Source organism: Pangasianodon hypophthalmus, chromosome 4 (genome assembly GCF_027358585.1).
Source record: "Pangasianodon hypophthalmus isolate fPanHyp1 chromosome 4, fPanHyp1.pri, whole genome shotgun sequence".
In the NCBI taxonomy this organism is placed as follows: Eukaryota; Metazoa; Chordata; class Actinopteri; order Siluriformes; family Pangasiidae; genus Pangasianodon; species Pangasianodon hypophthalmus.
In genome coordinates, this window is record NC_069713.1 from 30,768,929 (window position 1) to 30,899,252 (window position 130,324).

General features: G+C 37.8%; 8 protein-coding genes across 13 annotated transcripts in view; 2 read left to right on the forward strand and 6 right to left on the reverse strand.

The window, feature by feature from the left end:
* rc3h1b (ring finger and CCCH-type domains 1b) overlaps window positions 1-4,091 on the forward strand; it is a 21,245-nt gene extending 17,154 nt beyond the window's left edge. The window contains 1 exon segment of the mRNA XM_053233259.1: window positions 1-4,091. This exon segment is cut by the window's left edge and continues 301 nt beyond it. The gene's annotated coding sequence lies outside the window, so the exon portion shown is untranslated.
* Window positions 4,092-4,126: 35 nt separating this feature from the next.
* zgc:110366 (uncharacterized protein LOC550476 homolog) lies at window positions 4,127-10,318 on the reverse strand. 3 transcript variants are annotated; one of them, XR_003403975.3, is made up of 8 exons: window positions 10,163-10,318; window positions 8,795-9,043; window positions 8,611-8,712; window positions 8,365-8,456; window positions 8,098-8,280; window positions 6,038-6,097; window positions 5,200-5,324; window positions 4,127-4,841 (listed from the first exon to the last, which is right to left on the reverse strand). XR_003403975.3 is itself a non-coding variant. In XM_026935845.3 (8 exons), the coding sequence occupies exons 1-7, from the start codon at window positions 10,221-10,223 to the stop codon at window positions 5,210-5,212; spliced, it is 843 nt and encodes a 280-aa protein (XP_026791646.3). In that variant the 5' UTR covers window positions 10,224-10,318; the 3' UTR covers window positions 4,127-4,841; window positions 5,200-5,209. The 3 variants fall into 3 exon arrangements, 2 of the variants coding, with proteins under 2 accessions (XP_026791646.3, XP_026791645.3); XM_026935845.3 differs by having other exon boundaries at window positions 5,200-5,305; XM_026935844.3 differs by lacking the exon at window positions 5,200-5,324.
* A 1,139-nt stretch (window positions 10,319-11,457) lies between these two features.
* On the reverse strand, window positions 11,458-29,848 carry cdc14aa (cell division cycle 14Aa). 2 transcript variants are annotated; one of them, XM_053233791.1, is made up of 15 exons: window positions 29,604-29,848; window positions 26,884-26,974; window positions 26,209-26,284; window positions 20,289-20,381; window positions 20,112-20,191; window positions 19,945-20,011; window positions 18,388-18,450; window positions 18,069-18,156; window positions 17,664-17,894; window positions 16,686-16,824; window positions 16,167-16,320; window positions 15,988-16,082; window positions 14,821-14,946; window positions 14,318-14,642; window positions 11,458-13,484 (listed from the first exon to the last, which is right to left on the reverse strand). In XM_053233791.1, the coding sequence occupies exons 1-15, from the start codon at window positions 29,695-29,697 to the stop codon at window positions 13,455-13,457; spliced, it is 1,752 nt and encodes a 583-aa protein (XP_053089766.1). In that variant the 5' UTR covers window positions 29,698-29,848; the 3' UTR covers window positions 11,458-13,454. The 2 variants fall into 2 exon arrangements, with proteins under 2 accessions (XP_053089766.1, XP_026791816.2); XM_026936015.3 differs by lacking the exon at window positions 29,604-29,848 and adding an exon at window positions 27,152-28,942.
* A 1,746-nt stretch (window positions 29,849-31,594) lies between these two features.
* LOC113539887 (lipoamide acyltransferase component of branched-chain alpha-keto acid dehydrogenase complex, mitochondrial) lies at window positions 31,595-40,670 on the forward strand. Its single transcript, XM_026935987.3, has 12 exons — window positions 31,595-31,634; window positions 31,846-31,916; window positions 33,088-33,211; window positions 33,404-33,479; window positions 33,899-34,080; window positions 34,199-34,323; window positions 34,560-34,785; window positions 34,977-35,143; window positions 37,175-37,252; window positions 37,342-37,533; window positions 39,676-39,747; window positions 40,313-40,670. Exons 2-12 carry the CDS (start codon window positions 31,866-31,868, stop codon window positions 40,478-40,480), a joined length of 1,461 nt encoding a protein of 486 aa, XP_026791788.3. The 5' UTR covers window positions 31,595-31,634; window positions 31,846-31,865; the 3' UTR covers window positions 40,481-40,670.
* Window positions 40,671-44,688: 4,018 nt separating this feature from the next.
* xpr1b (xenotropic and polytropic retrovirus receptor 1b) lies at window positions 44,689-73,061 on the reverse strand. Its single transcript, XM_034304044.2, has 15 exons — window positions 72,644-73,061; window positions 62,781-62,832; window positions 53,808-53,909; window positions 52,816-53,039; window positions 52,373-52,522; window positions 52,168-52,251; window positions 51,824-51,905; window positions 51,073-51,278; window positions 50,699-50,878; window positions 49,428-49,596; window positions 48,733-48,921; window positions 48,340-48,506; window positions 47,910-48,049; window positions 47,138-47,359; window positions 44,689-46,752 (listed from the first exon to the last, which is right to left on the reverse strand). The coding sequence occupies exons 1-15, from the start codon at window positions 72,710-72,712 to the stop codon at window positions 46,698-46,700; spliced, it is 2,091 nt and encodes a 696-aa protein (XP_034159935.1). The 5' UTR covers window positions 72,713-73,061; the 3' UTR covers window positions 44,689-46,697.
* A 2,845-nt stretch (window positions 73,062-75,906) lies between these two features.
* ddr2b (discoidin domain receptor tyrosine kinase 2b) lies at window positions 75,907-91,164 on the reverse strand. Of its 3 annotated transcripts, none has more exons than XM_026937270.3 (17): window positions 91,021-91,164; window positions 88,530-88,624; window positions 86,064-86,166; window positions 85,057-85,285; window positions 84,502-84,649; window positions 83,669-83,771; window positions 83,372-83,555; window positions 82,909-83,149; window positions 82,642-82,707; window positions 81,669-81,805; window positions 81,216-81,414; window positions 80,863-81,080; window positions 79,167-79,288; window positions 78,799-78,996; window positions 78,220-78,454; window positions 77,047-77,196; window positions 75,908-76,364 (listed from the first exon to the last, which is right to left on the reverse strand). In XM_026937270.3, the coding sequence occupies exons 1-17, from the start codon at window positions 91,041-91,043 to the stop codon at window positions 76,191-76,193; spliced, it is 2,625 nt and encodes an 874-aa protein (XP_026793071.3). In that variant the 5' UTR covers window positions 91,044-91,164; the 3' UTR covers window positions 75,908-76,190. The 3 variants fall into 3 exon arrangements, with proteins under 3 accessions (XP_026793072.3, XP_026793071.3, XP_026793070.3); XM_026937269.3 differs by having other exon boundaries at window positions 75,909-76,364; window positions 80,863-81,083; XM_026937271.3 differs by lacking the exon at window positions 82,642-82,707 and having other exon boundaries at window positions 75,907-76,364; window positions 80,863-81,083.
* Window positions 91,165-91,230: 66 nt separating this feature from the next.
* On the reverse strand, window positions 91,231-104,035 carry nos1apb (nitric oxide synthase 1 (neuronal) adaptor protein b). Its single transcript, XM_026937273.3, has 11 exons — window positions 103,895-104,035; window positions 103,625-103,764; window positions 103,408-103,479; window positions 101,197-101,289; window positions 101,053-101,111; window positions 99,292-99,400; window positions 98,835-98,913; window positions 97,338-97,435; window positions 96,280-96,423; window positions 94,660-94,828; window positions 91,231-94,532 (listed from the first exon to the last, which is right to left on the reverse strand). The coding sequence occupies exons 2-11, from the start codon at window positions 103,700-103,702 to the stop codon at window positions 94,222-94,224; spliced, it is 1,212 nt and encodes a 403-aa protein (XP_026793074.3). The 5' UTR covers window positions 103,703-103,764; window positions 103,895-104,035; the 3' UTR covers window positions 91,231-94,221.
* An 8,453-nt stretch (window positions 104,036-112,488) lies between these two features.
* On the reverse strand, window positions 112,489-114,262 carry rgs5b (regulator of G protein signaling 5b). The gene is made up of 4 exons (XM_026936933.3): window positions 114,126-114,262; window positions 113,770-113,915; window positions 113,473-113,639; window positions 112,489-113,331 (listed from the first exon to the last, which is right to left on the reverse strand). The coding sequence occupies exons 1-4, from the start codon at window positions 114,167-114,169 to the stop codon at window positions 113,158-113,160; spliced, it is 531 nt and encodes a 176-aa protein (XP_026792734.1). The 5' UTR covers window positions 114,170-114,262; the 3' UTR covers window positions 112,489-113,157.
* Between the last annotated feature and the right edge of the window lie 16,062 nt (window positions 114,263-130,324).

Consider the following 130,324-nt stretch of genomic DNA (forward strand, 5'->3'; position numbering starts at 1 on the left):
TTTGAAAAGAAATACGCCAATATGAGGGACACACACACACACACACACACACGTGCGTGCGCGCGCGCACACACCTGCATGCTGTTACATGCATGCACAAAACACTTGTTTTATTTTAGAAAAAGAAATGAGCAGTATCTGCCGTGATTATGAATCTTTTTTCCTTTTTGTTCTGTGAATGAGCTTTTGTTTTTGTTTTAAACGACTTCTCATCGCCTGGAAACCAGGGCATCTGATTATCCTGATTATTTTTTTTTCTCCTCTGCATTTTTTTTTTTTTTTTTTTTTTTTTTTTTTTTTTAAATTAACGCGACAAATCTGCGGCATAGGAAAAGAAAAGCGAGCCGACTCTGTAGCATCTTACAACCGGTAATCTTAAAAACTCCCAGAAATCTGTGCAGCCTTGAATATGACGTGACGGACCAGACACAAAAGTAGCACGGAAAGCCTTTTATCTGTCCATTTTGTATGGAGCGTCACTGCAGCTTTCCCCACAAGGTGTAACCGACACGGTGGCGAATCGATTAGAAAAAAAATAATAATCAAGCCGGAGCTGCAGCTTCGGCGAACACGAGGGTTCGAGATAACGGAATCAATCGTACGATTTCATTTAATTTATGGTTTTGGCTATAGAACTGTTCAGAATTTGTAAGTCGGGTGTCTAGAGCATTCTGTTTTATAGAATGCGTGCAAATGTCTTTAAAAAAAAAAAAAAAACACACACAAGCACTTTCTTCCATGTTTTTCTATGAGCGTGTACTTTTTTATTCGAGGAAGAACGTCTTTTTTGATCCTCGTGTTCGCCGGAGTCGCAGCGCCGTGGGTCCGGGGCGAAACGTTCTGCTTTTTGACTCCCAGCGCCACTTGTGCGTGTGCGTGTGTGTCACGTGGATCGCGGCCTCGTTCACAAATTCCCGTCAATTCTCCCTGACTTCTGTGAAGTTGCTTACGTGGGTTTTCTGGTCACGTTCGCATATTCAGGTCAAGTTGCTGCACAGGAACGAGGAAACGACGCTCGAACGCATCAACACTCGAGAAAAGCAAAACGCCCACGGCGATCCTAAGACTTTTCCGACGGGCGTTTAGATGAAACAAGATCAACGTTTAAAATAGATTAGGCTTGTAATCGAGCTCCTCACAACCTCGCCGGTTTGTTTCGAATCGATTTACCGCAGCAACGTTTACTTGAGCTTATCACCTCGCTTCGATGTAATTGTGTGTTTTTGCACATAATAATATTCAGCTGAATATTCAAACAAAAAAGATAAGGATGCCCCTGAAAACGGATCAAGACACGGACAAGCTCTGAAGTCTTCCTATAGTGATGACATTCTTCACGTGCAACATTTCCTTCTAGTCTCTTGAGACCGACTATGATATTAAGCTCCAGTTTTGGGTGCAACCTCTTAAAGTGTAAACTTTTTGTCTTGATTACTTTGTGCTCTAGTTGTCGTGATTACTATTATATTAATGATTTAAAGTCATAGTCTTTTTTTCTTTCTTTCTTTTTTTTTTTTTTTAAATTATTATTCTTATTATGATTTTGCTCGAGAAGAGCATGCAGCTTTTTCCAAGCAATCGTCAAGATTGGACTCGAGCCGCGTAGCCGTGCAGAGACGGAGCGGACGTTTTGTAAATGAAGTTTTGAGGGTTTCGTGTGTTTCTTGTGCTAGACAAGCATCCGCTTGCAAATAGTCGTCCTAGACGTGGAAAAAATCTCGCTAATCCAAATAATCGGCTTGCTTCCAGATGGAAAGGCAGCCTTCTTTGTCGTAATGGTCACTTTTTGCATTATATAAACATTTGAGGTTTTTGAAATGATGCTAATTTCTTTTGTCCTTGATTAAGGTCCACTTATGCTGTTCGCACAGTCGAAAACTTTGCCGCAGTCCAAGAATTGCTCGTGTGTTGTACATCCACACAGGTGCCAACATTGCTAGCAAGAGAATCTAAGCAGGCAGGAAGAACAAACTGAATTTGCAGGAAGTGAAATTAACTGCTGAACGCATGTCTTTTACATCCGACGTCCTTTCCCCTTCTGTGATTTGCCTTTTCCACCGATGTTTGGTTTGAGCAGAAGTTTTCAGCTGTCTCCCATATCGCTGTAACAAAGGGTCAAAAATATTTAAAAATATATACTGCTTGAGTGAAGCAACAGAAAAGCATTTGCCGTATCGTTGGGAAGCGCAAGTCCGTATCTCATCAGTTATGCACCGAGTCCAAGAGAGCAAAACTGGGCGTGAGTAACGGTGTTACGGACAACCGCAGTGACATTAGCCAATCGTGAGCTGGTTTAAGCTCCTGTATGTGGAAGAGGGCAGATAGCGCAAACTTCCAGGCTGGTGGCCGTCATGTTACAGAACTAGCGAGTGGGTGGGAATTGGCAAAAATGATCAAATTAGGAGAAAATTGTGGATTTCACTCAAGCTGTAGACGTTGGCACCTCTGAATCCAGAATAGCTACAAACCTCTGAAATGTCGTGACAGTTTTTCTGGTCACAAACACTGAGCCTGTCAAAATTCATTTCATGTTCAAAGTCCAACCAAAATGTTCTGGAAGGACAAACCTTTAAAGCCTATAGCTGATTAAAAAAGAATCAATCTTGGATTTATAAGCTTTAGCGGTTAAAACATGCTAGTATTTAAATAAGCAGACTGAATCCTTCTGAGTGGATGTTTAGAAAGACACACAGGATTTTTAAAATTTCTGAGTTTTCTTCGTTGTTTGGTGACCAATCAAAGCAAAGCCAGCTCTATCGACAAACTCCTTCAAGCTAACGTTGGCTAACTGTGCAGGAGAGATGATGGATGTCTGTAGACAAGATGGATGAGAAATAGGAAACTAGCATCTTGTAATCTTTAGCGTAAAATAATCGTTGAAGAAATTTACTGAAAAGAAATGTATGAAAATAATCCTAGGTCACATCACGTACCTGCCTCCTGGGTTGTCGTCTTTTTGATTTGTCGCCTGATTGAACAAACATGATCGTTTTTTTTGTTTTTTTTTCGTGTGTGTGGAAGGAAGCCAGTGTTTTCTACTGCGGCGAACTCGTTCTTTTTTCCATGTGACATTCGCCAAAATGAAACCGAACGAAGCGTTTTGGATTCTCTCACACATGCTCTTGGCATAGCTTAACATGTTAGATGTTCGAGCATACAAGTGTGAGGAATTTATTTTTTTTCTTTCCCCTCCAGCATGATGTGACCATGAGGGGCGCATAGCTAGATAGCTAGGATGCTAATTTTATTTAGATTATTTGGGAACGTGCGATAAGTATTTAAGATTAATCAGTAATGGATGTTTTCCTTTTCTGTTTTTTTTTTTTTTTGTACATTTTAATAATCAGTGAGTTCATAACTCTTGGATCTTTCTTTTTTTTTTTTTTTTTTTCTTTTTGTGTGTTTTACAGATGAAATCATGTCGACCCTCCGTGTTCATCCACTAAATATAAGTGGCATAAGACTCATTTATATAAGAAAAGTTTTGTGCATGATGTTTTTCTTTCCTGGAGCAGAGGAGTCACAGTGTAAATGTGGCGTTCTTTGCGAGCAGGCCTGTTCCTAATGGATGATATTCATTTCTCTATGCGGATCGTGTCTGTTTTGAGCGGACCTGTAGCACTCGTTTAAACGATAAAGGTGAATTAACTCGTTTTTGAACCTTAACACTGTTATGGCTGTGTCTATATAATTTCTTTTTCTTTTTATTCCTAACTTTTTTGGGAAAAACAAAAAAATGTACTGGCTTTTTTATGATTACTTCTGAGTCGTCTTGTTTAAAAACAGAAAGAAAAAAAAAAAAACCTCTTAAATTAAGGTACAGGCTTGATTTCAAACAAGGAAAGGTTTTATATATAAACTTTAGATTATACTCCATTAAGGAATGTTTAGAACCATCTTACTCCAATGTGGATGTAGCCATTATTACGCCATTTTATGACTTTGTAAAACAAATTCACTGTGTGAAAATTGGTTTGCATTTTTTGTATAATACAATCTGCTCTTTGTTTTTGTTTGAGAGGTGAAACTGGAAGTGTGGAGGAGGAAAAAACCCTGTGCTATTAAAAAAAAAAAGAAAAAAAAAAAAGAACTTGTGTACGACAGTGATTATAAACGAGAGGATGAATTAAACAATATTGACACTTAAGTCTGTGCGGATTTATTTCATTATAAAATACAGGATTTGAAATGTTTCATTAAATGAGTGACATTGTGCTTGCACTTGCATAGCTATAGCTATTACTGACTTTTGTCCGAAAGTAGCTTAGATGCATTTAATTTCTTTGACATCTGGGGAAAAAATAGACTCAACACCTCACACATGGCCACCTGAGTGTAAGATCGACCGTCTGATGGCTTACGGAGAAGATGCCATGCCCAAAAGCAATAACGCTGGTGGTTCTTCAAGCGTTCCTTCGTGAGCTAAACTTTTTGAAGTAAAAAAAGTTGAAGGATTCTAGAAAATTCCTCCATGGGGTTTCCCAAAAGGATGAACCAAACTGGTTCACACTCTAGATGTAACTGTAAATCTTCTCAAATAAATCTTCTGTAAATCTTCTCATCTTTCCAATTTCCAAGCCAGCTACATGACCTGGTTCATTTGTCTTGTTAATCAGGGAAATCAGAATGATCAGAATTTGGGACATAATGTGCTCCACGGAGCCATCCTGTGTGATGTGCGCAGGAGATCTAGGGTATGTCTAAAAATTCACAAAGCCGAACCCGCTGCCCCGTTCTCGTTATCCGTTCCAGAGCGGGTAGCTGAGATGAATAAGCTTTTTGTCTGCATGTAGTCGCCCGATACTCTCCATGTCCTCTTCAGCCAGCGTGAACCCAAAGACCTGTAAACAAAAGAGCCAAAACAATGAGTGTTAAAGAAATCCTGACGAATCAAGAAGAAATCCTTCACAGGTTCTCATCTGTGCTAGTGTTTTTCCTGCTCTAACACAGGAAGGGCTGCTAATCACCTGATGAATTTACGCATTAATTGACTCGGTCCTGTGAGACATGATTGTGAGACATGTATGGATGTGTTAGACGCCACCTCGGGCAGTTAGGACGTGTGAAACAGGAAGTAGTTACATAGGGAATTCTGTTGCTTTTGGAAGTAGAAAGAACTAAGAAGTGTACACAAAAAGAGTACAATTGTGACCTGACGCTGCAGTCATGCTCAAATTGAAATACAGATTAAATACACACACCAGCGTGCTCACTCCACGTGGGTTGGGTCCCAGCTCACGCGCCTCCCATCATGCAACGCGTGCATGGCAGCCATGTCAGTGTCTTCCAGCTGGAACCCAAACACCTGTGCATGCAGAGGCAGTCTGAGAAAAAACGACAACTGAACGTTGTTCCAATGTTGTTTTTAATACACCCTTGCTGACTTCCCATCACGACTCGGAAGTGTGTGTCGCTTAAGCACAAGAACAATCGATTGTTGTCTGTCTGTCATTTATGCTCATAATGGCTTGCTAAGTAGCTACCGTTATTGTGGATGTAGTAAAAGTTAAGCAAAAGTACACAAGTTTCTAGAAAAAGCTAGCTGGCTTGTCAATAGCTAGCGAAATAAAGCTATTAAAGCTATTGGCTAGATAAATCGCAGTCACTACACAGCAAAGTGAAGTGCTACAATCTCTTCAGATCGTAATGACTTCTGAGTACGTTCTTCTCCTGAAGTCTGTAATGGCGTTGAATCAATTCCTCTGGTGTACAAAAAGGCTCATCTAACAAACATTACTTGAGCTAATGCTATTGGAACGACGACTTATGGGAAGTCAATGAGGGTGAGAAAGACAAAGACAATGACTTTGTGGTACACAACCCAATTTGTGAGTAGCTGCAGCCACTGAAGATGTGCTAGAAGCTGCACTTGGAGAACAAAATGGCTCCTCAAGGGTTCTTTGGATGGTTACGTTTTCTTTTTTAAAGCATAGAAGCTTGAGGAGGTTTCCACAGACACACAAAACTCACTAGGGTGCTACATTTAGCCTTTGAGCTAAAACATAAATCCTCCAGATCTGAAGAACTGAGAACTTACTTGGCAGTTTTCAAGAATCCTATCAGGTTTGGTAGACTTTGGGATGGTGATGATCCGATTCTGCCAAACAAAAAGAAACATAATCGATGACCAGGAACAGTGCAGTTCATCCTGTTGGATCTTTGTATAAAAAAAGTGAAAATCTACTTTTATTTTTGCAAAATTATATACAAAACGAACTCCAAAATGAGTTATGGGCGTGTCCTGTAACAAGACACCAACTTTAACACACTTGATGTCTTTTTGCCACAAAATCATTTAATTTTCTCCTAGGGTGTGCTAACTTTTGCACTATTTGAAATGGATCATCTTTTGCCGCTGCCTTTTTGTCCTTAACGAAAGAAAATTTAATTGTTCCCGTTGAACTGAAAATTAAACGTGCACTGAATGTTATTACTAATATTTATAAAACAGTTATTTGATTTTTTTTTTTTTTCTTCATAAAAGAGTGTAATGAAACCACTTCAGGGTGGCAACATCACAGCACCCAGTCACTGATTACTTTCCTATAACGGCACTCCCAGACGTGTTTAAGGAACAACACATTGTTATTTTTATCCTTTTACATTTACATTTAATCCCTTACCAGTTTCTTTATTCTTGCTCTGGAAGCTGCTTGTTGTGTTACTGATTTACTAATAAAACTTACAAAGCTCTGAAACAAGTCACCTTCTGTAAACGTTAACTAAACGTCTCTTTACAGAAATCTGTACATCATTGTACATCATACTGTACGATTTCTTTCTGAAATAGTAACATCTAAAATAAAATCTGTTAATGCTAAGCTTACATTCCGTGATCATCCACCATACACGCCTAGCACATTAATTAGAACTAGCGCATTAGTACATCGACGATTTGGCTACAACAGGAATGACTGTCAGAGCTGCGGTTACGGAAAATTAATCCGACCAATCAGAACCAGGAATTCAGTAGCGTTGCTGTATTTGTTTATTTAAAGCATCCAGTCAAATCCAGAAGGAAAAATAACTGGAATTTAAAACAAATGCTGTTAACAGGGTTGGTTAATTTCATGAAATAAGTTCTTAGAAAAGATACAAACATTAACTCCAGAAAAAAAAATAAAAGTCTTCACTTGTAGTTTACGTTAAAAAGCTCTCTTAAGTGCGAATACCATTTTTAAATTTCACGTCAAGTAATAGTTTGATAAGTTATTCCTTATTATAATTCAAAATACAATTAAAGATCAATTGTATTGACCCCAAAGGAAAGTTTTGTTCCAACTGGCTCAAGACAAGCCAAAGAACAATGAACAGATCTGGAAAATACATGTAATACACTCACTGTCCACTTTATTAGGAACACCTGTTCATTCATGCAGTTATCTAATCATCAGAATATCAGGATGAGGAGAAAGTGTGATCTCTGTGACTTTAATCATGGCGTGGTTGTTGGTACCAGATGGGCTGATTTGAGTGTTTCAGAAAATGCGATTTTCACACACAACAGTCTGTAGAGTTTACACAGCATGGTGCAGAAAAAAAAAAAAACCCAGTGAATGAGACAGGGACATTTCTGTGGGTGGAAACGCCTTGTTGATAAAAGAGGAAAATGGACAGATGGGTTTAAGCTGCGAGGAAGGATCTAGTAACTCATATAATCACTCTTAACAACCGTGGTGAGCAGAAAAGCATCTCAGCATGCACAAAACATCAAACCTTGAGGTGACTGAGCTACAACAGCAGAAGACCACATTGGGTTCCTCTCCCGTCAGCCAAGAACAGGAATCTGAGGCTATCATGGGCACCGAAAGCAGGCAGATGAAGATTAGAAAAAAAAAAATAAAAAAATCACCTGGTCTTTTTCCAGCCACTGAGATCACATTTTTTTTCCCAATTCTAATATTTGATGTGAACATTAACTGAAGCGCCGCATGATTTTTTTGCCTTGTGCTGCTGCCACATGATTGGCTGATTAGATAACTGCATGAATGTTCAGGTGTACAAGTGTTCCTAATAAAGTGGAAGGTGAGTATGTAATATACATATATATAAACATTTATACAGATATAAAAATAAGATTTGAACTTTCACTTGTACCTGAATGCTCCAGCGGATGCAGATCTGTGAAGCACTGCGTCCGTACTTCTGCGCCAGTTCCACGATGAGTGGATGATGGAGCGCTTGACCCTTAGCTAGAGGGCAGTAACCCTCAAACGCTACGCCCTCACTGCGGCAAAACTCCACCAGCTGCCACGGCTGCTGAAACGGATGAAACTCCACCTGCAAAACATGGAGCACTTTGTGGTTCTGATCATTCCATGGACACCGCAGTTAAAGAGCCAGCGTCCTGTCCTTCGTCCGTACCTGGTTAACGTGAGGCATCACGCCACCGTCCTCTTTCAGTTCCTCGAGATGTGGGATCAGGAAGTTGCTCACGCCGATGGAACGGCACAATCCTGTGATGATAGAGAAACATCTGAGGATCTCCTCGCATCAGCAAAGAAACTGAAAGCCACTACACGCTACACACGTGTCCTGATTAATGATTTTCATTCATCTGAAAATCCACAACAATATATACTAGACACGTAGTAGGACAGACGCCTCCACCTTCGTCGTACATCTCCTCCAGAGCTCTCCATGTGTCGGCTCGGACGTCCCTGTTGGAGCGGCCCGGAACGCCGCAGTCAGGCCAGTGCATTAGGTACAGATCTGTAGGAAAGATCTGTACATTACACCACCATCAGATTACAGCGTCTCAGATAAGTTAGCAGACAAAAGAAACGACTCGTACCTAAATACTCGACCCCGAGTCTGGCACACGAGGCCCGACAGGCCTCCTTGGCGCTCTGATACCCATAATCCCCTGGCCACAGCTTGGTGGTGATCCACAGATCTTCACGTGGGACTCGGCTCTCCACGATTGACTTACACAAGGCTTCTTCACAGCCGTATCTTTTAGCCGTGTCTATGTGCCTGATGCCGCACTGCTGGAGCGCGTAGACGACTGCATCGTGGGAGTAGCCACCATTGTGCGATGTTCCTAAACAGGAGCCGTTAAAGAAGTAAAAACAAAAACAAGCCAGACATTACTAATAGAGCATTTATCATTATAGCACATTGCTGTTGAAATCTCCACTCTGATTGGTCAGAAAGGTTTGATTCATTTTCTATAACAGCAGCTCTGACAGTAATGTGGGTTTACATTAATGCGCTCGTTCTAATGCGTTTCGTTTCTATAGTAACAGTTGATATGGTGAATCTTTCTGTAAGGAGTCTCCAGTGTCAGTGATTTTTAACACATTTTGGTGTTCCTGATCTCACCAATGCATTCTTTTATTTGTAAGAATGTACCAGATTGATGATTTGACCACACCTGATGTTTTTGCAATCTCTCTGATGCGGCTGTTTTGATTTTTTCAGCCTAATCGTGGCTTGCTTCAGTGACAGTGACGGTTCTCTGGATTTAATATTGAGAGTTAACAGTGATGCATGTGCATATACTACACCTGAAACCAACTCTAGACCTTTTATCTGCACTTGTAAGTGAAATAATGAGGGAATAACACACATCTGGCCATGGAACAGCTGAGCACCAATCTGTCCGATCACTTTTGGTCCCTTGAAATGAAGGGATATATTAAAAGTGCTACATTTTACCTGATTTTGATGTAAATACCCTCAAACTAAAGCTGAAATTCTGCACTATTTAAACTCCTACATTAATTTTTAGCTAAAATAAGAATAATAATGTCAGTGTTCAGATATTTATTAACCTGGTGTTATACTCTGAGCCAGACTATGTCTCTGAAGTGAACTTTGGACACCAGACCTGACAGTTTAAAGGAAAATTATGTTCATATCATATTTTAGGCTGAACTATTCCTTTTAGTTTCAGTGTTTTATGGCTCTTACATTAATTTAACATCATTAACATCATTTTTGAATAAGATCATGACCCTGATGAGGCATGTTATGGCTAAAGAACTGGACTGGAAAACACTGATTATAGTCCTGATCCTAAACAAAGTAGCTCTTTCCTTCCAAGTGACTGCTGCTTACCGTAAAATCCCGTATATACGCGCACCACACTTTCCATTCATGCACATTTAAAAATAGTACACAACTCAGATATAACATTAAGTGCACAACTTGTACTCACCTAAACCTAGGATTGGGATTTTCAGTCTATTGGAAAGCTCAACGTCTGGGAAATGCTGCATTGGAGAAACAAAAAGCGGCTTCTTTCATACCAAAACTCTTCATGCGGAGAAATATGTGCCGTGTCCAATAAGCAGCCAGAGGTGTCGTAAAGCGGCTTTTTTTGCGACAGTATATTTACATGTCGGCAGGCGTAAATCCTTACCCTGCTTAAAAAGTATAATAATAATAATAATAATAATAATAATAATAATAATAATAATAAATTATAATGAGTTATGCAACGTTTAGAAAGTTCATATTAATCTGTTTTTTATTTATGAACTTTTATTTATGAAGTTTTCGTGTTGTGCACAATCGAGTAATCTTATACAGTTTGTGCCAAATATAATCACTTGTTAATAATTCATTAAATATTCAGTATTTACTTGTCATTATGCACACAACATACCTTGTACATCTGTATATCATATTATATTTTTTTATATTTTACCTTTCTCTTACGTTTATTTATTCTTATTTAACAAACTGCTTTGTTGTTGATGTACAAATTCAAACAATTAAAACCTTCTTTCAGTATAAAGAATCCTGTATATCCTGTGTAAACTCTAAAAAACACTCACTGTGATGATTACCTATAAGATAAGGGAAGTGTCTTATATATTATACATGAATTTATTCTGCAAAGCAAAATAAATGATCACTGCACAGATGTCTGAATTAAAACTGATTCACTGATTCATTGTGAATCATTTTTGTGAATCACATTATTACTCAGGTGTCCTTGATAATATTTACAGGAATATTACAAACCTAAAACTGACAAATTGCACCTTTATATGAATGATTGCAAGGTAAAATTCAATGCAATAACAATTTCCTTTCTTTCTTTCTTTCTTTCTTTCTTACAGAATTAGCTCACATGGTGTTGAATTACTCCACACTGTACTGAAATGAATTCAGTCTAATGGAGTCATATTACTCATCTGATTGACACCTGCAAAGATTGTAATAAATAAATAAATAAATAAATAAATAAATAAATAAAGGTCTTTTTGCCTTAATGAATATGCACTTTGGGATTATTTGTACCTGAAAGTGCAAAATATGTTTATGCAAAGAACATTTAAAGATCCTGTGAACAAGCTTTTACTTACAGATACCTTATAAACAGGACACACACACACACACACACACACACACACACACTCCTGTCTAAACTTTCTGAGCTCTGAACTTGCTGCAGCTTTCAAGAACAATTATCACTCACACACACACACACACACACACACACACACATGATTTACAGTCCAGAATTTTATTGGCACCCTTGGTAACGATAGATACAATCATTTGAATAAATTTACTTATAAATGACTTAAATCCATCTTATCCAAGGGTGCCAATACTTCTGGACGTTTACCCCCAGGTGCAAATAATTCTAACTATTGCTTCCTCTGACTCCTCTGCACAAATTAGCACGCTACTTTCACTGTTACCGTAGTAACACTGATTTGATGTTCATATAAGGACAAGTTTCATCCGTTAATCATATGTACGTTTAATTCCAATCGCTTTTAGTAATCAATACAAGAGTTCAGTATCTGTACAAAAATGTGTTGTACGAATCAGAATGTCTTTACAGTGTCGTAACAAAATACGTGAGAGTCACGTGTCATGCAGGCGTGCGTCCACACACACACACACACACACACACACACACACAAACAAAAAACCTGCCATCTTACAGCTCATTGGAGTTTTATTTAGTCTAAACCTCATTTTTGGGCAGAAAGAATCAAAATTATTCCTGCAGCTAAAACCAAAGAAAAGACAGAATCTTGTTTTTCTGAAACTTAGTTGCATTTCTCACTGCAGTACCTTCATACAAGCTCCTTGTGTCTGTGTGTGTGTGTGTGTGTGTGCTTGATTATAATTATTGATGTTTTTATTATGCATTTATTATTATGGTTTGTACCACTGTCTATACTACACAGCACATCCTGAAGTGTTTTATTCCTCTTATACCACATTAGTTTGCCAACGACGACAAAAGGAAGACATATCATGCTTTTTAACCATTTATAGTTACATTTAATGTTGTGGAACAAATTCATTCCTGTTCTCACATACGTTTTAACAGTTAAAAAAATCACTCATTCTGTCAAGAGCTTCTCTTTTCCTCTCTCTTGAAGTTAATAAGTTTAAAAAAAATGTAGCTTGTCATGTTACGGAGAAACTGTAAAACTCTTGTGTATTGAAGACTTTCCCATGATGGAAAACGTCCTGAATGTTTCCTAAAATCACCAAACATACAAGTCTCTGTGAATGAGCAAACTAGCCGGCACTACTCTCACTAAAATTCATCAACATCTTTCTGACTGATCAGATTCAGCATTCCAAACAGTGATTTAGACTATTTAACTAGAAATCGAGCACTTTTCAGGTTGTTAAAACGGTTTGTGCTGAAATGTACACACTCTTGCTCAGACCAGACGTGAGTAGACGTGATCGTGATCGTAGAAATATGCCAAAGATAAAGTTGATAACGTGCGCCTGCGAGCGTCTGTGATGATTTTCTCTTTTATATAATGACACACTTCACTATGTTATTAGTAGGAGAACAGCAGCCGATGACTGAGTAGATTTCCTTCTTAGACCACCCCTGTGGTCACATGATCTAAACATGGCAGCGCTCATATAGTGGGGAACATTATCTACAATAAACTGAAAAAGAAGAAGAAGAAGATAAAGTGGCTCATTTGAAAACTAGAAAGCAATGGGACTCTTCAATTTTGAAGTAGAAAATGGTTTATGTTCATTGTTGGATATTTCTAGCTTCTATATATCTGTGTTTAAAATAAAATACATAAAAATATCAGGAATAAAAAGAAAAAAAAAACCTAAAGGCATCCAAAATCCCGCTTCCTCACCATCTGATTAATCGCACATAACTGACCGCATTTGTTTCTGCCCTGAGAAGAGGTCTGTGTAAAAAAAACTCAAGAGCCTTCAGTCAGAAAAACAAATACTCAGCTCGAGCGTGAGAAAACCTCAAACATATTAAATGTATTCTGAGACTAAAAAAAAAAGCTGAAAATGAAAAGAAGTGCATATAAAGTTAAAGAACATCAAGAGGTTTTGAAAATGAAAACCAGTGAACCATTGATTTATTTGTTTGCCTTAGCACGTTGCCATCATGCCTGCTGAACCTAACGGTCCGTGAGACATTTAGTAGACATTTTGTTGAAGAGATTTTCTTCCAGTCGACGATTCAGTGCATCACTGCGGCGTTAGTACTTAACATACTCAGACTGAAGGGACTGTGAAAAGACAGAGAATAACACAAATAATCAGAAAGGAAGCAGTCGGCGTGTTTAATCCAGATGTTTAGATGTGCAAAAAATATAAAAGTAAAATATAGTGTCACTGAGATCAACTTAGAATAAAATTCAGAGCACTTCAGCTAAGTATTATGTTAAATTAAACTGTTGTAGTGATAAAGATAAGGAGCAAGACAACATTTCTTAAAAGACGTAAAACAAAGTTAAAGTTAAATGTACAAACCAGGAAGGATTCTGGATTTGTTAAGAAGGAATACATAATATAAATAAATAAAGCCAGAAGGAAGAAATATCTTGGACTGAGGGGGAAAAAAAAAAACCCTGTATTGTCCAAAAGACATACCTAAATTAGACAGGGGAAAAATAAGAGTGTTTAAAAATGTTCAACGGGATGGAATGTCTCTGAGGCAGAAACAAGACAGAAAGGAAGAAACCTCAAAGAAGAAGAAGAAGAAGAAGAAGAAGAAGAAGCAGCAGTGCAGATTTGCAGCTGGGGTCTACGAGCAAAACAGTCATTTCCAGGTTAAAATATTTACTTTCAATTTAAAAACTAGAAGTGGACACAAATCCTGATTTAGATTGATAAAAAAAGTCAAAATAGACACAGACACAAAGCAGAAGAACAGGCTTTAGAGTGTGGAGGAAATAAAAAAGAAGAAAGTAGGAGAAATCCTGATTTGTCCAAAAGGAGTTAACTGAAAACAAAAAGTCACAATCCAGACATAAAGGAAAGGAAGTGTGCCTAGAATCAAGGAAAGGCAAAAAAGAAAAAGCAGAACAGGTTTGGAAGAAAAGTCGGAGAATCCACTCACAGGAATAGAGCGACTAAGATGGCGGCCTGTGAGCACGCCTGGAACAGGAAGTCTGGGGTTTGGCCTGAAGGTTCCTCTCATCGCAGGCCTGAGCGCAGGAGCAGGAGGATTGTTGAGGTTGTTGTTAACTTCCTGTTGGAAATTCGGGATGGGGTATCCGAAGCCGAAGCGGGGTGGAGGAGGGCCGGAGGAGAGGTGTGAAGATGGAGAGAATGGTGCAGGAGGAGGGGAGGGGTAGGACGGCGCGGACGTGTCGCCTTCCTCGTCTGCGAAGTCGTCCAGGCTGTAAAGGTTGCCGAGAGAGCGGGCCAAGCCGGGTTTAAAGCTGCAAGAGGTGAGTGATTGTTATAAACACTTAGCTTAGCCAGTGTGCATTCAAGTGTGTCCATGACCTTTAACCCCCCTTTAACCCCCCCTTCAGAATGTTTATGTAACGTGCATTTCTGGATATACTGCGAATATGATAGACACGTCCCAATTCTGATGGGTTTGCGTGAGCACACCTCTTCATGTTCGCAGCGGACGAGGGGCTTCGAGCCTGTCTCCTCGTTACAGGGCCGCCAGAGAAAAGAGGAGGAGCTTTGGAAGACTTTGAGGGAGAAATGGTGCCAGGTATCGGACGTAACCCACTGAAATAACAAAAATAACAAAGTTACTGATTATTTAGTAAAAGACATGTATATCGCTCCGACAATATCTATGCCAGTGTATGATATGGCGATATGGGCACAAGTCCAGTATGGAAGGGATGCTACAAGTTGACACGGCAGTTGGCGTGGTAGAAGAAAACTGAAAACTGGAAGATGGAGGAGTGTCTCAGACTCCTTGCTCTGTCTTCTCCAATCTGTATCGAGATTGTGGTGCGTCTCAATCAGCTTCCTAGTTCAGTAGAGTCGGCCATTTTAAGGGCTGTCTCAATCGCAAAATCCTTCAAGTGCACTGGAACGTTCGGTCTATAAAAAAAATCCCACAACACATCGCAAAAACCAGGGAGCATCGATGCTCACAGAGTTCCCTTATTGGAAATGACATCATATCTTCTGAAGCCTCTCAGCTCGAAAAAAAAATGGCGGACGAACTCTCAGCCAACTTTGTGTACTTTATCTTGTTATCGTTATTGTAGTTCTCAGGTGATTACTTACGTTAGTGATTTTAAACGTTATTTGACGTTCTATATACAGTTTGTTTGAGTCTAAGGGTTTAATAATTGTAAAAAATCCACTAGCTAGCCTACGATCCTGCTTGAAGTACCACGACAGAAACTCGTGTGATTCAGCTAACAAATTTATGACAAAGATATCGGTCCTGCCTGTTGTTGATAAATGCAAGTGGTGATGTTTTACAACACGAGTACGTAGTCATATCATCGGAAAATTGAGTCATCAGTGTCCCAATGTGTAGTGAGTCAGGGTCCTTACCAGCGCCCGAACTCGTGTACACGATCTACTGATCGAGACGCACCCATTGTCAAGCAAAAATTGTGACACGTGTGATTTTGTTAAAGGTTTTACTTCACTTACAGTTCTCTCATATTTTAGTTTGAGATTAAGCTAAATAACCATAAAAGAGATTTTTTCATAACCTTTTTGCTTACCTGTCTTTGCCAAGGGTGCCAATACTAATACTGGAGAAGGGATATTATTTAGCTTGATGTTTAGCTGGTGTCATACCTGAGAGTGGACGGAGACCTGAGAGGACGTCGACACTTTAATGCTCGCAGTCTGTCTCCCTGAGTTAAGCCCATATTATTGTCCATGAGGTCATTCTGTGATGGACAAAGTTAATTAATATATAAATAAAGAAGAAAGAAAGAAAGAAAGAAAGAAAGGTTAGAAATTACAGTCAGCACCTCGTCGATGCTCTGGGCGTTCAGGCTGGTGCTGCTGAGCGAAACGTCGTCCAGGCTGGAGATGAGGTGAGCCAGGTCTCTCTCCGGGAACTGCCGCGGCCTTGGCTGCTTGGACCGGTACAAATCTCCATCCATCCACATGCTGTGCTGTTTTCTATACAGAGAGAGAACCAACTGTATTTCTATCTGAATTTTAAATCTGTGTGTAAGAAAACCTGAACAGAAAATACACTGACTCGTGAGCAAATTTAATTCAAATGCCTTCTGGCTTCCATTAGAGCCGTTGAAAAGGTTTTCATTTACATGTACCTCAAATTATACTCATGTCCACGTGCTTTTGTTCATGTTAATGTTCATATCGTGGTTTTTTCAGTACGTCACTGCATTTAACTGCTGTTATACCTATATAGATCTGAACTCGAGAAGATTTAGGACATAACCACATTTCCATGCTGTTTTCTACCCTGTAGTTGCTTGTGATGGAATAAATAATTCATCTCTGTGGATTGATCCACTCACTCTTCCAGAAAGTTCTGCTGGGGGCCGATGACCGAGCCGGGCCTGCAGATGCGAATCCAGGCGATGGCCTCTGCAGCCGTGAAGTGGTAATGCTTCATGAGGTAGCAGCCAATCAGGGTGCCTGTCCTGCCCAGGCCAGCTACACACACACACACACACACACACACACACAAAAACAATTCTGAGAGAAATATTGGGTTCAAACATGCAAATAAAAATAATACCCAGAATAAAAGAATAAGCACAGCGCTTATAACTAGCCCATATAACTAGCAGGACACAGAATAAACAACAACAACAACAACAACAACGATAAGCGTGATAAATCTAATGGATAAGTAAATCAGAAAATCCAAAATATTCACAAACAATACTGTTAGGAAAAATGTCAGTAAGGAGCTAATTATGGAAATAAACTGAATAAACTGTGTATTTATGTCAAAACTTTTTTGGTTATATTTGGAGAAATTTACGTCACACTTCAGCAGCTGTCATTAAAATAAGTTTCTCATGGCTCTGTGAACTACGTGAGGAATAAAACACTTGGGGGTGTGTGCAGTTATAGGAAAATAATCAATGACAAGGTGGTGTGACGCGGTCCGATGTAAAGAGTTGCTGTCATCAGCCAAAAGGTGATTTATTTGTTTATAAATCACATTTAATGTTGTATAACATCTGCAAAAAAACAAGTTATTCCTTATGTTACAGAAGCTACAAACAGTCGTTCCCTCACCAGTCTCTCTTTTTTTCTCTGCAGTGAAGACTTTCCCATGGGGGAAAAACTGTTACAAAACAACTCCTTCCATAAATATTTTAAATAAAAATCCATTATGTTCGCCATCTCTGCTTATCCTCAGACTCATCCACCTTTCGTAAGCATATGAGGAAGATCGGATTCTGCTAGCTATCCATCAATCTGCAGACTTATACCCAGATCCTATTAAAGGTAGAAGTTCTTCACACATCACTCCCTCTCACCTTTACAGTGGACGGCGACGGCGCCCTCGGCAGTTTCGCAGATGTGCAGGAAGCGGCGGATGATGATGTCGCTCGGCGTGCCGCCGTCCACGAAGAACAGATCGTGATGCGCAAAGCCGGCGTCTGTAAAACGGCATCCCTCGTACATCTTCCTGTTGAGCCGGACCACGTCGCTGATATTGTGCTGGCGGAAGTAGGGGAAGTACGCTTCGGGGGCGTGGAGAGGGAATCCTGGGAATTATAATGAGTTTCATTCATGTAGCATCATTCCACAGCACGAAGATAATCACAGAAACAACATAATCATAAATAGAAACTTAAAAAAATGCCTTGATTTACCAATCAGAATCGACTATAGCATGCTGTGAAACCCAGTGAAATACACACCCTGACGTTCTCACTCACCATTCTCGATTTTGCTCTTGGGATGAGGCCCGCTGAAGGCCAGCAGCTTCCCTGGCACAATCCAGTTAAAGTCACCATTTTCTACGCGCTTAATAAAGAAAAAGAAGAACGCGCCTATTGATCAGTTGTATCACTAAACACTCCTTAGTTATTCAAAGAATTATCAACTAAACAGTCATAGCATCTGTCTGTTCATATAAACAGATTAGGGCAGTTAGTGCTCTCCTCAAAGCATGTTTAGCTCCACTTTGACATTGTGTGAGTAGTTTGAAAAGCTGTCTCGGAGGAAGTATGTCATCTCTCATCCCTCATACGTCACCTCATAGTGCTCGTACTCCTCAACGTCAAACGTCTCAAAGTCGAAGAACCCGTGCTGCAGGGCCTTGAGAGAAGACATTAATCGTTAACGAACTTCACCGTTAATAACTGTTCATTTCTTAACAAATCTGTGCATCATGAGTATTATAAAAAGAACCACGTATCCCTGGAACAGTTTCAAACGTTCATTTGAAGGCAACATTTAAAATGACAAAAATGACACTTATGGACTAAACTACTTACGGACTAACAAACCCAGTACTTACGTCCAATATTAATGTAGTTATTATGCGTAATGTTTTCATTTTAAAGCATGTCCCTTCTATTTCTCACATACTATTGGTGGAATCACGGGACATAAAATAAACATTTCACACATCGATTCAATTTTTCAACCAAAAACAAGGAGAAACCTCTTACTTTTCCTGTAACAAAATCATCCTCATAAGCACAAATATTTTCTCTTAAAAGGTACTCATGAATGCTAAAAATCTGAATCCCATTCTTGGAATGATTCATCAATTGACTCATTGATTCGTTGACTGAATCGCTGATTCTTTAATTCATTCCAGTCTCTAGGAACTTTATTGTTGCGCCACTCTTTCCTGTTTCACTGGGGTAAGAATACGAGGCTGTAGACATTAAAAAAAAATCACTTTCTTATCCAGTATAGAAGTAAAATCCCCCAAACTCACTGTAAAAAAATGAGGATCACTGATGCTTTGGGACTGTTAAACATGATTGCCTCTGCCAGGTGGTTAAGACTTGGTTAAGACAACAACATAATGACAAACACGTTTCCAAACCATCATGGCTGCCAGATATAAAGTCAATGTTTTGCAAAAAAAAAAAAAAAAAACATCTCAGTCCAGATTTGAACCTCTGGGGTGAATTGAAGAAGCCTGTCCACATGCACAGACCAAAGAATTCAAAAAATGTTGCGCTTGGAGGAGGGTTGATTAATTTTGAAACCAACGTCATGCAGAAATATTTCTGGGGAAAAATAACAAATCTTACTACTTATGTTAAAATAATAAAAAAACAACAACGTCTGCATGTATTTAGTCTCAAAATATCATGACTTTCATGTTCTATTCATTACATAGTGTACATCAATTTTCCAGCATTTTTTCCAATAACTCTGAAGCTTATGTTACAGATATGTGATACGTAAGTTACGTAAGTCACAGATACATAAGTTCTACGATTTTGTAACACTGAATGCATGCTGTTATAACAGAATAATGTGCCATATTCTATCATTGTCATCTCTCTAACCTTGAACAACACACAGTTTGTCAAATTCGTGTACATAAAGATAAAAAAAAAATACTAGGATCAACCAATGTCCTGTCTCAGAGGTTGTTTCTGTGTTTTGTAGAAGACGGTTATGTAAACGTTCTGTCCTGGATCATGTCAAGCCCACTTCCTGTGACTGTTCGACGGGCAGATAATTGGACTAAAGGATTATGATTAGAGCTCAGGCTATGGAGCTTCTTGAAGTACACAATGGGTAAATAAATGGGGCAAAATAAAATGGCTTCCGTTGCGCACTAACCTTACGGATTCCTTGTAAACAGTCTAAGATGGTGAGGTTGTAGGTGCAGTTCCCAAAGCCAGCGTCTCTGAAGGAATACCAAGACAACTGTTTGTTAGTGACAACACAGGAAGTGAGCCTGGTGTTCTCTTTGTGCTTGAATTTGCGATCTCAAACTGGAGTCTTACCTGAAGGGCAGGTAGGACACGTTAGTCCCAGATATCAGGGCTCGGTAGACTTCCTCTGGAGTTCTCTTTAAGTATATTACCTGGAGTGGAAGATAAGACGATACCGTCATCCTCGAATGTAAAATCGTACTCAGAATTAAAAGACTAAAAGGGAAGAAGATGTGGAGCGAGACCCACAGCGTAGGCGCCGATCAGGAAGGCGGCGTTGGCTCTCTTGTGCTGGTCGTAGCTGGTGTAATGAATGATGCGCTTCCTGGAAAGAGTGAAAGACTGGACAGACACACAGAATACTTATGAACTGTAATACAGATTTACTGCACCAAAATGATTATTTTCCCATAACAACACATCCTGACGTGTTTTATTCCTCTTATACCACAGCAATTAAACTTATTTATTTATTACCAAAGTCATACTGTTATCCGTTTATAGCGACAGTTGTGGAATGTCTGTAAAACAAGTTTTCTCTCTTGAAGCTAATATTACAGAAAAAAAAAATGCAAAAAAATATGCAGCTTGTCATGTTACAAAGAAACTACAAAGTTGTCTGTCCTGAAGACTTTCCCATGGCGGAAAAATTAAAGCTACAACACTGGCGTCTCCTTCCAAAAATACAAACTAAACATCTCCTCAGAGAAAACTTCGCAGTATCAACAATTATTATTATTAGGCTTAAATTGTGTGGAGAATCCGCTGTACAAGTCCCTGAGAATTATCCGTTACTATGACAACGTGTTACGATAACGAGCAGCCTGAACTACTGTCGGAGCTGCTGCTATGGAAAATGAATCGAAACCTTCTGACCAATCAGATTAGAGAATTTAACAGCGCTGTGGTATATAAGAGAAAATAAAACATGTTTCATATTTTAAGAATCAGAAGCAGTTACTCATTATGATGAATAAGGAGCTTCGATCAGGAAGAAATCTTGTTCGGAAGAGATTTTTGATAATAAACGGTTGTAAACAAACTATTTAGATTAAACGATATTAAATATATATTGATGCGTGACGTTTGTTTAAAATGAAATCGTTTCTATTTCTGCTGCTTTTAAAAGGATATGATGTCTGTATGTAAAGGCTCATTCTTTCTAGCATTTAAAATAACTTGGAAAATCATACAAAAAGCTGTTACTTAGCTAATGACTACTGGCTCGAAACCAGATTCTCATATTACCCCAGGGCAGTTTAAATATTTCATCACGAGCCTATCTGTGCGCGATTGTAAATGTAGTACTTAATGGTTTTACGTTCTCTTTGTTTGTTTCTATCTCTCATGTTCTTGTAACTTGGCACGAAACGAACGCTGGAAACGACGGCTTTTCGCATGTCGGTGTGACTGACGGGATTTTATTGTAATGAAGTGACAGTGACGAGATGTTTACTCCAACACTGTATAGCATCGTTATCAATAGACATCGTCACAGAGCAGCTTTACTGCAATTACAGAAATATTGTAACCATAAAACGTTAACCACGAAATGTGTACTCATATTTGATAACATGTAATCCTCAGTGTTGTAGATGTATGGAACCGGTATAGTGCACAGGGTGACCTTACAGAGGCACTGGTATCCGGCTAAGTGGGGAGAGCAGGAACAAGCTGTAAATTTAAGTGAGAAAGGCTGCCTTAAACACATAAAAAAAACATAAGCATATATGGGAATGTGGAGTCTTGTGAGAAAACTGGATGTGGAAGTTTTTGTTCATGTAAATGTATATAAGAATGATGCTCTGAAGAGTTGGGGAGCTTTCTCTGCAGAGAACCGCTCGGCTTTATTTTTTGAAAGAGTAAAGCCTCGAACCTCTCCGGAGTGATCTTTCATCTTCAGCACTGGATCCAACACAATCCAGATGTAGATTTGGTTCCCTAATGAACAAGCCGGAGGCGAGAGCGACAAGGAAAAACTCCCTGAGAAGACATTGAGACTCGAAAGGAAAAAAAAAATCATCCTCTTCTGAGTGACACCTGATAGTGCGATTATAAGTTATTACAGCTGTAGACTGTAAAGTCAAACAGTGTTAAGTGTGATGAAAAGATGTTCGGTATGAGCGTATTGTTAATAAACGTCCTGCGATGAGCACAGGACAGTCTTTATGATTACATTAATGTAAAGACTTGATGATTTGCAGCTCAACATTCCTACAGTTGAGTCACTTGGTACAAACACAATCACTGCTTTAACAGCCTTGTACTTGTATTGGAATCAGTCTCACTTTGTTGCTTTGGATAAAAAAAACACTATTTTAACTAGCTGAATAAATTATCTTGGGCAAATTGCAGACAATCTACAAACAGGAACACACTCTGAGAAATATAAGATACCTAACTGCACTTTTCCTCGTCTCTGGCGTGTCTCGATAAGATGCTTTTTGAGGAAAGCTTTAAAGGCACAGCAGTGGTCCTTACACTGTTTTTTAAGTTACATTATATATATATTCATCATTTCAAGATGGACCGCCCCAGAGGCAAGGAAAAGTACCTTTATTTCTGAGAGTGCATGCAGCGAGGCTGAAACACTGACCTCCGAACTGTGTCTTTCACCCGTAAACACCACAACAAACAGCCACAGACTTTTTGTCGAGGGCACAAACATATGATACAGAGACATTGTTAGGAGAAGATAACAAGTCAGGTAATCTGTACTAATCTGTACTAATGCTCTTGTGCCTAACTAGCTTATTGTACCTGCGAGCTAATTTATGTCAGCTGGTGTGTAAAGAATTTATGCTTAGTCCAATCTTGCTCTTAACTTCACCTCAGACCCCGGCCCTCTAACCTAAACTCACACTGTACATGACTCCACTGTTTATCTTCTGTCAGCTCCAGATGTAAGAAACCCACTTATGTCTTTTAGTTCCTGCCAAAACCTCCTGCTCCTCTCGGATTCAGCGCTCGTGGACAATGTAAGGTGTCTGGATTACGCAGAGAGAAAGAGACTCCATCGGGACAGGAAGTGGTTCTCGAGTGGTCAGGGACACATGCTGTTATTGTTTTAATGCCCTAATCGACTTCCCCTTGGCGTTTACCCTTGGCTGCATCTCTGTCGCTGTTTACGTGAGTCTCTCACACTCGTTGGCGAAATACTAAAAAAAAAGGTCTAAAATAAATGTATATTAACTTTAGCTCTGCTACTAACGTTAATTCTGATGTCCGAATCCAAATTTAAAGCGCTTGGACGTTCCTGGTGTTATACTTTTAGAAGAGTATTTAGAGGCCAGAGAGATTGAGATCGAGTTTTTACAGGAAAATGAACAAGCAAATTCAAATCGGTTCGTTTTGCAGATAAAGAGTAGGTGTATAATTAACAGAAGAAAAAACTCTCACTCTTTCTCAGTCTCTCTCACACACACATTCTCACACACACACACTCTCACACACACACACTCTCACACACACTCTCACACACACTCTCACACACTCACACACACACTCACACACACTCACACACACACTCACACACACACACAAATGAGTTAAATACCTTTTAGGTTTTTCTCTTATTCTTAAATTCTTATGTTATTCTGAATGAGTTTTAAAGTTTGAAAATTTCAAACCTTCTCTTAATGTGTTATTTTGTCTGTAAACACCTTCGTGAGACAACATTAAGTAAAATTATTTTTTTATGCAGAAAAATAGTAATAATATTAACACATAAGAATTCTGTTAAAAATAATAACATAAGTATAAAATGTCTATTGGGGTGGAAACTATTTGAGTAATTGTATTTAGTACAATTTTGGAATATTTGTCCTCTCACCCAAGTACATTTTCAAGAGCATGTGGACCTCAGAGTAATTATTACAAATCTCAAATGCCACAATATTTTTTTATATATATATTTTTTTCTTAGTAAGATGCTTTTCGCTGGCATTACCGATTCATACAGGATGAGCTGTCTCATTTGCTTCCCCTTTAAATTCCCCATCAAATCTAAATAAGTGTTTTATCTTTAAGTTTGGGATATTATTTCGGTAAATAAGCTAGATAGCGACGTTTTGTAAATTAGTTTGTTAAATTATCTAGATAGGTACATTTTGTAAATTAGTTTGTTAAATTAGCTAGCTAGTTACATTTTGTAAATTAGTTTGTTAAATTATCTAGATAGTTACATTTTGTAAATTAGTTTGTTAAATTATCTAGATAGTTACATTTTGTAAATTAGTTTGTTAAATTAGCTAGCTAGTTATGTTTTGTAAATTGGTTGTTCAATTAGCTAGCTAGTTACATTTTGTAAATTAGTTTGTTAAATTAGCTAGATAGTTACATTTTGTAAATTAGTTTGTTAAATTAGCTAGCTAGTTATGTTCTGTAAATTGGTTGTTCAATTAGCTAGCTAGTTACATTTTGTAAATTAGTTTGTTAAATTATCTAGATAGTTACATTTTGTAAATTAGTTTGTTAAATTAGCTAGATAGTTACATTTTGTAAATTAGTTTGTTAAATTAGCTAGATAGTTACATTTTGTAAATTAGTTTGTTAAATTAGCTAGCTAGTTATGTTCTGTAAATTGGTTGTTCAATTAGCTAGCTAGTTACATTTTGTAAATTAGTTTGTTAAATTATCTAGATAGTTACATTTTGTAAATTAGTTTGTTAAATTAGCTAGATAGTTACATTTTGTAAATTAGTTTGTTAAATTATCTAGATAGTTACATTTTGTAAATTAGCTAGCTAGTTATGTTTTGTAAATTAGCCTGTTAAATTTGCTGGCTAGGTAAGTTTTGTTTTGTTTTTTCTTGCTAATGTGTCTTACTGTCCATTTCGAAAGGGTTATTAAACATGATCTAATCAGCAAGACCATTTTTTTCAGACTTTTGTACATTTTTGCCTCCATACTTCTACTTTTAATTGAGTAAGACTTTGATACAGTATCCATACAGTTTCTCTGAACATTTTCCTCCGCTGATGTCTGTACAGAGACACACAGTAGGCAGAGCCAAATGAAGAAGAAAAACACCAGCACACCCGCTTACTCATGGCATGAACCAGTGTATAAAAAACAAATACAACGTTTTTAAGTTTAAGGGTGTGGTTACTTGTTTCACATGGGTGGTAAATAACTTGTTCCTTAAAATAAAAAAAAAGATTGAAGATCTGAAAGCATTCAGTGTGACAAATATGCAATAATAGAAAAAATCGGAAAAAGGCAAATACTTCTTGCAGTGTAAGAATTTCTGTGTGACACAGGCTGTTTGCCCGGACACTGAGCTATCTGCGTTCTGACTAAAATAGAAATGTCCAGTGAAGGAAGTCAGGCCGTGTAATCGTGACAGATGAGATTAGTGAGTTCTCACTGTGTCACATCCTGCGCATTTAAATGTATTCACTGGGAAGACAGTTTTGTCCAAAGTTCCTGACAAGTGAGGATTCAATTCAAGCAAACAGTTGAGGGATCAGGACCATGTTTAAGGGACTAACAAATTTGGCTCTTTGGCTGACATTAGGGCCTTTCGCACTGCGGGAACCTTTTCATAGTACCTGAACTAATTGTGGAACTACCCACTTTTTGGCGTTTTCGCACCTCCGGAACTGGGTGTGATTTTAGTACCGACTGCCTTTTTCGGGAACCAAATGAGCTCCTACTCCGGAGCAGGGTCTAACCAGCACAACTGGTACTATCCGTGACGTAAGTAGACGTTGATTGGCCAAACGTATACGAAAACGCCCTCACACGCCATGATTTAAAACGCCGCGTAAACATACTGTAGTGTCGACTTATTCCGCAAGTATGGAGAACAGCGATAGATGGACACGAGACGCAACAAAAACACAGCTCCGATCACAGCGTCCTCCATCCTCCGGTTGTTTACGTTGTTGTTCTTTGTTTCCGTTGTTGAACGCCGCGCACAAATGACGTCACTGTCGACCGGCTTACGTCACTTCCTAGTGCCCGCTGTCGGTGCGAATGCAACCCTTTAAACGGTACTGGGAAATAGTTCATGCAAAATCGCCCAGTACTTTAGTACTGTAAATTTAGCTCTGGAGCTAAAGCGGTACGAAAGGACTTATTGAATTTGAGCCCTCAAGCTTCCAGTCACCAGCCCAGAACTGAGAACTGACGAGCTGCGACTTTCTGCTGTAGCTTGTCGTCTTACCTTGAGCTTTTTGTTCAGTTTACAGCAGTATCGATACAGCATGGCCAGATTGAGAGGGCCGAAGTCTGCGTAGAAGCTGAAACAGAAAAACCTCCATCAGGCACAAAAAAATACTGTATATTTACACCTCAGTGCTACTATTTAACATATAACAGCACAGGTTTATGCTAACACGCTTGTTCTAATAGGTTGTTGTTTCTATAGTAACATCTTACACATGGATTTAAAGATGTATGCGACTGTTGACATGGTTGAGTTTTCAGTAAGGAGATGTTTATTAACATTTATAGAAGGAGTCTCCAGCGTCAGTATCAGAGATAAAGCTGTAACAGGAAAGTCTTCAGGATAATGGGTTTCTTTGTGGTTTCTTGGCAACATGACAATTAACTTCAAGAGAAGCATGAAAGCAAGGCTGGTGAGGAAACGAGTGTTTATAGCTGCTATAAACAAAGTGATAACAGGAACTTGTTTCGCAGGTGTTCCACAACACTGCATACATGTAACTCTAAATGGATAAAAAGTACAATATGTCATTGGCAAACTGCTGTGGTATAAGAGGAATCAAAGACTTTATTTTCTATGCGTAACTTGAAAATATTTGAAGCGTAACAAGAATACACAACAATCTAAGTGTTAACTTTTAGTACTAAATTGTCAAAAGCGCCAGTTACTCACTTTTCATAGACAAACTCATCGTCTGTGCAGAAGTAGTGCGCGTTCGCTGTACTTTTCGGTTTTCCACGGAGAGTTGCAAAGTATAATCGATCTGCAAACAAACAAACAAAAACAAACAAACAAACAAACAACCAGCATTAAGTGCTTGGACCCCTAACTCATGACGCATACAAGTAACTGACGCACGAGGCGTCACTTTTTACCACTCAAACAAACACTAAATATCACTTTTTGTTATTTTATTTTAAATATTATAAGGACGAAATACCTTTAATCAACTCCGTGGCTCCGGAAATGCCGTTTTCATGCGCCATTGCATTCAATATCTACGATATATATATATATAAACACTGAAAACGTGGATTTCCAGGTCCCTCAAAACCAGTTCCATGTCGAGTCCAGAAGTTTACATTCCACCTGAAAAAGTGTTTACACTCCAAAACGAAATTACTTCCTAACAAAGTTTTATTTTCTCCCACGCAACGTATTAAACTTCCCCTGGACTTTAATGGGACGTGGCTGAAGCTATGTTAAACCCTACATACTACAGCACTAAGTAGTACGCCAAACCCGCACGCGAGCGCACTATGCTCAAATACTATTTAGTGCGTTAGTATGCGAAAACGCCGTCGCTTAGCAACCGCGTGCCCCATGTCCGTGGGTCGCGCGAAGAAGCGTTGCCATGGAAGGATGGGCTTTTACCGTCTCTGACCAATCAGCGTTCGAGTCGCAAATAAAAAGGCGGGAGGAGGATTTTTCCAGATTACTGAGGTGGAACATAAAGGCTAAAGATTTAAGCTAAAGCTTCTTTAGCTCTTTTCACACAGAGTTAATGCACTTTACATCAAATTTATGACTGAAATATACCTTTTAAACGACATATGAGTAATTCATTCACTTTATATCAGTCCAGAAACAGTTTATTATTTATTATTTAGCCATTAAGCCATACATGTTTCCATGGTGAATGTGTAATATCACTTTCAGGACACTGCCATGTTTTTTGTTGTTGTTGTTGTTGTTCCATGTTATGTATACACACTTCAGTAACCAAAGGTGTCCAAATCAACTGAACTACACAAAAACAAGAAGAAAACAAGAAATACACAAGCTCAGGACAAGATTATTTCCTGTAAACCTTACTAATCCGGGTGTTTACCACAAAACACCAGCTTTATTTTCACCTTCGTTTGCAATGGAAAGATTTTCCATCTCATCTTTGTCAACAATATCATGTCAACAATATGTTACCACTGATAGCATCCCTTTGCTAACTTTAACTAGCCGTATTTCTAGCTCATTGAGAGCAAAGTTAACATTGTATTGAACATGATGAGTGTTTTTGTTTGTTCAGTGGTAAATATAGAACTAGAGCCACGCAAACTTGAAGTTAAACTCTGCCGGTTGTCTTGAGAGTCTTGAGATTATCTTTGTTCGCATAGAGAACTATTTCCACTGACAGTTTTCTAGTTCTGGTTTATTTTATTGCATTTGACTGAAGACTAATGCCACATTCTGGACACCACTGACATAAGAAGTGTGTGGACTGGCAGAGCAGTTCGGTGAGCTTCAACAGCCCTGACGCTTCGCATTCAACTCATTTCATGACCAGGTTTTGTGGAAACATCCAACTGTGTAGAAAATACAGTACCCTGAGTTTGTAATATACAGTACCCTGAGATTGGAGCATAGAGTACCCTGAACATCGAGCATATGGTACCCTGAGATTTGAACATACAGTACCCTGAGATTTGAACATACAGTACTCTGAGTGTGTAACATACAGTACCCTGAACTTCGAGCATACGGTACCCTGAGCTTGGAGGATACAGTACCCTGAGCTTGGAGGATACAGTACCCTGAGCTTGGAAAATACGGTACCCTGAGTGTGTAACATACGGTACCCTGAGCTTGGATCATACGGTACCCTGATTGTGTAACATACAGTACCCTGAGTGTGGAACATACAGTATCCTGAACTTCGAGCATATGGTACCCTGAGCTTGGATCATACGGTACCCTGAGCTTGGAAAATACGGTACCCTGAGCTTGGATCATATAGTACCCTGATTGTGTAACATACAGTACCCTGAGTGTGAAACATACAGTACCCTGAGCTTGGATCATACGGTACCCTGATTGTGTAACATACAGTACCCTGAGTGTGGAACATACAGTATCCTGAACTTCGAGCATATGGTACCCTGAGCTTGGATCATACGGTACCCTGAGCTTGGATCATACGGTACCCTGAGCTTGGATCATATAGTACCCTGATTGTGTAACATACAGTACCCTGAGTGTGAAACATACAGTACCCTGAGCTTGGATCATACGGTACCCAGAGCTTGGATCATACGGTACCCTGAGCTTGGATCATACGGTACCCTGAGTGTGGAACATACAGTACCGTAAGTGAGGAACACACACTGGTCTAATAAGGCACATGTCAATGACGTTTTTTAGTGCTTTGGCACTAATGTGATCAGCATGCTTTCTTACAAACACACATCAGGGGCAACATTTAACATTTCCATCTTTCTTTAGAGTTGTTCATTGTGTGCAAGCGAAAATTATTTTTACATTGATTGCTTATAATTTGTGTAACCATAAAGGTAACTGTCAGATGTATGGTATAATCTTGCAAATTTTTAAGAACTGAGTGGTGAAAAGTCTTCAAGATTATTCCCCAAGCCCACAATTAAAAACCCTAGACTTACCTGCAATGTGTGTGATCCAGGCAGCTGGGGGCACCATGGCAGGAGGCCTCCGTTTGACCCGCCAGTGTCCCCCCCAGACTGGCAAACGGGACATGCCTTCATTGAGGTCAGTAATAAGATGCAGATGAGGCCAAACTCTTAAAAATTCCTCAGGTGCTCCTCACCAAAGTACATTCTCTTTTGAGAACTAAGGAATCGTTCGGGAAGCTCATCATCACCTTGAGTTATCCAAGTGGAGCAGAGGACAAGATTTGTCCACTGACAAAAAAAACAACTATAGGAAAGCGCTCACCTGAGAACATGCCATGGAACAAGAGCAAGAGCCACTCGTGTTACAGACTCGGGTTACTCTACTCTTCTCCTTCCAAAAAAAACCCCAGCTCTTGTCCTGATGCGGCGTTCCGTTACACTTGCTTCTCATACGTGAGGACGTCACACGTTTCGAGGCTTGGTCTTGGACTTATCAGGTCCAAACCTATTCTTGGTTCCTTTATGGTATCTGCCAACAGTATGAATGATATTTCGTCATTCTGTTTGGTCCAAGACGCGGTGTTACGGATCAGGTGCTGTGAGACAGCAAAACAGTAACATTCGAGACGATGACACGGTATAAAGATCAGGGTCCAAACGGAGAATGGTGTCTAATAGCAGGGCAAGGTCTCTAATAAGGTTACAGGAGAGGTTATTAGGATGGGGTGGGGACATATGAGAAACTCCAGAGGGTGTGTTTATTTATGTTACGGGAGAAATGATATAGGGGAAAAAAAAATAAACACCCAAAAGAGTCCTGTTATAATCTCATAATATCACTGTTGTTGTTGATATTATTAATTAATTAATTATTACACATTTCTATGCAGTACTTTTGGACCTAGCCTTTAGTAATTTTGGTTTTGTACTTGACTGCACACACACACACACACACACAGAGCTGAATCATGGCTAGTCATTCAGCTTCCATTGCATTCCCCATGTGAGAAGTAAAGTTTGTTATCTATTCAGCCAGCTTGACACGACTGGTTAGTGTAAAATGTCTAATAATCTGTTTGTTTGTTTTGAAAATAATGAAACCAGCTCATGTAATCATGTGATTTGAATTGGTATTTAATCTTCTTTTTTGTGTCCCTCTAATTATTAGTCTGTTTTTTGTCCAAACACACAAACACACACACACACACACAAAGGAAATTATTTATCACCATTATTCACCACTGTTTCATACCTCTAATATATATAAAAAAGCTTGGATTTTGGTAAAAACAAAACGGTTTTAAAAATAATAAATAGAGTCAAGTAGTGACTTTCTTTCTTTCTTTCTTTTTTAATTCAACCCCCTTGAACCTTTTACATGAGAGTCATTTTCAGATTATTTTCTTTTTGTATTTATTTTATGTATTTATTTTTTTGAACAAAAAAAGTTGCTTTTGTATGTTATGTGAAATAAAAAAAATAAATTAATAAAAAATAAAAACCTTAATTAACTGTTGAAAAAAAAAAGAAAGAAAAGTTTACGACCCACATTTCTAGGATGTGGATTCTAGTTATTTTATACCTTTTATAAATTGATGTTTTAAACCTTATATATGATTTATTACTATTATTATTGTTGTTGTTGTTGCAATTTTTTTACTTTTTAAATATATATTTTTTGGGTAATAAGAGTTTTTTGTATTTAAATACTCAATCCCTATGACAAAAAAAAAAAACCCTCACGCAGTTTTATTTTTGACCACAGGGTGGCGCAAGACACATTACGATAAAATGCAAACAACAAATACGTATAAAATGTTTTTAAATGATCGAATATTATATTATAATTATTTATTTTCTCACATCTGCTCAGTAGTTTGCTTTTACTATACAAGAAAAATAACGAATTTGGCACTTCCGCCTTTTTAAGCGCAAGATAAAATAAGCAATCTGATTGGCTGATCTGAGGAGGCGTGGACGTGTCGTCAGCGTAGACCGTGGATACCACAGAACTTTTATTATTCCAAGATGGTTCACTTACATATAGTTTCCGGGTTTCACGTAAACGACTCCTTTTTTTTAAAATATATAAATAAATTGCTAGTTTTGTTTACTGCAAATAATTGAATGATTTCATGCTTCAAAAATAGATTTATTATTATTATTATTATTATTATTATTATTATTATTATTCTAAACTAATTTAAATGAACGTAGATTAATTTAAAGGGTGTCTTTAATGATGAGTGGGATTTCTTGCTTCTTCTTATAGCATCTTAGTGGAACTCTAAGATGGCGGCGGTGACGACAATGCGGCGCTGCTTCAGGACCCTGAGACATCTGGTAAAATTAGTTCAACACATGTTGTGCATAGTTTTCCAGAATCGTTATGCATATAACACTTTGCTCGAAACTTCAGTTAAAACTGTCGAAATAACTGCATGTACACAGATCGCCCCTTTCCCCGTGACAGTAGTTTGCAACATGGGTTAACAGTTCATATGAACGACTCAGATTCATTTTCTGAGAGGTTTTGGTCATTAAATAACTACTAGCTCGGATTTTGCTGTGTAGTAACAGATGTAATACATGCACATGAGTAGTGTACACTCTCTGCATGCATAACATTTTGGTATGTTGCTTCTTCTAAGAAAAATACCAGGGAGTCGAATAGGGAGTCGATTCAGAAAAGGAGTCGAATCGATACAGTAAAATATGGATTCGGATCAAATTGATTCTGCTCAAATGGTTTTGGCACATATGAGACAAAGTGAGAAAATACTAACAAAACTGTCTGACAGAAAATGAAGTGAAATGTCAAATTTGTGAGGAAAAAACTAATAAAATAGTGATAAAGCATCTTATTAAAGTTGAATGTCTGCTACAGGGTTAATCTGGAAAGCTGTAAGAGTAGTTTAAAATTATTTGGAAACCATAAAGTAAGAATGAACAAACAGTGAGCCAATAATAAACTCCCCTTCTCCAATTACAGCCACGCCCCCCTTAGTGCAGTGATTGCATTTCAGTGTGGCAGGAGTGCAACCCACTGATGAAAGTAAAATGCAGTGCAATTTATAGGAATAACCTTTCTGACACAAATCCATTGTCCTTCTTTAAAGAAATGATGTAAGAGCAATGCAGTTAAGCATGCAGTGTTGCTTTTCAGTATGTAACGTTTTCTGCATGTTATTAATTAAAAGCAATACCCTGTGTGTATTGCATTTCACTTTTTATTTTCCCCCCACTGGTGTGATTTGCATTTCGCTCTGGCGCGGAATCTAGTTGGCTAGAATCAATGTCTCTAATAGGACAGTGGCTGGGAAGACAGACGAGAACTAGTTTTTATTCAGTAGCTCGGGTCGCTGTTAAATAAAACGGCGTACACGTACTTCACGTTTAGGTGTTAATTCCATTTTAGTGTGCAAAAATGAACATTATGAGAAAAAGTTAAGAATAATAAGCACTGATATATGACACAAGGAACATTATGTATCTATCTGTCTCTCTGTCGAAGCCCCAGTTGTCGTCCCGCCGCTGCAGACCGTGTCCCAGGCTCTGGACATCTGGACCTGATCATGTCCTCCATCACCCTTCAGCTTTCAGCTCACAGCAATGGAGAGGATTCAGACAAAGCAGTGGTACTAGCTTTACCTGGATTATCTTTAAAAAATAATAATAATAATAATAAATAAGTAGTACTTTCTACTCCTGTAAATGAATTCAAATTGAGTCTAGAAGAGCTAAGCTGAGAAGGAATGCTGTTGTGGAGATAGCTGACTCACTGCACTCTGTTGCTTGCATATGCTTCATTTTATATCTCCTACTTTTAGTGGCTTCTGGACAAGTTCTTCAGTTCAAGTTGTCGGACATCGGCGAGGGTATCATGGAGGTGACGGTCAAAGAGTGGTGTGTATCTGCATGATTAAAACCATCAACCCAGATGTATATTATAATCGAAATCTGTTATACATGATGATTTCTCCTTTGTCTTTGTACATGTAGTAGATGAATGAATACTTTTTGTTGGGCTTATTGCTCCATCACTCACCACATCACTTCATTTATTTACATATGGTTAACTTTTTTCCATGACTCATCCTACCTGTGGGCACTTCTCATCCTGTCTCTGTAGATCTCTGTATCGCCAGCTTCCACTGGAAATGTCTTTTTGCTACTTCACTGAAGTGAATACAGTGTTAATAGTCTATAAGATAGAACCTGGTGGCAATTTATGCTCCTGTTAGGTTACGACTGAACTTCAGTTTCACTGCTTAAACCATTTTTTTTTGCCCACCAGCTGATTTCAATGCTGTCTTTATACTAAGGTATGTGAAGGAGGGTGATAAGGTTTCCCAGTTTGACAGCATCTGTGAGGTGCAAAGCGACAAAGCCTCCGTCACTATTACTAGCCGATATGATGGAATCATAAGGAAGCTTCACTACGACGTGGACGCAGTCGCCTTTGTCGGATCGCCTCTCGTAGACATTGAGACAGACGGGCCACAAGGTACGTAGTTTGGACAGTAATGAAATGCCAATATTTCAGATCAGTCCCAGAATGCAGTGCCTCAATGACATTACCTCAGTGTTGCTCAGTGGGTGACGCTTCCTTTTGCGTCCTCCAGATGGCGGTCATGAGGAGGACGTTGTTGAGACACCTGCAGTGTCTCATGAACACACACACCAAGAGATTAAAGGACATAAAACTCTGGCTACACCTGCAGTGCGACGTCTTGCCATGGAGAACAATGTAGGTATAAACTGACTTAGAGGTAGAGAAAGATGAAGGAGTATAAATATGTCATATAAAAATATTTGTTACTGCAGATGATTCAACGTTAGGAGCCACTTCCTGTTAACACTCCTAACACAGGTTTTTTGACAGCCGGTGTATCATCTGTACCCCAAAGACTTTGAAACAATCTAAAAGAAAAGCTATTCAGAATGTTGCTTCAGTTTTTACTTGCTTGTTAACTTGTTTGTCAGGTTAAGCTGAGTGAGGTGGTGGGGACAGGGAGGGACAGTCGTATCCTAAAGGAGGACATCCTCAACTTCTTGGCCAAGCAGACGGGTGCTATCCTTCCTTACGATGACGTGAAGGTGCCGTCGGTGCCAGCTGCTCCTGCCAAGGCCGAGAAACCAGCCCCGAGTCCTACACCCACCGTCCCCCGACCCGTCTTTACTGGGAAGGACAGGACAGAGCCACTCAATGGTGACCTCACCTGCTTTAGCAATTGACCCCTTCAGTTACCAAGATGTTGGCTAATCCCCTTATTGCCATCACCTCATCATGTCCTTTGATGTGTGTTTTTAAGTCATATGAGGAACACAGCAGTGTGTTTAAGGTGATACTGGCACTCAGAGTTAGTCTGTCTAACAGTGCCTGTGTCTTTATATCCACAGGTTTTCAGAAGGCCATGGTGAAGACAATGACGGCTGCCTTGAAGATCCCTCACTTCGGTTACTGTGATGAGGTGGACCTCACTGAGCTGGTGCGATTACGCTCAGAACTGAAAGGTCTGGCTGAATCTCAGGGAGTCAAACTTAGCTACATGCCATTCTTCATTAAGGTATGACTGAGTGCATGAGTGTCTTTTTCAGTCTAGCTACTGTTTCTGACTAAAACCTCAAATACATGGGAATGGATGGATAAATTTGTATATGGATAGATGGATGGATTGGTGCATTGGGAGATGGTTGGATAAATTGGTTGGTAAATTATGGACAGTATGATTGGATGGATAGACTAGTGAATGGATGGATGGATGGATGGATGGATAGGTAGATGGATGTATTGGTGGATGAATGGATGGATAGATTGATGGTAGATATGCATACAATCATACTGAAAATATGAGATAGATAATTAGATAATTGGACTGGTAGAAGGATGGTAGGTGAATGAGTGGTTAGGTAGATGGAGAAGTACATGGGGGCTTGATGTGTGGATTAGTAGATATTAGACGCATAAGTGGATGGATGGGGGATTGATAGATTGATGGATATATGAGTGCATAGGTGGACAGACTGGTGAATGGGTAGATGGATAGGTAGGTAGGTAGGTGGATATATTGGTGGATGAATGGATTCTAAGATGATGGGTAGATGGATGAATGAAAAGATGGATGGATCTGCTCCAGGGGTGCCATATCATGACTGATGGATGATTGGTTGATGGATGGACTGGTAGGTGTATGGATAGTTGGATAGTAGGGGTTTAACAGTTCTCGGTAACCAGATACACAGATCCTAAACTTCAGGAGAATCTCCACAAAGCCTCATCCCTTGATCCAAGGTTTAAATCTGTGTCTTGTCTGGATGCAGCTTTTACATTTACAGTGGGATCATCAGAGACATCAGAAGCCCCCAGAATCCAATCCCCAGAGCTATTAGGGCAGCTTTTTTACAACAGCTGAGAATGCAAAGACTTTTAGCAAGATTATACAAGAGGAGGTCGTGTTATACAAGGCAGAAGATAGCATGATCCACATGCATGGTCGAAGACGAATCAGAGCAAGGATCCTCATGTTGCCAAACTTGCAAAACAGTACCTATGTGTCTCAGGAACATCAGTGCCAAGTGAGAGAGTTTTCTCTACTGCAGGAGACATTGTTACTGCAAGCAGATCTCGCCTTGCAACAATGTTAACAAACTTATCTTCTCGCAGAAGAACATGAAGATAGTAGTTTAGAATAGAATAGAGTGACCCAGTGTTCTGAGCTGCACAAATTGTCATATACAGAGTTTGAAATGCACATTATGTTGATGCAGGTAGCATAATAATGCAGGTACTTTGAAGTACAGATGTTTATATGGTGAAAAAACATTTTTTTAAGTTAAGGAAACCTGTTAAAGTGTTTGTTTCCAAATAACAGAGTATTCTTTCTTTGGATTTGAACTGTTACACCCCTATTGGACAGGTAGATGGAAGGACTGGTAGCTTGGAAGATTCATGGGTGACTGGATGGATGGATTGGTGGATAGATGGATGGAATGGTGACTGGATGGATGGATGGATGGATTGGTGGATGGATGGATGGAATGGTGGATGGATGGATGGATGGATTGGTGGATAGATGGATGAATGGATGGAATGGTGGATGGATGGATGGATTGGTGGATGGATGGATGGATTGGTGGATAGATGGATGAATGGATGAATGGATGGAATGGTGGATGGATGGATGGAATGGTGGATGGATGGATGGATTGGTGGATAGATGGATGGAATGGTGGATGGATGGATGGATGGATGGATTGGTGGATGGAATGGTGGATGGATGGATGGAATGGTGAATGGATGGATGGATTGGTGGATGGAATGGTGGATGGATGGATAGGTGGATGAATCGGTAGTTGGGCACTTTGATTTGTGAATGGATGGATAGGAAAGTGGACAGATAGATGGGTCGGTAGAAAGGGTGTATTGATGGATTGGTAGATGGGTGTGTGAATAGGTGGATGGATGAATTGATGGATTGATTGATGGATAGCATAAATGTATCCTGTATCCATGTGAACATATCTGATTCAGTGAATCAGTTTGCTGAGAGATCTTGAGATTTGTTCAAGTTAACGATATTACGCTCTGCTGTTTTTAGGCTGCGTCTCTCAGCCTGCTGCAGTTCCCCATCCTCAACGCCTCAGTCGATGAAGACTGTCAGAACATCACGTACAAGGTGAGCTCAGATAACTCCAGAGTCTTCTGCCACAAAAATACAATTTCTTTGAATGAATTCCATCTCAAGTTTTCTGTCCTTGTTTGCAGGCATCCCATAACATCGGTCTTGCCATGGACACTGTGCAGGGTCTGCTGGTGCCCAAGGTGAAAGACGTGCAAGCTCTGAGTGTGTTTGAAATCGCAGCTGAGCTGAACCGACTGCAGGCGCTGGGCTCGGGTGGGCAGCTGGGCACGGCCGACCTGACGGGGGGCACGTTCACCCTCTCCAACATCGGCACGGTGAGCTTACAGGCGCTCGAACAGAGGAGTTCCAGTGGGTCTGGGGTTAGAGAAAAGCTTCCAATTTGATTAGACAAGTAAATGAGATTGCAATCTCAGAAATTGAAACATTATTAAAAATCAAGGCGGTAATTAGTATAAATCAAGTCCTAAATAGATCTGGGATGAATTTACCATGTGACCTTACAACCCAAATATCACCTTTAAAATTATTATTATTAATAATATTAATTACTTACAATAATTTTCAATAATAATTAATTATTATGAATAATAATAATCATAATAATAATCTATGGTTTTTTCCTCTTTAAAAAGTAACATAACATTTAAAAAAAAATTGAAGCATATTTTAAGGTACATGTTTTACAGTCTGCTCCAGAATTATTGGCACCCTTGGAAAAAAATGTTTTTACAGCTAATTAGCGTAAAATCACACTGAAAATATGAGCGAAATCTACCCTTTAATTGAAGTAGATTTATTTGACGAAAAAGAAAAAAAAAAGAAGAAATATAAATTTTAAAAAACTACCAAAAATATACTTTTAACATTATTACTATTTTAGAACAAACATAAAGTTTAAATCATCTTCCTTGATTAATTTTTAAAATAATTTGTGCACTGGTTTATAGCACAAAGACAGTAATTTGGCCCTTTAATCAGGTAAATCGGTTACTAGCCAAAAGATGGCGCTACATCCTGAAAACGTTGAGTTTTGTAGTCTGATGAGTCAAATGTACCTCACGGTGATCTGGTCTTATTTGTTTTAACACGCACGCATGCATAAAATCTGTATTCGATTAATCTCAGCAAACAATCTGGATCATTCTTAATGGCCAAAAAGGAAACCGGAGTGTGTTCAGCTGCCATGTTGAGCTCAGCCGGCCAGGGAGCTTTTGTGATAAGACGCACACTGGGTTTAGATGACCTTGAAAAGCTCGCAGAGAGCTGAGTCAGCGCTGCCTGATTCAGCCGTGAGGAAAGGATCAGTCATGACTGAGATTGTAATCTCACAGTGTATCAGATCATCTGTGGCCTGGTTACAGAGAAAAAAAAAAAAAAAGCTCAATTATGTGATCAAAAATATTTAATAGAGACGTAAGGATGTATTCGATACCATGCTCTTTTATTTCATACTCTTGAAAAATGCTCTGATAGCAAGTCATACTGTGAGACATAAGCCTAGTGTTTTCTGATTAAGGATTGATGATGGCAACCAAAGCAAAGCACACTGCAACCTGCGCTCTGTGAAAATATCAAGAGGAGAAACTACAGCATTTTTCTACAATCCAAGTAACCTGATAAAACTTAGAAAAAATGTCTACAAGCAACGCTAGGCGAGTGCAGATAAACACTCTTGGCCAGTATGTTGTTCTTGACAGTGAAAACAAAAACACAACTTGACTCAGAGCTGTACGTAAGTGATTTTCCAAAGTGAAACTAAACTCGATAAACTTGTATCTGTTTTCTCGATACAAGGTAACTAATATAGCTAGCTAATGAATTCAATTAAAATCAACTCAGACACAATATATAAGAACAAGTGTGGTAACCTTCCACTCATAAAAAACAGCAATACATAAAGAAAGCTAGCTATAATGTTCCATGATATAAAGAAAGCTAGCTATAATGTTCCATGATATAAAGAAAGCTAGCTATAATGTTAAATGATTGATTGATACTAGTAGTAGGTTATTCATATCAGGATTGGTATCGATGAGTACCCAAAAAAAAAAAAAAAAAAAAAAATTGTGGGGAAAAAAATTATTTTGATGAATCCGTATAAAAAAAATTATAAACGTGTTGCGACGATTTTTTAACACAAAAAGTATCAGAAACCAGAAAAGGGTGCTGACGTTTTGACTCGCACGAGACAAATGCAGGTATAAAATGTAAATCAGTTTAAAATGTTGCATCAGGTGAGCACAGAGGAACGTCAGTGTGTCCTCGTCATCCATAATATCTTTAATTATTTAGATTATATAAGGGATCAATTTACTTTCAACATACAGTACAGGCTCGGGTCCTAAACGCAGATCGTTCCCGAGCAGTGCGATTAGTGATTAGTGTTCAGTGATTAGTGATGATTTAGGACAGAGTGATCTGGTGTCTGTTGTTTAATTGTGTTTGTGATTTTTCAGATCGGAGGGACCTACACCAAGCCGGTGATCGTGCCTCCGGAGGTGGCCATCGGAGCGTTGGGAAAGATCCAGGTGAGCTTCCGTGTTTCATCACGTTTTAATAAAAAGGAACGGAGAATATAGCCACCGCTATATTAATTTATCACAGCGTTAAATCAATGAATTATAATTATTTTTTCATTCCATCTAAATGTAAGTAAGTAAATAAATAAATAATATAATATCAATTTATAATTAATAATAAAATAACATTCAGATGAAAAGCAAGTTTGCATTTACATAAAAAAATACACAGGAAGACTTTAAATAAATGAATAAATACTTCAGCAATTATTATAAATAATTAAAATTAAAATAGAAGCTGCCAGCTATAATGCTGCCTCCAAAAAAATTCAACTTAAATTAATATAAAATAAATACAATTAAAATAAAATAAAAGCCAGCATCTGTGTTTCCTAAAGAAAATATTTCCACCTTTTTTTTTTTTTTTTTTTTTTTTAAACGTGTTTTGACGTTGTTCCTCTTTCTCTTCCTCCGCCTTTTCTCTGCCTATTTTTATATTTTCTCCTTTTCCCCCCCTCTGCTCTTCCCTCATTCGTTCTCTCGGCCATTTCTTATTTCCCCCTTTCCATTTCAGATCCTGCCGAGGTTTGACGCCGGTGGCGAGCTGGTCAAAGCCCATGTGATGAGCGTGAGCTGGTCGGCTGATCATCGCATCATCGATGGTGCCACCATGTCCCGCTTCTCCAACCTGTGGCGCTCGTACCTGGAACGACCCGCCTCCATGCTGCTAGACCTCAAATGAGACACGTTCACTCTGTGGGGTCCTTAAAAAACTGGCGTTTCATCACTACACTGTGCCTTCTAACAGTTACTCACAAAAAAAAGTGACAATCTTGATCTTTAACCTTTGATTGAACTTGGAAGTATGTGTGCATATTTTAATAAAATTACAGTTGTTGTGTCATAGATAAGTTTGATTTCTGATCCTCTAGAGCCTTTTCTATGCTTTATTTATTTATTTTTTTTGCTACATTACTATGCATTTTCCCTTACTTTTACTTTTAGACTTGAAAATTAAAGCTGAGGTCCAATCCCGTTTTGAACTCACCCTTGTCGACTTCCCCTCGTCTTGTCCACTTGGTTTCACCTCCAGCGCCAGTTTAAAGGACGTTCCATCTCTCAGCTCTCTCATTGCGTTGCAGCCATTTTAACTCTACGAGTTGTGACAAAATTTCATTTTCAAAATGGTGGATAAATCGCAAAATTCTTTTGGTGCACTGGAACGTTTGCTCTCTAAAAAAAATCCCACAATGCACCGCAGGGAGTATCGATGCTCACTATGTTCCCTTACTGGAAATGACATCATATTTTCTGAAGCCTCTTAAAAAAAAAAAAAAAAAAAGGAAAAAAAATATATAATTGTAGCTAGGCTACTCAGTCAATAACCACACAGTTGTCCTGCTAACTATCACGCTAATATCACTGTTTAGCTAGCTACAATGAAATGGCTAACAAATTACTCAATAAATAATAATACACCATCACTGTATCCAGAACAATTAGCTAGGTAATTACCACTCAGTTATCTGACTAACTAGCAAGCTAATATCACTCTGTAGCTAGCTCTACTAGCTAGTTAATTAACACTCAGCTACCTCACTAATTAGCATGTAAATGTCACTATTGGCGTTTTATTTTGCTAGAGCACCTGTAACCAAATGGCTTGCTAACTAGTTAGGAGGCTACCAGGCAAATTAAGGAGCCACTCTCAACATAGCTACATTTTTTTTTACAATAAAAATAAATATATTATTAAAATATTATTGTTATTTTTATTGTAATTTTAATAATTAGTTAGCAAGTCGTTTAGCTTGCAAATTGACAAGGCAATATTACTGTAGCTAGATCACTTAGCCACATTGTTATTTTGCTAATTAGCAAGCTAATATTACTCAAGTAGCTAGGTCAATAGAATAGCCAGCTAGATCATTAGAAAGCCATTATCACTTTGTATTTCAATCTGTTTATTTTGTACAGTGTATGCAGTCACAATTTTATGCTAATTAGCTAGCTTTGGAAGTGACCTAGCTATAAGTCTCCAACGTTAAACACTTATCAAATCACTTCAAAATAGCGTTTGGTGAACAGCCTGTGTGAGGTAATGAACAGGTCCTGTGGACTCTTGTGAGGGGAAGTGGACTAGGTGTGTGTGTGTGTGTGTGTGTGTGTGTGTGTGTGTGTGTGTGTGGAGACTGTAAAGCTGCTGTTAGAGAAAGGTTAAGGCTAAAGGCTGACAGTCAGCCATGTGAAGAGCAGGAGACGGTGCTGTTGTGTGTCTCCTCTCAGAGTGCTCTTCATCCTCACAATGAGCTTCTGTCAGAAACACAGACTGTTACTTCATCTGAAAACACTTACGGAGGCGGAGTGGCACTGATGCACTGTGAAAACACGCTATTGTACTGTCTGTGGGAGAGCAGACCATGTAATACAACTGGGATTACTCATGGAAATAATAATAATAATAAAAAAAAAAAAAAAAAAAAAGAGTTATCAAAAGAAACATTGCAAACATTAAAGGTGCAATGAGTCATTTTTGAAATTATTATTTCCTTACTTGCACAAATAACCTGGATGCTGTAGAACATGATAAAAACTATGGCTTAAGCCATGGCCTTAGCAAAAGTTTATTAAGTGGCTGAGAAAACCTGTTCGGAAAACTGAGCTTTCCGGTCCGGAATGCTTGTCCTAATGTCAATCATTTCATAGACACTATCCCTGCGTCTCAATTCGCCTTCTATCCGTCCTAAATAGTATTCAAGATTAGAATTAGCGTATCCCAAAGATACATGGATGGTCGAATATTTCCGTTAGATTTTTTTCGAAGTGTAGATCCGTGGACACTTTTTCAGCTAATATTAACCACCACATATTGGCTTTTTAATTTGCTAGCTATCACTGTAGCTAGCTCTATTAGCTAGTTAATTACCACTCAGCTACCTCACTAATTAGCATCCGAATGTCACTATTGCCTTTTTAATTTGCTAGAGCACCTGTAACCAAACAGCTTGCTAACTAGTTAGGAGGCTAGCAGGCAAATTAAAGAGCCACTCTCAACATAGCTACATTTTTTTTAAAATAATAAAAATAAATATATTATTAAAATATTATTGTTATTTTTGTTGTAATTTATCATTTTAATAATTAGTTAGCAAGTCGTTTAGCTTGCAAATTGAAAAGGCAATATTACTGTAGCTAGATCACTTAACCACTTTTAATTATTTTGCTAATTAGCAAGCTAATACTACTCAAGTAGCAAGGTCAATAGAACAGCCAACTAGATAATTAGAAAGCCATTATCGCTCTGAATTTTAATCTGTTTATTTTGCTAATTAGCAAGCTAACATTACTCTAGTAGCTAGGTCAGTAGAGTAGGAGGGAGAGAGGAGGAGTTTTGTGACGGTTTGCGTCGCCGGATTCAAAGACTCATTTTAGAGAGGTGTAAATGAAATGTGGGAAAATAAATCAAGGGAATGGTAAATTAAATTATACGGTATAAATTATACAAGGAATAATAAATTAATAAAAGCTGAAATGCAACGAGGAGATTGTTTACGGTGACCGTGTGCGTAACTAGGCAACAACGTTCTCTTCCATAACATGACATTAGTATGTTAGTATGTCCCAGTACTTGCATACTCTTTTGCTACACACTCAAAAGTATGTACTTTTTCGTTATTAAAAAAAGAAAGAGTACATATTTTTTTATAGGCCACCTAAGATCCTGGGGGCGGAGCTTCGTGAACATGGGCAGGAATCATTCAAATGTAAAAACCACTTAACAGCTAGAGACCTAAATCTTTAAAAAAAAAAAAAAAAAAAAAAAAAGACTAATCTTACTTAATGCACCTTTAATCAGTATAATTAAAATTAGATTCATTCAAATAAATATTAGAATTATTTAAATAAACAAATAAAGCATACCGATTCTGAGAAAACGTGTGTAACCATGTAAACAATCTCTTACCTTTTTTTTTTCTTTTTTTTTCTAAAGCATAGAATTAGCATTCAAGATTTAGTTAAGAGGAAATTATGGACGTTCTAATGATTTATTTATTTTAAAAAAAAAGTTATACTTTCAAAGTGACTGAATATCTGTGAATATCACACTATCACTGATAAACAAACAAACAAACAAACAAAAAAAAAGAAAATGAAAAGAACTTACCATTCTTCTCATGATCATCAGGAAATTTGAAATTTTGGTGCAACATCCTGCTGAACATGTGAATTGTGGAAAATTCCTAATATTTCAAGGGATAAATGAATTCACGATAACTTCACCATATCAACAATTAAATTGATTTTCATTGTTAAATATTCTCATTGTTAATAGTATCCTGGGGATTCCTTGTTGGTCGTGAAACCGACTGAAGCGCCGCTGTAGCTCTGTCTTGTAAAAGTGGATTAAGAAACTACCACCACCATGCTTCGGTTTTTACACTGAAACATTTACACCGCAATTAAGTGGCATAAAAACCAACTATGCTCCAAAAACAAATATCCATCTCATAGTAATGGCAAAGTGTAACATGTAAGCGGGTTATTTAAATTCTTTAGTTGTGGCATCGGCATCACAAACAGTTTGAAGTGTGAAGTGATTGACAGGTGGAAGATTAACGTGACCCATTTATAGTTCTGAAAAGTATGCAATATTATCACAGTATTATAATGTAAAAGAATAAATAAATAAAAAAAAAGGTAGTTGCTATTATTATTATTATTAATAATATGTAATATTATGTAATTTATTATTCCACTGTTGTAAACAACCCTGTTGTCTCCCACATTTTTTTTTTTTTACATCCATGAAATTTTCATCTGATATAAAAACTTACACAAGCACAAAACCTGCCTACATGCAACTTACTGAAATTGTGAGATGATATTTTGAAGCTTTTGTGATGCTATTAGTTGAACATTGGTACCTAATGTCTAGACAAGCAAAGGATATTGTTTTATCATTAACATTGTTTTATTTTTCAGTTAACTAGCACCACTCGTAAATGGAATGGTGTTAAAATACACTATGCATATTGCAAATTTTCTTCTTCTTTTTAAATAAAACAAAAAGGAGGAAAATTATAAAGTGACCAATATGCACAAGACTGAACAGAAGTAACGGCAGTCAGAGTCAAAATACGAGCAGTGACTAGCAAATAAGGAAGGAACAACAACAACAACAAAAAAAAACAACCTTCAAATTAACCTTTTTTTTTTTGGTCCAAGCATTTACTTGGGACAGTAGGACACAACATGATATCTTGAAGAGGAGCCTTTCCGATTATTGCAGATGCACTGAAGTGAATCTAAGTTTATGACGGGCAAGAGCAGCCTGGCTCCTGCGCACCACAATGGTAATAACAACAATAACACCCTGGAGTGGGAACCTTACGCCTTTCCTGTTGCTCCTGGAATGTAACAGTCCATTTTAACTGGACCCAGGACAGAGCCCTGAGGCACGCCACTTTACAATCCTCAATTATTACAGGCGCTGGAGACATTTCCCGAGCTTTGGATCGCAGTGGAACAAAAGAAAGTCCATAATCTCTTCAAACAAGACAAGACCACTAAACACAGGTACTTTTCCTGGTTTTGTATTAAAAAAAAAAAAACCCTTAGGTGGCATTTACGGACTAGCTGTAACTCTGGAAGACATCCATTTAAAAAAAAAAAAGAAAGAAGAGAGAAAAAAAAAAAGGAAGTGGACAGAGCTCAGCTCATGTGGAATGCACGCACACTGGAATGTGATGGATAGCTTTACAAAATAAATATATGCTCATGTTCAGTGTAGGTTCTAGTTCAAGAAGAAGAAGAAGAAGACGAAGATGATGGGTTTCTAGTGATGCTAAAAGGAGAAGAAAAACACGTTACAGCTTATCATTTTGCTAATGCAGACCTGCTCATTTAAAGTCCAGGCCTTAATTCCCTGCTCGAATCACGACAAAGCTCTCGTGGAATGTTCCATTTGGCGTGCTCTTGAATGAGCCATATAGCTAAAAACCCTGCGGGATGGAAACTCCCGCAGGTTCTAACGAAGCAGCACTGGTTCAGATTGCATTGGCATCATGCTTTTAAAAAAAAAAAAAAAAAAAAAAAAAAAAAAATCACAAATGACAACAAAAAGTACGCGAATGTCACATGTAGGCTAGCTAGCCAAGTAGTAGTTCAGTGGGTTGTTTTTTTTTTTTGTTTTTTTTTTGTCGCACCTGCACTAGTGGTGTGTTTAATTATAATCCGATCAAAGCCACCTGAGGGTTTCGAAGCACATCTACCAATCAAGGTCCATTTTTGGGGCAGATGTCATGTCCCAACTTCACCTTTTCATCTTTAAAACACTACTTACAATGAATTGACCAAGGCAGCTTTCCTTCACATAAATAACAATGTAATGTACATTCTTAAAAAATTAAAAAAAAAAAAAAAAAAAAAAAGAAAAAAAAGGAAGTATCCACAGATGATGGCTAACACATCTAAAGGGACTGCTACATGAACACTACATACACAGAGGTGTGGTGTTTAACCACACCGAGTCTTAATATTGTCCATTTCTGGAGAGTCTTATTTTTGATTATCACGCTTTGATCCCTGTTGTACGTGAATATACTTACAAGTTTAGACAGTTTTTTTTTTTTTTTAAACTTTTTTTTTTCTTTATAACAGAGCTTTGAAAAGAATCAAGGCAATAACGATGAAATTGAGAAGAATACAGTAACTAATCGAGTGGCTGATCCTGTGCTAGTGAGGAAATTGGGTTTGTGTGTCAAGTGTCAGGTTTGGTTTCATCTCTGAGACCGTGTGTGTGTGTGTGTGTGTGTGTGTGTGTGTGTGGGTGTGTGGGTGTGTATATAGACAGGCAGCTTTGTGATGGACTGATTGGAGAGCCTTCAAAAGGCTTAAGGCCCCTGACGGGACCGTGGTCCATTTCACGGGTATGAGGGAGCTCCTGACGAGGGCGAAGGTCAGGTGTCGTCGTCCGTGTCCTCGATCAGGACTTTGGTGTCTCGCATTTTTGATCTGAGCAGGAAGGAAAGAAGAATAGTTAGCATGAAATTCGATATAAGAATAAAGTGAAGCAGAGTGTGTTATATAAATGAACAAGGGCAGGGATTAAAACAAACAAACAAAAAAACAAAAAAAACGACATCGTCATCTCTGTTTAGTGCTCCATTCCGAATATTCGTTTCTGTATTTGTATTCGGATTTAAACCTGAAGTGGATAGTTATACACAGAAGGATGATAATGAACACTGTAAATGCTGTAACACTGTAAAAGTTACCGTTAATGAATGTAGTCTCATTTATATATATATATATATATATATATATATATATATATATATATATATATATAGATAGATAGATAGATAGATATACACAGATGATGTAAAGTTGCTCGTACTGTGAGGCGAGGCGAGGTCGTCTCAGCGACATGCTGTAGCTCCTCTTCCAGCTCTTCTTGCCCTGCCGGTTCCTGACGCCGTCCTCCTGGTCCATCATCTGCTCCAGCAGCGTCTGGTCGTCGGCGTTGAGCGGAGCCACCGAGATGTCCCGCACCGCTCGGAACTCGCCGCAGTTGTTCAGATGCTCGTTCTCCAGACGGAAAAAGTTCCACACAAAGCGTCTGATGATGACAGAAAAGACGAAGGTACGTGACATACTTGAAAACCAGTGACTTTAACATTAACTTCACATAGATGGCTATGTGAGTGTGTGTGTGTGTGTGTGTGTGTATGTGTGTGTATGTGTGTGTATGTGTGAGAGAGAGAGAGAGAGAGAGAGAGAGAGAGAGAGAGAGAGAGAGAGAGAGAGACATGACCTTTGTCAAATACTACTATGGGGAAAAAAAAAAAAAAATCAGATTTTCTCCCAATTTGGTTAGCAAGCTTTTATTTATTTATTTATTTACTTTAAAGCTTTTGGCACTAATGTCAAATAACGTGGGAGGCGTTTTTAATACAGACTAAAAGAAACAAACGGGTTTATGATCATTAACTCCTTCCAGTAAAGTTTCTAATGTAGTACATTGTCTTTGCGCCCTCAACAAAAAGTCAGCAATCGTTTGAGAATGTTTCCACTACGAGATGTTTTCTCTCGATATATCTAACCGCGAGACGACCATGTGTCCGCGTTTCCGCAAACCTTCTTATGTAACGTGTAGTAGTGCTTCTCACCTGAAGACCTCCAGCGGCGCGAGAACAGTGGCCAAAATGTCGGTAATAAAGGGGTATGAAGTCAGTACCCCAAGTGAGAGAGGAATGGTCCAGGCAAAGCGCAAGATCACGTCTTCTAATATGGCACAATAATAGTAAGCCTGGTGTGAAACGAAGTAAAAGCAGTTAGAGGTGGAAATCTTACTGTACTGGAAAAAAGCTGACTATTCAAAACATGACACAGAAAATGTAGCTTAAAGTTCTTCGCTCTACTGTACTGAAGAATACGTCAAACCAGTACCTCTAGTAACCAACAGGTACTTTTTAGTAACCTAAAATTTTTGTGTTGTTACACACCAGCCATACAGAAGCCATATTTCAAGCAAAATGACTGAAAGTATACACAAATGAACTGCTGTAAATAAAAGCTACCACTGAGTGTTTTGCTTACTTTCTGTGGGTAGACGATCTCCTCGCGGAGAAGCGTGTTCTCCCCAGCGTTGCGGTCGAACAGACCCCAGTCCATCTTCAGGTCCCAGATGAGTGTGTAACAGGAGTTGATTATTGAGCAGGCGATCAGCAGGTAGAAGAAAATGTCCGTGTCTGAATGGTTGTCGGCTGAAGAAGAGCGTCGGATCAAAATATCACTCGTTAAAAAGTGCTCAAATATTAACCACGATGATTTATCACAATTACTCGGCTTACTGACTGTTACAAAGCACAGACGCCGTATGTACTGTTTACGTTTTGCAATTTCCCAAGGTTTAATATTTGGACTCTAAGTCACTGACATGAAAAAGCGTACCATTTCTCGTCTAATGTGAAGTGTAGATGAAGCACTCACCTTTGTGGGTCTTGTAGAGTGCCGCAAAAGTCACCACGAAGAAGGTGGTTGAGTATTTGCCAGCGTTAACTAAGTGAGGGAAGGCACGCTTCGTGTCTCTGTAACGCCTCAGGCACTGCACGAAGCGGAACCAGGCTGGCAGACACTGGATGACGGCTCGCACGCCGTACGAATACGTGTTGCACGTACCTAAAGGATTAAATAAATAAATAAATGAATGAATAAAGCAAAGAAATGATTCCACATCAGAGATACACATCATCATCATCATACAGTAAACAGCTCACTGTCGTTAAAGATGAATAAATTATTCAAAACTATTCCAAATAGACCCTCTTCCTCCCTGCGTATTCTCACTGGATTAAAGAGGTCATGCAATATCTTAAACTAGAGAAGATAAGATACTCTCTTCAAGGGTCTGTTTTGAAATTTTATGATATCTGGCAGCCTTTCTTGACATTTGTAGAAAAAAATGGAAGCAAACAATGTAACCCCATAATATGTTGTAAATCCCAGTATCTTTATTTATTTATTTATTACTAATTTATTTCATTTACTTTATCTTTATTTGGGTAAATATGTAAGGTGACTGGTTTAACTTAGAGGAGTTGGTCTGGTGGGTGGGTGGGTATTGAAAACGTTCAATAAACAGACCTTGATCAAAACTATTCCAAATAATCAACTTCAGGCCGTACCGCTATTAATCTCGAGGTTATCGTAGGACTTCAGCCAGTTCAGCTCCACGCTGTAGAAGCAGATCAGGTACTCCAGGTCCATGAGGACGACGGCCAGCGAGTTGAGCTGATCAGCCAGCCAGAAATCAGCAAAGCCCACTCTGTGGAACGGAGCGGTGACCACTCGGAACTGAGAGGAACAGGAGAAAGAGAATAATAATAATAATAATAATAATAATAATAATAATAATAGTACTAAAACTTTTTATATGTAACCTTTCATTTGCAATAAAATCTTAATTTACTTTGTATTTGAGCAAACTCAATAAAATAAAATGAGTACGGCATTATATAAGAACAATCAGATAAGAGTAACAAATCACGAGAATGCAATTTTAAACCATTACCATTAGGTTTTCAATTAAGGTGATACGATATAATTATTTAATATCCGAAATGTCCGGAAAAGAAAATGCCCTAGAAACAGAAATGGCACAAGCAAGAGTGCGGTCACACTGAATATCGGCACCGTAGCTAATCGCAGCCGTGCCGAAGTTCAGTCTAACCGCACGACTGTGAGTGCGATATTGCTTTTACACGACGGTTCTATAAACAAGAAATTAATTTCGAGTAAGTGACATTTCAGACACAACATACAAACGCTTTGTTTATTTAAATATTATTTAAATTTATTTAAATGTTTACTTTTGATCCGCTAGCAGACCCCGAAGAAGCCACACTCACTTTATAGCCTGTCAGCTAGCTGGCTAGCTAGATCACGTTGATTTGTACATTCCCGTTAAAGGTCTTCATCCATACTTCATCTGACAGGTATTCATATTTTAAGCCAAAAGCTATATTCATGGAAAATGTATTGTTACCCAAACTTGGTCAAATCTATCATTCACGTCTTGATTTGCATGGCCATATTTTCTTCTCCTGATTTAACAGCAGCCAAACCGACTGAAATATTATTTTGTTCATCACTAACATTAGCCATGTTATCTAGGTAGCCAAGATGAAGGTTTCCAGGTACCGCGTCATCTGTTTAATCTCAGACTTGTCTGGTCCAAACATGTGGAGGTTTACACAGTGACATCACTCACTGAGTTCTTACATAACACTCCCTGAATCTTTTTTTTTTTTTTTTTTTTGGCTTTCAATGGAACTGCTGATGAAGTTTTAAATTTATAACTTAAACTCCATTTACACTTTTCACGTTCATTAAGCAGTCGGACATTTTAAAAGTATTCACACAGGATGACACACCCGTGGAGCGTTCAGGCTCTTACCAGCAGCTTGAGGAGCCAGAAGCGGGATTTGTAGTAGCATGTCTTGAAGGGGTTGATGAGGAAAAGCAGGAAGAAGCCGTACAGTGCCAGAGGACAGGCTTGAATTGGGATCTTTAAGGAATCGGAGAAGAGGCAGGACAAAATGCTGACACACCACAGCATGCCGAGAAAGCCTGCGATCTGCAAAATAAATAAATAAATAAATAAATATAATAATAACAATAATAATAAAATACGTCACAACGAAGTTATTTTACGTTACTGGTGAAGCAAAGTGAAAAGTGGAAACAGGAACTAGTTTTGAGTACAGTAAATGTAACTATAAACAGATAAAAACTACTAACGTGTGTTTTTTTTTAACACAGTAAACTCACCTCAAACAGGTGCTGGTGCGAGAGGTTGTTGCGAGGGTTCAGCTCAAAGATGAGCACGTGATTGACGCCCGCCTGCCTCCAGCCGTACGTGTTGATGCCCAACAGGAAGAGGAACTCGATGAGCAGGAAGCCGCCCCGGTAGATCCGCACCAGCGGCCACACGTTCTTTGGGAGGGTTTCTGACAATTGCAGCACTTTTGCTATCGCTTTAGACAAGAAAAGAGTCTTCATTTCAGGGAATATACATATACCAAAAAAAATTACAGTATCTTACAACATAACAGTTTTTAAACAGACATTAAATGACAACATCAAGTAGCAGCAGAGAACGTGTTTAATTACATACTAAGGAACATGCTAGAATGGTGTTTCATGCTATTTTTTCCATTATATGTTATTATTTCCATTATATATATATTTTTTAAAAAGTCTACAAGTTCGTGCTTGGCATTTTCAGACATAACTGTTTAACACATTGTTATGGTGTCACATTAACATCAACACTGATTGGTGGCTCTTTTTAAGAAGATTTAACACAATAAAAGACCCAAAATCAAGAAACAGGCCTGAGTACATTTTAATCTAAACCCTACAGAGCTCTACTGTATATCCTTCCCATGTTCTCAGGGTCACCGTAAGGTGCGCCTAAGTTTTCCACCGTCAGAACGTCTACAGCACGTTTATGCTTCCTCTCTCATTGCGACTCCATGATTTATTTATTTTCCTACTTGAGAGGTTATATGAGCCGTACCTGTGATGCTGATGGTGACCATTAATACAATAAAGACTCCACAGTAAAGTCCGACTCTGAAAGTGGTCCACGCCGGCGCAGGCTGAAACGGAAGAGAAATAATCAAACTGTCACTAACGGATACAAACAGGCAAAAGCAAACCTGGAGTAGGTCGCTTCAGACTGTTGCCGCAATGAGTTCTGTCAAATGCTGAGACAGCGAAGTGTTTTTAGGAGCAGAAAAACTCCATTTTGGCCAAAACCTAATTTTTTGTCTTTTTGTCAGCCACAGTGATGTCTGCTGTGATACTGGATGAAACACAGCACTGCTTTTAAACCCCAGTTTTATGCCATGGATATCTCACCTGTGCTGCACCTAAAGGAGGCACTCGAAGCCTTTTCATGGCTTTCTGTCTGTCGCCGCCTTCCAGTTCAGTGGTAACCAGAGTCTGGAGGAACAAAAAGGAAGAATCTCAGATGAATCTGTTTTTCCGTTTTCTTTTTAATTATTATTTCACGGTGCACTATCATCCCGTTATGAAGCATCTTAACCCTCTTCTGTTCTCATACCTCTGTCTCAGAAATGAGCTGAGTGATCTTCTTGCAGGTGTAGAAGGGCGCCACCTCGACGTGAGCGACCCGCCAGTCGGCCCCTCGCGCCGTCTCAAAGATCTTATCATGCTTCTTCAGAATCTTCCGGAAACCGGTGAAGTTCAGGTTCTGTAGGAGAGGAAATGGAAATGATATTTCACACTTTACAAAATGGTGCAGCTGGTGTTAATTTGATGCAGGAGGATTAAAGCTGAGCTGGCAGAAACAGAAAGCGTGGAAGGAAGAAGGTGGACGCTGCTTGCTAAAAGAGACTGCATAACTAAAATATGAAATAATTTAAAAATCAAATCCACTTGAGTATAAAATGATTCAGGAGAATCCACAAGCACGTGAAACGTTACAAGCTGCTCCTGATGTCTGAGATAGTAACTGAGATAAAGGGGGTGTATGGGAGGTGTGACCTGGTAGTTCTGCAGCAGGATGAGGCTGAGGTAGAACTCGCTGAAGGCCAGCTGCAGGTCCTTGATGTTGCGGTGTTTGCAGCGCTCCTGCTGGGACAGGTGGAAGACGGCACGGCGGCGAGGCCGCAGGCCCGGGGCTCGGCTGCTTTCGCGCTGGGCGTCCAGAGACGACTGCAGCTCGTTCTGCAACGTGGCGAAGCGCCGCTGAGCCTCGGCCAGTTTCTCTGCACGAGGGCAGACATACAGACAAAAATATTAGCTTTGGAAAGGACGATGGACTGATGAATAGGATGCTACATGTAAAAACATTATCTGTGGGTTCGAGGTTCTAGACGTTTAGGGTGTTTTTGTGGTTGCAAAATGAAATTCTGACACTAGTAGACCAGAATTCTGAATATTTTAAAATCTGACTAGTGGTGAAAATATATACTGTGGAACTCCCTTCCATCTGATCTTAGAGAAGCCCAATCTCTTAGTACATTTAAATCTTCTCTTAAACCTTATGTTTTTAGGATTGCTTTTATTTAATTACTTTGTTTTGTTTTGTTATTAAATTATTGTTATTACTATTATTGTTATATACTCTTATGTAAAGCGCCTTGAGAGGCCTTTTTAAAGGTGCTATATAAAATAAAGTTTATTATTATTATTATTATTATTATAATAATATATGCAAAATCATTTTTAGCAGTAAGACATTGAATTTGTGGTCATATTGGTTTTTGGATATGTTCTGTGGCTAGTTACATAGTTTGTTGGCTATAAGGCACTTTATTAGGTACATCTACCCAGGTCCATCGATTATATTGTGCACAGAAACAGATGTTCAGATGGTGTGTGTGTGTGTGTGTGTGTGTGTGTGTGTATATATACATACACATACATACAAGGGCCTCAAGTGTAGCTACAAGGTAGAAGCTAAGAGCGTACTGATCTGTGTCTGTGAGAAAGAGTGTTCTGGATTACAATGTGCCGTGTTTACATTCGTGTACCTGAATAAAACGTGTTGATTTTGGCCAGCTCCTTCTCGCATGTTTGGAAGAACTTCTCCTCGAACTTGGCGTAGTATCTCTTAACCGTGTCTTCGTCTGTGACTAGAGACAGACACAGAGACAAGAGACAGAATGCAAGTGTGAGAACGAGAGGTGACAAATGGGGATGGGGATTAAATCTTCTCCCTCCGTTTCAGTCCAAACATCTTGGGTTTGTGCATATTTGTGAGCTTGCCCATTTGGAGCTGCGATGTAAGCAGCCTGTCCTCTCCGAGTGTGTGTGTAACGCTGCTTCCATAGTTACGCAGGCAAACACGCCGCAGTGGGAACGTCGCCGGGGGAATTCTCTAACTGTACCGAGCATCTCTGCGCTGCAAAAAAAAAAATCCATCGGTGGTAATATCGTGGTTGCATTATATCAATATGGGACGGTGCTATTAATATAACATCACAATAAACATCATAGTAAAGAACTAGCAGGAATCGTTTGGGGAAAACTTTCAAAGAGCCTTAACGCTGTTGACTGTAAACACCATGTTGCCAGAGAGATGTAGGTGAGCGAAATCTGCCTCGAGGGACAGAAAAGTCAAGAGCAGGGCCCACGTCCAGACGGCCAGGCGCTGAATCACTGTCTGCACGAGTGACTAAGACGTACTAAGTCGCACACAAATAACAAGTTGGTCTAAAGATTTCGGTTTGGGAAAAAAACAAAAAACAAAAAAACAATGCAGCAGTCACATCATCCAAAGTGTCTTTGTTAGCTGATACTGTTTCAGCCCTGATGTCAAGACTAAACCAAATGCCAACATAATACAAGTATAAATTGATTATTAAACTTGTTTGTGCTAGCTAAAGCACTAGCTGTTACTATAGAAACGATAACATGTTAGAACAAGCAAACTATGATTTGCCTTGTAGCCGGAACTGCTGACTGAACCATGCTGACCAATCAGAATTGAGAATTCAACATTAAATAATAAACACAAAAACTGTATGTTCGATCTTACGAAAAATCTTCATCTTGAATTAAAACATGCATCGACACTTGAGCACTTAAATTTGTGGAACCCTACGAGCACAATGACGTAAAATTTCCCGCTGCTTAAAGGAATAGTTCGGTCAATTGCTGAGAAAGTAGTTGCTGACCTCAAATGTAGTAGAGCGGCTAGGCTGTTAAACGTTAGCACTTTTTCGTAAAACTTTCGTAAAATAGCAAAATTAAGTCTATTTCTTTATTCTATAAATATACAAATCAAATCCAAGTATGCGTGTGATGATTTAGACACAAAGTTTAGACACGATGATAAAGTATGATTGAGTACATCTGCGATAAGGAGAAAGTTGAGTATATTTAATGTTTAACCGTTAACTGTTCCTTTAAGCTACTCGGTATGTAGACAAATCATTTTTCTTTGCCAGATAAGACTTAAGAACACTGAACTGCAGAGCGAAGTGTGCAACCGCTCAATGCGACATGCCAACTTATCAACGCGTTCTTATCAGTAATGCTCGTTATCGCTGATAAAGAACGTGCGTAAACAGCCTGGGTAAACAAGGCGAGGGAGAAATAATCGACCTGAGGCCAGGTAAAGTGATAGCAGACGTGCTAAGAGGTGAACTACGAGTGCAGTAAGGTTGCGTGACTGGGTGGTGTTGCAATGAGCTCAGACAACGAATCGATCCAGGTCCATTTCAGCAACAGCTTTCAAACAACAACAACAAAAAACAACAGATTTTACACTCTAATTTTTGGTCTTAATAAATTTTCAGATTTTCACGGCACTTGTACTCAACACTGAGTCTTCGATTACTTCATTGTTCAAGACTTTTAATTATTTTAGCATTAGTTATTCATAACTCACCTTAAAGGACTAAACAGGTCTTTTTTTTTTTTTTTTTTTTGCCTTTTTCTCATCAACCCCTTACTCCAGAGAGTTTCATTCAAAATTCAATAAAGAAAAGAAACTGTTAAAAAAATCAGGCGCACAAAAAGTAATTACACAACCGTTTATGAATGTTATTAAAGTTTGAAACAAAAAAGGCAATAAAAAGAAAAAATTATGAATGTTATTTAAGTTTCATTATGTTTGAAGCAAAAAGCCAAAGAAAAAAAAATTGATGAATGCTAAAATGTAATAATTACTGTATGTTCAAAGCAAAAATTTTACGAACGTTAAGTTTCATCATTATATTTGAAGCTAAAAGGCCATGAATCAAAATACATTTTATGAAGTTGTTTAAGTTTCATAATTATGTTCAAAGCAAAAGGATGATCACTTTAGGTTAAAAGGTTAAAATTTGGTCACAAATGGTACAGACAACCCCATAATTACTGGCCACATAATAAAAATTAATATATAACTAATAATATAAGCAATTACTCGTACACTATATGACCAAAAGTATGTGAACATCTGACCATCACACTCATATGTGCTTGTTGAACATCCCATTCCAGATTTAGTCCCCTTTTGCTATTTTGTTATAATAATAATAATAACTTCCTCTAGTCTGCGAAGTCTTTCCACTAGATGTTGGAGCGTGGCTGTGGGGATTTGTGTTCATTCAGCTACAAGAGCATTAGTGAGGTCAGGTGCTGATGTTGGTGAGGAGGTCTGGGGTTCAGTCGGTGTTCCAGTTCATCCCAAAGGTGTTCAGTGGGGTTGAGGTCAGGGCTCTGTGCAGGACACTCGAGTTCTTCCACTCCAACCTTCACACACCATGTCTTCATGGAGCTCGCTTTGTGCACAGGGGCATTGTCATGCTGGAACAGGTTTGAGCCTCTTAGTTCCAGTGAAGGGAAATTGTAATGCTACAGCACACAGAGACATTCTATACAACTGTGTGCTTCAGACTTTGTGGCAACAGTTTGGAAGGTCCACATATGGATGTGATGGTCAGGTGTCTACATACTTTTGGCCATGTGGTGTATATTGAGCTTAAGTACTGCTGACACATTAAGACAATTTTATCCAAATTTACGTTTTTTTTGCAGCATCAAGCCTCTTCCTGCAAGGTCGAAGATGCTTGGAGTTATGAACCCTCCTCAATGTATGCTTTTATATTAGTACTATCATTACTGCGTTTTCAAATGACCCGAGGTTACTAGCTAACAACTCCAGAAACGTCTGTAAATCTGAACTTGCCATTGTTACTCGAGTGCCAGTTGAAACATTTGTTTTTTACTAAACGTTATAAATGATCAGGAATTCAATATTCGGTAACTGTAGCCCCAGTAGGCTGAATCTGAGTAACAGAAAATACATAGAGATGTAGAAGTACTAGCTAGAGGTGAAGTAGTGTTCTGGGATATTCTTCTAGACAGAAGATTCACTCCAGATTACACAGGACTTTGTCGAAGCTTTGAAATGTGGCCCTAGTCCAAATCAAACACAGCTTGTGATGTTTCTCTCAGCGTTAGAAACAGAGGACCATGGGAACTGAGCCACAGGTTTGGGTAACCCTCTGTGTGAAGCCTGCAAATGGGTCAGTTTGTCTGGACTCGGGTGTGTTGAAGCCCTGGAGGTAACACACACACAGCTCGATTACCCTAGCGCTGTGGGCCTGGAGCAACTGCTTTCTCACACAGCTGGACAGCGAAGGATGCAAAGGACTATGGGAAATGTTTGTGATTTGCTGCAAACCCTGAAGAGCTTCTGAACAAGACACATTCATCCTGCAGCTCCAGTACGAGCAAGAGTATTAGTAATAGTATCATATATCACATTATTTGTTTATTACAATTTTAAGTATCGCTCCACTCTTGGCTGCAAACCTTTTTTCATGCCCCCACAAGACGCTCATGAGGTAACTTTTGGTCCACTAGACTCGGCAGACGAATTGAGAAACCCCTCATCTTGAGGGTGAAATTTTGAGCACATGATCTCAGCCTCAGTCTGGCCGACGCTGTTATAATAACGCACGTAACTTTGCGCCCAAAAGTCTCAAAATGAGGGGTTGAGGCTGGCAGACAACGCCACAATCGGTCTTCTCGAGCTAACGTCACCTCTGTAGCCGCCATTACGCTGCAGCTTCATCTTTACAGGTGCTAGCGTGCTCGAAATCCACAATAATCACCATTAAGTGCACTTAACCAACACCCCTAAAAAGAGCGTAAACAGACAGAGAAAGCAGATTACTGTTATTTGCAGATAATTACAACCGACTCGAGCCCACGTCTTTGAGGAAGCCTGAGCTCAGTGTGAGGGGGAGTGTGGCTTTCTAGCAGCTCAAATGGAGGAAAGAAAAACAAACCAAAAATGGCGACAGCATCACGACAAGAATCTGGGCATGATGCCTGAGAGCGTGTGTGTGTGTGTGTCAGAGAGAGAGAGGGAGAGAGAGAGTGTGTGTTCAAACTATGCATGTGCCAAAATTATTTCGATCTTCATATTTTAATAGCTGCCTAACCATTATTGAGACCCCCAGAGAACATATCTAAACAAGCATCATGAAGCCCAAGGAGCTAGCAAAAGGAAGTTCTGGAAAAATATCAATCCGGGTTTGGTTATTTAAAAAAAAAAAAAAAAAAAAAATCCCAACCTTCAAACATCCCACAGATCATCAATAAAGCCATTAGTAAAAAAAACTGAAAGAACTGTGAATCCACCGAAGGTAAGTGACCAGATAAGAAGGGCAATACTCAGAGTAAGTCTAGTGGATGCTGCCACCACCATGCTTCACTGAGGAGAAAGATGTTCTCAGTGCTGTGTTGTGTTGTGTTTCTGCCAAATAGAAACCTTTGTGCCATATTCAAAAAGTTACATTTTGCTCTTTTTCTCACGTTTGTTGGGTCTCAATATTCAAACGGGAGCTCATATGGCTCGCCAGCCTTCCGTAAAGCCCAGCTTTGTGGAGTGTCTGGGTTTGTCCTGTGAACAGCTTCCCGTCTGAGCTGTGGATCTCTCCAGCTCATTCACAGTTATTCCCTGGTACTCTTTGCACATACGAGTCCCTGTGTAAAGTGCATGAGCGCATTCATTATAAACCTGTAATTTGCAGCAGATACTACTGTTATAGAAAACTAAACATCTTCTGACCAATCAGAAACAAGACCTTAACAATGCTATGGCAGAACTATGCATTTATTGCCTTGGATGAACTGTCCTTCCTTTTTTTTTTTTTTTTTTGCTAACAGTAAAACACAGCTGTTTGCAATGAGCCATGAAAATATTCCACTTAGGGTAGCATCTTTTTTTTTTTTTTTTTTTTCACTTAGTCGACGTGACTAAGCACAACATGTTTTGCTCTTCAGCAAGGAAAAAAAAAATAAAAACCATGGTCAAGGCTTGTGGTGCAAAGGCTGGTGTGTGTATATTTGGATCTATGTTTTGAAGAATAGCATGAACATTACTGGTGCCTTCTCTGCATTCTGTACAGCTTACAGAAGTAAATTTGCAAATGAGCATGTCGTAAATGAGACTGAAAGTCACTGAGAGCGGCTGCTCTGCTGCCAAGAACATGTCCGCTCATTCTTCCTGTGACACAGACAAAGCAGGCGGAATTCCCAGAATAATATTGACCTAGTGAGTAATTTGGAATCAGGCTTTCAGACGTGAATGATGACAAATACGACGTTAATGTCGAATGTAAATAATCAGCGTATTGTCCTTAATTTATCACTGATGTTTAATAAAGGACAAGGCCAACAACTGAAGGTCAGAGCTGGCAGGTGAACAATAATCAAAGTACATGCTGATAATCTGTAATGCCATACATCACAGTAGTGAACCAGCATGATATTCCTTATCCTTGGACACTTTAGATTATCCTCACAAAGGAGTAAAAAACTTGTAGGAAAATAATCTACTTTGGAGTGACAATATTACCTCAGCCCCATTACACCATCCTGTTGTTGATTACTTTCCTACAACAGCACTTCTTCCTACAACTCATCATCGCCCTGAGAACGCCATGCATTCTCCGCAAAGCGTGGTGGTGGTAGCATCGCGCTTGCTTCTCTGACTGAATGCTCTCTGTGCAGAGTCATGCTTGTGCCATAGTCTTTCCATTTTTTAAAAAATAATAACGGATGCCATATATAACGTTTAGTGTGTTCGGTTCACAGATGTTCCACATCTTCACAACACATCTGTTCTAACACTGTGTTCTGGAGTCACGATACGGCAAAATATTTTCTGCCTTAGGTTTCAGATTGTTGTCTTTAACAGTATGGAGCTCTTTTTTTTTTTTTTTTTTTTAGATAAATTGTAAAACACTTATGCTTTACCTTTTTTTCCCAGTTAAAAAAAAAAAAAAAACACACAGGGGATGCAAAGTTTCACCTTAACTGGCAAAGAAGAGTTAACTATCTATCAGGGTTAAAAAATTTTTCTTACTGTTGTCCAACTTTATATTCACTGAAGACAGTCACAAATTTTATCAAACTGAATCAAATTAAAATGTTAGAAAACTTTCACCAACGTAAAAGTCTCACATTCGCTACCAGGAAGCTCTTTTGTATTATTATTTTTTTTTTGGATGAAGAGATGTCTTCCCTGTTTTTTTAAAAAAATATTTTTACCTCTTTTTTTTTTTTGAACAAAGTAAATATAATTATAGAGAAGAAGAATCAGACTAAACGGGATTAAGAAATTAACACCTCATAAGGCCGGTCATCATCCTGCGCCATTTCTTGCACGAGTGTAAGTTTAAAAATAAACGCTTATCACGACGTAAGCTGTAATTTATGGGAGACTAACACGGCTCAGACTGAGAGCAACTGGACGTGCACGTGCAATTAAGAATATGCAGAATGTGCTGTTTAATTACTCCATTACTTCCTCTTCCTTGGTTTCCTTCACAGTTTATTTAATTTTTTTTGTCATTAACTTCAAAAAGCAAGCAAACTAATTTAGGCTGATTTAAAATAAAAGATATTTAAACATGTGTAATATGGTTAATGCAATAAAATGACATTCGATAAAATCCGAAACAAGGCCAAAAAATTTAGACAAGGTTAAAAAAAACAAAACAAAAAAAAAAACAATATAAAATGAAATAAAATTTTAATGTAAAAAAATGTAAATAGTAATGTATTATGTAAATTTTTAGGGAAATGTTTAAAGTTGAAAAATCATAAAAAAAAAGATTAAAAAAAAAAAAGATTAAAAAAATTTATGAATTTGACTGGTGTTTTTATATAAAAATATTTTAAAGATCCTATTTCTTTTTTTTTCTTTTTTTTTTTTTTTAAGAAAATGAATTTAATCACAATATAAGGAAATATTTTTCAGTGCAGTCGGAGGGACAGCAACAAAAAGAAACTCAAATGCAGCTAACACGTCAACGTTTGATGTTTTGCATCTGAGACAAAAACGAGCACGCAACAGTTTAGCTTACTGTATTTTTGGCCGCATGACTGCACCAGGCAAAAGAGATTGTATCTGTATTCATATTAAAAGAAGTCATAATATGCAAAACGTTGACATGGCTATACGTAGAAGGCTTGATAAAAGTCCTGCTTCCTTGAACACATAAATAGATACCACGTCGCTATCGTTTCTTACATCCTGTGTACATTTTAAGTGAGAACCGAGAACCTGCATGTCTTTCATCCTGCTGGTACTCTGAAGATCTCAGCGAAGGCTTTCACCGAGCAGAAACGTACTGAATTCCTGATGGGAGAAGAACAGGGACGTTCCTCCTCTGAGCTGCTTAGCAACCGGGAGAAATCTCTCTAGGTTTCGAATGAGCTTGTTGTTTCTCAGTGAAAGCTACCCAAGCCATCAGTGATGTACATCTCCCTTAACCAACGCTCAAATTCGATTAAAACTCGGAGCTAAACCAGACCCTCACAGCAAGTCTGTTTTCATTTATCCCATCTGTACCGTGTACATGCATCCTAAGCCTTCGGAGGGGTTCAAGACCTCAAGTGGCTCTACTTTATCAGAAGTAGAGTATTCTGCCTTTCCTTGTTGCTGGGGTGGTGAAGGAATAAACCCCTTGTGGGGGCTGAGGTTGATTAGTTTCCTCCAACAGCACATTCTGAAATGTTTTATTCCTCTCATACCACAGCAATTTGCCAATGATTACTTTCTCAATCTATTTACGAACATACTTTTTATCCACGAAGAGTTACTTCTCATGTTATTGAACATCCATGAAACAAGTTATACTCGTACCCTCGCTTTCTCTTCAAGTTAAGAAGGCAGAAAAAATGCAGGTTGTTACCGGAAAACTTCAAGGTCCTCCATCCTGTACAGTTGTTTTGCGTGTATTTGTTGTCTACATGTACTGTGTCCTAATTTGCACTACATGTTGTCCTCTGATTAGCTTCATTATATCTACACACAGAATGGTGCGAAAAACAAAAAACATCCAGTGAGAGGAAGTTCTGTGGGCGGAAACGCCTTGTTGATGAGTGAGATCGGAGGAGAATGGCCAGACTGGCTCCAGCTGAACTCAAATAATCACTCTTTACAACCGTGGTGAGCAGAAAAGCATCTCAGAATGCAAACCTTGAAGCGGATGGATGAGCTACAGTCGCTGAAGATCACAGAAATCACGTTGTGTCCTCATTCTGATGTTTGATGTGAACATTAACAGACCCTGTACCTGCATGAGTTTATGCACTGCCCTGCTGCCACGTGATTGGCTGACTGGATAATTGCATGAATGAGTGTAAAGTGCGTAGGTGTTTGAAATAAAGGGGTCAGTGAGTGTATATGGCTAGATGATAAAGTTCTCTCCTCTACTATCTAAAGACTTTCCTGTGTCGGAAAACTTAAAGATACATCTTTACCTCTGACTGTTACAACGTGCTGACACTGGAGACTCCTTCCATAAGTGTTAAGTAAACTTCTAGCGCATCATTTACTGTACTTTTTTTTTGTTTAATGTCAAAACAATGTTTTAATTCATTCGTTATTATTACGATAACGTGATCGAGAGAGAGAGAGAGAGAGAGAGAGAGAGAATTCATCATGGCTGGAGTGTAGAGCTGATATTTAATACTGATACTTTGATATTTACCCTCAATCGATGGAGCCTGGTCCTGGGCGGAGTACAGCATCTCCTTAAAAGCCTGTGGAAGCAAGAGAAAAAAAAAAACACCATGAGACACGATTTCCAGCGTTCACGTTACACACCAGCAGGTGGGCTGAGGAATACGGGAACCGAGCCACGAGAGTTCAATTCACTGTGAGGAGACGAGGAACTGTCTAGCTAGACAGAAGGAGAGGAAATGGAAGATAATAACAGTGTTTCATCGCATTTCCATTTGCCCAATGAGACATAACAGTCATCCAGAAATCCACACCGAAATAGATACGTTAAAATAACCCAAGAGCTGGAACAAGTACATTGTGTTAAATAATAATGTTACTCTAATGAACTCGGCTAGAGAGGCCAGTGTGTCCATTTTATTCATGAGGATGTTCCACATACTCTCAGTGTTAAAATCATAAAATTTTAAGATTGAACTAAAAAGTCTTAAAAGACATTTCTACGATAAATTATATGTCTTACGATATACTGGTTTGCTGTTGTGTTGCATTTAAAACAAACTGTAAAATAAAAGCTAAGTTTGCTGATAGTTTTATTTAATGACTAGAAATAGAAGAAGTTATTTAACATTGAAATTAAGGGGAAAATAAACAATTTAAAAATTTTTAAAATATTTTAAGAAACACTTACAGGCCAAATTTTTAACATTGATCAAAAGAGATTTGAACTGTTATAAAACATTAAAAATGTTGAAAAAAAAAAGATATAAAAATATAAAGATACCTGCAATAGCTCAGAAATGTGTATTGTGGAAAAAATTGATCACAGTGTCGGTCAACTGATGAAAATTCTCTAACTCTAACTAACTCTAAGACATTAGTTAGTTTAACTGAAAAAAATTGACTTAGTTGCTACACAACTAGCAGGTTAGTTAGAAAGGAGGCTAGTTCAACAATGAAAATACTACACAAACGTTTTTTCACAATTTTACAAATATTGACAACAACAACAAAAAAGTCAATTTTTCTCTACGGCTTGTTTAATGAATTTATGTCTTTTAACCTTAATAACATTCAAAACATTACACTAGCTATCCAAATATTAGCTAACTTAGTTAAACTTAGTTTCAGGTCATTAACAGCAATAGAAATGGGCTGTAATGTTGCTGTAAATATAAATTAAAACTTGGAAAGTTCAAATAAAACACGGTAACATTAACAAACCATGAACATTAAAAATAAACCTTACGTAATATGTTTTTGTTTAACTGTTAACTAAATAGCTCTGCTCTGATTAACGTTTCTATATGAAGTAAGTTAAAGTTACAGCAATGTCCTAAATGTTGGTAACTTACTGAACTGTGGTTTGCGGCTGTAAATATTGGAGCTTGTTTTACAGTTAAAAACAACAAACATGTTCGATCATCGCGGGCTTCAATTAACTTATTAACTAAACGAACTTCGGTTAATGCAGGTGTTGATTATATCGCATATTTGGGTTACTATTTAAAAAAAAAACATCTCTATACACAAGTTTTGGTTACGTATATTTGGTTATTGCTGATGTTTATGGTTTGTTGATGTTAACTAATGTGTTAGATAATGTCAGTTAACAGAATCATGTAATGTGTAAAGCATTAGCTAATGAATCAGCTGATTAAATACAGGAACTTTGGTCTTTCCTGGTCAATATTCAGTTACCAGGACTAATGAATGTTTCCCTTTGTTTGGCAGATTTCTCCAGACTTGAGACCATTTGCACCAAGAAAGAGTGCTTACAAGGACTGATCTTTGGTCCATCTGAAAACACTGGTCTGAGGTTCAAGTCAACTGAATTAGACCTGCAGCAATCAGGCAACGAGTGACTCAATTCCTAGAACTTGTCAAGTTACTTCCTTTTCCAGGTTTCACAGTGTTGGTCACGTTGTGGTCTGCAGATAAAACAATGTTTTTTTTTCCCCCACAATACAGTTCAAAAATGACTGAATCGCACCTGTACGTAACCAAGCCCCTTTAACTGTAAGGCAAGTAAAGAAACACTACTTAACTAAATAATACAGAAAATAATTTATATAAACGAAAGCAAGCATTTGATCCTACTTTGTAAAACATTTCTACACAGCAGAAGTGACGTATAGAATTGCACAATCGATCCAGGGTTCTGAAGGAAATCTGTCTGTGTGAAAAACAAACCTCTGATGAAGTCACATCCAGAATAAACCCAGAACTGATCATGAAACCAGACTGGAGTTTTAAGGCCAATTGTGAAACGCTGTTAATTAGCTTGGGAAACTTCACACTAGTTAGTTATGACTGTAAAAAAAAGAGATTAAAAAAAAAAAAAAAAGGAACTTGACGTTTAGAACTAGCAATTGAGCCAAAACAATCGCCTCAGTCTTGCTCACTAGGACTGTTTGAATGTTTTTGTTTCTGTTTGCACGTTTTTTGTTTCTTATGTTCTATAAAGCTGCTTTGAGACAATGTTCATTGTTAAAAGCACTATACAATAAAATTGAATTGAAAACGATGATATCAACTAAAAAAAATCTGTCAAGAAATATCACTGCTAATTAGCTAGATAGCTATCCCAGCTATCGCTGTTAATTTTGTAAGGTATAAAACAGTGGGGTCATGCTGTTATAGAAAAACAATCAACGATGGAGCGATCTGATGCTGCGTGAGGTGAAGATGATTGTTTTCCTATAACAGGGCATGATAACGTTTTTTATTTCCCAATGATTATGTGATTTGATGAATTAAAGACCTTTTTATCCTTTTTGCCATACTTTTTATCCATTTATAGTTACATTTAACGTGGTATATTGTTGCGAAACAAGTTAGTTCCATTTGTTTCTTCACCAGCCTCTCTGTTTCCATCTTGACGTTATTTTTATGTCTTAATATCACGTATGTCATGATCCCGAGAAACTGAAAATCGTAAAGACGACTTTCACGTGTCTTACTGTTACAACACACCGACACTGGAGACTCTTTCTATAAAAGTTAATCAAATGTTTTCTCTCAGCAAGCTTTTGTATTGTACAATTATATGATTGTTAAATAATGACACATTTTTTTATAATGTTACTATAGAAACGGTAACATTAGGACAAGAGCATTAATATAAACACGTGAATTGGCTTGCTGCCGGAACTACTGTCCAAACATCTGTTACAGAAAATGAATCAACATCTGACCAATCAGAATCGAGAATTCAACAGTGCTATGCTATAGCTAGGGTTATGTGAAGGGAGTTCGTGAATATTTACTGTAGAAATCTGAATATTACTGTTACTATTGTTACTGCTACGTCAAAATAATTGATGAAATATTTCGCTGCAAATCTCGATCTAAAAACTAACTGATCAGAAAGTTCTTCCAGTTTTTTTATCACGCTCCTAACTAGCACATGGTTCATGTTTTTAATGCCAGTGTTAAATATCCAGGACATTAGAAGGGCATGAATTTATCGTCAGTGGTCAATAGTGTATCCATCCACATGCGAAAGGCAACTACATCTCCACGACAAACAATAAATCCGATCATAGATCAGACAACTGCAAACTAAACCTATGTACCTACATATCTATCTGCACCTCACCCTGAGACAACATGCTGATGCGCTTGATTTTCTTATCGGCTCGTTCCTGCACTGCTTGCTTTCTTATCCTCGTATCTTCCGCCGTACGGAACTGGGTCAGAGGTTGACTCTTACTGTGAGCTGGATGAGTGGAGGCAATATTTTGACCTGATTATCCATAATCAATAGCGGCGTCAGAATCCTGCTGAATCGGCCGCGCTCCGCACTGACGCTTGCTCGGAGGAAGTATTGACGTCACGACAAAAAGCAGCAGAGGTTTCGAGATTTAAGAAGAGAGAAGACAGAGTCGTGATTGGGGAATTTATTAAGAGAAATCGGAAAACTTGTTTGCTTTAGTACGTTATTGTTTCTATAGCAACAACTCGAAATTCACGGGAAGAAAATAATCTAAGGATCAACAAACAAACAGAAAGATATAATCGTTGCTTTGGCAAGGGTTTCTCAAAGGACGTGTTTGTTTAACATGTATGGAAGGAGTCTCCAGTTTCAGTGTTTTGTAATAGTAAGTTTTTCTCCACAGGAAAATCTTCTCAATAACAAGACAAGCTCCAACGCAAAAATTTCTCTCTACTTATCAGAAACATTACCTCTGACACTGGAGACTCCTTCCATAATTGTTAAATAAACTTCTCCTTACCATAGCAACGATTATAGCGTTTTTTTGTTTTTTTTTATTTGGAATGCCTGCCATACAATTCCCTGTGTAATTCGTGACAATAGGAAATATAACATATTAAAACAAGTGTGTTAATATAAACCTGTGATTTGCCTCGTAGCCGGAACTAGCGTCAGGACTGCTGACCAATCAGAATCGAGAATTCAACAGGTGTTCCGCATTTATAACCTTCAGGGTTTGTGTTTAATTAAAATGAGTAAAAATAATAATCCACCCATAGGTCAGATTTGGCCTGTTGACAGAAACCAGGGTTCTGCTGATGCCAAGTCTATTTTATTTATATATTTATTTAATTAGTGTGTGTGTGTGTGTGTGTGTGTGTGTGTGTGTGTGTTTTCCGATTTTCCTGCTTGGCTGGGGAACTCTGTAAACCGACACCTTAGTTACAAGTGCAGGGAAGGTCAGCGGGAACATGGGAATGCAGGTTTCTTGTTGCTGTTTGTGATGTTCGCCCACATGTTTCTTATTTTTGCCCTGCACTGACAACGTGTTTATTAGTGTAAGCTTTTATGTAAGAGTTCGCTACAGGTGACAGCTATGTGTCTTTTTTTTCCCTTAAGGAACAACTCCGTGTAAAGAAGAGGAATTGCAAAATGTCTGCATTGCTACGATAACTAGGTGTACAAAATACTGCCATAATCAACACCCACGTTATTGTTATCAAGGACACTTGACCTAAATACGGCACCATTTTTATTCGACAGGACGTTTCTTAGATAGCATCTTTGGTCACCGTTTGTGCTGCTGAGATAAAAGCTACCCCATTCAACAAGGACTATAAAGACCTTCAGCTCATTATTTTGGGGAAGATATTTATGGGAGCGTCGCGAGTATTCTTCTCAGCTTGGTGTAAAAGCACGGTGGTGGTAGCATCATGGTGAATGACGTCTCCTTTTTGAATTGCTGATTTACTGCACATTTGTACTCCAAATATAAGTTATAAAAATAACTGCTATTTAGTATTTAATCAGTAAAAAGTGTGAAAAGTAAAAAGTGGCTAGTGTCTCCTCGCTAAGTTAAAAGGTTAAGTCATTAGTGGTGGTAAAGTTTTAGTTCTTCTGCTGAGAGTGACTCACAGCTACAGGGAAATCGGTTTTTTAATGTGTCACTGGAAAGGTCTGAGTGAGACGGCGCACACAGCAATGACTCACTCGCCTCATTCGTTCATTTCATACATTTAGTCCTGGTTTGTTTAGGAACTGGGAATTTAATAGTCAGTACCTAATATTAACATTTTTATTTCTCACCGCAAAGCAAGCGTTCAGTCATTCATGAAACTCTGCCTTCCTGCGTACCTTTTGTACATCTGGATTATTAAAAACCAATATCAGCTAAACTGTATTTAGTTAGACGAATTTTAGTAAGTTAGTCACTATTTTAGTAGGTCATTTAAGTTAGTCTGTAAAGATAATGACTATTTTAACAGGTCATTTTAGTTAGTCTATAAAGTTAGTCACACTATTAGTAGGTCATTTAAGCTAGTCTGTAAAGTTAATGACTATTTTGGTAAGAAATTTTAGTTAGTCTGTAAAGATAATGACTATTTTAGTAGGTCATTTTAGTTAGTCTGTAAAGTTAATAACTCATTTAGTGGGTCATTTTATACACCATTATTAGTTATTTCCCTGTAACTAGCTCTTCACACCTTAACTTCACATCACTTTTTAGCCTAGATAATCAGGTTTCCAAACAACTAATTAGGTATCCTGGATCTTTCTCTAGCCAGGTGAGTATTAGTTAGTAATGATTTGCTCTCTGCATTAATTGTAAAACAGTTTTCTCTCATATTAATGAGGACGCTACATCAGTATAACCTTCACGGTATAACAATATTCTTCAAATTACACCTACTTCACCGCTACGCAGTCACACCCCTACTACCTGCTTTCCTCTGAGAGAGAGATGACTAATAGGTCAGCAGGCTTAGAGACGGCAATAATCTCATTACCCATAGGCCATTAAACCTGAAGGTGTCTGAGCGCGCTAAAGCTGCCGTGACTGAGCCAGGATCCACCTCCAATTACTCTGCAAGTGCAAAATAATTCAATGTCGCCTTGCATGAAGCATTTTTTTTGAAAGCTTGTGTCAACATGTTGGTGGACGAGCACCGTTCAGGAAGCTGTACCAACACGACAGATGAGGATGTCATCATGAACAATTGGCACAATCTAATCTAACCTGTTAGAGAAGTCGAAACATTGGACATCAGCAAAAACACAGAGGCTCTGTCTTCGGTTCTGAACTAGCATTTAAAATGTACAGCAGTGAAGTCAGGTTGATATGATTTCAGAAAGACCACGCACACGGATTAGCCGTAGTGAAGAGGAAACACACTGGCCTAGTGCCCTAGGAAGGGTAGATTAGGTTAATCTACACGTTGGATTAATCATTACTCATGCATGTGCGTGCTAGACAGATTTCAACCCCAGGAGAGGAGGTACGATTCTTATCCACGATCATGGTGATGGTGTGATCTTCTGGAAACCAGCTAATCTTTTTTTTGGGAAAAAAAAAAAAAAACATTGTGAAGTAAAAATAAAAACATGTTAATTTTAGTTGCACTTTGTCTTCGAGATCCATCCAAATCCCAATCCACGGCACAGGAGGCATCATCAGATGATCATCAAACAACGAAGCTCCATTTAAGTGTAAAGTAACGTTACTTAACGTAAAATGTTTTTGCTGCAAACGTTCACAATAATGATAACGACAAGCTGAATCGTCGTCATGTCGTGGCATGTCATACCACCACAGTGGTATCAGTTCTCAAAAGCTTTTTTTTTAATCGTTACACTGTCAGGAAAATCATCTAGTCAAGTAAATAAAATACCTTTGGAAAGAACCGCTACGGTGCAAAAGTTTGTGCACCCCATCGTTTGTAGGTGGAAACATATAAAATGTACATTTATTATAATTTCTATAACAAAAATATCACAAAAAAAGAGCTTGTCTTACTCTGATGTATAAAATTATTTAATTATTATTTTTTATATACATCTATTGTTATTTAACATTTAACAGTTCCTACTTTATAATTGAGAAATACTTCGTGAGGCCACTTTTTGTGCTTTTTTCCCCCCCAAATTAAATTAGTAAAAGTAATGTAGTTCAGCGCAGTAATAAGAGGCAGACTGTGTGTCTCAGGAAGCCAGATAAGCCGTACAGTGCTGTCGCATCGTTATATTACATTTTTTCCCTGATAAGTCACTTACAGTTGTTTTTTTTTCCCCTTACATTAGGGGTCCAAGCACCGAAGTTGTAGACTGACAGACAGACATGTAGAGTTCATTTCTCCTGTTTAAAAACTTAGGAATTTAGCGTTAATAAAGATTTTAGCGTTAATAAAGATTTTTCACATTCCCACCGTTTACGGCAGCCCCACGACCAAGACATTACCCCCGTCTACCTCGTTCAGCTCTTCCGTATGTTGCTGATTAAGTTGTACGGTGCTGATGTGAACAACTGTACAACACAGCCAAGACGTATATTATGCAGTCACGCCTCAGGTGTATTGTAATGTACATCATTAAATCATGTCACAGTGGTACAACGTCTTACATGTTTCATTAAGTGGTTGTCGAGTTGTTCAGTGGTGTACGCTGCTGCTCAGCCGCTCGGTATTTTTAATTTATGGCCAAGACAGTTTAAGCAGCTCAGAGTTGTACATCCTTGATTAAGACGTTTCTAGTTCATATATAGTTGTACGTTATTAAGGAACCATTCAGTATTGAATTTACGCACGTTTAAGTCGTACAGTGAAGAGTACGTTACTGAATGAGACACGTTTGAGTCGGACGTTAGTGAATAAGACACGTTTAAGTCGTACGTTACTGAATAAGACACGTTTGAGTCGTACAGTGAAAAGTACGTTATGGAATAAGACACGTTTGAGTCGTACAATGAAAAGTACGTTACTGAATAAGACACGTTTAAGTCGTACAGTGAAGAGTACATTACTGAATTAGACACGTTTAAGTCGTACAGTGAAGAGTACATTACTGAATTAGACACGTTTGAGTCGTACGTTACTGAATTAGACACGTTTGAGTCGTACGTTACTGAATTAGACACGTTTGAGTCGTACGTTACTGAATAAGACACGTTTGAGTCGTACGTTACTGAATAAGACACGTTTGAGTCGTACGTTACTGAATAAGACACGTTTGAGTCGTACGTTACTGAATAAGACACGTTTGAGTCGTACGTTACTGAATTAGACACGTTTGAGTCGTACGTTACTGAATTAGACACATTTAAGTCGTACGTTACTGAATAAGACATGTTTAAGTCGTATGTTACTGAATTAGACACGTTTGAGTCGTACGTTACTGAATAAGTCACATTTAAGTCGTACAGTGAAATACGTTACTGAACGAGACACGTTTGAGTCGTACGTTACTGAATAAGACACGTTTGAGTCGTACGTCACTGAACGAGACACGTTTAAGTCGTACGTTACTGAATTAGACACGTTTGAGTCGTACATTACTGAATATGACACGTTTAAGTCGTACGTTACGGAATAAGACACGTTTAAGTCGTACAGTGAAATACGTTACTGAATAAGACACGTTTAAGTCGTACGTTACTGAATATGACACGTTTAAGTCGTACGTTACGGAATAAGACACGTTTAAGTCGTACAGTGAACAACATTACTGAATAAGACACGTTTGAGTCGTACGTTACTGAATAAGACACGTTTGAGTCGTACGTTACTGAATAAGACACGTTTAAGTCGTACGTTACTGAATAAGACACGTTTGAGTCGTACGTTACTGAATATGACACGTTTAAGTCGTATGTTACGGAATAAGACACGTTTAAGTCGTACAGTGAAATACATTACTGAATAAGACATGCTTAAGTCGTACATTACTGAATAAGACATGTTTAAGTCGTACACCGCTGTACATTAGTGAATAAGACACGTTTAAGTCGTACGTTACTGAATAAGACATGTTTGAGTCGTACGTTACTGAATAAGACACGTTTGAGTCGTACGTTACTGAATATGACACGTTTAAGTCGTACGTTACTGAATAAGACACGTTTAAGTCGTACAGTGAAATACATTACTGAATTAGACACGTTTAAGTTGTACGTTACTGAATAAGACACGTTTGAGTCGTACGTTACTGAATAAGACACGTTTGAGTCGTACGTTACTGAATATGACACGTTTAAGTCGTACGTTACTGAATAAGACACATTTAAGTCGTACATTACTGAATAAGACACGTTTGAGTCGTACGTTACTGAATATGACATGTTTAAGTCGTACAGTGAAATACATTACTGAATAAGACATGTTTAAGTCGTACGTTACTGAATATGACATGTTTAAGTCGTACGTTACTGAATAAGACACATTTAAGTCGTACGTTACTGAATAAGACACGTTTAAGTCGTACGTTACTGAATAAGACACATTTAAGTCGTACGTTACTGAATAAGACACATGTAAGTCGTACGTTACTGAATAAGAGATGTTTAAGTCGTACAGCGCTGTACACTGATGTATGCTAGCTACCGTTAGCTAACCTGGATGTATAGCTTAGCTTAAAGCGCTAAGTTGTGTGTTTTCCTCGCTAGCGTTAGCTCGAACTCTCACCTCATACTGGATGTACTGTTTCCTCCACTCCGGAGTGATGTGAGCCGCCAAATGCTCGGTAAATTTCATCCTTGCGATTTATCGACGCTGTCCTTCAGCAAGTCGCTGTCTGAAATCATCGGCGGTTAATTAAAAAAAAAAAAAAAAAAAAAAAAAAAAGAAAAGAAAAAGAAGAAAAGCAGCGCTACGGTCGCTTTCCACAGCCCAGTCCCCGCTCCGCACAACACGCAGCACGGCGCGCGCCACACTCCGACATCTTTTTCTATTTAATTTATTTTAAAATCAAACGAATGTCACCGTCTTTAACTGGAGTGAATCTAATCATTTCCCCGGAGCTCTTCCCATCAGCGAGCCGCTGCACATTGACAATTCCTGTATGTTTTCCGTTCTAAAAAAGCCCCGGCAGCCGCCACGGGCCGCATCCCAAATAGCGCCGGACTCCATATCTAGTGAACTGAGTAGGGCGTAGATGCTGTTGTGTCACGCGCCCGGTGAGGAACCAATCCGAGAGTTAAAAGGCCATTTGGAACGCAGCCGTTGCTGCTGGATTATAAACGTCACAGCGCGTCACATACAAGGGGCGGGGCTGTTTACGAACAGAGCCGGTCCTATATATGTCTATATATATATCTATACAGTATATACATATATATGTTTTTTTAACATTAAGATTATTAACAACAACACAATTAAATTGTATTTTTGTCACAAATAAATAACTTCCCTGCTGAAAAACAATATAAACCCTCATAGAATTTGTATTGGTTTTAATAGTGATAATGGGAATAGTAAAGGTTTTAATGGGAATTGTATTGGTTTTAATGGGAATTGTAATGGTTTTAACGGTTATAATGGGAATTGTATTGGTTTTAATAGTGATAATGGGAATAGTAAAGGTTTTAATGGTTTTAATGGTTATAATGGGAATTGTATTGGTTTTAATAGTGATAATGGGAATAGTAAAGGTTTTAATGGTTTTAATGGTTATAATGGGAATTGTAATGGTTTTAATGGGAATTGTAATGGTTTTAATAGTTATAATGAGAATTGTATTGGTTTTAATAGTGATAATGGGAATAGTAATGGTTTTAATGGGAATTGTAATGGTTGCAATGGGAATTGTAATGGTTTTAATGGGAATTGTATTGGTTTTAATGGTGATAATGGGAATTGTAATGGTTTTAATTCGGAATTGTATTGGTTTTAATGGTGATAATGGGAATTGTAATGGTTTTAATTCGGAATTGTATTGGTTTTAATGGTGATAATGGGAATTGTAATGGTTTTAATAATCATAATGGGAATTGTATTAGTTTTAATGGTTATAATGGGAATTGTATTGGTTTTAATGGAAACTGTAATGGTCCCTGTGGGTCTGTACTGGATATCTGTTGCCTTCTATTGGTGGTGTGTTACGTCTAGTGGATACCATTAAGAACTAATAATGGTTTTAATGCTTAGATGATGGCTTGTAATGGTATTTGTAATGGAAACCATTAGAATTTCAGTGATGGTTTCTATTGTCTTTTTTTTATCACGGATGTCACATTTGCTTGATTACATTTTTATAAATAGATAAACACTTGGGAGTGTACTGTTATAGGAAAATAATCAACATGGTGTGGTGCGATGAAGCAGAGTTACTCTTACCACCCTGACGTTTTACTATTACAGCACGTCCTGCAGTGTTTTATTCCTCCTATACGACAGCAATTTGCCAACGAGTACAATTTTTATTTTATTAAAGAATGACATCCTAAACAGGTCTCTGTAAGCTCCTCTTTATTGTTAGCTACATTAGTCTCGAAGCTCCAGCACAACACTGAATTATCACATGCTAAACGTCTTAGCTGATCCTAATTGACTATCTTTGAGTTAAGGAGAAAAGCTGTATAAAGTTGATTTAAGTCAACCTATTAACTTTTTAATCACAAACTTGCTTTATACAGTCACTCAAGTCATGTCGAGCTGCATGTGAACTACTCGTGAAGAACAGTCGAGGTTGTTGTTTTCTAACCTGAATGCTGACACTGCATGAACCATTACCCTTACATAATAGCTTGACCTGTTTGAACTTTCAGTACTCGTTCCACACTCCACCTTCCCGACACTTCCTCCTTGTGCTTTTATAATGCACTTAATAGTTGTTTGTGTCAGTTTTATATGAATAGATTGGTGTCTAATTCGGCTGAAAGATTCACTCAGATGCGTTTACTGATTGTTCAGTTGGACTTCCAGTTTCCCCAAATTAATGTGCAGCCTAGTTTGATTTATTTTTGTTTGTTTGTTTGTTTGTTTTTAGCTTTTTATTTTATGTTTTTGCTTGTTATTTATTTGTTTGTTCATTTGTGTTTGTGTATTATTTATTTATTTATTTATTTATTTTGCTGTTTTGTTTGTTCTTTGTTTAGTTGTGTTTGTCTACTTGTTTATTTTGTTGCCTGGTTTGTTATTGTTGACTGGTTGGATGTTTTCTGTTTGGTTGGTATTTTGTTTGTTTGGTTGGTTGTTTTTTGTTTGTTTGTTTGTTCGGTTGTTTGTTTGTTTTAGCCAAAAGCTCTAAAACCCATTTCAGAGCAGAAAGCTAACATTAATCTTTCCTGTCAAGCATCAAAAACCTGCATATGCTAGAAAAAACACATGAACTAATTGGCTAGCCAACCAACTAATGCAAGAGCCAAATTAAGGTGAAATAATTAGATAATAAAAAAAAAAAAAATTAAGGTTATTAGCTACAAACTTATAAACTATTTAAAACTGTAAACTTTCATTTACTGATAGCACCCTGGATATTGTTCTTGCAGCCGAAATTGTTTTATTCTTCTTATACCAGAGCAATATGCCAACGACTGTTTGTTTGTTTGTTTGCTTGTTTATCAATGTTGTCATACTTTTTAGCAGTTTACATTTAAAGTTGAGGAATGTCCACAAAACCAGTTAGTTCCTGTTATCACGTTCCTATGTTGTCACGTCTATAAACAGTCGTTCCCTATATAGTTCAGTCTCTATTTTTATTCTCTATAAAAGTTAATAATAAAAAAAACACTGCTTACCATGTTCCAGAGAAACCAGAACATGTGCAACCTCCTCTGCCATGAAGACGTTTTCATGACAGAAAACTTTACCTCTGACTGTTACGAAGCACTGACACTGGAGACTCCTTCCTTCCTTGAAGCTCAATGCTACACTGTCGTTTGCAGCTATACTCATGTCAGAGCTGCTGTTGTAGAAAATATATCAACACCTTTTGGCCAAGAAGTCAACATATGGTGCTAGACATGACAGAACAATGTGCAGAGTCAAATGTTTATTGTTTATTGTTTGTTCATTTAACAAAGTTCAAAGAAAGTGTGCAGAATAATGTCAGACTTATAATAGGTGTTATCTATGTAATACAGATTAATGAAGGGAACATGAATAACAAACATTCTTATATTCATACAAAATTCATATAACTCATGGAACAACCAGCTTTTTACATTATTTATATATGCAGAATTTCTTCACAGCTCCTATCCTGCTATTATGCACAGCTGGAAGGAAAAGTTCAGAACTGCGTATTTGTGTCAGATTCATCACTCAGCACATTTTCAGCCTGGAATTCGAGTAGAGAAGCGTGGATCTGCTCAAATGTTGGACGTTCTTTGGCGTTTCTCCTCCAGCAGCTGTGCATGAGGCTGTAGATGGCATCGGGGCAACACAAAGGCTTCGGCAAGTACACCTGATGAAGTCATAGTCATTAAACACAGGTGTAAATTAAAAGGTCACACCTTTGTCACACCTCTGTAACGGCTGTCTATCCTGTCATTGCCTTAAGCACATCCAGAATAGCGTTAGCATTAATCATCTTTAACAAAAACCATGATACTAACAACAAAACCCTTGCAGAGCTGAGATCTGATATAATCACAGCTCACTACTGCCACTCACAGATGGAAAAGTTATCATATGACACAGTGTTGCTAAATACCTGAGTTCTGTATTTCACTTTTAGAGTTTTTTTCCCCAATATAAAATTATATTTGCTCAATTTATATGAATTGAAAATTATTTCCAAAGAATCATCCATATATTGCAGATAATAATAAGTTTTAAAAATCTCTATTTCCACAAATAAGAAGTTACTGAAGATGTAGGAATGGAAGAATGACCATTTTTTCCATTATTCCAAATGTAGAGAGAAAAAAAATGGACTTTCTTTTATGGACATAAAAGATAAAAGATAAAAGTAACTATAAATGGATAAAAAATATAACTGTTAGCTCTGGCAAACTGCTGTGGTATAAGGATTGTGCTGTAATAGGAAAATAATCAAAGATGGTGACTGTAACTCCAGTTCACCACACCAGTGATTATTATTTTGGATTTTCTTCTTTTTTTTTTTTTTTTTTTTTGAGGCTCACCTGCTTGTTCTGGTCTCGAAAGAACTCGCCCATGTTCTCGATCACTTGATCATCTGAGAGTTGTGAGTATGGCTGCTCTTTGCACAGAGTAACCATTTCCCAGAGTGTTACACCGAAGGCCCACACATCACTGGCCATGGTGAATTTGCCCTGATAAAAACACCAAATGTATAGTCAGACTTATAGAATACTGTACCAATGGCCACATCCTCCAATAAGTCCACCATATACATATATGCTCATCATCTATTTTATTAGAAACACTGGTAGACGTGCACATTAGTGCAATTATCCGATCAGCCAATCATATGGAACCAGCACAGTGCATCAAATCATACAGGAACAGGTCAAGAGCTTCAGTTAATGTTCACATCATACATCATAATAGGGACAAAAGAGTTGGCATGGTTGTTTGTGCCAGACAGGCTGGTTTGAGTATTTCACTGCTGATCTCGTTGTAGAATTTTCACACACAACAGTCACTAGAATTTACATACACTGGTGCAAAAAAACCAAAAAACATCGAGTCAGTGGCAGTTCTGTGGGTAGAAACACCTTGTTGATAAGAGAGGTCAGAGAAGAATGACCAGAATGACCAGAGTGGTAACTCAAATAACCACTCTTTACAACTGTGGTGAGCAGAAAGGTATCTCAGAAAGCACAACAAGTCAAATCTTTAAGTGGATGGGCTACAACAGTAGAAGACCAATCTGGCTTCCACTTCTGTCAGCCAAAAACAGGAATCTGTGGCTACACTGGGCACCAAAAGTGGACAGTTGAAGATTGGAAACTCCTGTGGCCTCAGTTAACTCAAGCTCTTGACCATGTATCTGAATGATTTTACACATTGTGCTGCTGCCACATGACAGACTGTTAGGACAATTGCAAGAATCAGCAGGGATTCAGGTGTTTCTGTAAAAGTGGCCAGTGACTGTACATTTACATGACAGTAAAGAGTTTTTGGTTCTGTCTATGATGTTCTTTGGTTTTCTAGTTGTCTAGTAAGTCAAACCTACAGCATTTGATACCTAGTTATAAACTGCGAAAGGTCAGTATTTTCTGGCTTAAGTCCTCTTGACCTGTAGGTGTAGGTTTCAAGACTACAAGTTGGCTTGATTTACTACCGACACAGATTTCTGTTCTATTCCCACCAATCAGTACTACAGGTCCTACCAGGAGAACGCTCTCCCAGGACATCCAGCGGATAGGGAGCACGGCTCGACCCTGGATGAGGTAGTAATCTCCGCGGTACAGGTTCCTGCTCATGCCAAAATCTGCAATCTTGATGGTGTAATTTGTCCCCACCAAGCAGTTACGTGTGGCCAAGTCACGGTGCACAAAGTTAAGAGAAGACAGATACTTCATACCTGAAGCGATCTGAGCAGCCATGTTGATCAAGACACCGTAACTGCAAAGAGAACAAGATTATAATGGGTCTATTGCGTAACACCAACCAAAGTAAAGGGCAACAATCAGTTTTCTGGCAGTGTGGAAAGAATCCATAGAGCAAGCTGTTAATGCAAATGTGAGACAAGTTAATCAAGGTTGCATTTGTTAGGTTTTGTTAAGCTGGAACTCAGCTAGGAACCCAGGTTATATTAAACCTGCTTCATGAGACAACCAGATAAGAATTTTTGTGAATACAATGGGAATATTTTACCCTTTTAATCATCCCAAGATAATCTAAGTATTCAAAAAGAGCTTATATTGATAAAAAAAAAACCCTGAAAACACTACAAGCATTTGAACAACCTGATGGTGGCTGTGCACTCTTGGTCTTGTCCCAAATCTTCAAGCTTGTGGAGAGAGAGGAACTGGTTTAGGTCTCCATTCTCCATGTACTCCGTGATCATACACAGGGGGTCGCTCTCTACACACACAGCCAGCAGGCGAATAATATTGGGGTCTCGCAACCTTGACATGATCCTGATCTCCTTTAAAAAGTCATTCCTGGGGAAAATGATGAAATTCCATATGAATTGAATATCAATTTAGGTCACATAATTCATGGCAACAAGAACTAGCTTTGTCTTCTATGCACTATCTATTATTGTTATTAGAAATACATTCTTGGTAGTGCTCTTGATTTTCTGAATCATGATTGTACCTCATGTGCATACCTTGCGTTTTTAGTTGCGTCCTCTCTGAGGATCTTTACAGCCACCAGAATAGGCTCATCCCTGATATCACTGCCATCTTCCTTCATAAAATCCTTTATTCCTTTTGCCTCACATAGATGAACCTGCAGATACCATCACTAAGTGGAATGTATGTTTAGATCAGGTAGAGCATTTTTCATCACCTTCATTATTCCTTCATTCTTGTTCACCTTGTACACCTGACCCCCTGATCATTATTGTTACCTGTTTCCACCTTTTGTAGTATTCCAGTCTCCTGTTTTACTAGTTCCATAGTTTACCAGTCTCATCTCTGTAAACCATGGTTATGACATCCACCACACAGTGGTCTAGCCTCTTCTAGCCAGGGTCTTTCCTGCGTGGCAGATTAACAGTTGGTCTTAGAATCAGATGGCCACCATCTGGTCTAAATAACATTGTAGGGGTGCACCAGGCACAGCAAGGAATGTTTTACAAATCCTCTGAGGTCCCCTGAATGATATGACCAGCAAAGAGTCATCTGGCCACCAATGCAATGCTGGCATACAGCCAGAGCATGTAATTCTCCCACTCATTTTTGTCTATGTAATAGTACAAGGGAAAGATATAACACCTCTTAGAGAATCATGGTGGATGGAGGTGCTTCCTTTCAGAAAGGCCATGAGCCCCAAGAGCGATGCCTCCACACTGCTGTGGTGTGTTGCAGAATGGCTTCCACCTATGGTAACACAAGGCTCATGTTTTAAGGGCTCTTGTGTTTAGAAGTGTTTTTTAGGCTGCTAGGTCAAAGTTCTCAACCAGACCCACAGGCACAACAGGTGACCATGCCTCTCTGTCTATATGGGGCATCTGATCTGCTAAACATGGGAGCCACCAGGGTATTCCAACTACTAGCAAAAGCAGTAGTGAAAACCAGTGTCTTGCCTGCCGTCTCAGGGCCATAAGCAGGACTCTGTGGTGTAGTTGCTGAATTTTGGCAACATGGCAAGAATCAGTGGTAGAGGAAGGAAAGCATATAGCAGAAAGTGGCATGCATGTCTTCTGCGCCCCTGTGGCACCACATTGTCTTCCAGCCTGTAAGGGAAGCATCCTTGGTGAATATAGGGGCTCATTTCTGAGGTCACTGTGAGACTGAGTGCTGTAATGTGTGCAAGGAGGGCTCTTTGGAAATACTGAAGGGTAGGGTTTTGATTTAAAAGGAAAAACCAAAAAAACCCTTAAAGGTTCTGTATTTAACCTTTTGTTTCTTAGTCACCTAGTTTCCTCTTTTTTTTTTAGTTTCCTAGGCACCTGGTTTCCTACATCCAGAAAAAAGTTCCCCCAATAATACCTTTGGATAGTTAGGAGTATATAGTCTTGGAACTTTCTCTGATTGGGAAAACTCTCTTATTCTAGATATCATCTTTCCTCAGAGTGCTGCCTCTTAACCCCTTCAGAAAAAAGGGTTTCTTAAAGATCATTCTGAACAGAAGAGCCTTCGGGTTTCCTAGACACCAACTCAACTGAAGTTTCTTGATCTGCTGGTTTCTTAGTTGGTTTTTCTGATGTTTTCTGGTTCAGCCTGAATTTTTAACCGACTCAAATCAAGCTAAGGATTCCAACCTAGATATTTTGGAAAAGCCAAAATAATATCTAAGAGACTGTATCTATAAATTGAAGTCTGTTTTTGGTCCAGGTAAAAATCCACCTCTGCACTGACCTCTCCAAACTGGCCTTCTCCAAGCTTGTCTTTGAATGTCAGCTTCTCCCTGGGAAATTCCTCCAATGCTCCATCTCGTCCAGGAGGCATGCTGATTGCTGCAATGGAATAACAATGACTGCTCGTTGCTTTCTGCTGCCTCGCCACATCTGCTTCTGCGTAGGGAGGGACGTCATCTTTAGTGGTGGATGTATGCTGGTCAGACGATTCAGACATGACTGCTGTGAAACAAGATCATGTGCATGGAACATATATGCACATTAAACGTGCCATATATTAAATCTTACAACTCTTCTTATAGGAACTCATATGAACTATAGAGGTAGAGTAGGATTAGGACTGTTGCCCCTCACCAAGATTTTCCATTGCCTGAAATTCTGGTGATTTCCGTAACCGGGATGGCTCCTGATACTCGGATCCCAGTGGGAAAACTCTCTCGTATGTGCAGGTAGATTCTGAATCACTAGACAGGGACGATTGACGATGAGAAAAAGTTTCTCTGCGGCCCGAGAGACGAGATCTTAATTCATCATCCAACATCCGACGTGACGCCTGGAACCATTAGATGATTATTTTAGAACAGCTTACTTACTTACTTAGCTTATTACCTATTATTCATAATGGAAACAATTTAGGTTGTTAACTTTTTTCGAAGATGTATGAATGGTCTTGTTCAATGTAATACTAAGACACAAAAAGATGAATATCATTAGCTGCTTAAAAATCCTCATACAACTGTGAAATTTAAATGATATAATGAAGATAATGATAGATAATGATGATAGATAATGATAAAAATGACTCACTTTTTCTAACATCTTCTGCCAGACCTGTCTCCAGAGGATAATGATGATGATGGCCAGCAGGATGACGATGATGGCCACCAAGCAGCCAATGAGGATGCGCGTGTTGCTATCATCAATCTTATGAGTGGGATCGAGTCCTAGTGTAAATAATAAGTAAATAATAATAAGTAAGTATTATTAAATAAGTATTTAAAAAAACACATTCAGATCCATTAACAGCTATGAAGAGCTAAAAACAGTGCTAGCATGCTAGCTAAATGCTAGCTAAAACTGGACTTAGACTGCTTTTGGGAGTGCTTTTTTGGTGCGTTTTCAACAACTGTTCACTACCTTATTCTTGTTCCTCAGTCTTCTAACCTAAATCTTGATCTATTTGTATCAACACTAATTATGAGGTGGCTTTATTTAGCAAAGTATTCACCATTCACAATGTGCTAACACATCTTAGTTATCAAATGTTAAAAATGGACTTCAGGGAAAAGATTTTTTTTTTAGTATTTAGTATTGATGACTTTTTAGTATCATTTCTTTGTACACTTGTTTACATTTTCTGTTGCCATTTTTCTGTCCACTGAATGACTTTTGTGTTTTGTCTTTACTTGGTATTACTTAAGCTAATAATGTTTCAGTTTGTAGTTTATAATGCTAATCAGTTTTCATAAGCTTCAATTCCTTGTTAGTTACTTTAGACTGCTACATTTGTTTTATGTCTCCTTTTATGTCCAAACTTATCCACCAAGGGCCAGTGTGGGTGCAGGTTTTCATTCCAATCAAGCAGGAGCCAAACCTGATTCCACCTGTTTAATCAGTTGATCTTGGCTTTCAGTAGACTCAGGTGTGGCTTCTGCTTGGTTGGAATGAAAACCTGCACCCACACTGTCCATTTCCAGATAAGATTAGACACCCCTGCCCTAAACAATCCTGTTTACTTTGCAAGAAAGCTAAATGCCAAAGCTAAAGCTAAATTCATTACCTGGCTGTGTGCTTGTCGGATGGCCACGTTTCGTTGGAACAAGAGAGGTATTATACACTGCTGTATCTGGATTTAAGAAAAGTGAAGGGTCTTTAATCTCTGAGAGAATTTACCAGATTCTTCTGCTTTGTAAGCATTAGCAGTATCTTGTATTTTGTTTTAGCATCCATTTGAACAGGATGACTTGTCTTTATGCATTAATGCATTACAAAAATAACTAAAATAAGAGTTAAATAAAAATAACTGAACTCCATGTTCGTGTGTTACCTGACTGGAAAGCAATCTCACTGAACATCATCCAAGTGTCGCTGAAGGCAAACTGACATCTAATGGCATTGGCCATGCGATTCCCCAGAGCCACTGTGACAAATCGAGCACTGGGACTTGTATTGTCCGCTTTGGGCTTGAACGAAATAGGCTTGGCTTCCCAGTCTGACTCTGAGTGGAAGTAACAGACGACTTTCTGGAATATTCTCACCCCCGATGTGTACATGTTATTGCAATGAACCTGAAAGGATGAGCAAGGATGATTGGTACAAAAGCAAAAAGATTACCTTTTCAAACAAGTTAAATAAAAAAATATTTGTCTTGTTTAATAACAAATAATATCATAGAATCAGTAATTGGTCCATTAAAGGCCAGAACAGAAGTAAAGGTCTAGATAGTCCTTCAGTGGTGTACATTTTTTGGATTAAAACATATAGGAACTGAGGGCAAGTTCTACACTGACCTTCATTGATGTAAAGTTTCGGATACGGTCAAACTCAAACGTCATTTCCACAGAGCCACTGGAAAAGCTAGCATTGCTCCAGCCCACATAGTCATATCCGGGCCAAACACCATAAACGTGGCTTTGAGTGAAATCGTCCAGACCCCAACTTCCATCAGTCAACTGCCCAAGACCCTCCGTCATGCTGAGAAACAGAATCAAGCAGAAGTTTTGTTTGTATTGTTCAAGATGTAGTAAAAATACAAAACTTTTGATTTGGACAGAAGGTAAAGGACAAATGTGTCTAGGGATTATTACCTGTAACCCATGGCTCCATCATACACGCTGTCATTAAGATAGACTTGCTGTCCACCAAAGGCCATCTCTTCTCCAGCAGGGCTGCTGTAGGACACGAGGCCATCTGGAGAAAAAAACAAAGGAAATTTAGTCTGGCGTATAATAGTCTTCTTTCAACATAATTCAAAAGTAATCGTTCAGCCAAATCTAAGAGTTTAACCTGGCTGATATGAAATGAAAACATTTCAGATTTCCCCATGCGATTTCTGACACTGTACATTACCGTCATCTTGAAATTAGAATCACTTGATTTGATTTCTTTAGTTTAAAATTTAAATAAGGCTTTATTTTACTAATTTAGCTTGTTTCTTCTTATACAAATGAAATTGTATAACCAAAACAAGAAGATAAGTGTTTGCAGCTACTTTCAGCTACATTAGCAATCACTCCAGTGCAAAAAAAAAAACAAAACAAGCCCTGGCTCATTAACTGCATATGGCTTTATGAGAATTGTTAAACCAACTTTGCTATAAAATCTTAAATTATGTGTTGAAACATGTAAAATTCAATGGTGTCTTTATTTTGTAATGAAATTCTAAGTTGAATTGTTAACCTTCTAGTTTAAACTTCTGTCATTAACAGAAGTCTATTCGGCCTGTTCTCTGTCTATTTCGTCTATCTCGCTTCATCTCTAGCTAATGAGAGCGATGCAGCAGAGCTTTAGTATTTTAATCTGTCCAGTCTGTCTCAGATTCCAAACCATCAACTTTCAATCTAAACATGTTTAAAATGTTTCAGGGTGGAGGTTTCCTTTAGGAACACAAGTGGCACTGGACATTACAGTGAAATCTGACCTAGCCACTCGCATCCATACAGCTCCACCCTCATACACACAGATGTGGTGGGATCGGTGACTGGCATGAATCGCACAAAGCGGGCGATGATCGGAGGCTCCAGGTCCTTCAGCACTATGTCATAGGCGTTCTTGTTGCCTTCAATGATCTGGGAAAAAAGATATGGAATGGTGGTAACCATAGTTGTGTCACGCCAAATCCCAAAACCATCATAAAGTTATAATCATCTTAACTGGTGGAGAGAATATTGAATAGCGATGGGTCACTAATTGGGCTAATGATTAGAAGGTTGTGAGTTCAACTCCTAGCTCCACCAAGCAGCTTCTGTTGTCTCAACTGCTAAGTTGTATCCTGGCTCAAATGTAAGTTGCTTTGGATAATTTTTTTAAAAAAAAAACGTCAGCCAGATGATCTTTGTGCTCAGTCATGTAAGTGATCATCGTTTTTGTCACGTGACCTCCATGTCATATTAACATTTCCATCAGGAGGCCTGGACCAGTGAGTTAAGTCTGGATTTCATACCTTCGTCTTAAAAGAAATGCGCCATCAGCTTACCTGACTGCCCTTACGGTCACGCCAGGAGACCCAGCGGGAGCCGTCACGGCTGTATTTAATCCTGTAGCGCTGTGCAAACTCGTTGCCTGCACCATCCGCATGGCGGCCCTGCGTCCCCACCAGGGTGACAAAGTGCAGGATGCGAAGGTCGATCTGCAGGAACTCCATTTGCCTCCGCGGACCATTTGCCTCGGGGCACCATGCACCATCTCCATCATCGAAATCCAGCCTGTGAATAGAGATTAAAAAAGAAGCATGGGGGGAAAGGACTTTTCTGTGCGACTGTATGTAAAAATCTGTATTTATATTGTAACAGATGTGTCTTAAAAAATAAATGGGTGCAAATTTTATGTAACAAAAAAAAAAAAAGCTCCCAACAAGTCATATGTGCTACTACAGTGAGTCTAAAGTGAGTCTAAAATAAAGCAACATACAAACAACAACATGGTGGGGAAAAAGTGACAGGTTTATATTAATATCCTCATTGTAATGCATTATAATTTCTGTAATAGTTACAGCTTTTACAGTAATTTTCCGTGAGATGTTTATTTAGCTTTTTTGGAAGGAGTCTCCAGTGTCAGTGCAACGTGACAGTAAAACTGAGGACTTTGTGCTTGTGGTTTCTTGGTAACATGACAAGCTATTTTTGTCTTATAACCAACAACAGGAAGAAAAATAGAGAGATTGGTTAGGGAACAGCAGTTATAGCTGCTATAACATAAGTGATATCAGGAAAAAGCTTGTTTCCTAGACATTAAATGTAGCTATAAACCAATAAAAAGTACGACGTGACATAGGTTAGTGTTGGCAAACTGCTGTGGTATAATACATTGATTATTTTCCTATAACAGCATGCCCCTAAATGTTTTATTCCTTACATATACAAGTGACTTGTATATTTATTTACCTTGACCATGTTAGGAGGTTTATTAATCCATGTTATAGTGTGTGTGTGTGTAGTGTCTTTGTATATTTATCTTAATCTATTAATCTCTGTATGTATTTACCTGCCATATCTAGCTGCAGTCGACTCCGACCACTGGCTGGATGCTGAGATGTCCTCATCCTGAATCTTGCCTCCAGTCATCCCCAATGGATACCTGCACGTAGCTAACAAATGCACACGCACACACACACACACACACACGGATGTATTACTATCTTTTTGAGAAAACCTTTACCTTTTCAAATGAATCCTACTATTGAAATACCAAATCTATCATTTATTACAGAGCAACTCACTCAGCACCTCATCTCATGCTAATAATTTTTTTTTTCTTCTTTGTGTATGAGCTGATGTGATCACACACAGGCTGAAAATGAACTGTTGTATATGTTAAGTGGAGTATAACGGGTGGGTTTGTTTCAGCTAGTGACTTTCTAGGAGATTTTTAGGTGAAACAGGCACACCGCTCACACAGCCCACACCCCAAAGGTAAACACCCAAATACCAAATACCTTCCAGGAGGCCTCGCCATGGACACAGAGGGTCTTTATGTTATTGGCCAGCAAAAAAAAAAAAAAAAAAAAAAAAAAGCAGAACCAGCTAAGCTTCTGAATGAGATGTCAACTGAGACTGAAACAAATGTTGATTTAATGTTGTAAGTTCAGATTTAAAATGTACAATGATTTTTATTTTTTAAATTATTTCACTTTTTGGGTATATTTGACTCATTTTACTGTCCATTTAATTCATGCATTATTTGTGCACATTTCTACAGCATTTAGATACATTTTGACATTTTACATGTAATTTGCCCTTAGAGGTTTTATTGGATGTATACCTAAACTAGACATGTCACTGGGTCTTTTTCCAATCTTCAACTCTCCAGTTTTGATGATCCTGTGCCCTCAGATTCATGTTCTTTTCTGACAAGAGTGGAACCTGATGTGGTATTCTACTGCTGTGGCTCATCCGCCTCAAGATTTGTGCGTTCTGAGATGCTTTTCTGCTCACCACGGTTGTAAAGAGTGGTTATTTGAGTTAGTCTGGACATTCTCCTCTGACCTCTATCATAAAGTTGTTTCCACCTATACATATATATATATATATATATATATATATATATATATATATATATACAGTATATATATAGTACTGATATAGTACTGTGCAAAAGTCTTTGGCACCCTATTTTTTTTTTTTCTAAAACTTTGTTATAGATTTTTATTTTATGACTTTTACATTATTGAGTCAGTACAAAAACCATTTTAGATTTCCAAACATTAGTTTTCCAGCACAAAATTAAATGTTAGTATGTCAGTAAAGAAAGCAGCAGATTACATAAGAGACCACTTTTCAGACAAAAAAACATAATGAAGGCTGCTGGGTTTTGCTGAAAAATTAGAAGCAAATGTGACAGTCAAAGTCTCCAGAAGAACTGTGGCTGCTTCTGCAAGATGCTCAGTAACACTTACCAGTTATCTTCCTTATAAAACCGCATATATTGTACCTGAGACTAATAATTTTTTTTAAAGCGAAGGATCGTCACACCAAATATTGACTTTGTTTTATTTAGCACTGTTTACTGCTTTTTATAGTATTTTTTAAATGTAGAAACATTTAATTTCATTATTTTTGAAGGCATCTTTACTCTACAGCATTTCTTTGCATGTGCCTAAGACTTTTGCACAGTACTGTATACATGAAATTGTTTATGTACATTGCTAAATGATATAACTGCTAGGCTAGGCATGCTAGTCTTATAACGTGTACTTGTGATGGCTTTCTTCATGCTGGACTATGAAAGGTTGCTGGAAAAGTCCAAAAGTAGCAAATACATGAATCAACTCTGTGACTCCGCTCATCTTGTTAACCTTGGCACTGGACCCCCCAACATGGCCTCCTTCATGCGCCAGTTCCATGTGAATGACCTCCCTGTTCCAGCCTGGTGCTTAAAAAAAAGACGCAAAAGCATTTGCTATGTAAATAAAGTCTCTTATTATTGCTATTGCTATATGTTGAGCCTGAAAATAAATTCTGTTAGTAAATGTGCTTGTCATAATATTGGTGCATGATGATGCAATGCCTTGTTTTCTTATAGCTATGAAGCCATACTGTACTTGTGAGGAAGCTGGAAAAATCCAGTAGCTGCGAATAAATGAACTGGTCACTCTACACTCTCTCTTTTGTTTGCCTTAGCAGACTAGACAGACACATTCAGTGTCACTTCCTTCATATGAATAGAGTTGCTGTTGAAAATTGACAGTTTGTACATAAAACATAAAAGCATTTGGGTAATCAATACAATCTCATTTTACGTATGGTGAAATAGTATGGTACTAATAATAATACTTAGTATTTAATAGGTATGTAGTAGTTACTTGTATTTTCTTGTACATACATTGTTTTATTGTAAGTTATAGGTAAATAATCAACAGCAGGGGTGGTGTGATGTGGTCAATTTCTGCAATTTGCTCACAAGAAAAAACATATATTAAAATATCTTTATATCAAAATTATGTTATCTTACCTGGATTGACCTGTGACTTCACTGCTCCGATGAAGACGAGCAGAGTGAAGGAGCATTGCATGATGGACATTTTACTCGGAGGACAATCACTCCACCTGGAACAACAGCACAATACAACAGAAATAAATATGACTACTAGGCTTCCTTAGACTAGGTTTTTATTTTAGCCTGACTTTATGAACTTCTATAATATTATTTTAGATTAAATAATCATAATTGGCTGTGTAAAGAATGTGTTAAATCTATCTGAGTGTCTATTTATCTTTGACCCTATATAGGAATGTTTGTACGCATTTAACTCTATATATGAAAGTCTTCAAGCAGGAAGAACTGAGTCACTGGCGTTCATATACACTCTGGTGTTTTCATAGATTTTAACCAGCTAGCTAACATGAGCTAACCTGACAGGATTTCTGAGAGGTCATATTTATAAATCCTAATACTTTTTTTTGCTAAAATTACTCAGACCATTATCATAAGCTAATCTGACAGGATTTCTGACAGGATTTGTGTCATATTCATTGATTTTAATATATCTTATTGACAAACTTCAGGTAGCTCGCATTAGCTAAGCTAACAGGATTTCTGAGATGACATTTTAGATCATATTTATAAATCTTGATACTCTTTTTTTTCTTCTAACACGACTCCGACAATTAACATGAGCTAATCTGACAGGATTTTCTTTTTGTCATATTCATAGATTTTAATATTCTTTATTGACAAATTAGTTAGCTAGTGTTAGCTAATATAACAGAATGTACTTTTAAGATTTTTGAGAAAATCTGACATGATTTCTGACAGGATCTTTTTTTTTTTGTCATATTCATACATTTTGATATTCTTTATGGACATCCTTATTCAGGTAGCTAGCAGTAGCTAACCTAGTAGGATGTCCTGCTACGATTAGGCAGCTAGTTATCCATCTTGCACAAATCAGACCATTAACATGAGCTAATCTGACAGGATTTTTGACAGAATTTTTGTCATATTTTTGTCGGATTTGAATATTCTTCATTAATAACATTAGTCAGGTAGATAACTTGACATGATTTCTGAGAAGTCATTTCCTTTTCAGGTCATATTTATAAATCTTAATCTTAATGTGCTTAATCTTAATGCTTTTTTGCTAACACTTCTCAGACCATTAACATGAGCTAATCTGGCAGAATTTCTGTCTGGATATTAGGTATTCATAGATTTTTATATTCTTCAGTGTTAACATTAGCCAGCTAGCTAACCTGAAAGGATTTCTGAGAGGATTATTAAGTCGTCTTTATAAATGTTAATAATTTTTCCCCCTTAACACTACTCAGACTGTTAACATGAGCAATTCATGTAATTTCCATTGATAACATTAGTCGGGTAGCTAGCATTAGCTAACATAACAGGATGTACCGCTAACATTAGCCAAGTAACTATCTTACCAGGGTTTCTGAGAGGATTTTTAAGTCATATTTACGTTAACCTTTAAGAAGGTTAATAATTTTCATAGTTTTTTAATAATCTTCATTGATAACTTTAGTTAGATAACAAGCATATGCTAACCTGAAAGGATGTACTGCTATCATTAGCCAGGTAGCTAATCTGACAGGGTTTCTGGGAGGTCTTATTTATTATTGTTTATAAGAAACATGCTGATGATAACGTGAGCTAACTTGATAGAATATTTCAGAAAACTAATCAGCAAACTATAGTTTTTCAGAAACATTCTCAGCTTCTCATCAGCTGTTGCTAACAAAGCAACAGCGAAAAAATAGCAAGAAACGTACTTAGAATATACTTTACATTTACTAAATTTTTATTTATATTTAATATTTTGCTGTCTTAAGCACAAAATCTTGTTTTTAGAGTATATTACAACAAAATGTCCAAATGTCCCAGAATTTTCTAGACAATATTCCAGACAGGAACACTGTTTTACAGGTACAGTATGCTCATTTTAATTGAAATCTACACAATTTTAATAGAAAGGAGTGAGCCAATTCATTGCTACATCTGTTTCCTCCCTGATGAGTCGCTCAAGCATTCGGTAGCTGCCTTCCTGTTCGTGAATTAACCACAAACAGAAAAAAAATCACTTTGAGACAAGTCGCAATTTTTATCCGACTATTTCAGAATGAGAATTTTATACTGCAAGCACGACTCAACCTTCTGTATGCTGCAAATAAATCGCAATACATGGACAGTCAGTATTATCAATATTAATATCAAACACAGGAAAGGAATGTCTTCTTCTCCTTTTTCTAGTATCAATCCAAAGAAATATACACAATGCTTAGTATACTGAATACACACATACACTCCATCTACTGTATCTATTGCTACCATATGTGTATATTGCATTCTTCTTCCACTTTACCAAGTACTATCAATCTGTATATCTCTCCACACATATGTATATGTATTATCAGTATTATTATCAATACACAGGAACTCCATGAATGTGAAAGTAATTCAGAGAATTTAAAATTCTGTAATTAAAACGTACCACTTGTGTGCCATAAGCTCCATAAACAGCGACTCCTAAAAGGAATTTCAGAACTGTATGTTAGTCCATCAAGACTCAGTGCTGCTCTGTTCTGTATAAATCAGCACTGAGAGAGAGAGCGAGAGAGAGAGAGAGAGAGAGAGAGGGAGAATATCTAGAGCAGAAAGAAAAAAAGGTCCTCTCATAAGGCTTCAATTATGAGACATAGTAGCATTTACTAAACCACTTATTCAGCAGGCAGAAAGTGTGAAAGGTTGAAAAATTATGGCTCTAATGGACAGGCTATGAAACACAATTGTGCACACAATTTAATGTAGCCACAAGATACTAAACCAAGGTTATGAAACTGTAATACTGTATGTATGTGGGATGTAGGTGACTTTATCATGCTTTTAATTCCTACTTTGATTTCTGGAATTATTAAAAATGATGCTAGTGTTTTTGTAAATTCATTTTGCTCTCAAAAAGTGTCTACGGGTTAAAGGATAAGCTGACCAAGCACTTACCTGCTACGCTTACAGCTCTTCCTAAATGTACCAATTAAAAAAAATTGGTTCATGAGATAAGCAATGTCTCAGCTTATGCTGTCAAAAAATCCTGTAGACTTTACCTGTAGACTTTACAAAGACAATTAATTAATTAATTAAATTCATTGTGTAAATAATTACATATTGACTTGAATGGCCTTCCAAAGATTTTTGAGTGTTTTTACAGCTCAAAACACACATTTTAGCATGACATATTGTAGTTACATTAAGAAGTCAAAGTTTTTTAGGCTGGTGGTACTCTTAGTCCATGAACTTGTGAACCAGTATGAGGATGTATTCATTGAGCACTTTGGTAAGTCGCTCTGGATAAGGCCATCTGCCAAATGCCATAAATGTAATTGTAAATCTCAGACAGTGATGCTGGCCTTAACACTGCTCTTCCCTTGAACCGATATTACACAATGAAAATCAAATTCATAATCGACTCATGGTCAGAATCACAAATAAATTAGACACCCCTCTGTTCTGCAGTCTGAATACACATAAGTGCACTTATTAGGAAAAGCACAATAATCAGAGCATATTCTTCCAATCTAATACAGGCTACACTAACTGCACTGACTACAAAGTCCTAAACAGAGCAAAACCATTCAAAAGTCATAGCTTGTTGTATCTTGCTGATCTCCTGAAACAGTATAGCCCATCCAATAAATGTTTTTAAAAGCAGATTAAAAAAAATTTTGCTTATCACAGGCAAAATTCGCCTGAACTTATAACATGTATAACTTGTGTATTTGGTATAACCAACTCATTTAGGCAGAGACTCGCCTCAGATGCTTGAAGAGTAGCTTTATTAAATGCAAACTGAAAAAAAAAATCAATCTATTTTCAAATTGTATGGATTTGTTAATAGCGTTAAAACAATTTGCACTCTTAATAAAACATTTTAAACATCATTACTCTGCATTCAGACCCATCACGATTTTTACTACATTCTAGTCACTCTAGTGTAGCAAAACAAGACGAATGCCACTATTGAAAGATGGAAAGATGGCAAAATTCTAATCCTAAAAGCGTTTCCTCTCTTTCTCATTACATATTCTCACTAATAATTCATTTCCATGTAATTCAATCACTTCACAGGCTGATAAATCTCACTCTGAGAGCATCTGAAAGCATATAGAGAGAGTCACAAATAAACACAACCTCAAACAGAGCTGTAGCTAAACATGACAGTTAGTATGAGTACTAATAACTCAGGACACACTACTCATGAAGAAGTCGAAGAAGACAGTAAGGAGAAGTAGATGAAATCTGCGCTCATGCAATACCACACGGGATTTGCCAGAAGTTTACAGATATACAGTACCAACACACATCAGCTGGAGCGTTTCAAGGAGCTGTTTGTGATTTTTTTTCCTGCTGGCAGCAAGGTGAACTACATCCGCGATAAAAACAGACAAAGCAGAATCCTCTTTCCCTTACTGACACGCCCTTCTGGTTAAGCTCCATATGCCTTTTGAGTTGTCTTTTAGGGAAGAGTGTTAGAGCTATGAAGCATTGCTTCAGATATAAACACAATCTACACACAAACCTGAAACAAAGACAGATCCATTACCTAGCAATACTGCAAATCACAGCTTTTCGATGGTATCTATAAAATTCTATGACTGTTATTGGTTTTAGAAATGCTTTTAAATATTACAGGTGGCACCTTTAAATGAAACGGTTTATGTTTATGTACAAATGGAATTTGTGAGCTATTTTCAGTCTTTAGAGGTTAGTCTGTGATGATTTAGACATTTAGTTTGCACATGTTGGCGCTTTTGCATTCTCCTTAAGCCACTCATATGGTGCTATCTGTTACAACCAAACCCGAAAAAAAAAAAAAAAAAAAGTTTTGCATACAATATGGCAGATAATTCCCACAATGCAGCACAAACATCATGTCAATTCCCAGGCGTTAAACGGGTCACCTGTGTGCAGGTTGAAGGTACACTGATATGAATTTTTGTACATTATGGACTCAAACCAGAAAGAGAGGAAATCTGGGATCTGGAACATTTTACAGTGTCTTGAACCAGTCTTAGCATTTTTTTTTATAGGGCCCAGGATTTCTTGCATTGTCCATGGATCCTGTGGACATGACAATAAAGCTGTGCTGTTTTTGGCCAAATCTGGGTTCGACTGGCATCTCATACCATACAGATGCAGAAATGCCAGATGTGCAGGGCGTATGTTTACAGTCAAGCGGAACAAAACTCACACAGTGCAAGCAGTGCAGGTACAGCTCCACTGTAGACATCATGGAAGCTCAGCATATTCGCATCACAGTAACAGCAGAGTCAGACCAAAGACTATAAATGATCACAGGACTATTATCCATTGTCTTCTTGTTCTGTTTGCTGTCACACTGTGATGATGCCAGACGAGCACAGTGCTTTAAGTCTCTATGACAACAGCTGAGCAAGCGGGTCTTGTTTAAAGAGTTATAAAAGAACTTTATTTACTTCCTAATTTCTTCCTGCCCTCAACCTCTCGATCATCTCTCATCATCTTGATCATTCTCACTCAGGTTTCGATATTGGAATTCATCATTTTTTTTAAAGGGCACATTATAGCATGTACATGTTTGTTCATTCTCATAACTCTAAAACATCTGGAGCCTAACTGTGTCTCCAACAGTGCATACAGAGCCTCAATCCTCAATCTCTTATTGGCCCCAGCTATCCCTATCATCGCTCTCGTCCGTATTGGACTCGTATCCGGAGGCAATACCCGATTCTCTGAACCCAGGAAGCTCCAATGTGCAGAACAGGCGAGCCTCGGTAGGAGAACTCTCACTTTGCTCTTCATCTGGACCCTGGCCTGAATCCCGGTCCTGCTCTGGCTTCTTCTCACCGACCGAAGGCTCTGGAAAGAAGTCGAATGGATCAAGACGAACCACGTTAGGCTTCTTCAAGGGTGAGAAACGAGGAACATTGTCTCTCAGAGCGATCTCCAACAGGCTGTCCTGAGATCCCACTGCAGGAGACAGAGGATTCAATAAAGTTAAAAAATCTGAATTTGCTACTAGGCATTGTCTACTTTTTTTGCAAGATTTGTGATGTAGAAAGGGGGAGGAGAAAAAATAAGAGTGGTGAAAGCTCACTGGTGGAGGTGGATGAGTGTGTGCGGAGCTCTAGCTCCTGGATGTGTTTGATCAGCATGGAGAGGTGCTGCAGGAGCTCGCCATTCTGCTGCAGGAGCTGCTGAGCTCGAACCTGAGCCTCTGTCCTCGCCCGCGCCTCCAAACACAGCTGCTGCTGGAGCAGGGCGGCCTGACAATGACAAACAACAAAAAAAAAAAACAAAATAACAATTAACAACCATCGAATTCGCAAATTGATGTGGCTACAAACTGTGCTTGCAGTTAGCAGTCTGAAATTAGCATTCAGTTTACTAAGGCTGTAGCACGTCAAGCAAACTGCGCCTACTAAATGTACAATCTACAATCTCTTGTCACCAGTACTAGCAAATGCTTCTGCAATATGGCTGAGAATGAAATGGTCTGAGGTACAACATTTTCAGTTTTACCACTAGGCTTGTTCCTGCCATCATTCCTGCTTGATATACAGTAGAAGGTCTATACTATGTGGGTGGTGTGCATGACAGCTCTGTTTTCTGTCAGAAAGGCTTGCATGAAGCTAGTCAACAGCACAGTCGGTGCAAGTGTCAAACGGCTCTTCTTGTAATTGACTTTCAATGTTGGAGCTTCCATCTGTGAGATCAGGAGCTGTTTTCAGCTCGTCACTTGCTGCTGGGACTGTCCACAGAGCAGCCAATCATCCAGATAGGGGAGTACGCATAGACTCTGTTGGTGTAGTGGTGCAAGGTTTCCAGGGCAACTACCATGGATTTTGTGAAGAGGGTGAGTACTCCTCTAGGGAGTACTAACCCCAAGGGAAGGACCTTGAACTGATATGTCATTTGGAATGTGGACATCCTTCAGATCCATGGTTGCAAACCTAACAGTTTCATAGCTCCAGCATATCTGGTATGCAAGCAGTTTAACAAGACATTTAAGTCTTTTTTTGGAATCGGAAAATATCTAAAAACACTCATTTTCACCCCATCACCGGGAGAGTGAGAGTTTGAATTTCAACAATGCCACATGCCAGGAGCCAGATTTGGTCGTGCTCTCTCGCACTCTTTCTCCCTTGTCAATCACAGTGAAAGTAGCCAATCATGTGCATCTGTGAGCTCATGTATGCGGAAGAGGACTGATAGCACTGTTCTCCGAGTGTGTTACACTGCCCTGTGTTGCCACATGTGCAGCAGTTCGAAAAAATGCAACTGGCTGGCTTCAAGTGTCTTGGAGGAAGCTTGCCTTAGCCTCTGCCATTTGGTAGCTGTTGTATGATATGGGGAAAGCTGGCTAGTGGGAGAGGAGAAAATGAAAATGAAAATTGGCAGAGTCTGACAGTGAAACTGTAAACGATACCCTGTGGAGAGTGTGGTCATTAGCCTTTGGTCTGTTGTTAACAAGCTCAAAGGGGGGAGAACTATCCCACTGCCAGCTGTGTGATCTCAGAACCGACACTGGGACCCCTTGGTAGTTTCAGTAAATATTAGGAAAAACTATAACTTTTATTTATAACAATAAAAAAAGCCAAAAGATTGCCTTGTTGTTACTGAGGATAAACTTGGGGTTAGATTTCAGTGTAGCCATAGCATTAATTAGCTACAGTAATAACAATGTCAATTGAAGGTCTTCTGTGTGTGTGTTTGCCTGTGCTGAAGCAGCTTGGCTCTTCTGTTCCTGCTGTTTGAGCTGTTTCTTCAGGAGCTGGACCCGGTGGCTCAGTGACAGGCGCTCAGGGACTGGAGACAGCAGTCCTGACGGCTCTATTTCCACCACGGCATCTTCAGAGACCTGGGGACAGAGAAGAGTTTCATTAATTTATTGATTTTAGTCTCAGGAAATGGATTGAGGCTAAGACTTGTTTCCAACGGTTTGCCTTTTGAGTTCTGAGAACACAGCGAACTGTATAGATAAAAGTTTTGACATTACATTATTATATTCTTTCTTATTATATCTATATTATATAATATAAATAATAAGAAAGAATATGATACCATTATGTAATATTATATATATATTATATATATAATATTTTTAATCCTTATTTCTATCACTCAAAATGAATTAGATGGTTACTGAGAATCTAAGAGTCTGACTGTCTTTGGATTTCATATAAATAATGATGCAAGTGAGATCATGTTGTGTCAGAAATATGCATTATTTAATGCTAAACATTACAAATATATTTTTTAAAAAAGCCTCCTCATCATGAAGTCTTTTTTAGACAGCTTGATACTGTGAAAGCTCAGGTATATGAGTGCTGTTGATACGCAGCCTGTGTATATTTTATTCATTATAAACTTGATAGAAATGCTAAAACAACATGCAGCATTTATGCTGTAGGCTGTATTATTCATTACAGCACAGAAGAAAACATCAAAATCCCATATGAAAACTGGTGGTATTTTCATGTTATCCAAGATGACTTATTTAATACTGTTTATAAACCTGTAGCCAATCATGTGTCTGCAGTGCAGTGCATAAACTCATGCAGATACATTCTGATATAATCACTCTTTACACAGAACACACACCAAACCTTGAGAGCTGGGCTAGAAGAGCAGAAGGCCACAAATGTCAACTGTCCAGTTTTGGTGAGCCAGTTTCAGTGAATCTGTACTTTCTGAAAATTCTGAAATCGTTTTTCTATCTTTTAAAAAACTGCATTCATTATGCATGTTTATCAAAGTGCATCTAGGGAGTACCTTCACATCTGTCTTCTGCATCATCTCCTCTGGGTTGGTATCAGCATCTGGAGTGTCCTCCTCCTCTCTTCTCTCCTCCTCGCACTTAACCAACCATTCTGCCAAAACAAATCGGAAAAAATCCTGTTAAAAATAGTCCATTTGACTAGTACAGTTAAAAGCACTTGTAATATTATCAACGGTTTTGGCTTCAAAAATAAGAACTTGCTCTCCTACACCTCTGAACTGAATCAGGAGATCCTTCAATGAGCATTACTCGGGGGAAAAAGGCCTTCCTTTTACAACTTGACAGCTTCTCTTACCAATGATATCCACCAGAGTGTCCTAAGGTTAACACCATGACAGGCCCTGACGGCCCTCTGGCCACAGCTTCTTGCAGCTATGTCTACAATGGTGAATTTAAACATAGTCCATTCAGAAGGCTCTCCTGGGTTTACCAGGTAAATCTGGCATGCAACAAATGTTACAATCTTACCCCCAAGTGTTGATCACTTGAGAGCTCTGCCCCTCTCTTTTGCTGAATGTCCAATAAAGTCTGATGATTCAATCACAGAATCAATCATTACCCTTATGAGCACTTATGAGCAACCTTGTGTTTGAAGATTGTATGTGGTTTTGACAGTCCACATCTCAAACAGACATCTAGTAACATTTCATCACTCAGGTTTAAATCTAGGAGGCTGTTCCTGCCAATCATATCGCCGTGACTCCCAACAGGAGCACTGAAATCCCCCAGTGGAACTATGCAATCAGTAGGACAGGGGGGGTCCGATCTTATCTGCAAAGGGCCATTCCAATCAAGCAGGAGCCACACCTGATTCAACCTGTTTAACCAGCTGATCCTGGCTTCAATAGACTATCAGGTGTGGCCTCTGCTTGGTTGGAATGAAAACCTGCATCCACACCAGCCCTTTCTGGTTAAGACTGGACACCCCCGCAGTAGGATGTACCCTCTCAAGCACCTGCCCCACTTTCTCCAAGAAACCTGACCAATCTGAACTGCCATTTGATACTCTTGACAACTCTAGATGCATCCCTCTTGTCCGCTAGGAAAGCTCTACCTGCAAGTGCCCAAGTGAGGTATATCTCCTGTGGGAACTCTGAGAATCCCTGATTGAGAAGTTTGGTATCAGAGACCATGGGTGGATGTAAGGCCGAGTATATCTAGTCCATACCTTTCCTTCTTGCATACTGCTTCAGATGATGAAGTGTCCCTGCCATTGAGGTGACATTCCATGGTACCAAAGCCAGATAAGACAGGTCTAGTCTAAGACGATCCATAAACTCTGACTCCAAAACCATTCGTTAAACCAACCTGTTTAGTCAACTGATCCGATGAAACGAAATTTTTCTTAAGGGGATAGAAAATGATCTGTAAATGATCTGTAACATTCACCAGACACGAAACCTTTATGATTAGCTCTGCAACAAGACATATTATTGTGACATGAAAATTCTTTGCTGAATCAGAAAAAAGGAACTTAAATATAGACTTACCATCCACAGTGTCCAGGCTCTGTTTATGACAAACCTCAAACGCCTGGCCGACTGTCTGCACAATTCTCATAGCCTGACTCTAATACCAGAACAATGGAAGAGAAGGGGAAAGGAAAGACATTAACGGCATACAATTGCAATCATTTTTGATAAATGGGACTATACTCCTATTTTTCTCTATTTCCTTCCTATATTTCTTTGTAATTGTAGATAACTAATTGTGTATCGAATTCTGCACAATTTCTTCAGGAAAATGTAACCATTGGAGCTTTTGGTGAAATCAATAAAAAGGAGATTAGACCAACCTCTACCAAACTCATTAGTATTCAACCCTGATCACACAAGCTTCAAGCCTGTTCCAAATCCATACCAAATCAATTCATCTGCTCTGCAGGAAGACATTAAAAATCACATTTGTCTACTGGTTTGTCTATACAATGTCAATTAGCTGACTGACCTTTCTCTTGGATTTGAAAACGTTGCATCGGAACACATTGCTCTTCTTATCTTTTGCAATATAACTGAAGATTTTAAGGTCTTGGGAGTCATGGGACACATAGAATATTCTGGGAATGGAAAAAAAATACATATGATACAATAAAATAGACCAATGCGAGTTAACATTTCAAGAACAACCAGAAAATATAAATATATTCAAATCATATGTATTCAGCAGATCTGAAAACTGAGAAGTAATTTAGGATTCATATTGACTTACAGAAAATTATACACTCATATGCTGATTTATGGATGTACGTACAATTGGTATTATTTCATACTAGCTGCGAAAGAAGCTAATAAATTTATGGATTTACCGTTAACAATATAACTTGAACATGGCACTATGTTAGCGTCAGCTGTCAGCGTTGTGTTATTTCTGGTTTGTGTCATAGTTTATTGTGTGTTTATGCTCTACTCATGTACATCGCCGTTGTTTCAACTTTGGCAAGAGTTAGTCACTTACTTGCACATAAGAATAAAGAACAGGACACTCTTATTGGATGTTGCACGAATAAAATCTTCAGAGGAAATACTTTCCCTTTTATACACATTTACGAAAGCTAATTCACGTCTTCACATGTCTGGTGGCCTAACCTTATTGGTCCATTCAGCGTTTATGATTAAATAAAGATTAATTGCTATTGAAAGAGCTACCCATAGGCTGTGTGGACTTCATGCAGGTGGTGTAATAAAACCTGCTCATTGCCCCATATCCTCCTTCCCCTCTTCCCTTTCTTCCACTAGGGAGTCTCTAATACAGTGTAAAATACACAGTGTTTAATAAGTGCTTTATGCAGTTTTAAGATAGTTATGCACTGATTGGTGTTGAGTAAGAGAAGATGGTAACAGTTCAAGAACTCGGGTACTGTGTTTACACTGTCATGCATCTGGACAATGGAAACGCTCAGTTCTTATCTCACAACTTGTTTTCTCCTCCCTGGAGCTTGAGGGCCATTTGAATTTACTTTCCAGAATTAATAAAAATGTTATCACTTATCATAGAAATATGTTTTTGAATGAAACGTTTTAGCAGGGAATTGATCTTTACATGATTTTTAACCAGTTTAAGGGTGCTTTTACACTCGAGTCCAGACTCAGAACCAAATTTGGGCTCGTTTAAGGACACGGCTCATAATCGCAGGTTTGTGTTCACATAGAAGAATTCCTACGGGGCTCGATTGCGCAATTCCATACGTCACTTTTGTGAACCCAGTTTTGCTGTTTTTATAACTTTGCTGTCATACCAACACTCAAGTGGATAAGAAAACCGTGTTTTGGATGCCGGGCGTGTCATCTGCATTCATTGGCTCTGTACTTGCACTCTGCACAATGACAATAAAGTTTAATCTAATCTAATCTAATCCTGCAGGAAGACTGCAGACAGCAAACGAGGAGCTGATTGTTTTTCACTGTGCTCTGCAAGCGCTCGTGAACTCCAGAAAGCTGAGCCACAGATTCCAGTCATATGAAAGTCGGTTTTATAGATCAGTAATCATCTTAACGAGTTTCCTGGCATCACAAAACTAGAAACATGAAGTAATGCGACAAGAGGAACCAATCATCGTTACTCAGCATTACTTCCTCACCTGAACTTTTAAAGACTGTTTTCTCATGTTTGTCCAAGGTCATAATCAACAGTAGCCCAGATAATAATTAAAATCTTTCCATAAAAAGTTGTTCATTAGAAATGATTAAGCCCTATCAATACATTTCATACCTGTAAATAGGATCCTGTGCCAATGTTACATGACTTTCATCCCAGCTGCATGCATTTTTCTGGAGGAAATAAGTAGCAAAAAGTTACAAATCCTGTCATTATGAGATCTGCCATACTAAAAGATCAGACAATGTCCTTCAGGACCTTTTTTTTCTTATGCAACACCACTTTGACACCATCCACCGCTACGACAAGGCTGACTTTCATCTTCTTGATGTTCTTCACTTTAAACTCATACTGGAAAAAAACAAAAACAAACAGAAAGAAACTTGTCATATTACCAAGAAACCACAAAATACCTCCGTCCTGAAGGCTTTACATCTGCCTGGCACAAAGCACTGCTTTCAGATCACACTAAAGGAAGACCAAAAGAAAGGCAAAGAACATTATTTTTGTTTTTTCCTCGTTTGTCTCGTCAAGAAAATCAGCATCAGCTCATCAATTATTTATTTTCAGCTCCCTACATAGAGGCTGTCCTTTTTAACTAGATACTCAGCGATAAACCTAGGCTGTCTATTAAAAAAAAAAAAAAAAAAGTAGAAGGGTTTTCGCTCTCAGAGCAAACTGGTGCAATGCTGCTGCCATAAATCTATAAGCCGGCACTGGAGCAAGTCCAAAATAAAAATGTATGCCCTTGGCTGGAAGTGCTCTTAAAAGAAGAGGTTCTATTCTCCGAATGTCTTTTATTCACTCGCAACATCGTCACAAGAATGTCTTGCTTCTTCTTAGAGAAGAAATGTTATTTGAATACATTAATGATTAATGAGACAGAGAAATAGCTCAGCTGGATATATCATCTGTGTGCTCTAGAAGCAGCACTAAATGATAGACAGTCAGATAGACTCCAGAAAAAAGGGAAAAAACAACAACTACAAAAAGAAAAACCCCAAAAACATACTATATGTTATATAAAAAGATACTGTATCTTTCAGGGTACAAAAAGTTAAAGGATTTTTGTGTGCATAATTAGACCTTAATTTTTTTATTTAATTTTGTTTTTTTGTTCTACAAGGAACATACATACTGTGACCAAGATTGGCATTATTTCTACAATAATACAAGAATATTAATATGGTTACATAGTTGTTATATGTATATACATACTGTATATACATTATATATACATTGCACGACATTTTCCACTCAGTAAACACCTTTTTTTCAATTCAATTAAAGTCATATGGATCATATGGATTTGACATATTCAGTCCATTTATTCCAAATAAAAAAAAAACTTCTATCTGGATCTTTTAAAGAAAAAGAAAGCCTTTCCATCACATACAGTATATACTGTATTATATCTATCCATTCTTCAGACAAAGGTGGCTCCGGCTTTATCCATTTTCTTGTAATTGTCGTTTTGCTGGCTACCAAAAGAATTAACATCAGCTTCTTATCACTGTTGTCCCACCCATCAAATGAAATATTACTCAAATATATAAATTCACAATTAAAAGGAATTGCCAGGAGCTAGTACCCGACATTCCCAAAAGTTATGATAGTGGTTGGCTTCATTCGCCCCACACAATCTCCCCCAGCCTGCAGCTTTCCCCTGATATCTCTTCTGAGATGGTGTAATAAAAAAAACCTAATAACATTCTTCCAACAGAATTCTCTCCACATCCTCCTGACCTTCATTTAAAAAAAAAAAAATGAGTGCAACTTTTAGAAAACCAACTTTAAAATCCGTCTGCATGCTATTTGCAAATACGACATTTTATTTAAAACCAATCATCAATATAAATATACAATCAAAACATGACCGATATAGACAGCAATATTATTTAGAGTTACCTTCATTATTGTTATACAATTTGTCATTAATAAAATGTACAGTATCATAACCAACCAACCAACCCATTATATAAAATATGCTATATTATTGATGTATTCTAAAATATATGATACTCTGGTATATATGCATAAATAAATAAAGCTTTCAAGTCTGAACTATCATTTTATTCTTTATATTATTTAGATTAAGATGATAATTTATTCCTCATATTACTATATTATATTAATTAATATTAAGAAAAGTTGGGGCAAAATATTAAAATGAAAAAAAATTGAAATAATTAAATAAAATTAAGACATATTACTAAGTTTTAGAATATATAAAAATTTTATAAATATTGTAAATGAAATAAAAATATATTTTAGTAAGTATATTAAGTAAATAAAATTTTATAGAAAAGAGTTATAAATTCTGAAAAAATCATCGAAATTATTCTAATGTTATAGATTATATGTTGAACAATCATGTCTTGTAATAGAGTGAAATGATTTTCAATAAAAAGAAAGAATTCATTACTTAAATAATTCAAATAATATTGGTTGAAAATGAAACCCACTTACCCGGACCCTTCTCATGGCTGCCAGGATGTCCAGCCTGCTTTGTGGACGCACAATGTCCAAAGTGCCAATAAACTAGAGGGGACGGAGGAGAAGGTGGACATGGGTACATAATTTAAACTCACATCTAATATACGACCTGCTGACACACACACACACACACACACATTCAGCGCATCAGACAGCCTCATCAGTGACACTTCTATCCCGTCACACGCACCTTCACCTGGAACGCAATGCCACACTGGAAGCTGTCATCACTGTCGTCCACCAGGTTATATTTTGTCTTCTCAGGCATCGTGCGTGTTATCGTAAGTGATATGGAGCCGAATACGAGCCTTCACAGGAAGCCTCCGGTGGCTGACGTGTGTGTGTGTGTCAAGATCATATCAATCAGAATAACCCTGATCATCATTCCACTCTAACAGATCTGTATTTATCTCTTAAATAATAGCAATATAGAAAGAAGAATCACACCAGCCTGCCTCACCTGATGAACAGAAGAGAGAAATCCTCTGCAGCTGCCAGTCGTGCATCTGCTCACTGCGTCCAGCTGTTTTATGGTTGCAGCCTCTCCTCGCCTCGTGATGTTTAGGAAGCTTGGAGGGACTGGATGGGATTCGTTATGAAAAGCTGACATCTAGTGGTGGATCGAGTGCTAATGGTTCATAACTGGGAGTCAAGAGCATCCAATGCTGGGTAATTTTAGGGTTTTTTCCCTGCTTGAACCAGTGATGTCACCGGACAACCCACTATTCCTTCACCGTAATGAAAAGCAGAGATGTCTAGCAAACAAACAAACATACCAATAAATAAATCAGTATTGAATTGTGACCCTTCCATAGACCCTATTCCAGCAAAAATAAATAAATGTCCCCACAGCATAACAGAGCCACTGTATACTCTATACCTTTCTTTATATATCCATGTCAAGCTTCAGAATGTGTTCTCAGTGACACTGACCTTGCCGTGGTTGTTAGTGCCTCGAGTATTTCAGGAACTGTTGATCTCTTGAGATTTTCACACACAACAGTTTCTAGAGTTTACACAAAATGGTGCGAAAAACAAAAAACACACAGTTTCCCAGTTCAGGTTCGAGCTGACAGGAAGACTACGGTGACTCAAATAAGCACTCTTTACAACCATGGTGAGCAGAAAAGCATCTCAGAACACACAACATGCTGAACCTTGAGGTGGATGAGCTACAACAGCACAGGACCACATCAGGTTCCACTCCTCTTAGCCAACAAGAGGAATGTAAGGCACCGAAAATGGACAGCTGATCAGTGTTTTTAAAAAAAAAAAAAAAAAAAAGTCCAGGTGATGTTTTTTCCAATCAAGTGTATATTCACTGACATGTATTTTTTTAAATAATTAATTTATTTTTTAAAAAGTGCTTTTTCAGTTGTCTCCTGAAACGATAAGCGGAACATTATAAGAGAAATAGAGCACTTCAGGGCGTGATCATCATTACAAATCTGTCAATTTCACCTCAGAACTTTGTGACAATAAATTAATACATCTTTCCAAAAGGCTTTTAGCTTTTAAACAGCCCTTGTAAAGATTTAAAGAAATCTATTATACTGTTATATGCTATACAGCTAAAAGTTTGTGGACACCTGATGATCACACCCATATTTGCTTTTTGAACATTCCATTCCAGATTTATTCCCTTTGCTGTTATAATAAGCTCCACTCTTCTGCGAAGTCTTTCCACTAGATATTGGAGCGTCTGGGGTTCAGTCAGTGTTCCAGTTCATCCCAAAGGTGTTCATTGGGGTTGAGGTCAGGGCTCTGTGCAGGACACTCGAGTTCTTCCACTCCAACCTTCACACACCGTGTCTTCATGGAGCTCGCTTTGTGCACAGGGGCATTGTCATGCTGGAACAGGTTTGAGCCTCTTAGTTCCAGTGAAGGGAAACTGTAATGCTACAGCACACAAAGACATTCTAGACAATCGTGTGCTTCAGACTTTGTGGCAACATTTTGGAGAAGATCCACATATGGGTCAGGTGTCCACATACTTTTGGTCATATCGTGTATCCCACTTTTATCGTATTTCTGGTTTTTTTTTAAGGTGCTGGTATATCTTTGTTAGACTTTTGTCAGAAGTTGCTGTGCCTGAATTTTGCCAAACAGCCCAAACAAGATGAGGTTTTTCTGCTTATAACATACACCTGAAATGTACTTTTAAAATCTTTCCTATGCATTCTTCCTGCAAATATCGAATTGGCTAAGGAACCAGTTTAACAAACACGGTGGTTAAAAAAAAAGTGTCAGTCTTCCTAAAGACGTCTAAAAGTGATTTCCTCACGCAGTGAATGTTACGCTTTGATCAAGTTGTTGGATAGTTACATGCTGTAGTGCCACAGACCTAATCCTAATCAGTTCACTGTCTTATCTGTCTTATCTGTCCAAAATGTCCTCTATGGTCCTGCTCTCCAGACTTTAAAATACTAGAACTTTACTTGTGATTGAAATACATGCCAAAGCGAAACATAAAGGATATTTCACATATATGATCATCAGGAAAGGAAAAGGCATATCTGGTAATATTTCGTCACAAGCTCCTGGTGAGTCAGTTCTGTCACACGATACTGGTGATGAGTCATTTATGATTAAAGCATCCATCATAATCACTTTATCCAACAGCACATCAATAGAGGCTGAAGTAAAGATCAATAACTCAATCAATTACTGTCACAGCTTCAAAATGTGATCCGGTCACGTCAGATAACGTTACAGCTCACTGCAAAATAACAGTGAGGGATATGCTGAGTTGTGCCAAATGGTTACAAAGAGGGTATATAACAGCAATTAAAAAAATATTAATTACTACGGATACAAATTAAGCTCCAAATAACAGATCTTACAGTATTCAGGCCATGTTTTGCCAGTACAATCGAGCATAATTTTTATATTCCTGTTGTTAAAATCAATGTTTAATTGTAACAGGAAAACTTTTTATACTTTCTGAATAATATGTGATAATACTATTTAGTAACAGGAATTACCCTCTTAAACTATGAATTATTCAGTAATGACTAAGGAACTAACAGTCACCTCATCATAGAACTATTTATTTCAAGACAAGCTTGTGAACGTAGTCTTGTGTTTAAGTCCTGCTGGTTTTGCTGAATCCGCCGTGACCCCTCACATGCCTTGTGACACACTGTGGTCCAAATTTGCGTCATCAGACCAGACTCAGTTATAAATACACACACAGTCAACAGCATGACTGATATGTTGCTCCACGAGGAGAATGTTCACGTTTCGCAAGTTAGGCAGGAAAGACCACCTAAGAACACACTGCATCTTCTCTTTGTGCCTTTATTATTGTGTTCTTTAATAGAGGAGATGTTTCACTGTGCCGCTTTACACCTCCAAGTAGCCTCCAATTAAGGGGGTACTTCAATGGGCTTTGAAGTCATTTTTTGAGTGAGATAGAGAGAGAGAGAGAGAGAGAGATAGAGAGAAAGAAATAAATATAAATAAAATATAAAGCAAATGACCTATAATCTAATCCAATCCTAATACCTTCTATTATACTATTTTATATATCTCCGTAATTTATATGAATTAATTCAATACTGCTTCAATATGTTTATTTTATTCGGTATTGTTATTCAGTAGTGTTTATTTTATTCTTTGCCTTTTATTCGTTAGTATTGTTTGTCTATATAATTTTTTTAATATTATTTTGCTTCGGCAACATTATTAAAACAGTCACACCAATAAAGCATACTTTGAACTTGAACTAGAGAGAGACAGAGAGAGAGAGAGAGAGAGAGAGAGAGAGAGACTGGGAGTGAATGTAGGAGAGAGACATGGAGAAAGACATTAAATAGTGTGTGAGAGAGAGAGAGAGAGAGAGAGAGAGAGAGAGAGACCAGGAGTGAATGTAGGAGAGAGACACGGAGAAAAATGTTGAATAGCGAGAGAGAGAGAGAGAGAGAGAGAGAGAGAGAGAGACTGGGAGTTAATGTGGGAGAAAGATATTAAATAGCGAGAGAGAGAGATGGAGTGAATGTGGGTGAGAGACAAGGAGAAAGATATTAAATAGCGATAGATAGATAGATAGATAGATAGATAGATAGATAGATAGATAGATAGATAGTGTGTGTGTGTGTGAGAGAGAGAGAGAGAGAGAGAGAATGAGAGTGAATGTGGGAGAAAGATATTAAATTGTGAGAGATCAATAGATGGAGATGGAGAGAGAGAGAGAGAGAGAGAGAGAGAGTATGAATGAATGAATAAATCTGACCTTTGACCAGGAGTATATAGAGAAAGTGAAAAGAACTGACTCTAGGAAAGCTATTAAAAGAGAGACATAATAAGTGAGAGACATGGATCGAAAATGGACTGGGTGCAAAAGATAGAATAATAATGAGAAAACACATTGCGAGGTAATTACAAAAGGACAGAGAGAGAGTGATTAGAGCGAGAGATGGAAACGGAGGTGGAAAAATAGACACAAAGATAAAAAGAGAAACAAAAACAGAACGTTTAGGACAGAATGACAGAAAATAACTGATAGAGAACATTTTATACAATGATAGCCAGAGAGATTGTGAAAGAGATGGAAAATGGAGGGGACCTGGTGAGAACGTTAGAAATGATTGAGGGTCAGAACGAAAAAGAGAGGAAGACATGTAGAGAAACACACAGAGAGAGTGATTATAAGAGAGAGAGAGATAGAGAGAGACTTAGAGGGATAATAATTATGAGAAAGACAATCAATGACTCAGAAAGTGAGACAGAAAGAAAACACAGGGAAAGAGTGACTGATGAAAGAAAGAAGAGATAGAGAGAAAAATATACAGTAGATAGAGAATGATAATGAATAGCGAGACGATGCTCCATTTTCCCTGAGTATTAGCACCTGAAACATGTTTCCCAGCTATTCACCTTCCACATGCTTCTGCTCCACCATCTCCTTGCTATTAATCATTGTTCTAGTCTGTTTTTTTTTTCTTTATTATTCTCAGTTCTCAGTATTTCTGTCATTCTCGGTTCTCACTTGTTCTCAGTCTGCTTCTGGTTGCCAGCTAGTCTGAGGTTCATACTGTGTTTGTGATTCAGTTCTGCTTTGTGGCTCAAACAGCGTGGATTTTCCAGGAGAATTTATCTGGAAAGTTCCTTGGATGAGCACGGAAACGTCATCATGACTGAAATCATTATGAAATAAACATCAACCGGATATCCTTCACAGACAGATTTATAAACATATTCCCTGCATAATAAAAGAGTTACGAGAAAGCAGGAGTGGATAATATTTGACGAATTGTACCTAATTACTATACATAAGTATTAATTTGGGATATTTATAATTGTATTTGTATCCATTTGTATCCTCATTAAAACCTTGGGTAAGCAACGACTTGTATAAAATGGGGTGTCTTTTCTTTTGCCTCCCTAGAAGGCACGGATTCCAGCTAATTTGAAAAGGCATGTTTTGCTAATTTGCTAATATTAACTAAGTTATCTCATTTGTTCTTTGCTAATGCCAGGTTAGACTAGCATCAATTCCAGGAGCTAACATAAACTGGCTAGGCAGCAAGTCCAGTTCTCGCTAATGCTAACTATTGGTTATTTACGTGACATTTTACTTCTGATTAATTCATTAGTAAACTACATCGCTTTAATCATGTATATGACCAGCCATCTAAATGACTAAATTATGTTTTTAAGCAAACTATAATATCTATAATAATGTGTGGATTTATATATATATATATATATATATATATATATATATAAATAGAGAAAGTGAATGAAGAAAATGGTAATGAAATGAAAGAAATAATAATAAAGATAATTTGGGAGGAAGGGAATGATTAATGAGACAAACAGAGAGAGCAAGAATGATTATGATAGAGAGTGAGAAAAAGAAAAGATTTATCATATAAGAAATACAAAGAAGAAAAAAGAATGGAAGTTCCTTTTCCAGGAATGATTTAAAGTCTTAAATAAATAGATGATTTAAAGCAATAAAGTGGCTAAAATGACTGGCAATTACATATATATATATATATATATATATATATATATATATATATATATATATATATATATATATTCATTTATTCCTGTGTGCTAGTGTGATGTCAATCTGTCCTCGAAGAAAAGCTCTAATTGTCCATTTGAGGCTCAATGTGTTACAGAACACCCAAAGTGGCACTGAACACAAAGAACGGGACATTTCGTCTCATCCACCCAACACCACAGTGATTGTTAAGCACCCATTTTATAATTTTCTCCTGATTTAACGCCGGACTGATAATGGGGTGTCATCATGCCAGTTCAAACCAAGAGGACACGTCTCCACTCCAAATCACTTAAGCTCTGTGACAGTCTGAGAATTTACATAAGTGCAAATATTTTCTCTAAGAACAGGAGTAGAGAAAAAATGGGAAAAGATCCACTCACTATTATGTTCTAGATCATTCTGATTTACTTTATTCTTATGAACTCCATAGATTGGCTAGGAACACAAAGCTAGCACGTGAACTAATTCGCTAGTAACACAAAGCTAACATGTGAACTAATTCACTAAGAACACAAAGCTAACATGTGAACTAATTCACTAAGAACACAAAGCTAGTACATGAACTAATTCACTAGTAATACAAAGTTAGCATGTGAACTAATTCACTAGGAACACAAAGCTAGCATGTGAACTAATTCACTAGGAACACAAAGCTAGCATGTGAACTAATTCACTAGTAACACAATGCTAGCATGTGAACTAATTCACTAGTAACACAAAGCTAGCATGTGAACTAATTCAATAGTACAAAACACTAGAATAATAGTAAGATTAATTATTAAAAACAATAAATTAATTTTAATAATTAAATTAACTACATCTTTTATACTTTCTGAGACAGATGTATAACCAAAGGGGAAAAAAAGCAAGTATACAGTAGCTGTACAGTAGTAGTTTAAGTATATTCAGCCATTTTATTGGTTTGGTCAGCCATTTTGCGGTTGAACATCAGAAATGTCACGTAGGAACTTCTGACACGCGATTATGTTTTGAACATATTTAAACAACCATCACAATCATATTCAAAACATGACCACAATCTCAAGCATGCAAATTTGTAATGATTAGCATGGCTAAGATGAGAAGAAATGTTACAAATGTTAAGGTTAGGGTTCAGGGCAGCGTTAGCGTTAGCGTTCATACAGTTTCTTTAAGCTAATCACATCTGGGCTAAATCGCCCATCAGGTTTAAAGCGAGCATTTCTTTTTGTTTTTTTTTTAATAGTTATTTTTTGGGCGTGAGAATGAAAACAGTGTAGTTATAGTCTAGTGCTAATCACTGAGCTAAATAACAAGCATTTGTTCTAGCTGGATATATTGCAGACTGTCCCGGAATGGCTATTTGTTAGCCATAAATTAGCATACTTTACAAAATTCTGTTGTAGCTGTAGCTAATTTCAGCTACCTCACTGAACATTTTCTGATTCTCTTTAAACAAAACACTTGAGTACACAATTATATAAGTTTTTTGACTCTCATTCTGATTTTATTTTGTCTACAGTCACGCTCTCTCTCTCTTGTTGTGCTTTTGTAGCCAGGCTGACATTTTCTGAGACGGGTCATGAGGCACTAAAAGAAAAAGACAAGCCAGAAGAAAGGCAGGATAGCTAGCTAGACGTAAATATAGAGGGATTTGATGTAGACAATAGTTTTATGCAGGGTTGTTTTTAGCTGTCAGTGGTATAAGAGGTCAGATATTTAGTGTCCCCGAGCCACCAGGGGGCACTGTAAGAATACAGTATTGTATTTTTATGTATGTAATTTGAAATAATAATCCATGGAATTGAAAGCAAACACATTGTTACTTTAGAAAGCTTTCTTCCATCATCGATTCTTCACAGACATGCTGCAAACCCCCAGACTGACCCCTGATCAGAGCACGGAGGTGATGGAGGAACGTGTGACTCACTGTAGATCTGAGGCCCTGTCTGAGCCTCGAGAAGAACAAAAGCCATGCTGAGCATGGTCGGCCGTCGTCATGGAGATCTACCTCCGCTCAGTGGTGCAGGAGAAGAAAAAAAAACACACAGGGTGTTTTACAAACGACTCTTTATCTCTCAGGTGGTTGCAGTTTACTCGTCTGCGCCTGTGGTTTCAGAGCTGTACTCGTAATGACGCACAGGACGAGGTTTAGCGATAAAAGCTTTCCTGTGAGTGGGATGTATGGGCAAACGAGAAAATATATCGGTGAGACAAACGAATGGCCGTCAGGCACCTTATGAAGTGAGTCAGCTGCCTCCTTTCTGTAAAAAATAGTGAAGGCAATGTCGCAAAAACACTACCTATTCAGCAGCTGCAGTAATCAATCAAGAACGCAGTGAAAGCTTGCATTCCAACATGTGGTCACAATAATAATCGTTAACCTTTCAACATTTTATAGTCTTAGAATTTGGAACTGAATTGGGATTCGACTTTGGGATTTGGGATCATATGTCATGAATTGACACAAAATAACGTATAATAATATAGTTACTGAAAATACTGTATAGCATGTAAATATAGTTTGTAAAATGATTTACAAAATAAAAAAAATGAAGTTGTGATTGCGTAAGTATTGTCATCAAACATGTAGAAAATGGTTCTCTGGTTTGATGAGACCAAAATTTGTAGATTTTTTACATTTCGGAACAAACCCAACAGTCCTCATCACGCTGAGAACGCCATTCCGACAGTGAAGCATGGTGGTGGTAGCACCATGGTGTGGGGGGCCGGGGGATGCTCTTCATCAGCAGCTGAGTATACTAACACAGGGATAACTTGAATAATTTTAATTTTTTTTATCTGTAAATATAAAGAATGGTTCTTTATCTCTGCAGATAGCTTTGAGCAAGAGAATATGAGAAATCTAGGAACACTCAGAAGATTGCAGCTGATCATGCTACTTTTGAGTCAGTGAGGTATGACGTAAGTCTTCCATTGTGTATTAAGTGACTTTTTTTTTCCAGAAGAACAACCTCACACTCTTTTAAACAGCAGTTTAAAACTCTTTTCACAACTCTTTTCCGCATAGTTCAGGGTTTTGTATGTCACATGACCAGGAGCAGGATGATCTCATGAGCATTTATAGATTATAATTTTTTTTTTTTTTTTTTGCAAAATGTTTTTCCTGTTTACAAATTAAAAGTCATAATTACAAAACATACACATTTAAAGGGTTTTGACATCATTGTGTCTGCATTTAAGAAGGCTAGTTAGTGCATTAGAGCTCAGTTTGTTCAAAAAGGTTTTTTTGGGGAGATTAGATACATGTGCGAGACATGAAGACATTAGATTTCATAATTTATTCCAACAAAATTCCACACATACATCGTCATACAGTTTAATAAATAAAAACTATATAATTTATAGAAAATCTTTTTTTTCAATAAATATCAGTTATTCAGAGGAGAACAGTAAAATGCTTTTTCACTACTTGATTTGTGCAAAAGTGCGCTCACAGTTTAATTCCAGTGCTTCTTCTTCTTCTTTTTCTTCTCCTTCTTCTTCCCCAAGTTCAGCATCATGATCGTCGACCTCCTGAGTTTTCTTTTGATATCCTTCAACACCTAGTTCCTCACCAGTTCCTGACGGGTTCCAGGCTGGTATCTGGCAGTTACTGACCGATGACCTCAAGTCCACCTCAGCCATGAGCTTGAGACGCTGTTCGGTTCAAGCGCGTGCGTTTGAAGTCCTGCTTCAAGCTTGTCGAGTCATTGGAGACAAGTTCAGGGCATCACTTGTCTGCTGAGCTCCATGTAGAGCGCAGATTTGAGAAACCGAGGGTAGCAGTCTTTCTCCATAAGAGTGTAGATTTTGCTCTGGGCCAGATCGAAGCACGACACAGTCGGCTGCTCCATGTTCTTCTTCGTGATGCTTTTCGTCTCATGATCGAGATTCACCTGAGGTACAAGAGATGGAGAAACTATTAGTTAAAAATAGCAAAAGAGACTATTAAAGAAATAATATTACTTTTAACTATATTTTATGTACAATACACACACACACACACACACAGAGAATCTTGGTCGATGGATAATTACCTCTCTTGGCGCTTCGGCATCAATGAACTCCTCATAGATTTTCTTGGCTTTGGAGCACAGCTTGGAGGACGTCTTTGTGTTCTTGTAGTCCTCACAGGCGAGGTAGAACGCAATGTTTTCCTCACTGTGCTCGGACAGCAGGAACGCTCGGAAGGCGCATAACCCATCTGCATGCAAAACAACAGCATTTTATTTAGACAATAACCCAGAAATGATTCGAAGCATTGTATGGACCTCCAATATCGATTCAGTATCAAAAACGAATAATCGGCATCTTTGCATTTGGTGCGTACTGACCTTTGTGAGCCAGGAGATTCTGAAAGGACGTTCTCCACTTGAGCGCGTCCTCCGTCTTCAGCTTATCAGTTTTGTTGGACAGACCCATGAGATTGAGCTCCTGCTTCAGGAGGAAACTTCCCAAGCGTGCCTTCAGCTCTTTGACTCTGTGAAGGATGAGGAAAGTCATATAAGATCCAAAAATCCATCTTTATTTTACCTTCAAAAGCCCTATTTTAAACTGCATATAATGTTACGCCTGCACCTGCAACTATTTCCTATAGCAATCCTAACAATGTTTTTTTGAATATCTGCTCAGTGAGAACATTCATTAATTGAATAATTTAAAAAAAAGAGTATAAATAAATGCACCGTACCTCTCCAGACAGGTAACTGGCAGTGATTCCAATCCTTGGCACATTTTTTCTCTGAATGTATGATTCCCAGCTGTGTGCTGTACGCTTGGCTAATGTGTGTGTTGTTGCGAGAGTTTGGAGTCTGACAGAAACACAGCAGCACGGTGCTATTTATACAAGAGCACTCAAAGGCGTCCTTGACCTCAGCCAGTAAGGATGAAGTAGGAGGCGCTTCCTTCTACAGAGCTCAGCTGTGATTCATTTCCAGTAGACGGCACTGGCTCCGAGGTTCAAGGCAAAAAAAAAAAAAAAAAAAGGGAAAAAAATAAATAAACAAATGCGTCTAGAGTGATTTGGCTCTGGAAATGTACTGATGCAGACAATTGGCTGAAAGCAGATGCAGGAGGAAAATATTGTTCATAAGAATTTTCACAGGAAGATTGAAGCGGGAATTATCAATAAATGCAATTTTGTGTTATGTAAACCAAATCTGTAATACAATTACTGAAAACGTATCTAAGCCCTGACCAATGGTTTTGATTAGATTTTAGGAATTCATTTTCGTAAATGTATATAAGATGCATTAACAGAGGTACAGCAAGGAGGATGATCTTTGCATGAAGGATATTGAGTCTGTGCAAATGTCCCCATAAATATCAATAATAAGATTAACTCATTATAAAACTCAATTTTCAGGATAAAAGTGGTGGCTTATTGGATAAGTAAGCAGCGTGTTGTGAGTTCACGTCCCAGAGGCTGCGATTTTTAGAAGCTACACTGCTCAGTCCAGTTATTAGATTAGATAGATTTTTGTTCTTATTGCATTTTTCCACTTGCTGATGTTCAGTTTAGTTCAGTGGTATCACACACTACTGACTATTCCATAGAATCATGAGTAACATGAGACATAATCTTGCAGACAGGAATCCAGCACCTTAAAAATGTCAGATAAATAATGACCCACATGACGCAGCACTCGTTTTCCGAGCAATGTGACCTCCACCCAGCTGATTCTTCATTTTAACACTTTCCCAAAAGCTGTGAAATCAAAGTATGTTTTAATACCACAGTTTTTATACCACAGGTATTGATTACACTTTGATTTAAAAAAATACTAATTGATACTTGACTAGATTTCTGTAATGAGCTATTTTACATTTTTGGATTTTTTTTTTCACAAAAAATATGTAAATATAAATGGATAAAAAAAGTATAAGGCAGAAAGCATATTTCTGTAGTATAAGAGAAATGAAATGCTTTAGGGACATGCTGTTATTGGAAAATAATCAACTCGTGGGGAAAAAAAATCGACTCTTGGCATCGGGCCACATCACAACATCCAGTCGTTGATTATTTTCCGTTAATGGTGTGGTTTAAGTGTACGGTTTCCGATACCTTGATATTGTATGTTAGCCATTTTCACGCGGTTTACCCGAGAACCAAATAAATATGAAGCTAGAATTCTTTCAATTACACAACAGCAACTGATTTGCCAAAATGAGAAAAATAAAATCCTAAAGTTTAAATGGTCATGATGATGCTCTGCTTTAACTTTCTGCAAATATGCAACATTTGCATATAGCACATCATTGAATGTCTTTGAATGCTAATCAGTTTTTTTTTTTTAAAGTAGAACCCAGCTTTTAAAAGAGCATTTAATATTACAGAGTGACTCATGGACGGATTCTGAATGAGTAATGCCATTTAAATGCTTTCAACAACCCCTGATATAACAGCAGGAATATTTCTTGTAGGCTGCTTTAAGCTCCTCTAATTATTGAATCATGCTTCCTGTAAAGTGCTACCTATAGCATGGCAGCAGGAAGGCGCTGTCTCGAGTGCCTCGGGTCTATGATTGCCGTGTGTATTTGTGAGGAAGAGGGAGTGAAAGGGTTCAGGAAGCAGCGGGGGACTCGGTTGGCTGAGGGTTCCTTGAAACAGTCAGGAGGAAATCCTCCCACGCTGCTGTTGGCTGTGAGTCGCCGCTCGACTCGTCTGAGAGCAGAAATCAAGGTTCTGTAGAAAAGGCGTTTGTAAAACCCTGAGAAGCATCGACTGTCTCCTGAGTGCAGTTCATTCAATTCTTTTAGTAGTGCACAGTTCATACACGGTCGATTTATTCTTCACGCATTCAGATACCATGATATAAGATATAGGACTATATTATATAACGTACAAAACACGTGACGACGAAATCAATTTTGCTTGTTTGCATCCAGATTGATCTTGTGTACGATGAGATTGAAGATAACAATGTTAATTGTTTAGTTTAGCTAGTTTAGTTAACCAAAACCAAACAAACTTAAACCACCGCACTGCTGAATTCTCACTTGCGATAAGGTATTGATCAGTTCTTTCTGCAAGGCAAATCAACCGTTTATATTAATGTGCTTTTTCTATCTAATATGTTATCATTTCTATGGTAACAACTCGTTCACAAGGACTTGTCTGGGCAAAAAAAAAAAAGTGTTGATATTTAACAAAGGAAAACGTATTTATTTTACGCCTATTTCACATTTATGGAAGGAGTCTCCAGTGTCAGCACTCAAGAGAGAGGAAAAAAAGAAAGGCTGGTGGTTTATAGCTGCGTTAAGAAGAACGAAGTTGTTTTCATGGATATTCCATAGCATTAAATAAAATAAAGTAACTATAAACAAATAAAAAAGTGTCATTATTTAACAAATTAAAGAACGAAAAAGTTACAAATTGCTGTCGTGTAAGAGAAATAAAACATTCTGTTACGGGAAAATAATCAACCCTGGGATAGTAACAGAAACTCTGCACTCCATCAGGGACATTTCACCAACACATCATTGATTATTTTCCTATAATAAAATATATTATTTTCCCACTTACCTGAAAGTATGGCGGTATTTTTGTCTTTCCGAGCAGCCATTCTTTTCCCTTGCGTTCAACTTCCTTTTAAATGGAAGTGTTCGTCACTTTATATTAATACCACTGCTTTCGCAAAGCATTTATCCTTCTCTGATGCATGTTGGCCAAATGGATGGTGGACGGTGGCTGAAACATGGGATCTTTCCATCTCTAACATGCAGAAGCTCCTTCATAGGAAAGTGGGCATATTTAATAATATTATTCCAGCGAGCAACTTCATTAAATTACACCACAGGGCGTGCTGTTATACGGAAAATAATAATCACAGACAGGGCGTTGTGATGTGGCCCAACGTGATGTGGATTATTTTCCAATAACAACATTTCCTGAAGTGTTTTATGGCTTTTATACCTCAGCGATTTTTCAACAATTGCACGTTTTATTAATTAATCAACATGTCATAATTTTGTGTCCATTTAATACAAATGGAATGTTGCGGAACGTCCAGGAAACGTTAGTTCCTGTTATCACTTACATTTCCGCAGATAAACAGTCATTCGTCAAGCATCACCAAACAAAATTTTTTTTCTCTCTTGAAGACCAAAAATGCAAATTTCAAAGCCCTTTGTCTTGATAAACCTCAAGTTAAAGCTTTACCTCTGACTGGTACAAAGCGCTGACACTGGAGACTCCTTTCAAAATTGTTAACTAAACGCCTCATCACTTGTCAACAATTATTTAAAAAAAAAACAATTTATGTGGTGCGTCCGCTATAAAAAAGCCTGCGTAAATCGTTACTGTAGAAATGATCATTTATTAGTACGAGTGCATTAATATAACAAACCTTGCAGATGAAGCTACTGTCAAAACTGCTGTTATGGAAAATTAATCAACACTTTCTGACCAATCAGAATCCAGAATTCAACAATGCCTTGCTGTAAACTAATATACTAGCTAGCTAGCATTACGTTAGTGAAACAGGACACTACAGAAACGTTCTGCTTGTTTTGAATTTTGAATAAGAAGCAGAAGTAGTAGACTTTGTACTCTTTATCAAGTGAAACTATGCACTCAAATCTGATATAACTGTACTGTTACTGTACATCCAGACTAAAAATGTTTTTTTTTTTTCTTAATTATATAATTTCTTAAATTTGTGAGTGTGGAAAATTTCCCTCTGTCCATTCATGATTTTTTTCATTCATTAAGATCATTTCATTGGATATTTCATTGAATATCATTGAGTATTTCTACAGTGAAAAAGTTCTGTAGTGGGAAAAACGTCTGCAAGATCGACTTCCATTTTTGCTGCAAAAATCTGATTTCTGTTTCACTTTCTATTTATACATACCATGATATACATACATATATTGTTATGTTCCAAAATTTTAAAATTAATGATTAAAAACTTTGGCTAGACAGTATAATCTACCCTTTAAATGTTAAAACACACAGAATGAAGATGAAATAATACAAAAAAGAACACATTTTAAGTTGCCTCAAGCACAGTTTTCCATTTTTTGTTCATGAGCGTCCATGCAAAATAGCATTTAATGCTGATCCTGTATGCTGATGATGTTCCAGTCTTACATCACTAAACTGGTGATGAATTTTACAGACTGAAATGTCTTTGGATGCTTTATCGAGTGAGCGCGAATGTTAGACGCAATGACCTTGAAAGGCAAACGCCGGCTTAGTCTGTTTTTTTTTTTTTTTCAGTTTGCTCTCAAGTGCTGATTTGTGATGGCGGATGCGTGGTGGTGCGTGCAACCTTGATCATATCCATCAGATAGAAAAGAGGAAAGCGGAGGCTGTAAATCACCGTGTTCTCTTTCTCGTGAAGGTCCTTGAGGTTTCTGGGGACCCGGAAAACTTACACAAAAAAAAAAAAACATAAAAAAAAAAAAACAGACAAATGCAACAATACACTGTTTTGATGAATATTCTAAGCAGTTTCTGTAAACAATTATACCACTGTTGAGTTCTTGATTCTGATTGGTCAGAAGGTGTTGATTCATTTTCTATAGTTCGGCCTACAAGGTAAATCACAGGTTTATATTAATGCGCTTATTCTAATACGTTATTGTTTCTATAGTAACGACTTACACAAGAACTTGTAGGGTGTAGACGCTCCGTATAAACGAGTTAAAAAAAAAAAAAAACTTCTGTCTTTGGTATGGTGAAGTTTTCCGTAAGGAGATGTTCATTTCACATTTTTGGAAGAAATCTCCAGCGTCAGTGTTCGTAACATTCAGAAGTTACTTGAAATTTGCGTATTTTTGTTAACAGAACAAGTTTCGATTTTACTTATTAACTTCAAGACAGAAAAAAAGAGATGCTGGTGAGGGAACGACTATAACGTAAGTGATAACAGCAGCTCCACAACCTTAAATGTAACTACAAATGGATAAAAGTACTATGTGTCCTCTATAATAGATAAAACAATCTCAAGTTTTCATATATAAGTATAAGAGGGATAAAATATTTCAGAATGTGTTTTTAGTGGAAAATAATCTAATTTAAATGCCTGGTTAGAATAACAAAAAAAAATTAGCAATAAACTTCAACTAAATTTTCTTGACCTACTTTTTTTATCTGAGATTACGTGCTTTGACTCTCAGAGCACGTTGCACACGTGGCAGCAAGCTGTTTCTGACACGTTACATACATCTTTTTGTACTTACAAAGAACAGAGTCAAGGTTGTTTAGCAAAAATGACACACGGTGATACCTCAATGAGTGACCTAGTTCCTGAGTGGAAAATCGAGATGTTTACTCTGATTCAAAAGTATGATTATATCATTCTGACCTACATCCAGAAAAATCTGTCTTGGGTCATTAGTTGTGTTTATTAATTCTTATTAAACCTGAAAATAAATATTCAGATTTTTGTGTAATATTATGTTTAAATGATTTTCAGTTATTAACATTGATTTCAAGGGTTTAAGGCTTCAAAGTGAGGCAACATTAAAAAAAAAAAATTAGAAATAAATAACTGACAGAGCAGATAATAATGATACTATAATCAATTATTTATTATCTATCTATCTATCTATCTATCTATCTATCTATCTGTATATATGAATGCTTTAATAAGTTTAATATTTACAGCTAGTACCAACTGTTTTTTTATTATTATTATTATTATTATTATTATTATTATATATAGCTACTGATTAACATGTTTTGCTGAAAATCACATAAAATGATCTTGATTTTCTCCTTCATACTGTAAAAAATAAATAAACGTGTAATCACCTACCTGAATATTCCAGCATATTTCTTGTGTCTCCAGTAAACACTGTCAGTGTTGTGAACGCTAAATCAGGAATGGCGCAATTCATTCATATTTTGAACTGCAAAAGACAAATTGCATCCATTCAAAGACAAACAAAGCTGAGCTACAATGGAGATAAAAAAATCGACACATCCCTGTTAAAATGGCAGGTTTTTGTCAAGTAAAAGAATGACACTAAGGTAAATCAGATGTGTCAGAGCTTTTCCCATCTTCAATGTACAATTGCAAAGTATACAAATAAAGTTCAGAACACTCCGAAACCTTTTAGGGAAAAAAATAAAAAATAACAAACTTACAATAACCTGGTTGCATAAGTTTTCACACCCCTAAACTAATACTTTGTTGAAGCAGCTTTTGATTTTATTCTTTCTGAGTCTTTTTGATTATCTTGACTTGGCAATATTGTCTCACTCTTTCTTGCAAAAATATTCTAGATCCATCCTTCAGGTCACTCCACAGATTTTTAGTTAGATTCAGCTCTAGCTCGGACATTCAAAAACATTGATCTTCTTTTAGTTAATCCATTCCTTTGTTGATTTGGATGTACGCTTTGGGTCATTTGTCGTGCTGAAAGGTGAATTTGCTTTTCGTCTTCAGCTTAGTAGCAGACATCTGAATGTTTTGTGACTGGAAAAATCGACTGGTATTTGTAGCTATTCGTGATTCCCTCCACCTTGATAAAAGCCCCAGTTCTGGCTGAAGAAAAGCAGCCCTAAAGCACGATGCTGCCACCACCATGCTTCACCTTCATCAGGTATGGTGTTCTTCTGGTGATGGGCTTTTTTTTTTTTTTTTTTGCACCAAACATACCGTTTGGAATTATGCAATTATTATACCCTTTGGAATTGGTCTCATCAGACCATAACACATTTTGCCACATGGTTTGGGGTGATTTATTTAAGATTGGATGTTTTTTGTGAGAAATTTGACATGTGAAGAATATGAGAGATTGATGTCACATGCAGAGAGTAATCAGTACATGTCAGATATTCCTGCAGCTCCTTTAATGTTGCTGTAGGTCTTGTTTAATGTTGTTCATCCTGTTCTTAGTGATGTCACTGTGATGTCACGGCCCCATTTTCTCCACTTGTAGATGATGGCCTTCACAGTGTTCCATGGTACATCTAATGTTCTGGAAATGCTTTTATACCCCTCTACTGATTGATATCTTTCGACAAGTGAGATACAGTACATGCTTTGTAAGCTCTTTGTAAGCTCCATGGCTTCAGCAGTCAGATGAAACCAAGAAGAGGTCAAGAAAATCTTACAGAGACAGCTGGTCTTTATTTGGGGTTAATCAGAATAATTTCATTCATGACAGCTGTATGAGAATTACACTTATGCAACTGGGTTAGTGTAACTTTCTTTATTTTCATTATTTTTTTCCCTAAAATGTTTCTGTTGTTTTTCACTTAATTTTTATACACTGTAATTTCACATTGAGGCTGGAAAAAGTTGACATGATTTATCTTGGTTTCATTTTTTTTTTTTACATCACAAAAACCTGCCATTTTAACACGGATGTGTAGCCTTTTTATATCCACTGTACTTATCCAATAATGGGCTTTTTTCTAGGTCAGAATTGTGTAACAGTACGTACTTAGGGAGAATAGCGAAGCCTAAACACGCCTGTTACGTGAGCTGAAGAGAACACAGCACACAATACATCCCGGCTAATGAGATTTCTGTTAGCTTCATGCTACTATTCGATCATGATCTAAAAACGAGGCTTTTCTTGACCTCTTCTTGGTTTCATATGACTGCTGAAGCCATCTTACAAAGAACTTATAAAGCACGTACAGTACTTTATGCCCGCACATGGCTGGGGATGATAAAGTCTTATTAAGCATAAAAGAAAAAAGATTTATGTAACTAAGAAGCAAGTCAACTCTCATGTTCAATGAAGGTCATTGTACATAATCATAAACCAATAAAGTAGATCAAGAAAATGTCTTTTATGAACTTTGCCATTGGAGAAAATGTGCAGTGAGGTCCAAAAGTCTGAGATTTTGCATTTTTTTTCTAATTTAATACAAAATTTTTTATTACAAATTATATCATTGATAACAACTTGAGTGAAAAGTAGAATCTTTGAAATATTTACATGAATTTCTTAGAATTTGGTTCGTCCCCTTTTTGCTTTACTCGAGCTGACATGGACTCCACAAGTTTGTGCAAAACCTTATGGTCCATTTTAGATCAAATCCATCAGAGTGTCATCTGATCACACACTTCAGTAGAAGAGATTAGACATGAGGAAAATCTGACCTTTTGGACAAATCAGTTAACATGCTCAATATCACACATTTAAATTAGGGATACATTTAAATAGGGACTTAGAAATAGTGCATAATCTTGAATATTACATACTCAAGATATTTCAAAAATCTAAAATGTTCTGTTTGTTTCGAGTTTTCTCAGACTTTTTATTTTATGAACTTTGGAGAAAATGTATTTTGGTTGTGGAGAAAATGTATTTTATGAACTTCGCCATTGGAGAAACTGAATTTTATGAACTTCATCATTGGAGAAACTGAATTTTGTCATTGGAGAAACTATTTTATGAACTTCATCATTGGAGAAACTGAATTTTATGAACTTTGCCATTGGAGAAACTATTTTCTGAACTTCACTGTTGGAGAAACTATATTTTGCCATTGGAGAAACTATTTTATGACCTTCATTATTGGAGAAAATGTATTTTATGAAGTTTAGAAATACAGAATCAGGTAAAGAAAACCAATGACTGCTTACTTTCCAACAGAAAGATAGTATTTACTCAAAATTTCCCTCAAATCTATTTGACACACAAAATTGGTGTCTGAATTTAGCTTGAGATTTATTCTGCAAGGTGATTATAATTAAGGAAGCCCTTATAAATAAAATATATTTTTCAAAAGTTCATTCAAGTGATGTGGAGAATATTTTTGAAAAGAATTGTTTTGATGAGGAGGAGATTGTTCCAGATGAGCCTTACTCATTGTATTCTTCAGGACCGACCTAAAAGTGAGTAAAGTTGTTAAGAAACTGCAAAGTCAGCTCTATCTTTATGGAGACTCCTTTAAAAAAAAATAAAGCTAAACAGATTCGACATTCTTTATTTACCAATTAAATTTAAACATGCAATTTTTTAAAATCATCCTCAGATTGATAACACACCTGAATACACAAGCACTTCCGTACATCCTTACTTCCTTATCTGCCTTTCACTCTCAATGCCTCAGTCACTCTGAGTGACTTCAGTCATCTGTGTTCTGAAATTGAGTAAGTTACAAAGACGAAGCCCAGAGCAAGCAGTGATAAATCATCTTTTCATCTGGCAATCCATGAAATCCCCCACGAAATCTGCCATGCAGTTAGGAGTTAGACACTCCGAAAAAGTTCAAGGGGAAAACTTTCGGGAAAGGAGCAGGAAGGCCTCGCAGTTCATGAGAAAGTGGCTTCCCATGACTTTACATCCTTCATGTCTGGAGCACTTCCAGGAAGCTTCTGACAAGAGTTAAGCAGAGACTTTCCAGTGTTTCAGACTGCAAATCATTAAAGCTTAAATGACTAAGGCTGTTCTAAAAAAAATGAGGGCCTAAAAATAGACCAACCCAAACACACAACTAGTCAAATTAATAACGAGATAACTACTGTTATTTCCAGAGGTGGAAAATACGGGAAATTACACATCATTACTGTAAATCTTCTTCTTCATCAGTCATCATTACTTTACTTTATTTTAGACCATTTGTAATTGACCATAGTTGCATTTCCATGAAAAAAAAAAAAAAACCCTCCCATTTTACTTTCATTTTACATTTTCATTCAGAATTTCATTTCATAATGACTAATATATATTTTTTTCCTTTGGCCTTTTTTTCTTACCAATCCAGTCAATTGCATTTCCGTGCATTCTTTAACTATATTTAATATCATATATTAAAATTAAACTAAAAGATACAATCAAATAAAAAATAAATCACATTTTGCTCAAGGACTGCCTATTAGTTTCATCATCTGTGTTAAATTTAATAATAGAAAAAGAAACTCTATGTACTATAGGTACATTTATTTATTTATTTATTTATTTATTTATTTAACTGCATTTTCACAATCAAACAGCACTAATCCAGACCTTTTACTAATCGCACCAAACAACATCACGAAACAATACAACAATGCATTAATGACATATTACCCACAACCTAGCATTATGAAATAATTCAGTAGCAAAAAAAAACCCCAACAAAACAACCATTAAGCGACACTGTGAAAGCACATGAAAGATGTTGGTTTTGTAGATTTGAGTAACACTCTTGAGATTTGAGAAAATAAGTAAGAAACGAGTTCCTACATTTCTGTTAGAAAGCAGTATGAATGTTACAGAAAGGTGCTATATGTTTTAAAATGAAGTTTCATCCATGAACATACACGAGTCCCTGAGTATAAAGAACTTCTGAGGACGTTCAGAGGATGTCATGAGGACGTCTTTTGGTGAGCTTCAGTCTTACCCTTGCTTATTAAAAACTGGAAGTAAGACACTTGGAAAGTCTAAAACTAAACCAGTATAGCACGATCTAACCGTCCTATTATACAAACATCTCATGCTGCAAGTGGGCAGAACATGATGCCTGGAAACACTTACTTGTTTGCACCCTGTGGATATTCTCAGTATGACATGCTACATTTTGTGGTTCTGCATATAAACCAGCATTATAAGCTTTCAGGGAAGAGCAGCAGCAGGCAGTGGTGGGGGGTATATGGGGAGGGGGAGTCTATAAATCTGATTTTCAGATCATTTTCATCAGCATTCTGCAGAAACATACTCTACTCGGAAAAATGAAAGCAGCAAGCAAATGAAAATGGCCTCGGTGAGCCATGTTTTCATACAAAACCCTAATTGGGAACATTGCAAAATAAACCTTGTGTTTGCTCAGCAGCCACGTCGGTAATGAAGGACACCTGTCCTCGGCGTACAGGTAGTGCGCTGCAGATGCTTTGGTATTAAGAAGAACATAGTAGTTGAAGGGGTAGAAGTAAACAGAGGACATGCTAGGTCAAATTAACTTTGAGGTCATTAAGGGCATTTATAGGTAAACGAGTACACTGTGTCTTGTCCTTCCTAAAGAGAAGACAGATAGCGTTAGAGCTCTGGTGATGAATAAGGAACCTTCCTATTTTCCTTCTGGCATCATATGGAAATGTTTCTGTTAATATTTTATGTTTTCTGAGATTTCCTGACCTGAAATATGTTCCTCTTTTTGCATGCATCACAATCACAAGTTCTAGGAGAACATGCTTTGCATAAGTATTCACTCCCTTTCAACTTTCCACACATTTTATAGTGTTACACCCTGGAACTGAAAGGGACGCTTATACAGTATATCATAAATCTACACAAAACAGCTCTTAATATTGAAGTGTGGGGCAAACATAAAAATTAATTACAGATTAAAGATAAAAAAAAAACCTGTGATTACATAAGTATTAGCCCCCCATCCTCCTTGAATCTTTCCGCATTTTGGAGTGTTATATCTTGGAACTGAAATGCAGGGTTTTTTTTTAAATAAACTGCTTATGTATAAAATGTCTGTTCTTAAACTACAGTAATAAAAATGTCAAAACTCAGCAGTAATATGTTTATTTCAATATTTCTGTCCACTGTATTATCTGAAGCTTAACAACTTTGAAGAAGGTTTTAAGCCCCGCCCACTAAACTAGGGTGCAAATACATAAAATCTTTTTTTTGTTGTTGTCAAAATCAGTTTTTGAGGAAAAAGTCTGTTTCTAGATGAGCAGCATTCATGAAATTTTACAAGTTCTTTTGTGATCAGAAGCTGGTTACAGTGTGATTTCTCAAATTGTTAAAATTAAATAAATATTAAACTAAATAAAATGATATAAAAACTGCAATCATTCTTTTATCATGCATAGTCCTATATAATTAGAAAAAGCCTCATTTGATTCAATGCATATGCAATTTCAAAAAAAAAAAATAATAATAATCCAAAAATTATTTGTAAGAATATCAGCAATGAACTGGTAAAGACTGATTGTGATATCTCTTGCTGTAAAAAAAAAAAAAAAAAAAAAAAGAGTAATGATGTGAAAGCTCGACCCACGCAGGTCCTCAGGGACTCGGCTGTTTTGTCATTGAGCTGCTGAAAAGCCTGCTGGGAGAAAAGCGCTTGCAGCACGGACCTACAGGAAAATGTCAGCAAAGACTAATTCGGTTACAATAATAAAGCTTTTTTTTTTTTACAGGTAAACCGGAAAACTGCAATGCCTTTAAAGTACTTCCTGTCGCATCGCTTAGCATGTGTGAGGTGATTCAATATTCTGACTGCATTTGTCTTTACTGCATAGTGCTTAGGTTAAATATGACAAATGGTCAGATTAATGTTCGCATTAAAAAAATATATATATATATGTATAATGTTAAAATATGTGATCTCAGTGAACGTGGCATTTTTGTTGGTGCTGGTTTGAGTATTTCAGAAACCAAAAAAACAAAAACCATCCAGTGAGCATTAGTTCTGAAGATGGAAACACCTTGTTGATGAGAGAGGTCTGAGGAGAATAGCCAGACTGGTTCGAGCTGACAGAAAGGTGTGACAGAAACAGTGACTCAAACCACCACTCTTTACAAACATGGTGAGCAGAAAAGCATCTCAAAAAGCGCAAGACGTCAAACCTTGAGTCGGACGGGCTACAGGAGCAGAAGACCACATCGGGTTCCTCTCCTGTCAGCCAAGAACAAGAATCTGAGGCTAGTTCCAGATTGGAAAAATGTCACCTGGCCTTTTCTAGTCTTCAACGGTCCAGTTTTGGTTTAACAAAGATGTTTCACAACATTACATGTAACCGTAAATTGATAAAAAAAAAAAAAAAAGTTGTATATGATGAGTCAGGTTGCATCACCCCACCATGTCACTGGTTATTTTCCTAGAACAGCACCATCCAGTGCATCTTCTTCCTTACAAACTCCAGTGAATATGAGAAAAATACATGAGAAAAAGAGAGATTCTTGTGATAATTATTCATACGACTCCCAGAATCCCAAGTGTGAAGCCATAGCCACTTCCCAAGTTCCCTTTAACTTACATAAATCCTTAACTGGTTTTCTTTCTTGAGTAAATCTGCCAACATCTGGCTTTCATTAAACCGAAGCTAGAGTTCATTTGAACATGTCTTGTTTAAGCCAACCTCCAGTTTCCGAGGTAATTTTTTTCTCCCTGAATCTCCAGTCCAAGTTTTTACTCATCATTCTTTGCGGGATCTTTGCAGGATTTCTGACTTACGTCGCCCGGAAATGTGAATCTCTTTTATGTCGGAAAAGCTTCTCTTTTTTCCATGTTTCGCTGCCAGCAGAAGTGAAAATATTCAGCAGGAAGAAAGCAGGCTGGAATACCAACAGACGAGACTTCCTCACAGCTATGACAGGGAAATAAGTAGTCAGATCCTGAAAAATCCCTCTGTTGCTAATATCTGGGTTCGAGTTCAAGCTACTCGAGCGCGTCCTGGGGTCATGATAAGAGTGATTAAAGTCTTGTACCGCGGATACTCCAAATAAACAGTTCATTTTTTGTTTTTAAGAAAGCTGGCTTTCATTCAAGATGCTCCAAACATATCACACTTGGGCAGGGGTTTGGCCTTTTTTTGTTTTTAGCCAACGTTTTTTTTATTAGCTAACACTAACGCTATAATCCACGTTTAACTCTCACATCCTAAGAACTAATAATCAGTGATGGAGCGTCACTAAATTATTATTTTTTTCCAGTTTACATTTTTTCTATATTAAAGAACAACACATCATACTTTTTATCCATTTATAGTTACCTTTAATGTTGTGGTACCTTCGCGAGACAAGTTAGTTCGTGTTAGCACTTACTTTATAAACAGCAGTTCCCTCACTGCCTCACGCAGCTAATCATGTTTCTGAAAAAAAAAAAAAAAACTCTGTCCTGAAGACTTTCCCATATCGGAAAACTTCAAGCTACAGCTTTACCTCTAAGTGTTCCAAAGCACTGACACTGGAGACTCCTTCCAAAAATGTCAAATAAACCAAACCTCCTTACAGAAACTTCACCATGTCAACAATTACACATTTTTTTCCATCTGTTTATTTGGAGCATCCGCCGTACAAGTTCCTGTGCAAGTTGTTGCTGTGGAAACGATAACGCAATAGAATGAGCACGTTGATATAGAAAATGAATCACCTTCTGACTAACGAGAATGGAATATTCAACAGTGACATCCAGGGGAATATTCCCAAAGGAATATTCTTGAAAAATGTCGACACTGAGCTGCTGTAATATCCAAAAAAGTTCTATTTTGACGAGTACTCACTGCTTTATATCTGAAACGTTTCTCACAACTGCTTCACAATTAATTAATCACTCTGGGATTCATATAATAACCTTTAGTTGGAAAGACAGGAAGTATTATTGCATCCTATGGCCTAAAACTGCCACGAATTACATTCTCTAAAGTGGGACGAATTTCCAAAAACTCCTCGTAATACTCTCGAGATCTGATCAGCCTAAACTCGGAAAACAGCCTAAATCTAAAGGCAGTGAATGGTTTTATTTTACACTAAATGGCCAGAAGTTTGTGGACATCTGACCATCACAACCATATGTGCTTGTTGAACATCCCATTCCAGATTTAGTCCTTTGCTATTTTGTTATAATAATAATAACTTCCTCTAGTCTGCGAAGTCTTTCCACTAGATGTTGGAGCGTGGCTGTGGGGATTTGTGTTCATTCAGCTACAAGAGCATTAGTGAGGTCAGGCGCTGATGTTGGGATGTCAAGGAGGTCTGGGGTGCAGTTCAGATCGGTGTTCCAGTTCATCCCAAAGGTGTTCAGTGGGGTTGAGGTCAGGGTTCTGTGCAGGACACTCGAGTTCTTCCACTCCAACCTTCACACACCATGTCTTCACTTTGTGCACAGGGGCATCGTCATGCTGGAACAGCTTTGGGCCTCTTAGCTCCAGTGAAGGGAAATTGTAATGTCACAGCATATAGTGACAACACATATGGCTGTGATGGTCAGGTGTCCACAAACTTTGGCCATATAGTGTATGAACAACACTCAGAGTTGATTAGCTTTATACTTGGAAATCAACACATCTGAATGAATTCCCACACCACTCTCATTATAGCACTCCACAATAAGTTGCCTGTTAATGAACTTCTATGTGTGCTATGTGAATATAACTTACTATCACCATACATTACAGATATGAGTGGGTATTGGAGAGTATTAATAAGCCATACACCAATAAAGAGTTAGAGAGGGATCTGTCCTAGATAGCAGCCACTAGATAGCAGCACTGTCCTACTGTAATGAATCTCAGGGTTCATTCTTCAGAAAGATTACCTTTAGTGCAAATCTGAATACCTGATATAATTTTATACATAGATATCTCCATAAATAATCATGGGCATTTTTTGCACAAAGCACTATATCCTTATAATATATATAATGTGCTGGAATATTTTGTACCTCGATGTTAATAAGGTTCCCAGTGAAAATGTGTCAACTAGCTTCCTGTCAGAGCGCAAGTTTGTAACACTTCTAAATTAGCAACAAAAAAAAGAAGATATTTTTAAGATGCAAGACCAAAACACCAATCATAGACTAATATATTTTTAATAGTCCAATTTAAGTCTGGACAAATTGGCCAGTAATGGATGTGTCTGGTCAATTGGTGCTCAGTGGGACGTCGCAAATCAGCATTAACATTTTGCAGCAAGTGTTATCGACAGATCTTATCACTGACCCGTGCTAGAACATCTTGTTCAGGAGCAAATCCAGACTTCGAACTCCAAATCATCTGTCTTAATCTTTTTGCTTGTGATTCATGTCCCTGGTGCAGAAGCCTTGTGCATCATCCACTTTAAAATATTCGAAACGCAGCGCCCTGTGATGGCCCCTCTGTTTCCGCTACATAGAGCAGGCCGTGAATGTCGTCGCCAATTCTTGTGCAGCACTCAGGTGTTAATAAAACACTGAGTCACACTGAATTGTCTTTAAGAAACTACTTATAATTTGCATACGTCATGTCGTAAACTATCGTAATTATGACGTGAACGCAC

Bases quoted from the DNA above. Each gene is read 5' to 3' on its own strand.
- zgc:110366 (XM_026935844.3), bottom strand. From the start codon at position 10,223: ATGCAGCATTTCCCAGACGTTGAGCTTTCCAATAGACTGAAAATCCCA. The intron at 8,457-8,610 runs GTGGAGGCGTCT...CTATCATCACAG, and splicing joins GGAGGAGATGTACGACGAAG to GATTGTGCCGTTCCATCGGC. The intron at 4,842-6,037 runs GTAAGTTCTCAG...TTTTGTTTACAG, and splicing joins GGATTCTTGAAAACTGCCAA to GTCTTTGGGTTCACGCTGGC.
- xpr1b (XM_034304044.2), bottom strand. From the start codon at position 72,712: ATGAAATTTACCGAGCATTTGGCGGCTCACATCACTCCGGAGTGGAGG. The intron at 48,050-48,339 runs GTAAGCAAAACA...GTTTCACACCAG, and splicing joins AGATCGTCTACCCACAGAAA to GCTTACTATTATTGTGCCAT. The intron at 46,753-47,137 runs GTACGAGCAACT...CTTCCTGCTCAG, and splicing joins CGACCTCGCCTCGCCTCACA to ATCAAAAATGCGAGACACCA.
- nos1apb (XM_026937273.3), bottom strand. From the start codon at position 103,702: ATGCCTGAGAAGACAAAATATAACCTGGTGGACGACAGTGATGACAGC. The intron at 98,914-99,291 runs GTCAGTCAGCTA...TTCTGGTATTAG, and splicing joins TTTTCAAATCCAAGAGAAAG to AGTCAGGCTATGAGAATTGT. The intron at 94,829-96,279 runs GCAAACACACAC...TGTCATTGTCAG, and splicing joins GCCAAGCTGCTTCAGCACAG to GCCGCCCTGCTCCAGCAGCA.
- ddr2b (XM_026937269.3), bottom strand. From the start codon at position 91,043: ATGGAGCTTATGGCACACAAGTG. The intron at 79,289-80,862 runs GTCAGTGCAGAG...TGGTATCTGCAG, and splicing joins GAGAAGGCCAGTTTGGAGAG to GTTCATCTATGTGAGGCAAA. The intron at 78,455-78,798 runs GTTGTTCAAATG...TTCTCTTTGCAG, and splicing joins GAGTGCACAGCCACCATCAG to TTACGGTGTCTTGATCAACA.
- rgs5b (XM_026936933.3), bottom strand. From the start codon at position 114,169: ATGTGCCAAGGATTGGAATCACTGCCAGTTACCTGTCTGGAGAG. The intron at 113,640-113,769 runs GTCAGTACGCAC...TTTTGCATGCAG, and splicing joins GAATCTCCTGGCTCACAAAG to ATGGGTTATGCGCCTTCCGA. The intron at 113,332-113,472 runs GTAATTATCCAT...CTTGTACCTCAG, and splicing joins ATGCCGAAGCGCCAAGAGAG to GTGAATCTCGATCATGAGAC.
- cdc14aa (XM_053233791.1), bottom strand. From the start codon at position 29,697: ATGTCCCGTTTGCCAGTCTGGGGGGGACACTGGCGGGTCAAACGGAGG. The intron at 20,012-20,111 runs GTAAGACTCCAG...GTATTCCTTCAG, and splicing joins GTGTCCTACCTGCCCTTCAG to AGACGCTGGCTTTGGGAACT. The intron at 14,947-15,987 runs GTATGACACCAG...TTGTTATTTCAG, and splicing joins AGGTCTCCGTCCACTCTCAG to TGGGTTACGTCCGATACCTG.
- LOC113539887 (XM_026935987.3), top strand. From the start codon at position 31,866: ATGGCGGCGGTGACGACAATGCGGCGCTGCTTCAGGACCCTGAGACAT. The intron at 33,212-33,403 runs GTACTAGCTTTA...TCCTACTTTTAG, and splicing joins AGGATTCAGACAAAGCAGTG to TGGCTTCTGGACAAGTTCTT. The intron at 33,480-33,898 runs GTGTGTATCTGC...CTTTATACTAAG, and splicing joins GAGGTGACGGTCAAAGAGTG to GTATGTGAAGGAGGGTGATA.